This window comes from Mobula hypostoma, chromosome 26 (assembly GCF_963921235.1).
Source record: "Mobula hypostoma chromosome 26, sMobHyp1.1, whole genome shotgun sequence".
NCBI lineage: Eukaryota > Metazoa > Chordata > Chondrichthyes > Myliobatiformes > Myliobatidae > Mobula > Mobula hypostoma.
In genome coordinates, this window is record NC_086122.1 from 21,108,923 (window position 1) to 21,231,660 (window position 122,738).

Here is a 122,738-nt window from a genome sequence, read left to right on the forward strand (position 1 = left end):
AAGAGAGCATAAGGAGTTAGGGAAAAGGATGAAGAACAGGACCTGTGGATTACTCCCAGTGCCACGTGCTACTCAGGGCAGAATCAGGATGATGGCACTGATGAATAAGTGGCTGAGGAAGTGGTGCAGGGGGCAGGGTTTCAGATTTCTGGATCATTGGAATCTCTTCTGAAGAAGGTATGACGTGTACAAAAGGATGGGTTAAACTGGAACCCAAAGGGGACCTTTATTCTCATGGGCAGGTTTACTAGAACTGTAGGGGATGGTTTAAACTAAACTGGCATGAGATGGGAACCAGAGTGTTAGGGCTGAGAATGGGGCAGTTGGTATACAAGTCGATGAAGTGTGTAGTGAGACTTTGAGGATGGTCAGGCAGGTGATAGGGCAAAATTGCATTCAGTGGGATGAGGTGAGGTGTAACATGGAGGCCAAATTGAAAAGGGTATTGAATTCAGGAATGAAGTGTTATATCTGAATGCACACGGTATACAGAATAAGGTAGATGATCTTGTAGTGCAGTTAGAGTATGGCAGATATGACGTTGTGGGCATCACTGAGACGTGGCTGAAAGAAGATCATAGTTGGGAGATCAACATCCAAGGATAGACATTGTATCAGAAGAACAGGCAGGTAGGCAGAAGGGGTAGGATGGCTCTGTTGGTAAAAAATGAAATCAAGTCATTAGAAAGAGGTGACATGGGATTGGAAGATGTAGGATCCTTGTGGATAAAGTTACGAAATTGCAAGGGTAAGAATACCCCGCTGAGAGTTATATGCAGGTTACCGAACAGTAGCTAGGATGTGGGATATTAATTCCAACAAGAAATAGAAAAGACATGCAATCCGTTCAATGTTACAATAATTATGGGGGATTTCAATAAGCAGGTAGATGGTGAAAATCAGGTTGGTGCTGGATCCCAAATGAGGGAATTTGTAGAATGCCTAAAAGATGGATTTTTAGAGCAGCTTGTGGTTGAGCCTACTAGGAGAAAGGCAATACTGTATTGGGTGTTGTGTGATAAACCAGATTTGATCAGGGAACATAAGGTAAAGGAACTCATAGCATCCATTTATTGCCTTCTTCCTATCAAGTGATAGTCGATAATTTGTGGCTCTTTGTTCTTAATTGGCAATGAGCTTGAATCACTCCAGGCAGCCACCAACCCCAACAATCACAAATCTGCATGTTATATCCACCAAAGAACATCTAACAAATAACTTCTTATTTGGAAATGATCTCCAGCCCAACAGATTACCTGAAATATCATTGCATCTTCTTTAAAACGTTGATCAAGCTAAGTATGTCAAGTTCACAAAAATGGAGAATAGAGTGTCTTCACAAAATGGCAGCCTCCGTCCCCCAAGCATATGGCAAGAACAAAGACAGTTAGTCTGTCTGCTTCCACTGTCCTTGATTCATTTGAAATCACTGATTTATAAAATGTAGTTCTTTCTGGCCAACAAAGGCAAGCTCCTCTCTCGTGCCTCTGTACTTGCCTTTATTCCATTGCAATACTGATAAATGTGACTTATGCTTCTCCCTCTCAAATTGCAGTATGAATTCAATCATATTATGATCACTGTCTCCTAAGGGTCCCTTTACATTAAGCTCCCTATTAAGATCTGGGTTATTACACAACACCCAGTCTAGGATAGCCTTTCCCTGAGTAGGCTCAAGCACAAGCTGCTCTAAAAGCCATCTCGTAGGCATTCAACAAATTCCCTACTCGGAGTATGAAAAATTTGATCTCGTCCTTTAAGTATAAGATCATTTCGCTCTATGTTTAACATACTTTTGGCATTGCAATCATGTTCACATTATGAAGCAACAATACATGTTAGTCTGCATTGTCAGTTCACTAAGGAAACAACCCGTGTGTAATCAATAAGTAGACATAGGAACATAGAAATCCTACAGCACAATACAGGCCCTTCGGCTCACAATGCTGTGCTGAACATGTACTTATTTTAGAAATTACCTAGGGTTACCCGCATCCCTCTATTTTTCTAAGCTCCAGGTACCTATCCAAGAGTCTCTTAAAAGACCCTGTTGTATCTGCCTCCACCACCGTCGCTGGCAGTCCGTTCCATGCACTCACCACTCTCACTGTAAAAAAACTTACCCCTGACATCGCCCTTGTACCTACCTCCAAGCACCTTAAAACTATGCCCTCTCGTCTTAGCCATTTCAGCCCTGGGAAAAAGCCTCTGACTATCCACACGATCAATGGCTCTCAGTACCTGTGCTCCTCACTAAATAGATATTTATTCGCTGTTTTATTAGTCACAGTAGAGGGAGGGATACTCTGGGGCTATGAAGTTACATTTTATGGTGGATTGAAATTCTGTTGCTTTTGAAAGCCTCATGGATTCCCAATTTGTAACATTAGATTAGTAGTCAATTTAGCAAGGGAGTAGTAACCCAGCACACAATAAATGCTCCAGGAAATATGAAGACTTGACTTTATCACCGCAAGGACATGCAATTATCACTGGGTGTATACAATCACTGCAGTGGAAAGGATATAAAATTCAAGCTCAGTCTGCTGTGAAGTGTAATTTCCAGTTTAAAAGATATCTGTTTTGACTTGAATCAATAGCTGGGGAAGGGAATGTAGTCAGTGCTAAGGGCAGGAAGTTTATGAGTGTAATCAGTGCTGAGGGCAGGGAGTTTATGCAAGGGTCAAAGTCGTTCTTCAGAATCTTAAGGATACTGTTAAGAGCACTTTACAGCTCATGTGACGTATCTCCACCCTGCCATCCAAAAGTTTCCCTAATGGCTTCAATATCCTAACTCCATATGTTGATCCATGCCTTGGACTCATCTGCCTTTCCTACAATACTTCCTGCATTGAAATACATGCATCTTTGAACATTAGCCCCACAATGCTCAACCATTTGCTTTCAGACTTTGTCCAAGGTCTCAACAACAACTGTCTCCACAACCACTGTACAATCTGTTCTGGCGCTCTGGTACCCAGCCCCCTGTATGTTAAACCCTCCCGTGCAGTACTAGCAAACCTTTCTGTTGTGTATTTTATACTTCAGTAATATTTGAGTAATCTTGTATATATATATAGTTTAATTAAGCATTCTTATTCATTTAAATAATTATGGGTTGTATGTAAAATTACATTACATTGCATATGTTATCATGCTGCCATGTGATACATGCACAAGTCATGGAGTTACACCTGCATTTCGACCCCCTTGTCTTCCAGGTGATCAGGTATTTTTAAAACAAGCCCGACATGGCTACCAACATGTTGAAAGTGCAGCAAGATAGTCAAAATAAAATGAAATGCAGCGAGGAACGATTGAGTTATGAAAAACATGTGTTCTTTGGAAGGGAAGACATGAATGAGTTTTTTTTTTAAATAAAGAAATTGGAAGAATTCACATGTCTCTAAAGAGTGAGTACCGAGTGACAATAATCATTTTCAAAAAAAGCGGAAGTGGCTGGCTACATCAGAAAGATTGATGAGGTTGATTACACAGTAGGTAATTGGCTCATGTTTACTGTACTATTGGAACAGTACTTTGAAGCAAATGAAATAGCTAATGAAAGCAAGTGCCCATTTTGCTAAGTGCTTTGCATTTAGAGGCACACAGTTTGCTTCAAAGTTCAACTGATCCAACCAAACCAGCAGAAATGAACTTTGGTGGAATTGTCAAAGTCATACAGGAACATTTGGAACCAAAGCCATTGTTGACTGCAGGATGCTTTAGTTTTCATAAGGAGAATGAAAAAAAAGTGGAGTCCATTTCAGTGTACGTAGCTGAATTGAAGAGATTGAGCGTGGGCTTAATGATACACTAAGTGGTTGTTTAGTTTATGGAATGTGACAGGAAAGCTTTCAAAAATGGCTCTCAACTGAAGTACAACCCACAGTGGAAATCGCTGTATCAATGGAAACAGCAGTCAGAGACACAGTTGAGTTGCAGTCATGAATGAAAATGAGCATGAATAAAATTGCAATGACCAAACAGAAGCTGGCCTGGCCAAACGAATTGTGTTACCATTGTGGCAGTGGCTCATATTCACCAAACAATTGCAGGTTTAAAGATGAAACTTGCAGAAAATGCAACAAAGTAAGTCATGTACAAAAAGTAAATCGGGTAGACAAAAATAAATGGGCTGCATAGGGAAGAGGAAATGCTAAAAAGTCAAGTTGCAGTTTCAAAAAAAGTGCTGATCTTCCTGCTGCTGCTGAAAGATGATAATATTGACACAGGATTGTGTAGCCTTGAGAGTTACAGTGTGAAAATTAGCAATAGACAAGAAATATGGCTTATACCAGAAGCAAATGGTAAATTAATTAAAATGGAATTGGACCCTGGTTTAGCTGTTTCAATCATTGCAGAAAATGAGTTTTAACAGCATTTCAAACATATTAAACTAGTGCCTCTAGATATCTAACTAAGAACTTATACTGGAGAAAATATAACTCCTGTGAGAATGACACTTGTGACACTCCAAGCACTCAGTGTTACCTGGATGATATCATTGTTACTGGTAAGGATGACGAGGAACATCTCCAAAACCTCAAGCCAGTGTTAAAAAGATTGGAAGATTATGGGTTTAGAGCATGACACGACAAGTGTGAATTCTTTAAAACAAGCATCACTTCTTGTGGTCAGATGCATGACACACAAGGAATACTCAAGTGTGCTGAGAAAATTCAAGCAGTGGTGGATGCCCCAAGGTCAAAGAACATGCCACTGTTGTGGTCCTTTTTTAGGATTTGTCAACTACTATAACAGGGTCCTTCCTAACCTGGCTACGGTGCTCCACCCCTTGATCTTGATGGACAATGCAGTGTGAGGTGGCTTTCAAAAAGGTAATGGAAATGATGATGTCAGATGCTGTACTCACACATTATGATTCACATCATCCAGGGAAACTTCCCTGTGACACCAAGCAGTCCTGTCGAGGGATGACAGAAGTGATCAAAAGTAGCTACTCATAAAGATTAAGGACTGAACTGGACCACTGTCCTGCGCAGTGCAGGTTGCGTCTGATGTCATCTGGAAACAACACATCAATCAGTTGAGGAAAGCGGAGACAACTGATAGAGCAGAAAGTTGGCTACTGCTATCAGAACCACTTCCGGCAGTCTCAGAGTCAACTCCTACAAGCACCACAGAGGAGACCCCAGAACTTGTTTCACAGCCACGAGTCCCACCTGCCAAGCAGAGTGATCCCCTTTGTCAGGAAAGACGTTACCCCACAAGAGTAAGAAATCCTCCACAGCGATGAAATCTTTAGGCCTGAATGGGACAATTTAAAATTTATTATGTTGTGAATGTCTGTATATAGTAGTCGTATTATTTAATATATTGTGTATATTGTTACATCCTCTATTGAATTGGAGTTTATAGCTAAGCAGGGAGGAGTGTTTTGTATTTAATATATCAGTAATATATGAGTAATCTTGTATTTATATTGTTTGATTAAGCATTCTTGATCATTTAAATAATTAATTACAGGTTATATGCAAAAGCACGTGAATTGGATACATCACCATGCTACCATGTGACATGTGCACTCCTAATTTAAAGTAAACTCGAACTAGACCAGTAACTCCCATTTCTTCCTTTGAATTAGTTTTATGGTTTTCAAGTTACAAAACGTTACTCTTCCCACTTGGATATTAGTCCCCCTGCAGTTCAGGTGCAAACTGTCCCTTCTGTACAGGTCCCACCTTCCCTGGAAGAGAGACCAAAATGATCCAAATATCTTATGCCCTCTCTCCTACACCAACTCCTTACCCACAAATTAAACTGTATAATCTACCTACTTCTGGCTTCACTGGCACATGGCATGGGTAGCAATCCTGAGATCATAATCTTGGAGGTCCTGCCCTTTATGAAATATGAAATAAGTCCAGGACCAGCCTATTGGCTCAGGGTGTCTGACCCTCCAAGGGAGGAGTTGTAAAGTTTGATGGCCACAGGCAGGAATGACTTCCTATGATGCTCTGTGTTGCATCTCGGTGGAATGAGTCTCTGGCTGAATGTACTCCTGTGCCCACCCAGTACATTATGTAGTGGATGGGAGACATTGTCCAAGATGGCATGTAACTTTATATGGGCTACGACCTCTGGCTGCTCACTCTCTCACTTATGTATGCCGAGGACTCGATCCAAGTTGTCCCGGATCCTGGCACCTGGGAAGCAACATACCATCTGGGAACCTTCTGGGTGAAGAAATCACATTTCTGTATTGAGGATATTTCTGTATTGAGGACCTCTTATTTTGAGATTGTTACTCCAAGTTCTGGAAACGTTAGTCAGGAAAAACATTATCATTGTATCTTGTCAAGTCTAGGTTTCAACTAAATCAACTTAAAAAAAAAAATCAGTAGGTCTAATGGCATTACATAGCACATCTACGCCCATCCTCCCATCCTAGAAATCAATGGTGATTTTTTTTTCACTGCCCTCTCTCTATTGGAAAAATAAGGAGAACAGATCTTCACATAACAATGAAGGTGCAGAGGTGTGGCCTCATATATAATTCAAGTCCAATGAAGAGAACGGGCGAGGTTATGGTAGAAGGAATACATTGGGGGAAAATGTGAGGTTAGGTACTCTGGAAGAAACAATAAAGGAAAGGGTATATTTTAAATGGTGAGAGATTAAAAGGTGATCAGATCGCACCGGATGTCATTGTACATGGACCACTGGAAAATATTGTGGAGATTCAACAAGGACGTGGGCACCAAAAAACTTAGACAGTCTGCCATTGCAGGAGAGCCCAAGTGCAAGTATAAGATGTTGTTTGCAGGCGAGTTTGTATGTACAGTGTACAAGTCTGGTCTCCTATTCGAAGAAAGGATATTATTGCATTTGTGGTTGACTGGTTGAGAACTCAGGGTCTACACTCCATAGAGTTTAGAAGAAAGGGGAGTGATCTGATTAAAAAAAACGGAAGATGCTTACAGGATTTGACAACGTGGATGCAGGTTTGATGTTTTCCCTGGCTGGAGTGTATAGAACCAGGCGTCACAGTCTCAGATCAAAGGGCACAGATGGAAAGAAACATTTTGCCCAAAGGATGGGAAATCTTTTAAATTCTTGACCAGTTGGGAGGTGGAGGTTCAGCCAATGAACATATGCAAGATAGTGATGATTAAATATTTTAGGATTCAAAGCAAATGATGTTAGTGGAGGAACAGATAAACCACGATCTTATTGAATGTGAAGCTGCCACAAAGGACCATATGGACTTCCCTTGTCCCATGTTCCTCACATTCATGTTTTACTCATTATTGAATCCTGTTGTAACATATAACTTGGCTTCCCATGGCCTAATATATCTCCATGCCAATGTTCAGTCATTTGGATTCAGACTTATCACTTTAACATGGCCAAAATATACAGTGAACTTTGTCACTTGCATTAACAACTAACACAGGGAAGGATGTGCTGGGGACAGCCCACAAGTATTGCCACACATTCTGGGTCGACATAACATGCCCACAACACTTGGCAGAACATCACAGAACACAACAAATCAGAACATACCAATCAACAAAGCAACAACAGCAAAACGAGTCCTAATCCCTCCCTCCCTCTCGGCCACCCACCAGGCAGGGTCACTGAACAACTTTTCAGTCCGTCTCCAGTTAAGAAAAAACATCCTCATTTTCTGTTCTTTCTACCAAAATGAATTTCAGATATTGTTCCTCCATCCCTAATTATTTCTCCTGAAATTCTACCAGCTCCTGTGTGTACAGTGTGATGGGGCAGATAATATTTTACTTCACAGCCACCAATGTCTATCATTTTACACAGAAACATACAAACACAAAGATGTAAGGCATAAAGGGAAATGATATACAATTAAGATGTTTAAGTTTTTTTAAATCTTAACAAATCAAGGTGTGCAGGATTTCAAATGCTTTTATGGATTAAAGATTTTTCTGTCTGAAACTTGGATTGTGCTTGGAGAATGTTATGAGTAGTGGGCACCATCCTGATGGTTGGGCAGCACGGTAGTGTAGCGGTTAGTGTAACGCTGTCACAGCTTGGAGTGTCAGAGTCAGGAGTTCAATCCCAGAGTCCTCTGTACGTTCTCCTCGTTGAATGCATAGGTTTTCTCTTGTTTTCCCCCACAGTCTAAAGGCATACTGGGTGGGTTAACTGGTCATTGTAAATTGGCCTGTGATTAGGTTATGGTTAAATCGGGATGTCAGAGGTTGCTGAAGGCGCAGCTTCTAGGGGCCAGACAGGCCTATTCCTCACTGGATCGCGAAATAAATAAATAAATAAAGCTGTGCCATATTGACCCAAGCAGTTATCTCCTGGGTGAGGTACAGGCTGGCATCTAATCAAGTTCTTTTGCCATAAATGGTTGAAATATAAAGGAGTTTAGTAAACTTATTTTCTTGCAGAGTTGGAGACAGTATTTTTCTTACCATGGCCAAAACAGTAAGGTCATTAAACTTCTTCCAATACTATTCATTTCTGGTGCTCCTGATTAAGGAACATTGTGGTTGCTTTAGAGAGGAAAATTCTAATATATGGCAGTACCGTGCAAAAGTCTTGGATGCATATATATTTATAGCTAGGGTACCTAAGACTTTTGCACAGCACTGTAGTAATTTTATGCATTGCACTGTACTGGTGCAACAAAAAAAAACAGATTTTGTGACATATGTGATAATGCTAAACCTGATTCTGATATGGGTCTCTATTGTGGACTGAGAGTGGAAAGGGGACAGGGAGAAGGGAGTCATGTTTGGGAAAAGGGGAAAGGACGAGCAGAGGGAGCGGGATGCACCAGAGGAACCCCAGACAAAGGATCTCGGTCAGAAACATCGATCATTTACTCTTTTCCAAAGATGCTGCTTGGCCTGACGAGTTCCTCCAGCATTTTGTGTGTAGGACATTCTATAGTGATCAATCCACCAATTGTGTGGAACCAAATGACCTTGCCTGGTGTCTCGGAGCTAGATGTGTCTACACCCATGCCATCCCCTGCCCCTGGCACTAGTTCACCACCGGTCCCACACCCCACCTGTGGTACTCCACCTTCACCGTTCCCAACATCCTTTGCTCCCGCCAGATTTACAAACTTGATCTCCGCTCCAAGTTGACAAATACAATACTATGCAAAGGTCTTAGGCACCCTAGCTATGTATATGTGCCTAAAACCTTTACACGGCACTGTATTTTGCAGCATCTGCTAAACCTCCTGTGTTTTTGTTTTAATTCGAGCATAACATTATATTTATTTTAATGCTGTTTCACAGGATCGTGCCTTACGCCAGCGCTGGTATTAACTGACCATGAGATTTGCACGATTCCTGCTTCACATGCTGGCGCGAATATGTGGGTCACGTGTCGTAAACCATTTTTACCCCCCCCCGCAGTGAATACTTAAGGGAAGAGAGTAGAAACTTGATACAAACAATCTCGCCGCCCACTAAATAAAACAATGAAAGTATAAATTTCCGACCAGAGGTCGGCCAGCCCTTTACAGTGTGTTCTACTCAAAGGAAGACAACTGAACCTGCTGTTGTTGGTAGAACTGGAAACATTAGAGCAGGAACAAACGTCAGGCTGGATTTATTGAAATTTGCAACAGATAAAGCCCTATTTAAACTAACAGAGGAAATATTTAAATATTTTCCATAGAAGCAAATATCAACTTCAAAAGAAATAAATTGCTCCGCGTGTTTGGAATCGCGAAGTAATGCAGAGTTTGGGAGATGGGCTATGCTTTCGGTTGGTTTGCTTTTGGCAGGTAACAGTGTTTGCCTGGATGTCCCTTTAAGAGTGCTTGCGTTTTGCCCCCCGTTGCGTGTGAACTTGGTGAATTGGTGCTCATGGCGCTCATGTTCGTGTCTCTCCGGTTGGTTGTCGGGTTTTTATTCGTTTTTACGGGGATGATCAAGGTGACGGATCGGATCTCCCCTGAACTGTACGCCGAGGGGGTGAGTGTTAGCTGGGGTAGACGCCCCCGTCCGTTCCGTATCCCGGGACAGCAATCAGCAGCGCCCCTTTCCGCCTCTGTTCAATGGCGCTAAATGAACGCCGGCGGCAAAAGGGGAAGCTGGCGAGTCGTGAGCGTTTCTGTACAAAACAGAAATTCCGCACGGGGTCGAGGAAGCGACACGTCTGTGTAACTCCCCACAATAAACGTACAGCAGTTTAGATGTCTAAGCGTGGCGATTTTTACTTGCAGTGCCACTGCGGTTCCGGATCTCCGAGCGCGGTTACATTTCAACTCGGTGCTCAGTTTGCACCGAGATTTGTTTCCAAGAATCTGACACAAGTTCAGGGCGAAGCGGCTTTGTATTGACTCGCCAAGGTAAAATGGGGGTACATTTTTGGGAAACAAAATGTGACAATATTAAAAAAGACTGAAGTGCGCGTGTTAATGGGACTGGAACCTAGTTTTGAAAATGCTGAAGTCCTCAAGGGTAAAATCACGAGGGCGAATGCATTCAGTCTTTTACCCAGCTTTGGGGCGTCAAGAATTGTAGGGCATAATTTTAGGTGAGGGGGAAAGATGCAATCTTCTTACACAATAACAACTTAAAATAATAATTTGGACAGGTACAAGGAGTGGAACGGGATTTCCAACCTCGGGTCCACAGACTCCTCTGTTTATGGCATAAAAAGTTTGGGAACCTCGGATTATGGGCCAAGTGCTGGCAAATAGGACTAGTTTGGAAGGGTATTGTGGCTGGTATAGGAGAGTTAAGGGCCTGTTTGGAGTGCTCTGTGACTGTGGTAACAAATATGATGTCCTTAATGGGTCAGCCCATTGGGTTTTCTACTGAGGTTTATAACAAGGAATTTTATTTGTGTTAAAATATTCAGAAGAACTCAGTAGGTTGAATGGAATCTGTGGGAGGAAAGGAATTGTGAATGTTGATCAGGACTGAGAGGAGTGAGGCAAGATAGCTGGAGTTTATAAGGGGAAAAAGTAAAGACAATGCAGTTTTTTGTTTCTTCATGCAGATGATGCGGCTTGGCGCTAAGGAAACTTGGTGATGAGGATATTTGGTAGGAATGCTGTCCTCCATAAAATGAGGGTTGCCTGTAATCAGTTCTCCCACACCTGCCCATTAACACCTACAGAGGTATAATTTACAGTAAGCCAATGAACTCAACATGTTTGGGAAAGGAACCAGAGCGCCTGGGGGATATCCATGGTTAAAAAGGGAAAACCCACCATGGACAGCATCCGAGTTCAGAATGGAACCTAGTCGGCAGTGTTTGATGTGGCTTTGTACTGCCCTTTTTGTGTTCAGAGAAGTTCTGGGTACTTTTCTGATTGGGTGGTGATGTTGGCAGCTTTGGTGATTATAATTGAGAAGAACGAGAGTGTTTACAGTATTAGTGTTATGGAATATGGGTGTCCAGGGAGGTGTAGCACCTCTGGTGAAAGGGCTTTGTATTGTCATTCTGCGGCAGCTCATTAACATTTGGTCCCCACTGAACACTTGGTTCTCATGTGTGGCTCCAAGTGCCCACACCCCAGTTCACCGCTTTGAGAGGCAGGCTAAACCAAGTGAGGGTAGCCGGTGGGCCACAACCTGGTGAGATAGGGACATGCCTGTCCTAGCATGTGAATTCAGCTCTGGCGGACTGGGTGCATCAGATCAACGGGGAGATCAAATGGTCATGAAGACTTTCCTGCAATATTTTGTGGAGAGTGAAGAAGTCATGGTCACTCACTACAACCAAGAAAGACCCCATTTGTGATGACTACTCATACCGCTGGACCCGGACTTCCCAGATTGAGAGAGTGGAATTGCTCCAGTGCAAACGCTTTTTAAAAACTCTCCTGAACAAGTTTCTCAACGCAGTTCTCATCATCTAAAAATAACTACACAAATCCAACTGTCATCATTGGAAAAGACAGACAACCAATCATTCAATCAATCAACATGGAATCCAGGTAAAATTGTTGGTTCACTGTGAACGAGGTCCAGGGAACGTGGCTGGTGGACAAGGTGAACTTAGAGACATCAGGACAAGAGATAAGAAAGCCCAGAATGTAGGGAGAATGTACCTGCCTGTCCCACCAGAGTCTGGTATTGATGATGTCCACCTTGGGTAGACTGTTACATATATAATCCCTAGAGGGGTTGCTTGACACTCTCATGATAATGTTGCTGTCTTGATTTCTTGGTGTTCAAAGGAAAATGGGGTTGAGAGGGACAATAAATCAGCTGTGATGGAATGACAGAGCACTCAATGGGCTGAATGACCTAATTCTGCTCCTATGTCTTGCCACAAAGCCAATTCAAGTGTTTTTTTTAAAGAAATCTGAAGTAGGAGTTCTGTTTTTGAAGATGTTGGTATGCTAGTAGAATAGCACTGCTAACTGATGTTCAAGTTCCACAAGTACAGTAAACTTTGACAATAGAGGGTACCACAGCCAAGCTCAATGCTGGCCATCTGTGAACTCAGCACTAGTAATTGACATTGAGAAACTCAGTCAGCGATCTTTCCCTCATTAACCCAAGGGAACTGCTGTCAGTTATACTGTAGCTTCACACATGACTTTCTCGCAGAGATCAGCTAAGTCAGTAATATCTTGGGATACGATGATATGCAGAACACTTTGACAGGAAAAGATGGAAGAGCTGAGAGATCAGTGTACTGACTCTCCTTGCAAACCTCAGGGGAGTCTAAGATGACACTTGTTTTGATGTGAATTTGTCACTGGTACATCACTCCCAGAGGCAGTAAACAGCAGGGGCCTTGTGCTGATCCATTTCTGGAACTAGCCCTGCATGTAAGCACTTTCTATCACATGAGAACATCTTAAAATTGTGTTTTTTTAAAAAAGAAACACAGCCCATATAGCTACATTCCTTTTATTTTAATGACTTTGGCATCTAAGATTAACAAAAAATAAGATGGTTTATCTAGTTAATCTTGTTTGCAGCAACACTGCAGACAAAACCACTTCATGTAGTTAGTTGGTGTCAATAATTTCCTGATTTACAGTATAATTGGGAACACAACTGTGGCATCATAAGAATGTGCAAAAAGCTGCATTGTTTACAAGGATTCAGATTAATGTATCACATGTACATCAAAATATACAGTGAAATGTGTCATCTGCATTAACAACCAACGCACCCAAGGATGTGCTGGGGCAGCCTGCAAATGTTGACACACATTCCAGTGCCAACATAGCATGCCCCCTATGCTCATCTCCCAAGTCAATGTGCTGGTAGGAACATTGGAATCACTAAGACAGTCTCTGATACAAACAGCATTTTCCCCCACTAGCGCTGTTTGGCAAAAATGAATCTTAAATTGACGTCATTTTGGAGAAACCAAGTGCAGATTGGGTGATCGCTTTTCAGAACACTGGGTGATCGCTTTTCAGAACACTGGGTGCTCTGGAGCACCTGCACCAAGTCCCCATGCAATCACATCTTCCTAATAGCTATTAGATCATATTTGTATGTAGTTATTTGTGTCTTCAACTCACCCATTTTTTTTATGCGGTTGCTGCATGCACTCAAATAAAGAATGTTAGCTTTGATTTTTTTTTCACAATCTTACTCCAATTGTTTTCTTTTGATCCACGTGATTTTGTTTTTTCTTCTGCCCCTTTCTGTCCCACTTTGTCATTTCCTCCTTGGTATCCTGTGTCACTGCTCTCCTACAGAGGAGAAGTTCACACCCTGCACACACAGGTGCCAAGATAACAACAACCTCTCCCTCAATATCCAAAAAAACAAAGGAGCTGACTGTGGATTACAGAAGGAATGGAGATGGATAACATCAATGGGACTGCAGTTGAGAAAGTGAGTAGTTTCAAGTTGCTCAGTATACACATCACTGAAGATCGAACCAGATTTGGGAACAGCTTCTTTCGAACTGTGATAAGACTGCTGAACGGATCCTGACCCGGATCTGGGCTGTACCTTCCAAATATCCGGACCTGCCTCTCAGTTTTTTTGCACTACCTTACTTTCCATTTTCTATTTCCTATTTATGATTTATAATTTAAATTTTTAATATTTACTATCGATTTGTACTCCAGGGAGCGGGAAGTGCAGAATCAAATATCACTGTGATGATTGTACGCTCTAGTATCAATTGTTTGGCGACAATAAAGTGAAGTAAAAAAAGTAACCTGGACTGTACACACCAGCTCTGTGGCAAAAAAAAGCACAGCAGCATCTCTTCCACATCAGGTGACTGAAGAAGTTCGCCATGAGCCCTTAAATCTTCAAGACCTCTATAGGGGCACCCGTTGAGAGCATCCTGACTGGCTGTTTCACTGCCAGGTATGGGAACTGCACCAACCTTGATTGCTGGGCACTGCAGAGAGTGGTGCGGACAGCCCAGCACATCTGTGGATGTGAACTTCCCTCCACTGAGGACATTTACACAGCAGGTGCGTAAAGAAGGCCTGGAAGATCATCGGGAACACCAGTCACCCCAACCATAAACTGTTTCAGCTGCTTCCATCTGGCAAACTCTACCACAGCATTAAAGCCAGAACCAACAGGCTACGGGACAGCTTCTTTCTACAAGCAATTAGCCTTAGAAATTCACATGTCTGCACACTGCGACGGAGTCATAATGCAATGATTTTTACTCCCTCACGTTGTGGGACGGATGTAAGATTTAAATGAATTCACATTTCCTCTTGATGTATTAAATATCTTGTCCTTGGAGCCCCAACCCTTCTGAAAGAATGTTAGGCAAATACTTGCTCAGCTAATTCTTAAACACCTTGCTCTCTTACCAGGTGTGGTAAGAAACTCTTAGATAGGCACATAGATGATAGGAAAGAGGACTATGTAGGAAGGAAGGATTAGATTGATCTTAGAGTGGGTTAAGTGGTCGGCACAACATCGTGGGCCAAAAGGCCTGTATTGTGCTGTACCGTTCTATGTTGGCCCCACTGCGTCGCATTTACTGATGTAAATTTGCATTATTCTTTGGTTTCCTTGCCTTATGAGTGAGATTGTATGACGATGCAAGTAGTCAATGAATTTGACAGCCTTGAAATTATATCCTAAAGAAGGGTTTCGGCCCAAAACGTCAACAATCTATTCATTTCCTTAGATGCTGCCTCACCTACTGAGTTCCTCCAACATTTTGTGTGTGTTGCTTTGGATTTCCAGCACCTGCAGACTTTCTCATGTTGTTGGAATTTATACCTGCCATCTAAACGTTTCCTTTGAATGAAATCCTTTATTACATTTAATGAGAGGGCACCGCCTCATATGAATGGGCTCAAATATGTGTATGGCTTAATTCCAGTGCTCGTGTCTCTTAACAGCAAGTCACCCAGTGGTGCATTCACAGTTTGATTGTTCAGAGATTTGTCTGTCAGCAGTTTTAAGGCTAAGAGCGCTGTTGGTGGTTTTGGCAGCAGTTCATTTAACTGGGATATAATTATTGATTACCACTTTGCTTTTGAACCTCATTTCTAGATAGCTTGACAAAGCTGGGATTAGCCCTGTGTCAGGACGTTACTAACTGCTGGTTGGAGAGAAGGGACCTCTTTGAAGTAAATTATCTCCATGGCTGATTACTGCACACGGTGGACTTTGTTCAGAAACCTCTCTAGTTAATCTTCAGTAGAAACACGCTGGTGTTGACGTGCACGCTAGTCTAGTGGGCTCTGACTTGTTCTCAATTTTTGAGACACCACAATTAAAGATATTTTGGGTTAGGGGTTGAGGGATAGGGAAATTGGCACCTGTGACAATACTGGTATTGATTTGTCAGAGTGGATGGATTCATGGGGGGGTGGGGGGGGGAAATCTCTTGCACAGAAAACTCAGGCACCAGCCATGAATAAGTCTCATTTAGACCTCAGGGTGATGGACTCATGTCAATATGCACATCACAAAACAATTTAGTCTGGCTGCCAGCTTTGCACATTTTCCTTAGTTTGGAATAAGTTCAAAAAAGTTTCAGCACACCAGGTGCTATGTAACAACACAAGCTTTCTATTGGTATTTTTCAGAGTGTTTGTGTTTAATGTAGGGCTATTTTTTTAACAGATAGACATTTTTTAATGTTTGAAAGCACATTTTAGGGAGCCGAGTTAGTTCATTTCTAAGTGAGAATGGACTCTGTTGTACACATTATGTTTTTCTAGTTTCTGGTCGCTCCGTTTTTTGTTGGTATTTTGGGCGATTTTGATCGGGGCTGGTCTGTAGATAACGAACAGCACAGAGCTAGATTGAAATGAACTGATCTGATCTGAATATGCCTGGGCTCTTTTGATTTTGTGTTTTATATTCTGTGTTTTTTTTTCCTTTTTTGCCATTTGTGAGATTTGTTTCTCTTCTTGGGGGGGGGAGGGGGTCGGTATTGATGTTTATCTTTGAACGGTTTCCAGGATTTTCTTTTGTTTCGTGGCTGCCTGTGGGAATGAAATCTCAGGGTTGTATACTGCATGCAAACTTTGAAAATAAATGCACTTTGAATCTTTAGAGTTACTCTGACCTGCTAAAACCCATGGGAGGTGGCGCAGTAACGTAGCGGTTACCGCGTGCGTTTACAGCACCAGCTGTAAGATCGTGGTTTGATTCCCACTGCTGTCTGTAAGGACTTTGCCCGTTCTCCTGTGACTGTGTGGGTTGTGGAGCTGGTGACGCTTGTGGGTTGCCCCCAGCACATCCTCACTGAATGAGATTGAAGCTAGCTATACATTTCACTGGGCCAGGCAGCATCTATTGGAAGAAGTACAATCGACGTTTCAGGCCGAGATATTGACTGCACTTCTTCCTATAGATGCTGCCTGGCCTGCTGCGTTCCACCAGCATTTTGTGTGTGTTGCTTGAATTTCCAGCATCTGCAGATTTTCTTGGTATACATTTCACTGTATGTTTTGATGCTTCAATACACATGTGGTGCTCCTTGATCCTTGATGATAAATGTAAAACGTAGCAGTTCCGAATAATGTACTTTTATTTCTGGCTTGGCTCGTGTTCTTGCATCTCCAGAGGCAGTTCATTTTATATGAATGTCACTTCCTGTACCTAAGCTGTTTTTTGTATCATTTCCTGCGCAGGTTGGTTTTGATTCAATTTGAAGCATATGGTGGGAGACGTTCATTTCCATTACTCTGTTTTTGCTTTTGTGACAGCAATATCTTTTCACAAGTAAGAGATCTTATTGAAAACCCTGAAGAAAGTTTTAGTCTGTAGTGATTTTTGAGGAGTTGTTTAGTTCTCTGCATAGCTTTGTAGAGCACACAGGGCAGTAGAGTGAAAAGAGCAGGTTTTCAAAGGCATTGTGTGTGGACTAGAGATGCATCTGAATGCTATAGATGATAATTTTGGCTTTGGACTTGAGCAATATCAATTGCTGAGACCTGGAAGTCAGTTCAGAATTCAATTCAAGTTTAATTGTCATTCAACCTTGTATGAATACTCATGAATACAGCCAAACGAGACAGTGTTACTCCAGGGTCAAGGTACAAAACACAGTACCGACAGTCACACACAGCACAAAGCACACATAGCATGTATAAGATGGAAAGGTACAACCACTCAAACTGCAGCCAACCGATGGCGCCAAAATCTGCAGATTATCTCAACAGAGCTTGTCTTCTGCCGAGCGAACACTGGGAGGTTGTGGGGTAGGGCAGCACTGACTCAAGTCTGGATTCTGTGCCACACTGGCTCCACTGCTTCTCCCTGGCAGCTGTAAACAGGCAACACCTCAGCTTGAGGCCTAGTCCTTGCAAGATGATAGGCAGAAATAGGATATCAATTAAATACAACCACTCAAAATCTGTATGTATATATGTAGTCCAGACCCTCAGTCCATTGTCCTGCCAAGCACTGCGGGGTAGGGGCAGCACCAATTCCAGCCCGGATGCTGTGCTACGCTGCCCCGGTGGAGTGCACTGGCTCTGATACCTCTTTCCCTTGAGGCCCAGAGTCCAACTGAATATTGCCAAAATCTGCAGTCGACCACAATGGAATGTGGTGCATCTACAGTGTCTTCTCGATGCTCAGATGAAACCACAATTAGTACAGCTGCAGCACAAACTTGCAGAAGGAATGAGAGCAGCAAATGCTAACTGTGGAGTTGAGATGCAAATGGAGAAAGCATGCTTCAGCATGGAGGAAGCAGGGATGAGGTGCACTCAAGGAAGAACATGTCTGTCCCAGCAGAGGCAAAGTGTATGAAGCAGCAGCTGACTTAGACAGTGGTGTCTGTAACTGGTCATGCTTTGCCATCACAACAGCCATTGCATCTTACCAAAGAATATGTCCAAATGCATCTTGGTTATAAAAAAGACAGTGATGAAGCTGTCCACACCACTCAACCAGCATGACTTTGAATTGAATTGACTTTATTTCTTACATCCTTCACATGCATGAGGAATAAAATTCTTTACGTTACATCTCTCTCTGAATGTGCAATGTGCAAATTATAGTAATTTGTCATAAATAGTATGTACGGTAAGATATATAACAGAACAGTCAATCTAGCTTAGGAATATAACTGGGTCAGCTTGAACTTATCAGTCTGATGGCCTGGTGGAAGAAGTTGTTCTGGAGCCTGTTGGTCCTGGCTTTAATGCTGTGGTACCATTTCTGGATGGTAGCAGCTGGAACAGTTTGTGGTTGGGGTGACTCGGGTCCCCAGTGATCCTTCGGGCCCTTTTTATGCACCTGTTGCAGTAAATGTCCTGAATAGTGGGAAGTTCACATCCACAGATGTGCTGGGCTGTCTGCACCATTCTCTGTAGAGTCCTGCGATTGAGGGAAGTAAGGTTCCCATACCAGGCAGTGATGCAGCCAGTCAGAATGCTCTCAATTGTGCCCCTGTGGAAAGTCCTTAGGATTTGGGGACTCATGCCGAACTTCTTCAACTGTCTGAGGTGAAAGAGGTGCAGTTGTACTTTTTTTCACCACACAGCCGGTATGTACAAGTGAGGTCCTCGGTGATGTGTATATTGAGGAACTTGAAGCTGTTCACCCTCTCAACCTCGGATTCATTGGTGTCAATAGGGGTTAGCCTGTCTCCGTTCCTCCTGTAGTCCACAACCAGCTCCTTTGTTTTTGCGTGAGGGAGAGGTTGTTTTCTTGACACCACTGTATAAGGGTGATGACTTCTTCTCTGTAGGCTGCCTCATTATTATTTGAGATACGGCCAATCAATGTAGTATCGTCTGCAAATTTAATTAGCAGATTGGAGCTGTGGGTGGCAACACAGTCGTGGGTGTATGAAGAGTAAAGGAGGGGGCTTAGAACACAGCCCTGGGGGAATCCTGTGCTGAGGGTCAGAGGGGCAGAAGTGAGGGAGCCCACTCTTGCACATTATCCAGGTATCCATAGTCATGGTCTGCACCAGTAAAGACCTCCTCTCGCAGTTCCATGGAGAGTTTGTAAACTGGATTTGAAATTGGCTGTGTGGGAGAAGACAGAGTGGTAGTAGATGATTGCTTATCAGACTGGAGGCCTGTGACTAGTGGTGTGCCTCAAGGATCTGTTTTGGGACCATTGTTGTTTGTTGTCTATATCAATGATCTAGATAATAAAGTGGTAAATTGGATCAGCAAGTTTGCTGATGACACTAAGATTGGAGCCGTTGTGGACAGCGAGGAAGGCTTTCAAAGCTTGCAGGGGGATCTGGACCAACTGGAAAAATGGGCCAGAAAATGGCAGATGGAAACTAATGCATACAAGTGTGAGGTGTTGCATTTTGGAAGGACAAATCAGGGTAGGACATACACAGTAAATGGTAGGGCACTGAGGAGTGTGGAGGAACAAAGAGATCTGGGAGTTCAGATACATAATTCCCTTAAAGTGGCTTCATGGGTAGACAGGGTTGTAAAGAAGGCTTTTGGCATCCTGGCATTCATAAATCAAAGAATTGAGTATAGGAGTTGAGATGTTATGGGGAGATTGTATAAGGCATTGGTGAGGCCAAATTTGGAGTATTGTGTACAGTTCTGGTCACCTAACTATAGGAAGGATATCAGTAAGATTGAAAGAATGCAGAGAAGATTTACTAGGATGTTGCCAGGTCTTCAGTTGAGTTACAGGGAAAGATTGAACAGGTTAGGACTATTCCTTGAAGCGTAGAAGAATGAGGGGAGATTTGATAGAGGTTTGCAAAATTATGAGGAGTATAGACAGAGTAAATGTGAATAGGCTCTTCCCACTTAGGTTAGGAGAGAGAAATACGAGAGGACATGGTTTTAGGGTGAAAGGGGAAAGGTTTAGGGGGAACATTAGGAGGAACTTCATCACTTAGAGTGGTGGGAGTGTGGAACGAGCTGCCATCTGACGTGGTAAATGCGGGCTCACTCTTAAGTTTTAAGAATAAATTGGACAGGTACATGGATGGGAGAAGTCTGGAGGGTTATGGACTGGATGCAGGTCAATGGGACTAGCGGAATAATGTTTCAGCACAGACTAGAAGGGCCGAATGGCCTGTTTTCTGTGCTGTAGTGTTCTATGGTTCTATGGTTCCACCACAGCAAGAACCTCAGTCAGGAATTGTCACTGATGCCAATCCTATCTGCACAGGCGTGGATAGGCTGAACTTCCACCCATCCCAAGACCCACATTTGGCAAACCAGTCGCCACAATGTTTTGATTCAGGAGCTGCAGGTGCATTAGATTTGGCTTGGTATCTGGCTTGTTGAGACTTAGTCACAGCAAGACTAAACATGTTCGACAGATAGTCTGCCTGTTATCTGACCTGAAAGTTAGGCTTTCACAAGGGCTAAGCCTCAAACCTAGTAAGAGCTACACCTTCTCTGGAAGTGGCTTGGTGGGGAGTCGCTGCAGAGCAGTTCACATTAACAACCCAGCTATGGGTTTACAAACGTTGGGGCAGAAGCTGAACAAATGCTGTGGCTCTCTGGAGGTAGTCTAAGAAAATCTCTTCAGCAGACGCTATAATTTTCCATAGCTCTTACACAAAGAAACACAGAGGGTACTGGAGCTTGCAGATTTGCTGTTGGAACTGCAAGCCGCAAAAAATAAGGGTTACCTACTAGGGCTGAGTTTCTTGGACACAGTGAGGAATAAACCCTATAGTGGAGAAACTACTAATGTTAGGTAACTGAAGATCTCAGGTATATGTCAGAGCATCATGCCCTGTATCTGCTATTTGCATTCTTTGTGGAATTTACCTGCCACAACGCAGAAATGTAAAATGACCCCAGCTTTAAGTTCTCAACTTCTGGTAACACATCATTCGAAGAGAGGTCTCCAGCAACAACATTGAAAACCAAAACCCGGATTACAGTCAACAAAACTGAAGAGGTAAACTGGATTATGAAACGTGATAGACCAAAAGAAACCAACCTAACCCTTTAAAGAACTGCAGAGGATTCACAGGAAAAAAAAAGCTTGCAGACCGGAGACACTTTCTAAAGGAACACTCAATTTGTTCGGCAGGGTGGAGTTATGTCTCTACCGAAGGCGGTGTAAGGCACTCCCTACATATAGGTCACCTTTGGGCAAGCTGCTTGGCCCCCGATCAGGGTCATATGAAGTTATGGGAGCAGGTGGTGGATGGTCGTACGAGCAGCTGGTGCACATCACAAGTCCTGGTTATACGACCACTGACACTAGGCAGACAATCTGAAGAGAATAGATAATGGCAGGGGTCACCTGTCTTGTAAAGACACTGCTCAGAAGAAGGTAATGGCGAACCACTTCTGTAGAAAAATTTCCCAAGAACAATCAGATCACCATGATTGCTGAAGTCATACGACATGGCACATGTCAACCACATCATCGAGTTTGCCGTGGTGGGTCTCATCAGCAAGAATGATGAGTCAGCATACAGAGAGGAGGTGCAGTGGCTAATGGACTGGTGCAGAGCCAACAACCTGTCTCTGAATGTAAACAAAACAAAAGAGCTGGTTGTTGACTTCAGGAGGACACAGAACAACCACTCGCTGCTGAACATTGACAACTCCTCCGTAGAGATCGTTAACAGCACCAAATTTCTTGGTGTTCACCTGGAGGAGAATCTCACCTGGTCCATCAATACCAGCTCCACAGCAAAGAAAGCCCAGCAGTGTCTCTACTTTCTGCGAAGGCTGAGAAAAGTCCATCTCCCACTCCCCATCCTCACCACATTCTACAGAGGTTGTATTGAGAGCATCCTGAGCAGCTGCATCACTGCCTGGTTTGGAAATTGCACCATCTTGGATTGCAAGACACTGCAGCGGATAGTGAGGTCAGCTGAGAAGATCATTGGGGTCTCTCTTCCCGCTATCACAGACATTTACACCACACACATCATCCGCAAACCAAACAGCATTATGAAGGACCCCACACACCCCTCATATAAACTCTTTTCCCTCCTGCCATCTGGAAAAAGGCACCGAAGCATTCGGGCTCTCATGACCAGACTATGTAACAGTTTCTTCCCCCAAGCCATCAAACTCCTCAATACCCAGAGCCGGGACTGACACCAACCTACTATACCCTCTACTGTGCCTGCTGTCTTGTTTATTATTTATTATTATTTATTGTAGTGCCTGCACTGTTTTGTGCACTTTATGCAGTCCTGGATAGATCTGTAGTCTAGTGTGGTTTTTGTGTTTTTTCTTACGTAGTTCAGTGTAGTTTTTGTATTGTTTCATGTAGCACCATGGTCCTGGAAAACATTGTCTCATTTTTACTATGTTCTGTACCAGCAGTTATGGTTGAAATGACAATAAAAGATGACGACTTGACTTGACATTATGAATATACATGATATGATTATGAGGACCCTTTTATTGTCATTTCGTAAGGCATGCAATAAGAAATGATAAAATGTTTTTCCAGAATGATATCACGAAAACGCATGACAAACCGACTTAAAAACTAACAAAAACCACATAATTATAACATATAGTTACAACAGTGCAAAGCAATACCGTAATTTGATAAGAACGGACCATGGCACAGTAAAGGTCTCAAAGTCTCTTGGAAGTCCCATCATCTCATGCAGACGGTGAACCTCCAGCGCCGATGCAGCATCCTGGAAGCATCTGACCACAGTCCGACTCTGAGTCCGTCCGAAAACTCCGAGCCTCCGAGCACATCTTCGACACCGGGCACCGAGCACCATCTCTGCCGAATGCTTTGACCCCGACCCCGGCAACAGGTGATAGGCAAAGCTGAGGATTTGGGGCCTTCGTCTCCGGAGATTCTCGATCGCACAGTAGCAGCGGCAGTGAAGCAGGCATTTCAGAAGTTACTCCAGACATTCCTCTGCGCTTCTCACGGCTGTCTCCATCAAATCGGGATTGTGCACGGCCCCCTAGTTACACATAATCGAGATTCATTCAGAATGGCCGCGTGCGCTGCGTCGCGCCGCCATCTTGTCCTCCCTTGAATATGTTTCAAGTGTTGTGCTTTGACTGCACGTACTGAACAAAAGACTGTAGAGCTATCATGCACTGCACTGATCGCAACAGTGGCCAGCACATATCAGCACTTCATTCAGGGCCCGCACCTTGGGCTACTACTGGTTCCAGCACACCCGCAGCAGAGCACAACGGGGAGCCAGCTTAGCATCAGATGTAACTACTTCCTCATGCACAGTGGTACGCAGGACAGTCTCCCAAAGCAAATCCTGCTCTAAACTATTTCCAATCAACCTCTATCCGAAAGGACGTCCTGAGGAGAAAAGTAAAGCCTTACGTGCTATTAGATTATCAGAGCAATCGGTCTTGGGCAAAATCAGCATTCTTTGTCGTATTCAAAGTTCTGTTTCCCCATACACTCCAAAGACATGTTCTGGAACATCGAAAGTTGCCAGAAGAAGAGCCAGTGGAATTGTTGTGGAGTCAATAGGAGGGGAGGTCTGCTTACCCTTGCCAAATATCATTGTGTAGCCATATTCCCAGCTCCTGAAGGTGCACGTGGTATTCATGTCATAAGGCCGTAGATGACAAAATTTCCCCACTTTGCTCTTCTGATAAGGTTTGACAGAGACACCATCTGTGTGCACAAGGGATGTGAACAGCCCAGTGGCTGGCACATCGTGCCTTATGCCCAATGACTGGACTTGGGTTGGGCCATAATGGGTTGTCGTGGCTATCCCTCGAGGTCGAGGATGATGGTATTCGTTCTGAAGAAGTGGCTGACAGAGTGAAGATGCCTGTGCGTGTATTTATTTAACGTGTACTTGATGTTGCACTCCAAGAAGCACACGATACTTCACAAATCCATCAACTGATTCCAAAGGCAAGGAAACCACGACGATTGGAGCTGATGGGTTTGTTGCAGCCTTCATCTGCCTTCACAGCCATTGAGTTTGAAGTAACTTCGTCTGCCTGTTCCACCGTTGAGGACTTGGTTGGACTGTTCTTTGTCAGGGACCTCACCCTCGACCTTACCGCCATGGGTGACCCTACCAGGAGCATAGCTCCAGACAGCATCGCTCTTGGGATCTCAGGACCACACAAGCTTCTCCACCGCGACAAGGTGACAATCCACGGAGAAGCATAGTGGGTGAAGTCTGCCTCGATGATGCTCATCAGCCCACTGACACCACATTTAAGACTAATGTCCTTGATAACCAAAGAGCTGGACACAGAACGAGATGATATCAAGCAGCAAGGTTATGCTTGGTTACATATTGAATGAAGCAAGGAGATTCAATGTTTACGTACGTAACAGGATCTAACCTATCATGTGATCAACTCAGAAGAGCCAGTGGAGCTGTGTTCCTCGTGATATAAACCCGGCTGACTTGGCCACAAGAGTGCTCCGAGCTAATCAGCTCACCCTCCCTTCATGGTTAACTGCCCCACCGTTTCTTGGTGATCCTCAACTTAAATGTGGTCAGCAGGAACCTTTTAGTTTAGATGTAGATGTAGAACTACGTCCTCAAGTGTTGACTAACATCACTCCGTTATCAACCCTCCAACTTGGCAGTGCATGCTTTGAGCGTATTCCGAGCGGCAAGTCGCTTGCCAGGCAATTGCCCAGCTCTCATGTATTGCTCATTCCGTTACAGGAGTAGCCGAAGACAGCCTTTGCAATGGCTGGCACATTTGTAAGACACCTCTCAGTGCAGACCAACTGAATCGGGCGAAGGTTAGAATCCTTCTTGTTGTTCAAAGGCAGGTGTACGCGGAGGAAGTACTGTGCATCCCAAAGCAGGAATCTCCCCCAAAGCAAAGTCCTCTTAGTAAACTGTGTCCCTTTCTTGACTCTGAGGACGTATTAAGAAGACACATCATACTTCAGAGGAAGCTCACCCGTTGGACATCATGTAATCTCTCTGCTCATCAGACATTATCACGAACAAGTATGTCGTTGAGGCCGTCGCTTTACTAAAGGAGCTGTAAGAGCGGCCGGTTTATAGATTGTTGGAGGAAAGTGAACTACCAGTAGCCTTGGGTGACATGTTGCAAGTTTTTGGAGCGTAGACAGTAGGAACAGCAGATGGCGGACTTGCCAGCAGATCGCTTAAGCACTGACCCAGCATTTATGTATGTGGGTTTGGATGTTTTCTGGTCGATGGTCCATCACTGCAAGGAAAACACGTGGAGGTCATGCAAATTGTGAACGTTGAGCTGTTATTTTTACATGCATGAGCACATGTGCTATTCACATTGGAGCGATCGAATCAATGGACTTATCTGGTTTCATCAATGCCCTCCGACATCCCTTCGCAATCAAGGGACCAGTGAAGCAGTTAAGGCCTGACTGTGGAGCCTGTAGAGAGCTTCAAATTGATGCCAAAAGCTGCAACATTAACCATGTGAACAACTACCTCTCTGACCATGGTTACACATGGATTTTCAATCCCCCGCAGGCTTCACATATGAGCAGTTCTTGGGAAAAGATCATCGGCATTGCGCATCGGTTCCTTGATACAATGTTCCTTAAAATTTGGTCTCTGAAGTTCACACATGGCATGCTGATAACCTTTATGGTTGAGGTCACAGCTATTGTAAACTCCAGACCACTTACTTCAGTCTTTACAGATGCAGATGAGCCTCATACTTTAACCCCTACACAAAAGATTGGCTCCCCTCTTGATCCACCAGGTCACTTTAACAGTGCACACCTACACAGGGAGCAATGGAGGCAAGACCAGAGTTTGGCCAAAACGTTTTGACTGAGGTGGTGAAAGTGATTACTTTAGAAATCTCCAGAGTCAGAGAAAGTGGAGAACTGAGAAACCAAATTCAAAAGCAGGTGAGGTCATCTCACTGAAAGACAACCAAGCTAAGAGGTATGAGTGGCCTTTAAGGTTAGTCAGACAAACCTTCCCTAGTGAAGGTGGGAATGTTAGAAAGCTCAAAGTGAGAATGAGTAAAGATGGTGTAGTAAGACTGTTTTCAAGACCAGTATCTGAGACTGTCTTTCTTTTGCCAAAGACTTGATGAAATGATAATTTGACTTTTAGTTTCATTAGTTAAGTTTGACATGCTACGGATGCTAGATAGGTAGTGTTCTAGTTCATTTTGTATGAACATCACTTCCTCCTGTACATATCATTTCCTGCATGGGCTCGTTTTGATTGAACTTGAATCATGCAGTGGAAGACATTCATCTCTGTCCACTCTTTATTTGCCATTGAAACAGCAATATCTTTTCTCAAGTAAGAGGTCTCATTAAAGACCCTGAAGAAAGCTTCCATCTTGGGTGATTTTTGAGAAAAGTTACTTAGTTTGCTGCATAGCTATGTGTAGGCATAACAGGCAGTAGAGCTCACCTTGAGAAAACACTGGTTGTAATAGTTCCAGATGCTATAAACTGACTTTGTATCACCCCTGCCACAGGGTTCAGATCTCAACCAGCCCCTGGCTGATGCCACCAAATAGGAAAATGTACTGGAGAAGAATGGCTAGTGAAGGAGTTTACTTGGATTAAGCCAGACCATGAAACACCTGTTTAAAGTTCAGAGTAAATTTATTATCAATGTACATGTATGTCACTATCTACAACCCTGACATTAATTTTTTGCGGGCATTCACAGTAAATACAAGAAACATGATAGAATCAATGAAAGACCGCACCCAACAGGAAGGACGAACAGTCAATGTGCAAAAGTCAACACATTGTGCAAATATGAAAAGATTAAAAAGAAATAATAAATAAATATAAAGAACATGAGTTGAAATGTCCTTGAAAATGAGTCCATAGGTTGCGGGCACAGTTCAGTGATGGGGCAAGTGAAGTTGAATGAGGTTAATCACCTCTGGTTCAAGAGGCTGAAGGTTGAGGGGTAATAACTGTTCTGAACAGTTAATGCTTAAATGTTAAATGTTTAATGCTAGCACTATATACACTATATTGTGGAAGAAAATTCTTTCTTCAAGTCCTCTTCATGGTGAGCATCCAATCTTTACATTAAGTACTGTAGTAACAATGTGATTATTTGAGTCAAGTTTGATGTTCTTCTCAGTGATTATTCCCTTAATGGGGGACACCTGTGCGTGACTTTGTTTAACGTGGGGAAGCTGAAGCACGGACAGCCACCCCGTGGTCCTTGACAGATCAGGGTCGGGGTCCAGTCGCATTGAATGCAAGGTGACTGGACCCCGTTGCTGCAGCCTTCCTCTGCCTTCACTACCATTGGGATGTGTCAACATCTTCTGCCAGCTCCTCCGTTGAGTTCTTGGTTGAATCACTCATTGTCTGGAGCCTCCCGCTTGACCTTACCACCGTGAGTGATCCTACTAGGAGCTCAGCTCCAGATGGTACCATTTTCGGGATCTCTCCACCACGACAAGGTGTCGAGCCTCAGTAGATACACAATGTTTGGTACTCTATGTTGTGGAAACAAAATTCTTTCTTCATGATGGTGATGAGCATCCCATATTTACTTCCTTTTTCGGGCAGCTGCCCTCTGACAGAAAGCCAAGTGGGAGCCATAAATTAACTATGCTCAGTGAGCTGTAGGTGAGCAAGAGTGGCCAAGTGATAATTGTCCTGTAATCTTTTGAGATTATTTGATATCATCAGTAACAGACTTAAAACAAGGCATAAATAACACTCAAACACGAGGAAATCTGCAGATGCTGGAAATCCAAACAACGTACACGAAAAATGCTGGTGAACGCAGCAGGCCAGGCAGCATCTATAGGAAGAGGTACAGTCGACGTCTCGGCCCGAAACATCGACTGTACCTCTTCCTATAGATGCTGCCTGGCCTGCTGCGTTCACCAGCACTTTTCGTGTGTGTTGCATAAATAACACTGCTATGATATCAACTTGATGGACTAGTTTCAGGCAGATCAGCCACTATAGTATTTTCTGGAGCATAAATAAATGAGGCTAGGAAGGAATGTTTAATAAAACTTGTCTATGTAAAATATAATTGATGCAGAATAGGTTGCTTAAAGATCTGGTATAAATAGGATAAAAGTAAAACTAAGAGAAGATGATGGAGAGATATATTGAGAGGATCAGCCAATAAAGTTGATCAAAGAAAACAACCTAACTTGGACAAACATGTCGGAGGAACTCAGCAGGTCAGGCAGCATTTAGGGAGAGGAATAAACAGTTGAAGTTTTGGGCCGAGACTCTCTATCAGGACTGTTGAGGAGGGGGGAAGAAGCCAGAATAAAATACTGGGGGGAAGGAGTTGGAAGGTGTTAGATGAAACCAGGTGAGGGGGGACGTGAGTGGGTGGTATAAAGTAGATGGACTTCCACTTGTTTCATAGGTTCTTATGTCTTTTGATGTTCTTTCCCTTTATCTGTGTTTTGTTAACAGCTGGGGGAGTTTGTGAAGTTCGCAGACGTATTTCCATTAAAGAGGTTCGGGATCAGCATAGAACCCCTCACTTTCCTAACAGCGGTGGGCTGGATCGAGCTGGTTGGAGGTTTGCTGCTAGCAGTTGGGCCCAGAATCTTGCAGGAAATCAGTGATGTTGTCCTCTCAGTCATCATGATAGGTAAGGAATGGCGCAACACGCACTTCAGTCAGACATACTGTGAACACAGCTGGACGTGTGTACACATTGTTCAAATATTTGATCTGCTGACGTCCGTGCAGAACCCGCAGGTCTGCGAAACACTTTGGATTGCAGACAAGAGTTCCCAGAACCAGATGTGTCAACTTACGGGTACAACGGAGATAAAATGGTATCTTGTTCTCAAGGTATATGAAGGGTAAACAGTAGAAGGATATTAAACTCCACATGCAAAAGAAATTTAGAGCATGACAAAAGAATAGGAGATGATACCAGGAGGCGACCCACAAATTTGGGACTGACGTCAGGACCGATCTCCTCACAGTTGGAATCGAACTAGGAGGAATTGAGGACGTTGACCTATCACCAACTGGTCCAGGTTAGGCAATTCACTGTGCAACTCTTTAATTAATCAAAGCTTGCACTTTATTGACTGTGCATGAATATCAACACAACTCTGTCGACCCCAGGCCAACAACTTAAGTCATGAATTCTATTGTTCCCTCTGTGCCAGAATTCCCTCAGACCACTTTTCCAATTTATAACACTGAAACAGGGGATCTCCCGTTGGCGAAATCATTTTTCTCCCAGTCCCGGCAAGGGGGTCATCCCTTTGCAGCTAATGTAGAAGTCTCTCAAGCTACCATTCTGAGTGAAAAGTACATCTAAAAGCAAGGGTTGCAAAGCCACAGAAGAGTGTGCACGCGAATCATTACAGTCTGAGTTGTGTCGGGCGTCTTGTGTTAAATCTAAGATAAAATAGCGATGCTCCCAACCACCAAAAGGGTTGGAGTTGAGGTGGGAAAATGACTTCCTTTTCATTCCTAAAGTCAGGGATGAACGTCAGTACATAATTCCAGCGGAAGAGAAGCAGTTCCTGCAAATTACCCTGTTGTAAGTGGATGGTAAGAAATAGCCTTTTCCTTACCCACTGTTTCTGTACTTAATTTATTTTACAAATTGAGATGTTTAATTTTCTAACTCTTATATTGGTTCAATGCTGTTAAATAAGCCATAAGAGTATGAGGGTTATTCTGTTCCCCGATTCTTGCAATATACGGTGTCACCTTGGGTCAAGATGAGGTTAGTGTGATAATTAGTGTCAGAACCTGATGGCGCTAGACTCCTGGATTCAGGCCTGTCCTCAACTCCAGTCTGTTTTGAGCTTTCATCTTTTCTCCATGATTGCATACCCTTCCTCTGGGTGGTGTGGTCTCCTCCCACATCCAAGAGAAGTACTAGGTGGTTATAAACACAAGAGATTCAGTCCTGAAGAAGGGTCTCAGCCTGAAACATGGACTGTTTACTCTTTTCCATAGGTGCTGCCTGTCCTGCTGAGTTCCTCCAGCGTTCTGTGTGTTTTGCTTTGGATTTCCAGCATCTGCACGTTTTCTCATGTTTGAGATTCTGCAGATGCTGGAAACCCAGAGAAACGCACACAAAGTGCTGGAGGAACTCAGCAGGCCAGGTCGCGTCTATGGAGAGGAACAAACAGTTGACGTTTCGGGACAAGACCTTTCATCAGGACTCTCATGAGGAAAATGGCACAGAAACAATAGTATGGATGCTGGAAATTTGAAATATATGAAACAGAAAATGTAGGCTACAGAGAAACACATTGGGTGGTATCTATGTGGGAGAAGAGAGATATAGAGTTAACAATTCAGGGTAGAGGAATTAAAATAGAGATCATCAGGAATGGAGGAAGGGAATTAGAGCTTTTACAAAGCTAATCCTTGTGCCATGACTGAGGATTTCAATAGAAGAGTCTGTGGCTGATTTGAGACAAAGGAACTGGTACCTGTGACAGCTGTTGGGCTATCCATGAATAATGTTTGTATTTCATTGGCCCTGGAGTGTGCGTGGTGATTGGTGTTTATTTCGGAGTAATCCTTGAAAGGTTTTCTCTAAAGTTTCTCTGTTGGAAAGACAATGTCACAGATGGTAGCGCCCAACCCAAAGCAGCCCGTGATTGTTTCCCACTCTTCATCCTCTCCTCACTCCTCCCCACCTTTCTTTCACTGAACTACTTTCACTGCTTCTCGAGACGGGAAGGGAATTAACCAGGGTGAACAGTCTCAGTTACTACCAGTGATTCTTGTTAGGAAGTGCATCTTTCATTCAAAATCTTGCTGATTCTAAGCGTAGCAGCTATTCGAACAAAGCAATGTCGCTGCTGGTGACTAGACGAGTAGTTATCTTCTATGATGTGCCCTCTGATCAATCCAATAGTAATGTACTAAAAAGTCAAAGAAATCTATTCAATCCTTTATTAACACATACAATCTTGAAGTGACGTAATTAAGTGGTCTACTACAGATAGGGCACCCAGCGGACCCCAGCTCTAAGCTACCGAGAACAAAGTACAAATACGTAACTAACCACTTTGCTTTTACTGTGCCCCCACCCACGTGACTAGTTACCATAATAAACGCCCAACACGGCATACAATGCAGATAGAAAACAGATGCATGGCTCCTACACTAAGAAAGCCCCACTGGGCAAGGTGGGCGAATAAAAACGAAGGGGATAATTTGCATGTTTCCTATCACTAACTTTGGGAGATGAAGGGTTGCAACTCCATCCTTTCGTCATCTTACATTTAATTGACCTGTTGATTTATTATGCCAAAATTCTGATTACATGCTGTGTAATTAAGAGGATGAACAAAATACAGAGCTAAGAGTGTATGACTCTTAAAAATACAACATTGGAATCAACAGTTCTGACCTTTCCACCGTAAGGGTGCAAATTGTGCTGACGTACTGTTCAGTGGGGGTGTTAGTGCTGCAGTACTTCAACCTGGTTACTGTTTTTCATGTATCTTCCGTTGACCCCACAGTGATTTAGTGACCCAATGAATGAAAGCTGAAGCTTTGGTTCACACTCCAACACTGTGATATGGAGGTTGCCTTCTCTCTCCTCTCTGTTGCTCCACCGTTGTGATAAGCCTCTGGAACCTAATCTCAAGACTTTCTTTTTCTCACTCCTGTCTTCCTTCCTATTTCTGTTTTTCTCCCATCTTTAACTGTCACACATTTATCTTCCTCTCTACCTCCTGACCTCCATCATCTGACCTTCTCCTCTCTCTCTCTCTCTCTAACCCCATCTCTTTTTCTCTCTCTATCTCATTCTCCATTTATCATCTTTCTACCCTCCCTCTCTCTTTCATCCTTCCTATTTCAGCTCTCCTCCTCTCTCCTTTCCATCCCACTGTCTTTCACAGCTCCCCACTCTTCTCTCCCTTTCTCCTCACCACACCTCTCCATCCATCTTTCTGCAAGTCCAGAGCCCCTGTCTAATTGGGTACAGCAGTGGGAACATCGTGCTCCAACTATACAGGCCTCTGGTGATACAGCGCTTGGAGTACTGGGCGCATTTCTGGCTGCCAAGCTATAGGAAGGATGTCATTAGCCCAGAAAGCCATTAGTGCAGAAAAGAGTGTTGCTGGGACAGAATGGTTTGAGATACAGTACTATGCAAAAGTCTTAGGCACATATATATAGCTAGGGTGCCTAAGACTTTTGCACAGTAACTGTAGTCATTTTGTATATTACATTGTACTGCTGCTGCTACCAAAAAAAAACAAATTTCATTACATATATGACTGATGATAAACCTGGTATGTGTCTGTACTGTGGACGGAGAGTGGGAAGGGGGCAGGGAGAGGGGAATCATGGTTGGAAAAAGGGGAAGGGAGAGAGGAAGCATGGTTGGGGAAAAAAGGAAGAGAGAGGAGGATCATGGTTGGGAAAAGGGGAAGGGAGAGGGGAGGGAACTAGGAAGCACCAGAGAGACATTCTGTAACGATCAATAATTGGAATCAAATGACCCTGAGTGGTGTCTCAGGGCTGGGCGTGTCTGCACCTGCGCCATCCTCTGTCACCTGTCCCATGCCCCTCCTGCAGTGCCCCACCCTCACCATTCCCACCGTGCTTTGTCCGCGGTTTACAAACTCGCTCTCCGCTCCACGTTGACAAATACAGCACTGTGAAAAAGTCTTTGGGCACCCTTGGCTATTATATTTGCCTAAGACTTCAGCACGGTAATGTGCAAGAAGGGGTTTGAGAAGTTGGGGTTGTTTTCCCTGGAGTAGGGAGGCTTATAGAGGCAGTTTAAATCCTGAGAGGCATGGATAAGGTCATGGTCGTTTTGCTGGGTTAGGGCAGTCCAAAGCAGAAGATTTAAGGCGAGATAGTAAAGGTTTAAAGGAGAACTGAGGGCAGCTTTTTTGAGGGTGGTTGGTATATAAAATGAGCTACTGGAGGAGGTGTAGAGGTGTGTTCAATTACAATTTTTAAAGCAACATTTGAGAAATAGTTGATTCGGTGCCCAGGCCTCTCCACCCTCACCCAATCGAGAGATTTCACACTTCTGAGGTCATTGCCTTAGTGGAAAGGAGTGTAGCTGGAACCTTGCTTGCTGACACCGTTAAAAGGCAGGACAATGTATATCCAATCGAGGTTAAAGGCAGGACAATGTATATCCAGTCAAGGAGCACAGTAGTTTCATTGATCCTATATAATGGATGTGGATAGGATAGAAGCGGTAAGAAGAAAGGCTTTATTGCCACACTAAAAATTCTGTGGAAGCTGAAAATCCTTGCCACAGTTCAGGCCTGGTGAAGAGAGAAGCAGCGAAAATGACTCTGGGCTTGTCACCGCAGCTTCCATTTCTCTCGAATGGGCAAGAAATTTTACAGAGAAATGCAGTGCAGGCCAGAGTTTAGCACGAGAGTGGCAGTGAATAAATATTTGACAAGGGTGATGGTGGCAGAAGTCAGTGACACTGGCTTTATTTGCCTCCCTTGCAAAACTTGGCATTGCAGGACGTGTGAATGGCCACAGGCGAGCTGCAGAGGAGGAAGGTGTGGGGAGAATCTGGCAGAAGTAGGCAAGCCTTTAACCAGCGTCAGTGTCACGTAAGAAGGACCCCCACAAGAGCCCTTGTACCAGTTCAGCATTTCCCTACCCTGATCTCCAGAGAAAAGTGGTTAAGCCGTCTGGGTGATGCATTATCTTGGGAGCCCAGCGTTAAATTGTAGGGTTCCGGTTGCAGGAAAAGGAAGACACATTGAGTGTTTTTCTCGCAAACACAAGAAAATCTGCAGATGCTGGAATTTCAAGCAACACACATAAAAATTGCTGAAACGCAGCAGGCCAGGCAGCATCTACAGGAAGAGGCACAGTCGACGTTTCGGGCCGAGACCCTTCGTCAGGACTAACTGAAAGAAGAGATATTAAGAGATTTGAAAGAGAGAGGGGGAGGGGGAGATCCAAAATGATAGGAGAAGACAGGAGGGGGAGGGATGGAGCCAAGAGCTGGACAGGTGATTGGCAAAAGGGATACGAGAGGATCATGGGACAGGAGGGCTAGGGAGAAAGAAAGGGGGAGGGGGGAAGCCCAGAGGATGGGCAAGGGGTATAGTGAGAGGGACAGAGGGAGAAAAAGGAGAGAGAGTGAGAAAAAAACTAATAATAAATAAATAACGGATGGGGTATGAAGGGGAGGTGGGGCATTAACAGAAGTTAGAGAAGTCAATGTTTATGCCATCAGGTTGAAGGCTACCCAGGTGGAATACATGGTGTTGTTCCTGTTCACTCTCTTAATTTTGCTGGTCCCTGGTGTATGTAGTCGAGTGACTGTTTATGTGCTATTATTTATTCAAATTTAAAGTTGCAGTACTCCTTGATTCTATAATGGACCACTAGATGGTGCCAGAAGCAAACGTAAACTCAATCTTGTAAGTTTGACAGCGTAGAGAAAGCACTAACATAAACAGGATTGTCTGCAGTTGCTGGAAGTTTGAAACAACACATACGAAATGCTGGAGGAACTTAGCACGTCGGGCAGCATTTTTGGAGGGAAATAAACAGTCGACGTTTTGGTCCGAGGCTCTTTATCAGATCTTATAGAAAATGCAATTGAAATGTGAAAAATATGAAATGTGTTATTTTAAGCAAAAGTGGGGAATGGAAAGTCCAATATTTTATTGAATTCCTTTAGAATCTGGGCAGTATCTCTTGATAACACTTTGAATTTTGAGAGCAAAATTCTGGAGGGACTTATCAGACCAGGCATCATCGATGGAGGGAAGTGGGCCAGGTGAAAGGTCTCAACCTGAAATGCCAGCTGTCCACTTTAGTCCCTTCACCTGTCCCATTTTCCTAAACAAGTGCTTCCTGACTCACTGAGATCCCCCAGCATTTGTTGTTTTGCTCCTGATTCAGGCTTGTGCGGGCTCCTGTGCCTCCAGTATTGGTTGAAGCTTGGAGCCTGGAGTTACGACGCCATCCTTTACAGAGGGCCGTGAATGCCTCTGAGTTGCATGGAAAACTGCAGTGACATCCGACCAGTTCAGGCACTGAGATGCAAAAACCATCTGTCAAGCAGTTCAACTAGGGCCTCCATTCCCTGAGCTGCAGAGTGTCATAATTTTCTCTCATTCCACTGAAAGTTGTTCAGAAGAAACAAGCAATACTGTCCTCAGTATGACCTAGGGGGGGCATCAGAATCAGGACTAGGTTTAATATCACTGGCATGTGTCATGAAATTTGTTGTTCTGCTGTAGCAGTACACTGCAATACATAGTAATAAATTACAGTAAGAAACAAATATGTTTTAAATTAAGTGTGCAAAAAGAGATCAGAAAGAAAATAAAAAATAGTGAGGTAGTGCACATGGGTTCATTTTCCATTCACGTATCTGATGGCAGAGGCGAAGCAGCTGTTACTAAGATGTTGGGTATGTGTCTTCAGGTTCCTGTACCTCTTCCTTGATGGTAGCAATGAGATGATGGCATGTCCTGGGTGATAGGGATCCTTAAATAATAATAATAATAATAATAATAATAATAATAACAAGTACTTTATTGATCCCGAATGCGAAATTCTTTCATTACATCAGTAACATTTAAAAACACACTTAACAGTATGCACACTTAACTAATTACAGTATAAAGTACAGAAAAATAATATTCACAATTATAATGGACAAATGTGCAATAATAATATACAAAGTAATAAAGCACAGACTATTGTAGTATTAGTCCTGGGTATGACTCCAAACTGCAACAGGTGATGAGGCTCTGATTGGGAACTTTCAGAGTTTTGGGGAAAATGGAATTACCCCTTAGTCATTCATTGCTCCCAGGGCCGCTCTGACCTGGAACGGTAGCACCTGCAAGGGTTCTTGCTCAGGAGACGAGTGAAGGCCAACGGCAGATCCGGCAGGTTCAGTAACTGAGCTTGGATGGAGAAGGCAGATGAGCCAGGACCTCAAACGTCAACGGCTATAGTACAGGCGGATGAACATTTGGGAAGAGAAATGGTGATTTCTTTACTTCACCCAACGGTAGGCAATAGCAAACCACCGTTGCTAGATACTAGGTTTCCTAGAATCTATTTGCTAAGAAAACCATGGTCAAACTCACAAAATGTATCGCACAATAACAGTGTCAAGAGGATCTTCAAGACAATTCTGAAGATGTTTCGCTCGGTAGGGTTGATTCTGGCCAGCAGGGGATCCCCAACCGTCATCAAGCTACTCCTCATAAGCTACAAGTAACACAAAAGAAAATTATTGCCACTTGGAATGTAAGAACCCTATATCAAGCAGGAAGATTGGACAATGTGATAAATGAAATGGAAAGACTAAAGATGAACATCATGGGAATTAGTGAAGTTCGTTGGATAGATGCTAGAAAATGTCAGATTAGAAATAAAACACTAGTTTATTCTTGCGGAACATCCCATACTAATGGAGTAGGAATTCTTATGGATGAAAACATGGCAAAAAGTGTTTTAGGACATTGAGCAATAACAGAAAGAGTGCTCCTTGTTAGATTCCGAGGACCACCATTTGATTTAGCAGATATACAGGTATATGCACCAACAACAGTTGGAACAAATGACAATATAGATAAATTCTATGAAGAGCTTGAACAAGCAAGGAATGCTTGCAAATCTCAAGATATTGTTATTGTCTTGGGAGATCTAAATGCTAAAGTAGGACAAGGTGCTGATGGAAATACCATAGGAAAATTTGGACTAGGGGAAAGAAATGAACGAGATGAGAAATGGGTAGAATGGCACAAGATGAATAATCAGGTCATTATGAATACCTACTTTAAAAAACATCCAAGACGCTTGTGGACCTGGAAAAGTCCAGGCGATAACACTAGAAGTCAAACTGACTTTATTACTATAAACCAAAGATTTAGAAACTCAGTGACTCAATGCAAAACATATCCAGGTGCAGACTGTAATAGTGACCATAACCCAGTAATGTCATGTAAAAGTAAAACTTAAATAAGAAGTAAAAACCTGAACAATCCCTTGACTACTTGCAATTAATTAAAGAAGAAAACTTAAGACAAAAATTTACAATTGAAGTAAGGAATAGATTTCAAGTCTAGAAATAGAATCTGTTGAAGATAATAACAATCATGTAGAAATGAAATTTAACTCTCTAAAGGATATCTTGGTAGAATCAGCAAAGTCAGTGATTCCTAAAAAAGAAAAAAGCACAAAGAATAAATGGATGAAAGATGAAATCAAAAATCGAATGAAAGAAAGGAGACGGAAGAAAGCAAATCCTATAGAATAAAAGTCCTTAGATAGAAAAATTAAAAGCTTATGTCAAAAAGCCAAAGAAGAATGGTTAAACCAGGAATGTGAACAAATAGAAAGAATCCCTATTACTGATCCAAAAAGGTTACATCAACAAATCAAGAATATCACTGGTAAAAAGCTCCTCTGTTCTTCAGGTGGATGTTTGAAAGCAAAGGACGGTACCATTATCATGGAAAAAGGTAAGATTATGAACAGATGGACTGAGTATATTCAGGAATTGTTTGAAGACGATCGAGGTGAAAAACTTGAAATTAAGAAAAACATTGAAGGTCCAAGTATTTTAAAATCTGAAGTTTGTAATGCAATAAATAAGATGAAGAAAGGAAAGGCAGCAGGTCCTGATGAATTAGTAGTAGAACAAATTATCGCCCTTGAAGATTAAGGAATTGAAAAACTTACTGATTTAATCAATGACATTTATGAGACTGGAATAACACCAGACGAGATGAAAAAATCAGTATTTATCATTCTTCCTAAGAAACCTGGAGCAATAGAATGTGAATTACATAGGACCGTAAGTTTAATGAATCATATCACCAAGATACTTCTAAGAATTTTGATGACAAGAACTAAAGATAAGATACAACCTGAAATAAGTAAAGAACAATGTGGTTTTGTGAAAGACAAAGGTACAAGAAACGCAATATTGATGTTAACGATACTATCAGAATGAGCTATTCAAGTGCAAAAAGATTGTTTGCTTGTTTTATCGACTACACAAAAGCATTTGATGAAGTGAAGCACAATAAGTTATTTGAAATATTACAGAAAACTCTAGATCTAGATTCGAAAGACCTCCGCCTAATCAGAAACCTGTACTGGGAACAAACTGCCGCTGTAAGAATAGATGGAGAAGTGAGTCAGTTTACAAAAATCAAGAGAGATGTTAGCCAAGGGTGTGTTTTCTCCCCTGATATTTAAAATGTGTACAGTGAAACAATATTATAAAAATTAAGAGACATCTTGGGAATCAAAGTTGGCGGTGAAAACATCAATAATTTCAGATATGCAGATGACACTGTGTTAATTGCAAGTACGGAGGAAGAACTACAAAACTTAATTGATATAATTGTTGAAGAAAGTGCAAAAATGGGTCTATCTATCAATTGCAAAAATACAGAATGTATGGCGATATCCAAAAAGTAGGAGAATCCTATCTGCAGGCTGAGAATAAACAGGGAAGACATAAAACAAGTAAAGAACTTTTGCTACTTAGGAAGCTGGGTGACATCAGATGGCAGGTGCGACATGGATATCAAAAGAAGAATAGGGATGGTGAAAGATTTCTTTACGAGAATGAAGAGTATACTGACCAATACTAAACTAGGCATGACAACCTGCCTCAGAGTACTGAAATGTTAGGTTTATCCAGTTTATGTTATATGGCTCAGAATGTTGAACAATGTCTAGTAACATGAGGAAACGAATTGAAGCAGCAGAGATGTGGTTTTTGAGGAGGATGCAAAGAATATCATGGATGAAACAAATATCTAACGAGGATGTCATGAACAGAGCAAACACAAAAAGAGAAATAATGTATGAGATCATGAAAAGGCAACGTAACTTCATTGGACATGTGATTAGGAAAGAGGAGTTAGAATGCATGGTAATTATGGGAGAGATTGAAGGGAAGAAAGTAAGAGGAAGACAAAGACAAATGATGATAGAGACAGCAGCCAGAGAACTGGAAATGAATTCCAATGAATTGATCCACTTGACCCGAAACAGGAGTGTGTGGGCCATGGCAGTCAAATCTCAAACTGGGCATGGCACCTGATGATGATGATGATTATAGTATGATGGGTGTTCCCCTGTCACACAGAGATGAACTGTTGTATCTGCTTATTGCATTTGGTAGACTTAATGATAAATGTTGCTTTTCTGAGGCATCACCTTTTGAAGATGTCTTTGATGCTGGGGAGGCTAGTACCCATGATGGAGCTGGCTAAGTCTGAGATCCATTCTTTTGATCGCAAAAATAACTTTCTTGCCCTCACAATCTAGCACGTTATGATCTTGCACTTTATAGTTTACCTGCACTGCACTTTCTCTGTAGCTGTTACTCCTCGTTCTACATTGTCATCGTTTTCCCTTTTTCTACCTCAATGCACTGTGTAATGATCTGATCTGTATGAGTAGTGTGCAAGGCAAGCCTTTCACTGTATCTCATTATGGGTGACAATAATATTCCGATTACAAATAAACTAGAATTTTCTGAATGTTAGTATTGAAAGAACATGTGCAGTTCTTTGGAGTTTTGGTGATGATAAGACCGACTCTAAAACATTGTAATTTAACACTGTTTTCACCTTGTATACCAGCCCTAAGAGAGGGCTTTATCAGTGGTTTTCTGAAAATGTGGCCTCACTGTGCATCGGCTTTATTTCCTTCCTTCTTTTTTTCTCCAGTGTGACTCCATTCCTTCCACCAACAACAATTCTCCATGCAGGTACTGGAAGTTCTGCAGAACATTGTGAATACCTTATCTAACAAAGGATGTGCCCGGCATTGGAGGGGATTCAAAGGAGGTTCATGGAAATAATTCATAGTTCATAGTTCGTAGTCATACTTTATTGATCCCGGGGGAAATTGGTTTTCGTTACAGTTGCTCCATAAATAATAACTAGTAATAGAACCATAAATAGTTAAATAGTAATATGTAAATTATGCCAGTAAATTATGAAATAAGTCTAGGACCAGCCTATTGGCTCAGGATGTCTGACCCTCCAAGGGAGGAGTTGTAAAGTTTGATGGCCACAGGCAGGAATGACTTCCTATGACGCTCAGTGCTGCATCTCGGTGGGATGAGTCTCTGGCTGAATGTACTCCTGTGCCCACCCAGTACATTATGTAGTGGATGGGAGACATTGTCCATGATGGCATGCAACTTAGACAGCATCCTCTTTTCAGACACCACTGTGAGAGAGTCCAGTTCCATCCCCACAACATCACTGGCCTTACGAATGAGTTTCTTGATTCTGTTGGTGTCTGCCACCCTCAGCCTGCTGCCCCAGCACACAACAGCAAACATGATAGCACTGGCCACCACAGACTCATAGAACATCCTCAGCATCGTCCGGCAGATGTTAAAGGACCTCAGTCTCCTCAGGAAGTAGAGATGGCTCTGGCCTTCTTGTAGACAGCGTCATTGTTCTTTGACCAGTCCAGTATTCCGGGATCGAAACGCTTATCATATGAGGAACATTTGATGGCTCTGGGCCTGTATTCACTGGAATTCCAAAGAATGAGAGGGAGATCTCATCGAAGCCTATTAAATGTTGACAGGCCTCGATAGAGTAGATGTGGAGAGGATGTTTCCTGTGGTGGTGTAGTCTAAGACCAGAGGACACAGCCTCAAAACAGGAGGACATCCATATAGAACAGAAGTGAGGAGGAATTTCTTTAGCCAGAGAGTGGTGAATCTGTGGAATTTGTTGCCACAGGTAGCTGTGGAGGCCAAATCATTGGGTAAATTTAAGGCAGAGGTTGATAGATTCTTGATTACTCAGGACATGAAAGAATGTGGGGAGAAGGCAGGAGATTTGGGCTGAGAGGGAAATGGAACACCTATGTTAAATGGTGGAGTTGACTCGATGTGCCAAATGGCCGAATTCTGCTCTTATACCTTATGGTCTTCATACAGGTCACTGATCATATTAGTTGAGAGGTAGTAATATAGAATTCCTCTTTTAGCTCACCTAGATAGTCATATGGTTATATGACGTACAACAAGACTTCAGATGCCTCAGATACTTTATCTCCCACCTGTGCTTGAAGGATATTCAGTGGAAATAAAAAGAACCATGAGCAGAAAATGCAACTTGCTAGCGACAGAGATGCTATTTGCTAGTGGCAGCAATGGTTTAGCTGAGCTAAGCACTAGCATTAGCTGGCCAGTAGTGTAGTGGTATCCGTACCGGACTTCAAGTCGTAGGTTCAAATCCAGCTGGCGCCTTGCACCCTCTCCATCTGTGCTGAGCTAGCAACTTGTCCTCATGAGAAAACGAGCTAAAGAAATGCTAAAGAAACAGCAAGGTTGCTACTTGATGCGCCACAAGCCGTGGGGAGGAAGAACACAAGCACCAGCACATTGTGTGAAAAGCAGAAGGCCAGCAGCAAGCAACAGACAAAGGGAAGCTGATCTCTGGAGCAGAAATCAAGTTTAAAGGAACAGTCTGCCACAGTTACCACACAGCCAAGCTGGTCCTTAAGTACTAAAGTTCTGTTTTGAACAGTTAGCATGTCCTTAAGTGTTGGTTTTGTACAGCTTCCCAAGAAATATTATGCTGACCTAAAACAAAGACAGTGGAAATGTAAAAATGTCATGTAAAGGTATCATTTAAAGGCTTTGTGGCAAAAAAAAAGCACAACAGTGTCACTTCCACCTCAGGCGACTGAAGAAGTTCGGCATGGGGCCCCAAATCCTCAAGACCTTCTACAGGGGCACCATTGAGAGCATCCTGACTCTACCACCGCCTGGTACGGGAACTGCACCAACCTTGATCGCTGGGCACTGCAGAGAGGGGTACGGACAGCCCAGTGCATCTGTTGAGGCGAACTTCCCTCTGTTGAGGACATTTATAACAGCAGGTGCAGAAAGAAGGCCTGGAAGATCACTGGGGACACCAGCCACCCCAACTATAAACTGTATCAGCTGCTTCCGTCTAGCAAACGATACTGCAGCATTAAAGCCAGGACTGACAGGCGACAGGACAGCTTCTTTCAGCAAGCCATTAGACTTTAAAATTCACTTGTCTGTACATTGTGACGGAGTCATAACACAAAGGTTTTTACTCCCTCATATTGTGGGATGGATGTAAGATTTAAATAAATTCTAACATTCCAACATTCAACAACATTTACAAGGATGTTACCAGGACTGGAGGACCTGACTTATAGGAAAGGCTGTATATGTTAGGATCATTTTTCCTGGAGTGTAGGGGAAAGAGGGGAGATTTGATCGAGCTATACAAAATTATGAAGGGTGTAGATAGGGTAAATGCAAGCAGGCTTTTTTTGCAACACACATAAAAGTTGCTGGTGAACGCAGCAGGCTAGGCAGCATCTCTAGGAAGAGGTACAGTTGACGTTTCGGGCCGAGACCCTTCGTCAGGACTAACTGAAGGAAGAGCTAGTAAGAGATTTGAGAGGGGGAGGGGGAGATCCAAAATGATAGGAGAAGACAGGAGGGGGAGGGATGGAGCCAAGAGCTGGACATGTGATAGGCAAAAGGGATATGAGAGGATCATGGGACAGGAGGCCGAGGGAGAAAGAAAAGGGGGAGTGGGGGAAAGCCCAGAGGATGGGCAAGGGGTATAGTCAGAGAGACAGAGGGAGAAAAAGGAGAGAGAGGAAAAGAAAGTGTGTATATAAATAAATAAATAACGGATGGGGTACGAGGGGGAGGTGGGGCATTAGCGGAAGTTTGAAAAGGCAATGTTCATGCCATCAGGTTGGAGGCTACCCAGACGGGATATAAAGTGCTGTTCCTCCAACCTGAGTGTGGCTTCATCTTTACAGTAGAGGAGGCCGTGGATAGACATATCAGAATGGGAATGGGACGCGGAATTAAAATGTGTTTCCACTGGGAGATCCTGCTTTGTCTGCCAGATCTGGAAGGTCCAACTGCTGGTGAGTCAGTATCCAGGTAAAAACTACACTGGAAGGTCAAAATAACACATCAAGCAACTTGGCGAAAAGGTTGTTGTTGAATATCAGTTGGAGTATAGATAAGTCAGTCATCAAGAAATGGAAAGAGTATGGCACAGCTGTAAATCTGCCTAGAGCAGGCCATCCTTGAAAACTGACTGAACAAGAAGGGGACTAGTGAGGGAGGCCATCAAGTGACTAATGACATCTCTGGAGGAGTTACAAGCTTCAGTGGCTGAGATCGGAGAGACTGCGCATTCGATTACTGTTGCCCAGGTGCTTCACCAGTCGCAGCTTTATAGGAGAGTGGCAAAGAGAAAACCACTGTTGGAAAAAGTCTCACATGAAATCTTGGGTAGAGTTTGCCAGAAGGCGTGTGGAGAGTCTGAAGTCTGCTGGAAGAAGGTTCTATGCACTGACAAAACCAAAACTGAGCTTTTTGGCCATCAGACTAAAAGCTTTGTTTGATGTAAACCAAACACCGCACGTTATCAAAAGCACATCGTCCCAACTATGAAGCATGGTGGTGGCTGCATCATGCTGTGGGGATGCTTCACTGCAGCAGGTTCTAGAAGCCTTGTGAAGGTAGAGGGTAAAATGAATGTGGGAAAATACGGGGAAATCCTGGAGGAAAACCTGATACAGTCTGCAAGAGAACTGCGACTTGGGAGAAGATTTGTATTCCAGCAAGAAATTTATCCCAAGCATAAAGCCAAAACCACACAGGAATAGCTTAAAAACAACAAAGTTAATGCCCTGGAGTGGCCAAGTCAGAGTCCAGACCTCAATCCAATTGAGAATTTGTGGCTGGACTTGAAAAGGGTTGTTCACTCACGATCCCCGCGCAATCTGACAGAGCTTGAGCAGTTTTGTAACGAAGAATGGGGGAAAATTGCAATATCCAGATGTGCAAAGCAGATAGAGACCTATCCACTCAGACTCTAAGGTTGTAATTGCTGCCAAAGGTGTATCTATTAAATATTGACTTGAAGGGGGTGAATACTTATGCAATCAATTATTTTGTGTTTTATATTTGAAGTTACTTTAGATCACTGTGCTCTGTTTTCACTTTGGCATGGGTCTTTTTCTGTTTATCAGTGTCAAGAAAGGCCATATTAAATCCACTGTGATTCAATGTTCTAAAACAATAAAACATGAAAACCTTCAAGGGGGTTGAATACTTTTTATAGGCACTATATTACAATATTCCCTTTATAAAATGTGAAATGTTTCCTTATTTATATTGTTATAGAAAACCCTCAAACTACCTATCTAAATATACACTCGCTTAGAATAGCCATCCCCAGTCGTTGGTGGTAAATGTACAGTACCATACCCTAAAGGCATACATTGAGTTGTGGATACAATGTACACCTTGCTGATGCTTCAGTGTTACCTGAGATAACACTATTGGCAGGTGATAAAGTTCAAGGTATGTTGCTAGAATAAAACTTCAGAATCTAATTTAGAAAGTGGTTGCAAGGGTAGCAATGTGTAACAATATATGCATAACATGTTCTATTTGACATACTGAAGTTGACCCACAAGGTTCTTGTTGGAATTTTGTCAAAACTATTTCATTGACCAGTCAAAGCTAACCCGCTGTTTATCATCTTAGCACATATCCATGCGACTTGTTGCCTCTCGAGCGTTGCTTGAACCCAAGTCCACACTCCTTAACGAGTGGCTTTCTGGCCGAAATGAGGGATGCACGTCATCCAAGAGTTTATGAAGCTTGCATGAAGACTGATCGCAGGCAGGAGTAGGCACCCCAGTTTTCTGACAGGAATCCTGAGGCATTGGCAAGGGAGAGTGGAAGGTAGGCCCACTAATTACATGAGACCAAGTAATCTCAAGGGAGTTAGACTCTAGTATGCTGGGTGCCAGCTCCGTGCTATAGTGTGATATCTTGTGCAGTTCCTGTGTCTATCATGACTTCATATGGTGTCTCTATGATGATGTGAGTGGAGCATTTGGCTCTGAGCACTGCTGGGGAAACCTCAAATCCTGGCAGTCACTCTGCAGGCTGCAAAATTGTAAGTGAAGCTTATTGCCATGTTCACAAGTACAAAGGGCGGCACAATAGCACGGTGGTTAGTGTAATGCTCTATAGCATCAGCGATCAGAAATTTTGGGTTCAGTTCCCGGCACTGTCAGCAACAAGTTTGTACTTTCTCCCCTCGACTGTGTGCGTTTCCTCCAGTTCCCTGCTGCTTTCCAGACGTGCAGAGGTTAGCAAGTTGGGGACATGCGATGTCGGTGCCGGAAACAGGGCAACGCTCGCAAGCTGTTGCCGCAAAAGGTGCATTTCACTGTATGTCTCGTTGTACGTGTGAGAAATAACGCTAATCTTTTAAAAAAAAAATGTGGATGCCCGGGGGCAATGAAATAGTTTCTTGCAACTGCGTCACAGGCACATAACATCAGATACACAACTTCACAAGAAAGACATAAATTAAGCATGAATTGTACAAGAAATCTCCAATTAGAACAAAAAAGATGCCTGTTGTGGTGTGAAATGCCAGAGTGTTGCTACACTGAGGTGGTATTGAGGGTCATACTAGCTGGTTCAGAATCCAAATGGTTGAAGGTGGCTTTGGGAATTCAACTGGGGACGTCTGTGCTGTACAGCATTGTGCTAATCACTGTCCTGACGAAGGGTCTCGGCCCGAAACGTCGACTGTACCTCTTCCTATAGATGCTGCCTGGCCTGCTGTGTTCACCAGCAATTTTTATGTGTGTTGCTTGAAATTCCAGCATCTGCAGATTTCCTCCTGTTTGCGTGCTAACCACTACACTACTTTTGTCGCCCCAACTCTTACAATGATATTCCCATCAGCTCTTCTCGCCCTCTTTCACACACTAGGGGTAATGGTGCGGTGGACAATTAACCTCCTAATTCTCATGCCTTTGGGACGGAGGAGTAGAATGGAGCACCTGGCGGGAAGCCCACACAGTCAGAGGGAGAATGTGCAAACTCCACATAATAAACCAGGGTTGAACCTGAGTCACAGGAGCTATGAGACAGCAGTTTTGCTAGCTGCACCACTGCGCTGGCCACAGTCGTCTGCTGTCTGGAGACCTGTGGACTCTTCGTGCAGTATGTGACAGCGTAATGGGTTTCAGTTGAACCACAGGACTGCCGTTTGCCCACTTTCCTGTATGATGTTTCCTGTGCAAAATGGTGGTGTGAGCAGCTACTGATGAGGCTGCTGCAAGTTGAATACTGAAAGTTCAGACACCTACGTGCGCTCGGAGTACAACACTAAAACAGCGGTGCCCCGCCATTGACCTATGGCAATGGCATTGTTTTTAAAAGAGATCTTTGTATATATGGCAAAGTTTGAGAATCCAGTTGACTCACCACTCAGTGTTGTTTTGTCTGCTGTGGAAAATAGCTAGTCTGTCAGTAAAGAGAGAGAGAGAGAGAGTGTGTGTGTGTGACATCAGCGATGCACAGTTGCTGCAGTTCTGCTCAGCAGTTCTCTTTCCCTTCCTGTAATGGGAATCTCTGGTTCAAGCCCCACTCCTGAGCCTTGAAATCCTGGCTGACACCAGGACTGTCGCCGTGCGGGAGTGCTGCATTGTTCTTGGTGAACTCTTTCAGACGAGGCGTTCAACTAAAGATCCACATACACTCACAGGCGTTTTCCACTGACGTAAAAGGTCATTAAGCCCATCAAATCAGTGCTGGCTCACAGATCAATTACAACCCCCTACTCATAGAACAGTACAGCACAGAAACAGGCCCTTTAGCTGATAGTGTCTGCACTGAACACAATGTCAAATTAAACCTTTTCTACCTACATATGATCCATGTCCCCCCAGTCTCTGCATTTTCATGTGTCTGTCCTAACCTCCTCAAACACTACTGTTGTATTTCTTTCCAGCCTGGCAGCACATTCCAGACACTCTCTATGTTTAAAAAAAAAACTTGCCTTACATATCTTTTAAACTGGCTCATCTCACCTTAAATGCCTGTCCTCTAACACTTGACATTTGTACCCGGGGGAAAAAAATATTGACTGTCTACCCTATCAATGCCTCTCATAATTTTATGAACTTCTAATAAGTCTCTGCTACGCCTCTAACGCTCCAGAGAAAGTAATCCAAGGTTTATCTAAACAGGTTCATCGAACATAAACTCTAATCCAGACAGCATTCTGCTAAACCGTCTCTGAACCCTTTCCAAATCCTCCACGTCCTCCCTGTAATGGGGTGATTGAATTTGCACACACTGCTCCAAGTGTGACCAAATCAAAGTTTTATAGACTTGCAATATTCTCTTACCCAGCTCATGAAGGCCAGCATGCCACCTGCTTTTTTTAAGCACCCTATCTATTTGAGGGGCCACTTTCAGGGAGCTATGGATTTGCACCCTAAGATCATCTTTCCCTCAGGAGGAGGAGAAGATGGTGGCGCGACGGCAGTGCGCGCGGCCACTCCAGTGGTGATGTCTGTTATGTGTCAAGTAGGGTACTGTGCACAATTCTGATTTGATGGAGACAGACGTGAGAGCACAGAGGAACATCTGGGGAAACTTCTGAAATGCCCGCTTTGCTGCTGCTGCTGCTGTGTGGTAACCGGAATCTCCGGAGCAGAAGGCCCCGAATCCTCGGCTTTGCTTGTTTCAGCGGCCGGGGTGAGGTCGAAGGCGCTCGGCAGAGGATGGCGCTCGGGAGGCTGTATCGGAAGGGCTGGTCGGAGGCTCGAAGTTTTTGGACGGACTGACTCAGTGTCGGCTGTAGTCGGGTGCTTCCAATGCATCGGCAGTTGTCGGTGCCTGGAGGTTTATGGCAGGGAGTTTCTCCCTTTTGCTGCCTGCTATCAGGGACTATCAGGAGTCGATCAGGACTTTGAGACTTTTTTTTACTACGCCCATGGTCTGCTCTTCATCAAATTATGGTATTGCTTTGCACTGCTGTAACTATATGTTATAATTATGTGGTTCTGTCAGTGTTAGTCTTTGGTTTGTCCTGTTTTTCTGTGATACCACTCTGGAGGAACATTGTATCATTTCTTAATGCATGTATGCATTTCTAACTGACAATGAGTGTCCTCATAATCTAATCTAATATAGCCTATTCTTCTTACATCGCCATCACCTGAGATTCAGTTTCAGATTTAGATTTATTTATCACATGCACATTGAAACATACAACAAAAACTTAACCAACACACCCAAGGGGGTAGCCCACAAGTGTCGTCACACAGCTTCCTGATGCTTTAATTTTATTTTAAATTGAGATAAAGGATGGAATAGGCCATTCTGGCCCTTTGAGCCATGCCCCGATTTTAATCCTAGCCTAATCACAATAACTAATCACATCTTTGTGACTGTCAGAGGAAACACATGTGGTCAGGGTGAAAACGTACTACTTACAGGCAGTGGCAGGAATTGAACTTGGGTACATATAATCAGGGGGCAAAGGTTGAAGAAAAGGAGTATCAGATTCAGAGTGATTTGAGAATGGATTATTTTTCACCCAAAGAGTGTTTGAGATGTAGAACCCATCTCCTGAGAGGATAGTGGAGACAGACGCTCTCATAAGCAGTATTTTGACATTTGGTTTGTATAATTTATGTGCAACATATAATTTATATTCTGTGTGTAACCCTCAGGTCCGGCCAGCGGCGTTAGTCTAAGGAAGACAGTCTCTAGCCCCGCCAAGCATGTGGATGCTGTGTGATATTTTCCCCTGTTACAAATCAGTAGCACAAAGTAACTGACAGTACACTGTATGCAATTAAACAATTTAGCTTTATAATTCTTAATTTGTCTAGAGGGTTATTAAAGAAAAACAAAAAGAAAAGGGCCCATTTTAATAAAACAGTCCAATGCGCATGTTGGAGCTCACGGTTTCCCTTCTGGTGGTCCTCCATCGATTTCCCCTGGATTTCGTCGACTCTCGGCCCCAGTCCAAGTCCACTCCTTTCAGGCATCTTCTCTCTTCATCTTCCGCCGAACAAAAGACCCAGATCACCTCATTCTCAGGCACACAAGAAGAAAAAATACTCCATTTATTGTACTGTGCACATTCCAAAGCCCCTGTTATCTCTAGTGTTACGTACCCCGTAACTGGGTTGCCAAACCAGCAGAAATGGATCACTCAGTTGGAGTCTGGATTACTAGAACTAAGAAAGTTTTATTAAAGAAACAAGCAACACAGTACTCTAATCAAAAGGATAATAAATGCAACAGTTCAGCAATGATAAACATACATGTACACAGAATTAAGATAACAGGATCAATCAAGCTCTATCGTTGTCTAGGGGCAAATGACCAGTTTCAAAGTGACACAAAGTTCAGTTCAATTTAGTTCAGTTCTCAGTAATCGTTGCCGTGGCGATGGAAAGTGGGGGGGGGGAGGAGAGAGAGCAAAACGAATGAATATTCAAAACAACTTCCACACACAGACCTTCGCAGTCAGCTTTCGGGCGAGCCCTTTGTGATGTCATCTGAGGTCACCGACCATGACCTCTCCGTTTCCAGATACGACCATTTCTCTGCGCTGAACCTGGCACCCAGGCAAGGGTGGACACACACCAGGTTCCCGCCGATCGTGCCTTTCCACCCTGTGCGTCTGAGGCTTGATCCCGCGATCAGCCGTCCAAAAGCTTCCCACCGACTTGTGAGAGGCGCACCGCTTCCAGGGTCTCGTTACCTCGGGGTGTCGTGTGTGTGTCTCGCCTTAGCGAACCTTTCCCTTTTTATCCCCCTGCTGGGGTATCGCCTGTCCATCACTTCAAACAGTTCAGGGTTCAAAGGGGGAGCCGCTCTAGACAGCTCTCTCTCCCGTCCCTTCATTACACATCTCCAAATGCTGCTCCATTACTTTCCTTATCTCTCTCTCTCTCCTGAAGACAGGTGGCAGACTAACTGCTGATTCCACAGGACAGCTAACATCTTAATCTATGTGTATTCCTGTCATACTTCCCCCCTTTAAGGATTTTTACCAGGGGGTAAAAATTACAAACATGAATACATTATTTGATACACACACAAATATACAATTTGAAGTTGTCAACACCTTGACAGACAGTCAGCAATCACATTTTCTGTTCCTTTTATATGTGTTATTAATAATCCCTTAGACCAGGCTCCAACTTAGCAAATTTCATAGTGGCCAGAAACACTGATGAATTGCGATCAATGTAACCTCTCATTTGGTTTTGTCCCGGACCACAATAACAAGGGTCGTCCCATTCCGACTTAGTTTTCTCTCGCAAGGGCTTAGTAGGAGGGGGAGGGGTAGTGACCGCAGAGTTATTGCAAAACTTCCTACAGTACCCCACCATCTCCAAGAGCCTTCTGAAGGCCCTGTTGTCTGTCGGGGTTGGGAGGTCAGCGATAGCCTGCACTGTAGCTTGCATCGCTGCCAGCTGCCCCTGTGTTACCACAATTCCCAGGTAAGTGACCTTCGTGTGGCCGAACTCATTTTTTTCAAGGTTCACCATCAAGCTGGCTTCAGACAGCCATATTAAATTGCCAATACACACCCCTGTGTTCGTCAGCCCTTTAGTCACTGAATTACTCATTCTATATGGATGTTGCTCACTAGGCTGACGTATTGTAACAGACACCACCCAACGTCCCAGTTCTTTGCATCGCCTTGGGACAAACAAACACACGGGTGCGAGTCGTTTAATTACTTCTCCTAAAGAGTCGCTTTGTTTGGGGATTAAGGGAGAGTCCCTATCAGCAGACCTGGCCAAAACAATAGCCTTCTCCCATCTGGTCGATACCATACTCATCTTTTCAAAATGGTTTTTTTCTCTTATCAGGGGGCCCCGAGCTTCATTGATTTCCGTGCTAACATCGACTAGGTTTGTTAGCATATCAAAAGCCTGTGACCGTCTCAGTTCGCGTTGGTCATAATCAATAACATCCTTCCTCCTGGGCAGCCGGTAAACCTCTTTCATGATTCCACCAACTGTTTCCCCCAGCACCGCAAAATGTCCACCGGGGGGGTACCTTGTGGGCCAGGTTAAAAACCTCATCCCCATAACTCTTTTGCACCACCCCCCATTCCTCATCTGCGGGCATGGTACTTTGTCTCCCTTGCTTCCTTAGCACTTCCTCCTCCACACAATAGCCTACTAGTTCCCTTGTCAAGTCTGTGTCAGAGAGAGCTGTCTTTGCCAAAACCATCAGCCCCTTGTCCCGCTCCTACGCCTGCACAAATTCTTTCCTGGCTAATGCTACGTCTGTCTCAGCTCCCTCACTACCTCTTGCCTCACTACACTCCTTCTTTTCATTTTCTACCCCCGTCTCGTACAAGGTTGGCAGGAACGTCTCAGCTAAATTTACTACCGCAGCCCCATGATGAACCTGTGAGTCCATGGGCGGGGCCTCAATGCTGGCAGGCTGACCTGTCAATCTCACGACTGGGAACACGATTCCCCCAGCAACGTCATTACCGAGCAAGACTTCCACGCCTTTCATCGGTATTTTGTACCTCACCCCGATCGTGACTAGTCCAGAGACCAGGTTGCTTTGTAAGGGACTGACTCTGTCCCTTCCCCAACACCTTTGACCTTTACCTCCCCAGTCTGGGTCTCTGAGCTAAACTCTAATACACTCTTCAGTATTAGTGACTGACATGCTCCCGTGTCTCTCCAGATTCGCACTGGAACTGGTTTTAACCCCTCCTTCACTGACACCAATCCGGCCGAGATTTCCCTCTCGTGCCCTTCCTGAACTTTGGCAGACCTGTCCTTCCCTAGCGGTTTGTTTACCAGCTCGATACAGCCAGTCAAAATTGCTGTTTTCCCTTTTCCCGTCTCCTTCTTTGAGGCAAAGCACCTGGACGCAAAGTGTCCGACTTTCCCGCAATTATAGCAGACGATCCCAGGAGACTTCCTACCAGACTGCTCCCGGTCTACCTTATCCTTCTCACTAGTCCCCGGCTTACTTTCTGACTTTTCTGGCGGACTCTCCCCGCCGTCCTGACTACCCTTCTGGTAGCCTTTACTTGGGGCAAACTTCATTTTATGCGTCAACGCATACTCATCCGCTAACTTAGCAGTTGCGGCTAATGTGGCTGCCTCTTTCTCATCTAGGTAGGGTCTCATACCCTCAGGGACACAACCTTTAAACTGCTCAATCAGGATCAGCTGTAGCAGTCTGTCATAATCCCCCTCTACCCCCTTCGAGGCGCACCAACGCTCACAATATGTCTGCATCTCACGGGCAAACTCTAAATACGTGCGGTCCCACTGCTTCCTCGCATTCCGGAACCTCTGCCGGTATGCCTCCAGGACCAACTCATAAATCCTGAGGATGGCCTCTTTCACCACCTCATACCTCTGGGCATCTTCCACGGACAAAGCTGAGTAAGCTTCTTGGGCTTTCCCTTTCAGTACACTCTGAAGCAAAACAACCCACTTATCCCTCGGCCAGTCCTGACTTATAGCCACTTTTTTGAAATGGAGAAAGTACCGATCCACGTCGGTATCGTCAAATGGGGGAACCAGCCTAACCTCCTGGGTCGCCCGGAACCCTCCACCTTGGTTCGGCATGAGCCCCTGCTCTGCCCTTATCTTTAACTTCTCCAGCTCGAATTCCCTTTCCCTCTGTTTCTCCTCTCGCTCCAGCTGTCTCTCTCTCTCCCGCCTTTCTAACTCTTTCTCTTGCCTCTCTAACTCTCTCTCCTTCTCTTCTCACTCCAACTGTCGTACCCGGAACTCGTGCTGGAGTCTCAGTTTTTCAAGCTGCACCTGTACCGCGTCTCCAGCAGGTTTTTCAATAGACACCACCTCCAGCTCGCCTTGGGGAAACACACCTTTAGATACATAGTGCTCTACGATAGCTCTGTGTATTTCCTCTCTCCTCATTGTCGACTTCCCCTTAGCAAGATTCAACTGTTTGGCCACAGCTACCAATTCCAAATTCCTGGCATCCTCTAATGCCTCCAAGGTCGGCGCCTTTATAAATTCCTCAGCCTCCATTTCTGCTGTTTGTCTTTTCTTTCTTTCGGGAATTTTGACCCAATCAATTAACTCCGTCCCAAATTTAGCGTTCAAAATCGCTGACGAGAACCCCACTTATGTTACGTACCCCGTAACTGGGTTGCCAAACCAGCAGAAATGGATCACTCAGTTGGACTCTGGATTACTAGAACTAAGAAAGTTTTATTAAAGAAACAAGCAACACAGTACTCTAATCAAAAGGATAATAAATACAACAGTTCAGCAATGATAAACATACATGTACACAGAATTAAGATAACAGGATCAATCAAGCTCTATCGTTGTCTAGGGGCAAATGACCAGTTTCAAAGTGACACAAAGTTCAGTTCAATTTAGTTCAGTTCGCAGTAATCGTTGCCGTGGCGATGGACAGTGGGGGGGGGGAAGGAGAGAGAGCAAAACGAATGAATATTCAAAACAACTTCCACACACAGACCTTCGCAGTCAGCTTTCGGGCGAGCCCTTTGTGATGTCATCTGAGGTCACCGACCACGACCCCTCCGTTTCCAGATACGACCGTTTCTCTGCGCTGAACCTGGCACCCAGGCAAGGGTGGACACACACCAGGTTCCCGCCGATCGTGCCTTTCCACCCTGTGCATCTGAGGCTTGATCCCGCGATCAGCCGTCCAAAAGCTTCCCACCGACTTGTGAGAGGCGCACCGCTTCCAGGGTCTCGTTACCTCGGGTGTCATGTGTGTCCTGTCTCAGCGAACCTGTCTCTTTTTATCCCCCTGCTGGGGTATCGCCTGTCCCATCACTTCAAACAGTTCAGGGTTCAAAGGGGGAGCCGCTCTAGACAGCTCTCTCTCCCGTCCCTTCATTACACATCTCCAAATGCTGCTCCATTGTTTTCCTTATCTCTCTCTCTCCTGAAGACAGGTGGCAGACTAACTGCTGATTCCACAGGACAGCTAACATCTTAATCTATGTGTATTCCTGTCACACTAGTCATAGCCCAAACACTGCTGCTACAGACAACCATTACATTAGCAGTGAAACCTTTCCCAGGACATTACATGTGTGTTGTCTTTTTCTATATGCCTGTGATGTTGCTGCAGGCATGCTTTTCCTTGTACCAGTACCTCACCATACTTGTGCACAGGACTATTATTGCGACTTGATATTTTGATGAGTCAAGTGCAGGAAAATAGGTTCAGTACGGATAGGTACTGAATAGCTAGCTCTGGAGGCTGAGGGGCTTGTTTCCCGGCTCTGGCACTTTGACTGCTGTCTGTTGGACAATCTGTTGTTGGATCACTGCTGGGTTGATACAGACAAATCGATTGTGTACCTCTTTTGCCTGCAGGATTTTCTGTCTCTGCTTTAGTGCAGTGGTCCCCAACCTCCGGGCCGCGAAGAATGCAGCGATGCAGCGGTAGCTGGAACGCACCCAGCACATCTTTAAGAGAAAAGCCGAAATAAACAAGCTAATTAATTAGGTGCCGCCTGGCACGTAAACGTCGGCCCAGATCAGAGGTGACGCAATCCTTTAAACAGGCTGATCAATGAAGGGCACGACGGAAACTGCTTTTGACTGGCCAATGAGCCAACCCGCTCCGCGGGACACCATATATGAAACAAGAATGTACAGCCTGCAGATAAACGCTTCTGAGAGAAACTGAAAGAGCAACGTTGACAACACTTTTCATTATGGCCATGCTGGTGACGCTGTTGAACTAGTAATCCAGAGATCTGGACTAACAGTCCACCCTTCAATTCAGGTTAATTCCCAGGACAGCTTCCAAACAAATGGCAATCACTCTGCCACTACAACCTCATATGTGACTTCCTCCTCTCATGTGACATCCACATCAACCACTCTGCCAGCACATTTCAGACTTCTCCCCCCTTCTCCCCTGATTGCAGCTGCCAAGCCCCCAGATCGTGACCCATGACCTGATCCCGAGGTGTGCCTGTTCTGCAGAATGGTTTCGGCCTGAAACGTCGACTGTACTTTTTCCCATAGATGCTGCCTGGCCTGCTGAGTTCCTCCAGCTTATTGTGTGCGAAACTGAACAGTGGAAGGATCTTGGTTGTGCCAGACTTAAAAATGTCTTCCTTTCTGCATAGGGATGCCTTGGGCCTTTGTCTGTCAAGCAATGCATCTTTTGGCACATAATGTACTGGAAACTGTTCACAGTGTGAAAGCAAGTCCAGGATTTTGTTCTTGACAAGTTGTGTCAATTCTGCCTGTCAGGCTGGACAAATTAGCTGCTGGGATATGCTACAGTTGGACTGACCCATCTACTCTGGCTTGGGTCGAGGAATTCAATGGATTTGATTGGTTCCCTCCCAGTCGTAGTGGACTGGGATCAACTGATTGATTTGTTTACAGGTATATTTTGTGAATCTGGGTTAAAATCACGGAATTTTCATGAATGTAGTGTTCTAGTTTTGTTTGTCTGTGTTGTGGTTAAAAAGAGTGTGAAGTGGTTGCAGGTTTGATACTGGGGTTACTGCCAGGAGGGATCGAAGACAATCAATTAAAAAAGTCTGATAATGTAATAATGATCATTTTTACATTGATTATCAGTTTCAGTACATTAAATACATCCAGAAAAAAAATGTGGAGCTAGAGCTTGATGTATGATGAAATGTGATAAAGTATTGGATGGAGTATGATGACATCTTGGAGAGAAGTGTTCTTTTTTTCTCCAGTGCTCGGGGAAAAGAGGCTAGACTGCGCAGGCATGTGACGTAGAGCGCCAAAGGTTTAAAAAAAGACCACCATACACAGCGGGCAGCGGTGAGAGGGAGCAGAGTGGGACGGCTTTGACTCAACAGGCTTCAGTGTGGACAGGCCGAGGCGAGGGTAGGTTCCGGTAGGTTTTGTTTTGTTTGTTTAGAGTAGAGAGACTTCCAGGCAGAGTGTTGGAATGCTCCTCTTGCAGGATGTGGGAAGTCAGGGAGACCTCCGGTCTCCCCGACAACGACACCTGCAAGAAGTGCATCCAGCTGCAGCTCCTAACAAACCGCGTTAGGGAACTGGAGCAGGAGCTGGCTGACCTCCGGATAATTCGGGACAATGAGGAGATTGTAGATAGTAGCTTCAGGGAGGTAGTTACACCAAAGGAGCAGCACATAGGTAATTAGGTTACTGTCAGGCGAGGAAAGGGGATAGGGCAGGCAGCGCAGAGTTCCCCTGTGGCCGTTCCCCTCAACAACAAGTATACCGATTTGGATACTGTTGGGGTGGGATGACTTACCTGGGACGAGCTGCGGCAGCTGGATTTCTGGCACTGAGTCTGGTTCTGCAGTGCAGAAGGGAGGGTGGAAGAAGAAGAGAGTGGTAGTGATAGGGGACTCGATAGTTAGAGGTACAGAAAGGGGGTTCTGTGGTTGTGACAGAGACTCCTGGGTGGTTTGTTGCCTCCCAGGTGCCAGGGCCAGGGATGTCTCTGATCACGTGCACAGCATTCTGAAGCGGGAGGATGATCAGCCAGATGTCATGGTGCACATTGGTACCAATGACGTAGGAAGAAAGTGTGAGGAGCTCCTGAAGAGTGAGTGTAGAGAGCTTAGTAGGAAGTTAAGAAGCAGGACCTCGAGGGTGGTAATCTCAGGATTGGTACCTGTACCACGTGCCAGTGAGGGTAAGAATAGGATGCTCTGGCAGATGAACACGTGGCTGAGGAGCTGGTGTAGGGGGCAGGGTTTCAGATTGAAGAGAAGGAGGTTCTTGCTATCTTGAGGCAAATCAGAGTAGATAAATTCCCAGGACCTGGCAGGGTATTCCCTCGGACCTTGAAGGAGACTAGTGTTGAAATTGCAGGGGCATTGTTAAAATGTCGGTATCTACTGGTGAGGTGCCGGAGGATTGGAGGATAGTTCATGTTGTTCTGTTGTTTAAAAAAGGCTCTAAAAGTAATCCAGGTAATTATAGGCTGGTAAGTTTGACGTCGGTTGTAGGTAAATTACTGGAAGGAGTACTAAGAGATAGGATCTACAGGTATTTGGATAGACAGGGACTTATTAGGGAGAGTTAGCATGGCCTTGTGCATGGTAGGTCATGTCTGACAAATCTATTAGAGTTTCTCGAGGAGGTGACCAGGAAAGTGGATGAAGGGAAGGCAGTGGATGTTCTCTAAATGGACTTTAGTAAGGCCTTTGACAAGGTCCCGCATGGAAGGTTAGTTAGGAAGATTCAGTCGCTGGGTATACATGGAGAGGTAGTAAATTGGATTACACGTTGGCTCAGTGGAAGAAGCCAGAGAGTGGTAGTAGAGAATTGCTTCTCTGAGTGGAGGCCTGTGACTAGTGGTGTGCCACAGGGATCAGTGTTGGGTCCATTGTTATTTGTCATCTATATCAGTGATCTGGATGATAATGTGGTAGGTTAGATCAGCAAATCTGCTGATGATACAAAGACTGGAGATGTAGTGAACAGTGAGGAAGGTTTTCAAAGCTTGCAGAGGGATTTGGACCAGCTGGAAAAATGGGCTGAAAAATGGCAGATGGAGTTTAATACAGACAAGTGTGAGGTATCGTGGTATTGCACTTTGGAAGGACAAACCAAGGTAGAACGTACAAGGTAAACGGTAGGGCACTGAGGAGTGCAGTAGAACAGAGGGATCTGGGAATACAGATACAAAATTCCCTAAAAGTGGCGTCACAGGTAGATAGGGTCATAAAGAGAGCTTTTGGTACATTGGCCTTTATTAATCAAAGTATTGAGTATAAGAGTTGGAATGTTATGGAGAGGCATTGGTGAGGCCGAATTTAGAGTATTGTGTGCAGTTTTGGTCACCAAATTACAGGAAGGATATTAATAAGGTTGAAAGGATGCGGAGAAGGTTTACAAGGATGTTGCCGGGACTTGAGAAACTGAGTTACAGAGAAAGGTTGAATAGGTTAGGACTTCATTCCCTGAAGCGTAGAAGAATGAGGGGAGATTTGATAGAGGTATATAAAATTATGATGGGTATAGATAGAGTGAATGCAAGCAGGCTTTTTCCACTGAGGCTGGGGGAGAAAAAACCAGAGGACATGGGTTAAGGGTGAAGGGGGAAAAGTTTAAAGGGAACATTTGGGGGGGGGCTTCTTCACACAGAGAGTGGTGGGAGTGTGGAATGAGCTGCCAGATGAAGTGGTACATGTGGGCTCACTTTTAACATTTAAAAAAAAATTGGACAGGTACATGCATGAGAGGTGTGTGGAAGGATATGGTCCAGGTGCAGGTCAGTGAGACTAGGCAGAAAAATGATTCGGCACAGCCAAGGAGGGCCAAAAGGTCTGTTTCTGTGCTGTAATGTTCTATGGTTCTATTTATTTACTGTGACAAGATAAGACTTGTGTGACATGGGCTAATCTTAACAAGCAGTTTGTCACATTTGAATAAAAGTAACGACTGTGGTTTTATTTATTGTGTATAGGAAATAGCTGTTTACTGCACTAATTCCGAGCATCCCTGTAATATGCTGGTTCAAAAGATTTGGTGTATGAAAAGTACCATGTCATTTTTAAATCATTTTTGAACCCTTATACTGACTTGTGGTTTTCATTATTGAAAAGTTCTGCAAGTTTTTAACTAGTTCTCACCACTTTGAAAATGCAACGCAGACGGGAAGTACACGAGGAAGGTAACTTTTAAGAAATACTTAGTTTGACTAACCACTACTGCTGAATGAGACAAGATCTTTTTTTGGGAAAGTCTTGTCTGTGTACAGTGAAATGAAAAAAAGACAGAATGAATTCAGAGAAATTCTGTACCTAAGACTGGGAGATGTTTGTCCATGAGACTGTTTATGTCAGTGTCTTAGCTTAGTCACCTGAGCCTGTGCAGTGAATGTTTGGTGAAAAAGGAGCCTGATAAAGATAATCCATATTCTTTACAATCAAAGATGAGACTGGTTGCTGATAGAATGTTGGAACAGCATAGCACAGGAACAGGTCTTTCAGACCACAGTGTCTGTGGCAAACATCTTGCCAAATTAAACTAAATCTCTTCCGTCATATCCCTCCATTCCCTGCATAGTCATGTGTCCATCTAACGAAGGAATTGGTTGTTGACTTCAGAAGAGTAGTGGACCACACGACCCCATTTACATTGGTGGTACGCAAGTGGAACAGGTCAAAAAATTTAAGTTCCTCGGGGTCAATACCACAAATGATCTGACTTGGTCCAACCAAGCAGAGTCCACTGCCAAGAAGGCCCACCAGCACCTTTACTTCCTGAGGAAGCTAAGGAAATTTGGCCTGTCCCCTAAAAGCCTCACTAACTTTTATAGATGCACTGTAGAAAGCATTCTTCTGGGGTGCATCACAACCTGGTATGGAAGTTGTCCTGTCCAAGACCAGAAGAAGCTGCAGAAGATCGTGAACACAGCCCAGCACATCACACAAACCAATCTTCCGTTCTTGGACTCACTTTACACCGCACGCTGTGGGAGCAGTGCTGCCAGGATAATCAAGGACACGACCCACCCAGCCAACACACTTTTCGTCCCTCTTCCCTCCGGGAGAAGGCTCAGGAGCCTGAAGGCTCGTACGGCCAGATTTGGGAACAGCTTCTTTCCAACTGTGATAAGACTGCTGAACGGATCCTGACCCGGATCTGGGCTGTACCCTCCAAATATCCTGACCTGCCTCTCGGTTTTTTTGCACTACCTTACTTTCCCTTTTCTATTTTCTATTTATGATTTATAATTTAAATTTTTAATATTTACTATCGATTTGTACTCCAGGGAGCATGAAGAGCAGAATCAAATATCGCTGTGATCTATCGCTCTAGTATCAATTGGCGACAATTAAGTATAAAGTATAAGTAAAGTATAAGTATAAATAACAGCCTCTTAAATACCACTGTTGCTTTTGCTTTCCCCACCATCCTGTTCCAAGCACCTACCAAAGTTCAAAGTATTGTTAAAGTATGTGTACCATGAGATTCGTCTCCTCACAGCCGACTACAAAATAGAGAAACCCAAAAGAACCCACATGAAAACAGAAGACTGACGACCAATGTGCAGAGAGAAAAAAAAATCAAATTGTGCAAACAGTAAAAGTAAGCAAATAGCATTTAGAACAAACGTGAGCCTCAGGGCTCAGAGCAGCTGGAGCAGGCAACAGCCCCAGCCTCAGTTCAGCTCCTAGCAGAGTAAACATTGCGGAGCCTGCAGACACAATGCCCAGAGTAGCCTGTATTGTTTTTATATACAGAGAACACTCTCTGTATATTAAAAAAAATTACCCTGCATGTCTTTAAACTTTTTTCCCCTCTCACCTTAAATACCTGTCTTCTGGTAGCTGACATTTCGGCCCTGGGCAAAACACTCTGCTCCTATGTTTTATGGTCTTTCTTTTTCTCTGCCTCTGGTTATATTGTGAACTTCCGTCAGGTCTCCCCTTAGCCTCCAAAGCTCCAGAGAAAACATCCCTAGTTTATCTGGCCTCTGATAATGCAGAATTAGCTAGGTGATTAAAATAGGCTTCAAGAGATATAGACAAGCTAGGTGAGTGGGTGCAAACATGGCGTATCGAATATGTAATCTTAAAAATGTGTGGTCATTCACTTTGACACACGGAACAGAAGGACAGATGATGTTTTAAGTGGTAGATTAAGAAATGTTGATATTCAAAGGAACCTAAATGTCCTTGTGTACAAGTTACCGAAATGTAAGATTAAAGTTCAAAGTAAATTTATTATTGAAGTACATGTATGGCACCATATACAACCCTGAGATTCATTTCCTTGTGGGCATACTCAATAAATCAATAGAATAAAAATAATAACAAAATCAAAGAAGACCACACTAGCCTGGGTGATCAACCAGTGTGCAAAAGAGAACAAACTGTGCAAATACAAAAAGAAAGAAATAATAAATAAATAAATAAATAAATACATAAACAAACAAACAAACAAGCAAGCAAGCAATAAATATTGAGAAAATGAGATGAAGAGTCCTTGAAAGTGAGTCCACAGGTTGTGGGAACAGTTCAGTGATGGGGTGAGAGCTTGATGGTTGAAGGGTAATAACTGTTCCCGAACCTGGTGGTGTGAGTCTTAAGGCTCCTGTACTTTCTTCCTGATGGCATTAGTGAGAAGAGAGCATGTTCTGGGTGGTGGGGCCCTCTGATGATGGATGACGCTTACCTGCAACACCATTTCCTGTAGATGTGCTCAGTGATGGGGATGGCTTTACTTGTAATGAACTAGGGAATATACACTACTTTTTTGTAGGATTTTCTATTCAAGGGTATCTCCATACCAGGCTGTCAGGCAATTACACATCCATAAAAGTTTGTCAAAATTATGGATGTCATGCCAAATCATCACAAACTCCGAAGGAAGAAGAGGAGCTGCTGTGCTTTCTTTGTAATTACAGTCATGTGCTGCGCCCAGGACAGGTTATCAGAAATAATAACACAGAGGGATTTAAAGTTGCTGATCTTCTCCACCTCAGCCGAGGACTGGTTCATGGGCCTCTGCTTTCCTTCTCCTGAAATCAATAATCAGCTCGTTGGTCTTGCAGACATTGAGTAAGAGGTTGTTGCCATGGCAACACTCAGCTCGGTTTTCAACCTTCCTCCAATATGCTGATTCATCACCGCCTTTGATTCAGATGGAGCAAAATTTAGGAAGTTGTTGGCTTTTTTTACAAGAGGACATGAATATAAAGGGAAAAAGTGTCTGACTGCAATTACAGTATATGAGCCTTGCTGATACTGTCCCTGGAGTATTGAGTAGAGGTTTGGTCTTTAACTCAAAAGGATATATAGGAGTGCAACAAAAGGTGCGTCCAGAGATGGTAAGATTGTCATTCAAGGAAAGGTTGAGTAGACCGACTCTTTTTTAAGAGTTTGGAAGAATGGGAGATGATCTTGTTCGTACTTAAAGGATCAAGTTTCAACTTTATTTGCTGTACACATTTACGTGTACTAGGAAATTGCTATGTTGGTGCTACATGCAACAAAAAAAACTTAACATTCAACAATTATACAGAATAAAGAATTAGATAAAAATAAAGTTATGAGCACAGATATGTAATAAAATGTACACAACCATCAGCATGTGTTTACCATGTAAACAGCATTATAGAAAGTGGTTTTAACTGTTTACAGTGCATTGCCGTGACTGAGGTAATAGATGTAGAGTGGGGCGGATGTTGGGGGTCTAATTAGAATGGTTGGTCAGTTTAACTGCTTGGGGAAGGAAACTTTTATAACCATATAACCATATAACAATTACAGCACGGAAACAGGCCATCCCAGCCCTTCTAGTCCGTACCGAACTCTTCTCTCTCCTAGTCCCACCGACCTGCACTCAGCCCATAACCCTGCATTCCTTTCCTTTCTATATATCTATCCAATTTAACTTTAAACGACACCATCGAACCTGCCTCAACCACTTTTGCTGGAAGCTTGTTCCACACAGCTATCAGTCTCTGAGTAAAGAAGTTCCCCCTCATGTTACCCCTAAACTTTTGTCCTTTAACTCTCAACTCATGTCCTCTTGTTTTAATCTTCCCCACTCTCAATGGAAAAAGCCTATCCATGTCAACTCTATCAATCCCCCTCATAATTTTAAACACCTCTATCAAGTCCCCCCTCAACCTTCTACACTCCAAAGAATAAAGACCTAACTTGTTCAACCTTTCTCTGTAACTTAGGAGATGAAACCCAGGCAACATTTTAGTAAACCTCCTCTGTACTCTCTTAATTTTAGTGACATCTTTCCTATAATTCGGTGACCAGAACTGTACACAATACTCCAAATTTGGCCTTACCAATGCCTTATACAATTTCAACATTACATCCCAACTCCTATACTCAATGCTGTGATTAATAAAGGCCAGCATACCAAAAGCTTTCTTCACCACCCTATCCACATGAGATTCCACCTTCAGGGAACGAGGCACCATTATTCCTAGATCCCATCGATCATTTTAAGATGGCATGAAATTCTTTTGCTTTAATAGCCCTGTAGCACTTTCCAGAAGGGAGCTTTTTGAAAAGGTAGTAGGCAGGGCTTGACAAGGTGGGGGCAGGGTTTCTCCTTATGAGGAGTTCAAAAACCATAGTTACTGTTTCAGAATAAGGCTTGGCCGTTTAGGATTGAAATGAGGAAAAAATCCTTCACTCTGAGTGGTGAATCTTTGGAGTTCTTTGCTCTCGAGTTCTGAAGGCTTAGTGACTGAATTCATTCAATCAGATCAATAGATTACAGATATTAAAGGAATTAACCGATAGGTGAACAGTGCAGGAAAATGTAGGAAAATAGTGTTGAGATTGAAAATCAGTGCTAATCTTGATGAATGGTGGAGTAGCCTCGAAGAGTTAGTTTCCCTTAAATGTCACTTACTAACACAGGAGAAACCATACGTAAGCAGGCAACCTGCACCCATTAAAATAAATGATTTTCTTTAGCATGGCCTCTTGAGTAGCAATCCATAGGCCCATCGTGGAACCTAGGGAGCAAGCCAGGAAGTGTCTTAAAATGCAGATCATTCCCATTTAAATAAGTTTATCTTCTCCAGGACCATAGCCCTTGGGCCGGTGACAGTGACATGACCTATCGGTCCTTAAGAGCAGGGGTCCCCAACCTTTTTTGCACCACGGACCGGTTTAATATTGTCAATATTCTTGCGGACCGGCCGACTGGGGGGGGGTGGGGGGGGTGTTCAAGTAGGGTGAAACTCACCTCAACATGTCTTTTACAGTTAAAGTTGCCAACTTCCTCACTCCCAAATAAGGGACAAAAGTCGCAGTCAAATCCTGGGACACTTTATCCCATGAAAGACTACCATGACCATGAAGCCTTGTGCGGGCACCTGTGTGCGCATTCACGTGCGTGCCGACTTCCCCCCCACAAATCGCTTTTGCCTTCATCTTCCCGACTATACTGTACATACGTTACTTATACTTTATATAGGCTGTGTATTTATCATATCATTCCTGCTTTTACTATATGTTAGTGTTATTTATTTTCAGTTTTATGTGTTATTTGGTATGATTTGTTAGGTTATTTTTTGGGTCTGGGAACGCTCAAAAATTTTTCCCCATTTAAATTAATGGTAATTGCTTCTTCGCTTCACGCCATTTCGGCACGAAAGGTTTCATAGGAACGCTTTACTTTAGCAGGGGAAATACGGGATAAAACAATTTAGCCCAATATACGGGATGTCCCGGCAAATACGGGAGAGCTGGCAGCCCTGTGTTCAAGTTCAACAGTGCGTGACAGGGAATGAGGAAAGGTGCAGCTGACTCATATCGTTTCCTCATGGCCCGGTGGTTGGGCACTGCTGATTAAGAGCTACTCATTTACACTCTTAACTGGTGTATGTCGGTGAAACCCGACATAGATTGGGAGACCGCTTCGTCAAGCACCTATGCTTCGTCCGCCTGAAAAAGCGGAATCTCCCGGTGGCCACTCACTTCAATTTTACTTCCCATTCCCATTCCGACTCCGACATGTCAGTCCATGGCCTCCTCTACTGCTGCGATGAGACCACGCTCAGGTTGGAGGAGCAACACCTCCCGTCTGGGTAGCCTCCAACCTGATGGCACGAACATTATTTTCTCAAACTTCCACTGATTGTCTCCCCTTCACCATTCCATTCCCGTTTCTCTCTCTGACCTCACCTCCTTACCTGCCCGTCACCTCCCTCTGGTGCTCCTCCCCCTTCCTTTCTTCCATGGTCTTTAAAGGGAAAAATAGATAAGGGGACGGAAGGTAACTACAGGTAGGGTGGAGTGCAGAATGGACATTACAGAAAATGGCCTTCATCTTATTAAATGAGCGGGTTTTAAGGGTCCATTGGTATATCCCTGTTCTCCATTCATATGTATTCCTGCAAATAATCTATGCAGCTCCCTTCCCCTCCCAGTACACTCATCCTCACCCTCTGACTTGCCCTTTCTTCTCATTTGGGCTTCCCTTTGATTTGCCCCCACACTTCCTGCTCCCAGTCCAGGTGGCATAAATTTGACTATGTTTAGTATGTACCGGGTTTAACCATTCATGACAAGATCTGACTGGGCCACATCAAAGTACCTCACTCTGTACTCGGGTTCATCTGGAAAGCACCAGTAACTCTTGCTGCTGGTCTCTGTCTGTAAGCTCTTAAGTTGCTCCACCCCTTCTAAAAAAAAGTGACAGCTTTCTTTGTCACCAGCATTGAGACCGTCCATTGATTTCTTTCTCTCTCTCTGGTTCCCTTTTCCAATTGATTAAACCTTTACCACAGGTGTTTCTGCTTTCTGTAAATGTGCTTTGTTTCTCAGTTTCGCTCTTACCTCCACATACCCACTGAGCACACCTTGTCTAGGACACTCCATCCTGCATTCAACCTGAGCCCAACTCAGCTGCTGACAACCCACCAACCATGGTATATGAATACCTTGGATTCCACAAATACAACTTTGAATATACTCAACAGCTGAGCATCCACAACCCTCTAGGGTAAAACATTCCAATGATTTGCAAACCTTGAAGCAAAGAATTTCCACCTGACCTTAGACCTAATTATTTTCAGATTCTCCTTACAAGAGAAACGTCCTGAGTTCCTTCCGAATCCAATATCTTTCAGGGGGTTTGCAACTCATCCTTAACTCTGGAGATTACAGGTCCATATTTCTGCCTCTCAGTGACAGCTCCTCATTTCCAAGAATCAGTGGCCTGTTGCACTGTCCAGATTTAAATATTTTTCTTTCTGCGATAGAGGAAACCCACTTACTTCCAGTACTCCTGATGTTAACTTCAAACTCCTTGATCAAGGTTAACTTTCTATTTGACTCCCTTTTCACTTGCTGTGCCTCCTTGTTAACTTTCTTTGATCCATATCTTGCTGGCTGAGACATCTGGAGTCCATAAGCAACCCTTTTCCCGAGTAGCAGTTGGAAGTACCTTTAGAAGTTAAAAGGTTTCAAAGTACATTTGTTATCAAAGAGTGTGTAAATTATACAACCTTGAGATTTGTCTGCTTACAGGCAGCCACCAAAACAAAAAACCTGAAAGAACCCAATTGAAAAAGGAGACCGACACCCAATGCAGAGAGAAAGTGAAAAATAAGACATACACACACAAATCAGGCAAACAATAAAAGCAAGCATCAGCTTTCCAAACCAAATTGAGTCCAGAGGCAGCTGGAGGCCTATGGCCTTGTTCTAAGTTCAACACATACCGGGGCGAATTGCCACAAATCGCGTAGCAGCCGGAGGGGGCCCATGGCCTCGGTGTTGGTTCCCACAGCGGGGCAAGTCGCCGGGAAGGTCACAGACACGGAGCACGTAGCAGCTGACGTCGTTTCACAGCCTCAGCGCTGCAGGGAGAAGGGTAAACATCAAGGAAGAGTGAGTGGAATCGGCGAATCTGTACTAATAAGGATTTAACATCTGAAATTCCCTGCATTCCCATTCAGCTTTTCAAACGGTCTCTTAATTATTTATTGAGGCAATGTGCGGAATAGACTCTATTGGCCCATCAAGCGTGCTGCCCAGCAATCCCTGGATTTAATCTGAGCCTAATCATGGGTCAATTTACAATGACCAATTAACCTACCAACCAGTACATCTCTGGACTGTGGGAGGAAACGGAAGCACCCGGAGGAAACCCATGTGGTCTCGCAGAGAACCTACAGGCAGAGGTGGGAATTGAACCCCAGTCGCCTGCACTGTAAAGTGACATGCTAACCACTATGCTACTGTGCTGCCCGATCCTCTCTGGTCCTCTTACGGGTGACTAACTAAAAGACTTGAAAGCCGCCTTGCTGTAGGTTCTACTTTTACCTGCAAGCATTCAAGTTGTTTTGAAGCAGACAGTGCTTGTACGGTTTACATTATTTTGTGTTTCACGTCACTAAGTAGCTCAAAGTGTGCAAGGTCTTGCAAATTGAATATGTTGATGTTTGTAATCAAAATGATATTAGATAGATAGATAGATAGATATACTTTATTGATCCCGAGGGAAATTGGGTTTCGTACAGCCGCACCAACCAAGAATAGAGCATAAATATAGCAATACAAAAACCACAAACAATCAAACAACAAAATGCAAACTATGCCAGATGGAAATAAGTCCAGATGGAATTAAGTCCAGGACCAGCCTATTGGCTCAGGGTGTCTGACCCTCCACAGGAGGAGCTGCAAAGTTCGATGGCCACAGGCAGGAACAACCTCCCGTGATGCCCAGTGTTGTATCTCAGTGGAATATGGCCGGGGTCCAACAGCAAAAAGTTCAATATTCGGTCTACAAACACGTTCCTCGATCATAATATGACCTGGATTGCACCATCCGTTGTTAACCAGAACAGTAAGCACCCAACTCCTTTATGCTTACCGCTCTCAGTGCACTTCTGGTCAGCCCGAACGGTTTGGAAGCCGTCCGTGGAAAAGATTTGATCGGGTATGTCCTCGTGCAGCCCCGTTCCAGTAAAACACATAACACTGCACTCCCAAAATGTTCTCTGATGCCTGGCTAGTGCCGTGAACTCGTCCATTTTATTACCCACCGAACTCCTCCATAAGTCTCTGTTGTCTCGACCCGGTCCTCTTTCCTCGTTTATATGATCAGCAGCACACAAGTAGGATTTGCAGCTCTTCGACCTTGCATGATTTTCTGTGAGATGTTTGTAACCAGAAGAGTGCTGAAACAGCACAACAATCTCAGCAAGGGATTTGAAGCCTGCATGAACAAGGCAAACAGTTTTGTATCTCTCTAACCATCAGATATAAATATTCTTAGAGGGATAAACAGTCTTAATCAGTAAGTGAGAATTAGTATAGGCAATTCAGTGACAAAACAGGCAAAATAAAGAGAAGGAAGGAGTTTGAACTCAGAAAGAGAAATGTAAAGAGACAATTAAAAAGTGGAACAGCAAAATATTTCAACATTTTGCTTCCTATATTATAATTAGAATGAAACTCACATTTTTTTAAAAAGAAAATTATTAGCATAAGTTTGTTTGGCAATAAGACATACCGTTGCTCAAAATTTGAACAGGTAATCCCTAATCTTTACAGATGTATTTTGTGGTTATGTCGACATACAGCCATGCTAGGAATGCTAAGTTTTTCAGTAAAATTCAGGAGAAGCATTGCACCGCGACAAAAGATTTTTGATTTCTGTGTTTACTAGGAAACACATGGACCTACTCCTTAATAACTCCTTATTTTTACCACAGAATTTTGACCAATAACATAACCTCGGCGTTATAGAAACTACGATGGCAATAAAGCACCTTCCATAACATCAGAAGAAACCAATGTGATTCACAGCCAAAAAACTACGTCTGAAGTTTGGCTGCTGTTTCGTAGGCAGAAAGAGACTAATTTTTGCTCAGGAAGCTTGCAAATATTGGTGAGATAACTAACCAATTTGATCTCTTTGGTGTTTGCTAAAGACTGATAGCTTGTCTATAACTGTAAAAGCTTGACGGACCATTTGGGCCATTATTATACTGATAGGTGATTTTTTAATGTAGTGTTGCCTTCTGACATAATGTTTATTGATACATATACAAGTTATTTTGTTAGCAGGTTATAGATAACTGTTTGCAAGTTTCGTTACCACTTCCTTGAATAAATCAAGAGTTGGTTGAAAATATGAAACACTTAAAATAATCTTTTAACATCCAGTGGAATGGAATAAAAGAGGGAAGGATTGATTTTAATTTGATTTAAGAAGTTGAAATAGCATTTTAAACTGGCAGCTTTTATCATGTTTTTTTCAGAATGAACACTTAATCCTGACTTTGATCAAGATTTCAACATTTAAAGTTGCAACAATCAAGTCTCTCAAGGTTTACTTTGACTCCACTTTGTCCTGCAAAGGTGTCCATTATCTGCAGAGAGACATCAGGTTCTTTGTAATCTTACTTGTTTACTGCTGGTTACGTCACTTGCGTTTAGGGCGGCAATGAAGGTCCTCCATCTCTGTCTCTCAACACAGATATAGAAGAATTCTTCATTGCTATTTCCTTAACACAAGGGAAGGGCATTAGGACCAGCTTGGTTCTGGTGTCGTCGCAGAGCAATGTGTGGTTAAGTGCCTTGAGCCATGCTGCCTCAGCCAAGGCTCAAACTAGCAACCTTCAGATCACTAGACGAATGCTTTAACCACTTGGCCACACGCCAACACAAAACACAAGGCCCTGACTCCAGCCAACGTACTTAGCTGTCCGGGTCATGGAGGCGTGCAAGCCTCCAAACCCTACGACAAGGTTGTGGTCCTCTTGGAGGTTCTTTGTGATCATCAACGTCTTAATTTCAGCTATTATTTCTCATTGACTATTTTTATTCCTCTCCTAGGATCCTTTCACAAGTAAAAGAGTCTCTGTCAACATTCATTGAAATTGCACCTGCTTATGTGGATTCACAGGGGAAGAATGTAAGGGTTGTCAAATGCTTTCCGTGCAGAACAGTACCTGATTCTTGGAGGGAAATTCCAAACCATAGCATTTAATTGACAGAATAATGGGAAAGTGTCTGATTACAGGCATTGATTTTTTAAAAAATGGTTTCATCTGCACAGGAAGAACATGTCAGAATGACTCACTTACTATCTCATCTGAGAACACTGGATCTGAGGGCACATTCTGATTTTTATCTGCTTGCTGTAATTTGATATACTGTGGTTTTTAAAATTTTTAGTATATGACAATCACTGACATATAGAAGTTGCTTTTGTTTAAATTTCAAAAGGGTAAATTATTTGCTTATCTTTTTTAACGTTTTGTCCTGACAAATGTCTTGTTCTCCCTTGAATGGGTTATTCACAGTGTCCAAAATGGCTGACTTCTATAGGTTGAAATCATTCTCTATCAAATAACCAATATCCCTTAGAAATGGAGTCAACATCATCCATGTAATATGATCTGTATGTAGTAGGAATATCCATTGTTCAGCCTCTGCTGAATTCAGCTGACTCTTCTATGTGTTTGGAGGTCAACGTACTGAAGTGTGATGTGAGATTGAGTTGACTCGGCCTGTGTGGGTTGTAGTCGAAGAGGGGAGTTTTAAAGAAGTTGAGAGACATTTTAAAGTGGTGAACTCCTTTTCTCACTGAAAAATGTTGACAGGGCTCGACAGGCAGGCTGTAGGTAGGGTAATTGCCTCAGCCGAGGAGGGGTAGCATCGAGAACTAATGGTCACAGTCCTATGATACAGGCAAGATTTAGGACTGAGATGAGGAGAAACTTCACTCATAGGATGTAGAATCTGTGAAGTTCCTCACCACATGGGACTGGGAACTCCTAGTCACTGAATATTCCAAGAATGGGATATATAAAACAAACTCCTGATTTTGAGCACACTAGGGCCCCATTCCCATATTCCCTCTAAACCAGACGTTCCCCACATGGATCCACGGACTCCTCAGTTATGGTAAGTGTCCATGACGTTAAAAAAAGCATGGGAACCTCTGCTCTAAACTCATCAGGGTCTGTTCCCATATTCCCTTTGTACTTGCCTGGTTCACCGGCATTTTACTGTACTACTGTGTAACATTTTAAAATGTTTTAATTAAAACTGTCTTGGTATATTAACAGGAGGAAAATCCAACATTCCAGGAAATTAGCCGGTCCGGCACCATCAAGTCCCCAACGATATTGGATTATTAGAATTTTATTGTAGATAGTTTTCTGAACTAAAGTGGGAATGGGCAGAGAGGAATGCTGAGATATATTGTCCGTGAAAGTGGAAAAGAGTCGAAGGGGAAAATAGCTGTTCTTCATTCTATTTTTCTGTGTTCCTTTGATATGACATCATCACTGAGCTGAATGTGTTGCCTACTTACAGATGGCTTTGTAGTGGTAGACTTAGCCAGGGTTGTGTAACTGTGCTATCATTCCTAATCCCCTTCCACCTAATGCAGTTCACTTCCATTGTGCTTTATGATGTGGGTAAGTTAAAAATGTTATTACAACTGCTGAAATAAAATGATGAACAACAATTTAGATGTTGGACGTTTTCCCTGAGACTTCCCTACTGTCATCTTTAGAAATAGTCTGTCCTTAAAATCTGGAGATGTGGCCGAGGGGGAGCAGTAAAATTTGTTAAAGAGTGACTGTTGGATATTTACCCCTGTTAGTTTATGGCTTTATAGGTGAGCTGTGCCGCATACTGGCACTAAAGAAATCCCTTTATATATGTGTGCCAACTTCTGACTTCCTTGGTGTACTGATGCTGCTGCTTTGTGTGTGATACTGGCATTGGTTTATTATTGTCACATGTATCAAGATACAGTGAAAAGCTTGTCTCGCATACTGTTTATACAGATCAAATCATTGCACAGTGCACTGATCTAGAACAAAGTAAAGCAATAACAATGTGAAATAATGTGTAAAAGCTACCATAAAGCCTGGTTTATACTTCTGCGTCAACGCGTCGCCGCAAAGCCGACACAGAACCCTACGCGAGAGCCTGCGTTGCGACACGCACCTCTCCCAAAATGTAACCGCGTGTCACGGCAACGCAGAACGCAACAACTGTGATTGGTCCGCTTGGTAGCATCGCATTTCCTCCTACGCTGCAATAGCTTCCAATTGGGCGACTGAAGGGCAGGGAAGGAACTCTGGCTGCAATGCTTTCCATAAAGCTTTACAGACCTCCGAAATTATGGAGGACACATTTCGCTTTTACGAAAAAAGACGCTCGCTTCTTGTTTACCCCGAGAAAGACTACCATGACCATGAAGCCTTGCGGGGGCAGGTGTGTGCGCAAATTGCAGAGCGACGCAGACACACCAACGCGATGTATAAATGCTCACAACGCACGTCAGTCACTTGCATAGGTAACGGCGTCCAGTTAATGCAGAAGTATAAATCAGGCTCTAGAGTGCAGCACTGGTAAGGGATAAGGTGTAAGATCATAGCAAGGTAGATTATGAGGCCAAGATTCCATCTTATCATACAAGAGGTTCCATTCCTGAGCCTGAAAACTGGGAGAGGAACTGTCCTTGAGCCTGGTGGTGTCAGGGCTGCACTTACTGACACCTCCCAGCCTGCTCATACAGGCATCTCCCAGTCTCCACCTAGCCAATAGGATTCACCTGCTGCTCTTTCCAGACTCGTCACCTGCAGCCTATTTAACCTCAGTTCTCATTCACAGTCCTTGTTCATTCTGCGAACCAGCTAACCTCAAACGGTTTCTCCTGGCTTTCACTCTCGCTGCTTACAGTTTACCTTGTGGCCTGTTGTGTTCGGTTTCTGTTCTCCTTTGTTTTGTACCCCCGCGGCTTGCTATTTGGCGGTCTAGCATTAGTGTTATCATTCACCACTGAATCCCCATCGGCCAGGGGGATGAATGGAAGATGGTGTTCGCACACCGGCCACTCCGAATACTTGCTGATGCCTTTCGGACTTTCCAACAGTCCCGCCATTTTTAAGCCTTCAGTAATGAGATCCTCTGAGACATGATACACAGGGATGTGTTTGTCTTCCTTGAAGACATCTTCATCTTCTCCAAGAACCCCCAAGACCACATTTATTACGTCTGTTCAGTCCTTGAGCTTCTCTTTGAAAACCAACTGTAGTGCAGTTTAGAAAAATGCTACTTCCACACCCCAGTCATCTCCTTTCTGGTTTACGTCCTTTCACACCAAAGGCATAACCGTGGACCCAAACAAAATGCGTGTCATCATGGGATGGACTCGGCCACGTGGCTTTAAACAGCTGCAATGCTTCTTGGGTTTCAGCAACTTCAGCTTCATCAGAAACTACAGCTAAGTCGCCACTCCTCCCGCCTCCCTCACCAAGTCGCCTACCTTGCGGATAACCTGGTTTGCCACCGCAGACCGGGATTTCAAGGAGCTCAAGAGCAGCTTCATTACAGCTCCCATTCTCTGCCATCTGGACACGACCATACCTTTCGTGGTAGAGGTTGTAGGCGCGGGAGCCATCTTCTCCCGGCGAGGAGTGGACGAGAAGACGCACCCATTAGTACCATAATGGAGTAGGGGACAGGGAGCTACTTGCTATTAAATGGGCCTTGGAGGAATGAAGATTGGCTGATGGGAAATATCGAGCCCTTCCTGACCTGGATTGACCACCAGAACCTCATATCCATACAACAGACCCACACGTTCAACCCACGTCAGGCTTGGTGAGCCCTCTTCTTCGAACAGTTCAACTTCACCACCTCCTACTGGCCTGGTTCCAAGACCACAAAAGCAGAGACATAGGATTCAGCCAATGGGATTCACCCGACGCTCATTCCAGACACATCACCTGCAACCTATTTAACCCAGTCCTCATCCACAGCCCTTGTTCACTCATCGAACCAGCCAACCTCAAGCAGTTTCCCCTAGCTTTCACTCTCCCCGCATAAAGTTTATCTTGTTGCCTGCTGCGTTCAGTTTCTGTTCTCTCTAGTTTTGTGGCCCCTCGTGGCATGTTATTTTGTGGTCTATTATTAAAGTTATTTATTGCTCACCTCTGAATCATCTCCACAGCTCTGCTTTTTGGATCAAGCCTTCTCGACATTTCCTGAGAGGTGGTATATGCTTTCAGGCTTTTGTATCTTCTGCCCAATGGGAGAGGGGAGAAGAAAGAATGTCTGGAGTGGGTGGTGTCTATGGTCATGCTGGCTGCTTTACTAGACAGCATGAAGAATAGACAGAGACTATAGAGGGGAGGCTGTGAGGTGCTGAGTTGTGTTTACAACTTTCTACAGTTTCTTGTGGTCAGGTACAGAGCACTTGCCATACCAAGCTGCTGTGCATCCAGATGGAATGCTTTCTCTCGATTAAATTTGGAGAAGAGCTTAAAAAGCGAAAAGAAAGGTAGCCCTCACTTTCCTGGTGCCGGGGGATGTTTGGATCGTGAGTACAATGATTATTTCAAAATTACCCTCTGTCAGATATAACTACTGAAGGGGATTTATATGGTGTCTGATTTGAACTTGGCAGATCAGCTGGGAACAAGCAAGTTAGAAAAGAGAAAAGGCAGGGAAAGAGAGTCTAGCCGATGCCTTAAATTTACAGTTTGACCTGAATAAGTCTGTAAGCCTCAGGTACGGACAACTTTACCCTGAGATTTGCGCAGCTTTCAGTAGATGCTATTTTTAAGATTTTTAATGGAGCCCTTGGAACATAATTTTTTGTGTATTTTTATGTGCACTGATTATTGGTTTGAAATAGAAAATCTGGCACAGTCAAAAGTGTTTCGAATTGTCTCAGTATTCTTGAATTTTGTCCATTTTGCTTTGGTTGGTATCAGTCGAGGGTCAGTTGTAAGGACTGTGTAAATTCTCCCCATTCCTGATTGGTCCCGAATCAGGCACTGGAGAGCGGAACCGAGACTGATACATTCACTTATGATACATTTAAGGGTAGCCATGCCATCTTCAGTTGAGATTTAAACCGTGACTTTCCATGGCATCAGAGATGAATAGAAGATACCTTCTGGTATTGATTTGGAAAAACAGCAGCAGCCTTTTTGGTATTCTTTCCTTGCCATTATTTATCCTTCAACTAATGTCACTAAAATACACTTTCTGTTTCTTACCACAGTTGGTGGGAAATTCCTGTGTGCAAACCAGTTGTCCATTTCCCTATATTATAACTGTGTGCGAACTTTAAATGTACTCCATTGGCTGCAAAGTGATTTGAGCTGGTCTGGGGTTTGAAAAGTGCGATTTAAATGTAACTATTTTTTGTGTTGAAGTGCCTTTACATTACTTTCATAGTCACTCTGACAGAAAAGAAATGGGAGATTATGAGATTTAAAATGCTAATTGACTAATGTTTACAGCTTGTTATATGTTCTTGTTTCTTTTGCAATGTGTTCACATGCGCTGAAAATCATTGGGAGCTGTAAAAGTATTTGTGGTTAAAATGCATACTTCTCATCGTGCTATGGTGGGATTATAATGTGAATCCAACAGATTTGCTGCAATAACAGTGGATTATATGTGCTTTTAAAGTTTATAATTCATTCATGATTAATTTTAATTGTTGTATTAAGACAAGTTTGTAATACAGTGGATTCCGGTTAACTGGTCCATTGGTTAATTGGGGCAGCTGTTTATTTAATGCAACTCTTAAAGAACAAAAACAAATCGAGGAAAATAGGCAGGATTCCCTTTGTTTATTTGGGGCACCATGCTGCTTAATTGGGACAGGAAACTGTTGCCGAACAGTTTCTAACTAGCATCAGTCGTGTGCACGTCATGCGGCTGTTAGACACTACATCATGCTCAAAGCGAACAGTTTTAAAATAGCATCACTTGTGTGTTTGTGTTTAAAAAGCAGTGATTTTTGTCGCCCATCATTGGTGAGCAATAAACAGTAAGACAATTCAGAACTGCTTTGCTCACTGTGGTTTCAAGCATTCAAGCTTGGAGATGCCAGAAACAGCCGGGAGTGAAAATGAAATTACTTCACTGCTTCAAGAAGTTAGGAACTATAAAGAGTTGAATTCATCTTGAATGTTACAGTTAAAATGAAGCTTTAGAGGATGCAATCATCAAAAGCACTGTTTGAAGGCAGTCCACTATCTGCACTGATCTGTTCATTTACAGTCAATCAGCGTACACTGAATGAATTCCTCCGATAACTATTAGGAACTAGTACAGTTTTATAGCTCTGTAGTAGTTTTGGTATTGTTGTAATTTATTCTGTATTTCACTTAAACACATAGTTTGTTACTCACTTAAATAGTAGTCTTTATTGTATCTTTTTAACTATTTCCATGAAACTTCGGCTAATTGGGGCAATGGCTTAATTAACCCAAAACATACTGGTACTTGCTCTTTTCCACTATGGGCCAAAAACTTCATTAGAGTTTAAATATTCCTATTATTAAAGAAAAACAGCTGTCTTTCTGTGTTTGTATCTATGTATCTTTCTGTTTTACTGAACCTTTTACTAACTCTTTCATATTCACCATTCAGCATCTGAACCTGAACCCCTGTTCCATTCCTTAGTTCTTCATTACCTCTGCCTTCCGCATGCTGTCATTTCACAACTTAAGATCCAAATGTTTAAAAAATGGGCCGGCTGGTGGCGCAATGACATCAGTGCTGGACTCTGGAACCGAGGTTCCCGGGTTCGAACCCAGTCGGGTCCGCTCCCGAGTATGCTTTCCATCCACGCTGGGTTTAGTGTCGAGATCGCAACTCGACCTCATAAAATAAGGGGAAAAATACTGCGAAATGTCTGTGTGAGGAGTGGCAGGCCACACAGTCTCTCTCTCTCTCTGTGCCTTGTAAAGCCATGAAAAAGACATCGTCCCGCCAACATCGCGCACACACACACACGCACGGACGCATGCACATGCAGACGAACACGCACACACACGCCAAAAAGAAAGATCCAAATAAAAAGATTGTGTTTAAATAAAATGTATTCTAAATACATTGAGTGAAATTAATCACCTTCGAAACAGCACGATTTGTTCTGCTGACCACTCTGAATTTTATGAAACTTGACATCAGTTTTATTACTTGAACTGCTTTGTGAGACATTACAAAGAAAAGAGTAAGGGACTTACATGGATTAAGCTGATGAAATATCTGCCTAGAGTGTGCCATTAAATGATAGTCAGTTGGCATGGCCTTACAACGCTTTACAGTACACATAAACTGGGCCACTGCCTGTAAGGAGTTTGTACGTTCTCCCCATTCCCGCCAAAGTTTCCTCCTACAGTCCAAAGGTGTACTGGTTGGTAGGTTAATTGGTCATTGTAAATTGTCTTGTGATTTAGGCTCAGATTAAATTGGGGGATTGCTGGGTGGAGTGGCTCGAGGAACCGGAAGAGCCTATTCTATGCTGTATCTCAGTAAATAAATAAAAGAAATATTTTGAAGGGTGCTGCTGTATTGAAAGGGAAGCCAACATGTCAGAAGGTTAACTGGATGGCGCAAGTTGAGTGGAAAGTAGGTCCCTGTTCTGCTGAGTTCAGACACAGGAGATCCCTTGGGTGTAAGACTTGCTTTCACTTCAGTTCATTGAGATTCAAGGCGACTTGACAAAACTGGAGTGAGAACCGGAGTCTGTGTCTTGGGTGGAGCAGTTTTGGGAGATGGTGCAACCCACTGTACATTACTGAGGTGCTGTGGTCTGATGAGTGGGCTTAAAGTTCTCAGTGCCAAGCTGAGGTTCCACACCTGGACACGCCAGCATGGAGTTTCCTGACATTTCATGTGAGTGCTGGAAAACCGACCGGCGTAGGAGATAAAATCTAGGCAGAGTTCTGAACCGCAGTTTAATTGAAGGAGTGAAAAGGTGCTGTCGGAATGCGTGGCTTGGAAGCTGAGGGTGGGACCTTGTTACATCATCATTCCTTCATCAACCCCATTTTACAGTTCAATCTAAAACATTATCTTAATTTTTAAGAAAAAATTTAGTGATACAGTGCAAAGTAGGCCCTTCCAGCCCTTTGAGCTGTGTCATTACAGCAAGGCTCGACAAACCAGATTAACCCTCACCGAACCACGGGACAATTCACAATGACCAGTTCACCTCCTTTGGACTGTGGGAGGAAACCAGAGGAGCCGATGAAAATCAATGCATTTCATGTACAGAGACTCCTTGCAGAGCAGCGCCGGAATTGAACTCCGAACACCGGAGCACCCCTGAGCTGTAATAGCGTCGCGCTAACCGTTACGCTATCGAGACGCACAACTTCTCTTTATTGCCTACGACCACCTAACAGGCATCCTTTGCATCGTGGTTCTTGCTGAACTGTGAAGTTTTCTTCTTCCTGGTCTTCTTCCAATCTGCTCAATGACCTACGTCAGATCTTACTTTTCAAATTAGATTAATTTATGTGTGGAAACTGCTGCTATCTTTGAGAGTGGAAGTGTCCATCTCTCTTCATGGTTCAGTTTCCTAACATCGGGTGAAAAATTCTTCTGCCACTTCCACACTAGAGGTTGGGGATGGAGTTCATGGTCTCTCTGTTCTCTGGCACTTCCAAGTCTTTTTGCCAGGGAGTGACTGAATGCATCTGCCCAGATACGATGAATGTGTTCAAAAGGGCCTCCTGTCATTTGTGCCCATAGGCCTTGCGGATTATTTATAGTTTCTCTTGTTGCTGCATTCTGATAAACGTTAAAGTCCAGCAGAGGAATGAATTGAACAAAGGTTCCAGCCTATCACTAAAAGCAATCTTTTTGGAATAAAAGCTGTTTTTTATTTATTTGTTGAGATACAGTGGGGAATGGGGCCCTCTCGCCCCTTGAGCCTCGTCGCCCAGGAATCCCCAATTTAAGCCTAGCCTAATCACAGGACAATTTATAATGACTCATTAACCTACTAACTGGTACGTCTTTAGACTGTGGGAGGAAACCGGAGCACCCAGAGGAAACCCACGTACAAACTCCTTATAGGCAGCAGCGGGAATCTCACATGTAGCTAACTACATGTTTCTTCCTTTCTTCCTTAGCGAGGCATCCTGACAGAAGCGGAGATCCTACCTTGAATCTTCCAGCGTTAGTAAGTGACCTTAACCCCTAGAAGTTGGCTGGGATTGAGATGGTCCATTAATGCAGGGGAAAAAAAAATTGCCTCATCTCATGAATCACTTATATTCAGCAGTATTTAAAACCTTTGTATCTGACCTAGCTGTTAATGTCCCCTTCATACACCATTGGCCAAATCAGCTACAACACTTAATGCAGTATGACCAGACCAGTTAATCATTTAAACCTGGCAATCTCCTACTGTTGCTCTGTAGTGTACATCTCATGTTCAGAAATCTATGGTCCGTGAGCAAATCTAATCGAAAGGATGCAACCTTTTAAATTTTTGATTTCAAGGAATAAAGGTCTGATTCTTAAAAACCACAGAATAAAGTTTTTGAGATTGTGTGAAATTTTTGGGACTGTTTTTCACAAATACCTTGTTAGTTTTGTGCAGTTGTGAGCTATGTTGAAGGCATGTCAAGAGAGGAAGGTGCTTTCCTCTTGGTAGCTCATCCCCGCTGTGTGGTTTTTGCCCGTAGTATCTAGACCAGGGGTTCCATCCTGGGGTCTACAGACCCTTTGCTTAATGGTATTGGTCCATGGCATAAAGAAGGTTGGGAATCCCTTATCTCGGCTAATGAGGATATAAACAATGGTGGTTCCTCCCCAGTTTGTATCCATGATTGCCAACCAGCTTATCTCAATGGAAAGGGAATGTATCAAACACTAGCAATTAGGACTAGGTGTGAAATGACATGAAATTTCCTTGCAATATATAAAATATACTATAAAGTACAATAAGACATCATATAAGTAAATATAAATAAAGTAAGAGCAAAAAGAGAACAAAAGTGGTGTGTGTTTATGGGTTCATAGTTCAGACAGATATCTGATGGTGGGGGGAAGAAGCTCTTTCTAAGATATTGAGTGTGTATCTTCAGGTTCCTGTACCTCCTCCCTAATGATAGTAATGAGTCCTAAGTTGAGGGGGTTCTTAACGATGGATGTCCCCATTTTGAGGTATCACCTTTTGAAGATGTGGAGCTGGCTGAGTTTACAATGCTCTGCAGCTTTTTCTGATCCTGTACGTACCGGACAGATGCTTTCCTTCGCACATCTGGAGAAATTTGTTAGTCTTTGGTCACGTACCAAATCTCCTCAAACACCGAATGAAGTTTTGCCACTGGTGTGGCGACTTCATAATTTCATCAATATGTTGGGTGTCAGAGACATTGACACCCAGGAACTTGAAACTGCTCAACCTTTCCACCGCTGATCCTTTGAGGACTAGAGTGTGTTCCCTTGACTTCCCCTTCTTGAAATCCACAATCAATTCCTTGATCTTCCTGACGCTGAGTGCAAGGTTATTGTGACACCACTCAACCAGCTGATCTTGCTCACTGCTGTACGCCTCCTTGTCACCACCTGAGATGCTGCTGACAACAGCTATGTCTTTGGCAAATTTATACGGGGATGGCATTTGAGCTATGCCTAGCCACACAGTCATGGGAGCAGAGGGCTAAAGCAGGTAAAATGTTGCAGGTTGTTTAAGAAGCTGGAGCTTTCTTTGATGAATGGCTCCACCTTGACGTGTTACATCAAGTGGATTTTGTGCTGTAAAGTGGTAGATTCTGGGGAAAGCTCTGAACTTTGTAAAAAGCAGCTGGTAATATATTTTAATTTTTAAAATTATTTATAATTTTTCAGGTGCCATCTATTCCCTGCTGATGCTGAAGAAGCCCCTTTACATGTGCATACCTGCCGCCGTCTGCCTGGGCATATTACTCGTACTCCTCTATGTCTGGGGAAGAGACAGAGAGAAGCAGAAAAAAGAATGACCGACTCGTCTCAGTTCCATATTCCATGCATCAGTTTAGGTTCTGCGCAGTATCAGAATTGTTTTTTAATTCAAAAGTTATGTAAAACATGCTAACAGCAGGGATTTAATGCCATATTTTGATAAGCAAATTCTGTAGGACGGCTGGAAAAAAGCAGGTGGAAATGATGGAATGCTCTCTGTCAAGGAGATAACACACTCATGGAGAAAGCAATCCAACTGGTAAATTGATAGCAGAATGTGACTGGGTTTTATCATCAGGGAGGGACATTCAGTTACTGAATATCTAATTTGACTGGAGTAAATCACTGGTTAGTGTCAGAATATTAAATTAAGAGCAGGAGCATCTAATTCTTCAGACCCGTTCCGCTGTTTTGCAAGATCATGACTGATCTGCCATGAAACCATTTCTGAGCACAACACCCATTTTCCGTGATTGCCTTCATACCCATAAGTCTATCAGTCTCTGTTTAGAGTTAATTCAGTGACTGAGCCTCTACACCCTTCCATGGTAGAAATTCGCCATGCTTTGTGTAAAGAAACTCACCCCTATCTCAGTCCTAAAGATTCATGGACTAATTCTGAAATTGTGACCTCTGTTCCCACACACCTCAGACAGGAGAATCATGATGCCTGCACCCAGGCTGATGAGCCCTGAAGAATCTAGTCCTCTCAAAATGAATGCTAACATTGCATTTCCCTTCCTTACCTCCGACTCAACCTGCAAATCAACCTTTAGGGAATCCCAAGTCCCTCTGCACCTCTGACTTTTGAATTTTCTCCGCAAGTATGCGTCATTACATACCATCCAATCCGGAACTGCTATTACCCTAGTGGGCTCAACCACAAGATGGTCTAGAAAGCCATCTCATAGACGTTCTACAAATCAGCACCAAACTGATTTCTTTCATAACATGCCTCTTCTATCTCCCACATCTTGGCTACTGTTCAGAGGCCTGTATATAACTACCATCAGGTTCTTCGTGCCTTTGTGATTTTTATTTTTACCTCTATCCACATATACAAATGCGATTTCCTCTTGTTTTCCTTAACCTTAGAGAATACAGGTCTAATTTACTCAATGTGTCTGTTGATAAACCCACCATCCTGGAACTAGTCTGATGAATTTTCACTATGCTCTCTATGGTAAGAGTATATATTCTTAGATAGGAAGTTCACAGGCTTCTCTGATTAGTGCCAAATACTCCCAGATCTTAGCAGATAGAGTTACAGAGTCACAGAGCACTAAAAGCAGCCCATTCAAATCCACCTGATCCACACCAGCTGAGGTTCCCTTCTCAGCTAGTCATATTGGCCCAGGTTTGTCCTGTATCCTTTCCTATTCATGTACCTGTCCAAGTTCACTTTCGGTGTTTTTAATAGACTGTACCAGTGAAAAAGGATCTAGTGCTTTCCTGGCATATATGATGAATGAAACTCTTCTCGGGCTTCCAGCAAGGTACAATATTGATTTTATCTGATATTTGGATGGCAGAGTTTGCCATGGAAATGTTGGTTGAAAGCAATGCCTGCACCTGGCTGGAAGCCTGAGAAGAGTTTACTGTACTAGCCTTAACTTCCCCAGGCAGCTCATTACATGGCCATCCTCGAAGTGAAAATGTTGCTCCTCGAGTTTTTATTAAATCTCTCCCTTTACACCATGAACTCATGTCCTTAAGTTCTTGATTCCACAACCCAAGTAAACTTGGCTGTGTACATTCACCCTATCAATGCTTGTCATGATTTTATATGCCTCTGTGATATATGCCATCGCTTGTTCTCTGACGCTCCAGTAAATAAGGTCTCAACCTGCTCAACCTCTCCCTATAACTCAGTTCCTTAAATCCTGGCAACATTCTTGTAAATCTCTGCAGTCTGCCCAGCTTAATGGCTTCTTTCCTCCAACAGGGTAACCGTAACTGAATATAATATTCCAAATGAAACCTCCCTGATGTTGGTTTTATGAAATGTTTTCTACAAATGACCCACTGTGAGTTGACTATTGTACAAATTTAGAAATAAATCATAAGCACTTACAAATGATATGATATTCATGGATGATGACCTTTTTTTTACTTTTTTGTTAAAATCTTTTTGTATTTATCAAATAATTAATCTGCCGCTCTGCAGGGAAGTAATATATCATCTTACATTTGAAGTGTAATTGGAGGAGTGTAGTTTGTTCTGTGCTCTTGAAATTTGAAATCTGACCAAATTCATTCGGTGATGAAAGATACTTGGCAGGTGTGGACCAGGATTAAACTTCAAGAAAAACATTCCACACCGGGCTGGGGCAGGGTTCTAAATAGTGTTAATTCCAGCACAAGTGAACTGGTAATTGTGGTACTTCATTGTTATTAAAATATATCACTGCTGAGGTTATTGTCAGTAAAGAGGAAACAGCAAGCAAGCACTTTTTACTGATAAATGAAATCAAATCACACATCATTAGGTTGTCTCTTCAAAACATTGTGCCTGTTCTGAGTAATATCACAATTGAGATTCAGGTAAAAAATAGTTTTAATAAAGAGTTGCACATTGTAAACCTTCGAATGGAATTAATTTTCAACAAAATTAAAACGGTTCTGCTGGAGCAACTCCCTTTGCCACCTCTAATTGAGTTGGAGGGAGATTAGAACAAGGGGACTGGAATGTCACGAAACTTATGGTGGGTTAGGGAATGCAAGATAATTCTTTAACCATGGAGAAGTGAAAATGTGGAACTTGTTACCACAAATAGCTGAGGCTTTTAGCATTGATATACTTAAGGGGAAGCCAAATAAACCCATAAGGAGAAAGGAATAGAAAGACTTGTTTATAGTTATAATTGGTGGAATATAGAAGGAGATGTGCACAGTATAAAAAAATCAGTCTGGGCCTGTGGAGCTGAACGCCATTTGCCTGTTTTGCAAATGTAATGTAACTACATTTGGTGGCCACTTTATGAGGTACATTTGTACACCAGCTCATTAATGCAAATATATAATCAGCCAATCATGTGGCAGCAACTCAATGCATAAAAACATGCAGACATGATCAAGAGGTTCAGTTGATGTTCAGACTATACATCAGAATGAGGGGAGAAATGGGATTTAAGTGAGTTTGATCATGGAATGATTGTTGGTGCCGCATTGGGGTCGTTTGGGTGTCTCGGGAAATGCTGATCTCTTGGGATTTTCATGCACTATAGTCTCTAGAATTTTCAAAAAATGGTGCGGAAAAAATCCAGTGAGCCGCAGTCCTGTGGGTTAAAACACCTTGCTAATGAGCGAGGTCACCAGGACAATGGCCAGACTGGTTCAAGCTGACAGGAAAGCAACTTTAACTCAAGTAACCACATGCTGCAACAATGGTGTGCAGAAGAGCATCTATGAATGCACAGCACAGAAACATAGAAAACCTACAGCACAATACAGGCCCTTCCGCCCACAAAGCTGCGTCGAACAGGTCCCTACCTTAGAACTACCAAGGCTTTACCCATAGCCCTCAATTTTTCTAAGCTCCATGTACCCATCCAGGAGTCTCTTAAAAGACCCTATTGTATCAGCCTCCACCACTGCCACCGGCAGCCCACTGCACGCTCTCACCACTCTGTGTAAGAAACTGACCCCTGACATCTCCTCTGTACCTACTTCCAAGCACCTCAAAACTATGCCCTCTCGTGCTAGCCATTTAAGTCCTGGGGAAAAGCCTCTGACTATCCACACAATCAATGCCTCTCATTATCTTGTACACCTCTATCAAGTCACCTCTCATCCTCCATCGCTCCAAGGAGAAAAGGCTGAGTTCACTCAACCTATTCTCATAAGGCATGCTCCCCAATCCAGGCAACATCCTTGTAAATCTCTGCACCCTTTTTATGGTTTCCACGTCCTTCCTATAGTGAGGCGACCAGAACTGAGCACAGTACTCCAAGTGGGGTCTGACCAGGGTCCTATATAGCTGCAATATTATCTCTCGACTCTTAAACGCAATCCCACAATTGATGAAGGCCAATGCACCGTATGCCATCTTAACCACAGAGTCAACCTGTGAAGCAGCTTTGAGTGTCCTATGGACTCGGACCCCAAGATCCCTCTGATCCTCCACACTGCCAAGAGTCTTACCATTAATACTATATTCTGTCATCATACTTGACCTACCAAAATGAACCACTTCACACTTATCTGGGTTGAACTCCATCTGCCACTTCTCAGCCCAGTTTTGCATCCTATCAAAGTCCTGTTGGAAACTCTGACAGCCCTCCACACTATCCACAACACCCCCAACCTTAGTGTCATCAGCAAATTTATGAACCCATCCCTCCACTTCCTCATCCAGGTCATTTATAAAAATCACAAAGCGTAGGGGTCCCAGAACAGATCCCTGAGGCACACCACTGGTCACCGGCCTCCATGCAGAATATGACCCGTCTACAACCGCTCTTTGCCTTCTGTGGGCAAGCCAATTCTGGATCCACAAAGCAATGTTCCCTTGGATCCCATGCCTCCTTACTTTCTCAATAAGCCCTGCATGGGGTACTTTATCAAATGGCTTGCTAAAATCCATATACACTACGTCTACGACCCTACCTTCATCAATGTGCTTAGTCACATCCTCAAAAAATTCATTCAGGCTCGTCAACTTGTCAAACTTTGAAGTGAATCAAAATCAGGTTTAATATCACTGGCATATGTCGTGAAATTTGTTGTCTTTGTGGCAATAGGAACAATGCAATGCATAATAATAGAAAAAAGCAGAGTTACAGTAAATAAATTAAAAATGTATATATAGTTAAATAAGTAGTGCAAAAATAAAAATAAAAAAGTAGTGAGGTCGTGTTCATGGGTTCAATGTCCATTCAGAAATCGAATGGTAGAGGGGAAGAAGATGTTCCTGAATCATTGAGTGTGTGACCTCAGGCTTCTGTACCTCCATTGTAGTAACAATGAGAAGAGGGTATGTCCTGGGTGATGGGGGTCCTTAATGTTGGATGCCACCTCTTTGAGGCATCACTCCTTGAAGGTGTCTTGGGTACTATGGAGACCAGTGCCCATGACGGAGCTGACTAAGTTTACAACTCTCTGCAGCTACATTTGACGCTGTGCAGTAGTACCCCCTCCACCCCGTTCCAGACGGTAACGCAGTCAGTTAGAATGCTCTCCATGGTATACCTAGACGGATTATAGCAACAAAAGACCAGACTGGATTCCACTTTTGTTCTTAATAAAGTGGCCACTGAGTGTAATGAATTGACATAATGCTGTGTTAACCGTTATAAAAATTTAGAATTATGTTTCTAAATCAAGGCCCACCTTTGGTGCAACTTTATATTTGGCCCGTATTTTGGAAGACCACTTCATAGAACATAGAACATAGAACATAGAATAGTACAACACAGTACAGGCCCTTCGGCCAACAATGTTGTGCCGACCCTCAAACCCTGCCTCCCATATAAACCCCCACCTTAGATTCCTCCATATACCTGTCTAGTAGTCTCTTAAATTTCACTAGTGTATCTGCCTCCACCACTGACTCAGGCAGTGCATTCCACGCACCAACCACTCTCTGAGTAAAAAACCTTCCTCTAATATCCCCCTTGAACTTCCCACCCCTTACCTTAAAGCCATGTCCTCTTGTATTGAGCAGTGGTGCCCTGGGGAAGAGGCGCTGGCTATCCACTCTACCTATTCCTCTTATTATCTTGTACACCTCTATCATGTCTCCTCTCATCCTCCTTCTCTCCAAAGAATAAAGCCCTAGCTCCTTTAATCTCTGCCAAAGAGTAAAGCCCTAGCTCCCTTAATCTCTTAATTTCTTTTGAAGTCGTTTCTCAAAGGGAGGCATTCATTAGCAAAATCTATTGCAATAAGTGCTTTCTTTTAGAAATGAATCCAGGGCTAGAAAGAAGGTCAAAAACCATGCAGTGTTTGATAACTACCTGCTCCTGTGCTCAAGATGAAGGGAAAGGTAATGTCTATTGTAATAGGTCAGTTGTTCTTGGAAAATCTTCATTAATGATCCATTTCAGAAAGCAAAGGTTAGAAATTCCCCACATTCTTGCCAGTTTGTGGTGTTCAAGTAAGTGGACAAGGTCTGATGTGTTGGAAAGTGGGAGAGTGAAAATAATGACATTATTTCCTTAATGGAGGAGATAGGAGAGCTTTGCCCAGAGATAATGGGTACTTGTGTATACAGCAGGAAAACATAATCTGGTCCAGTGATTTGTGGCCAAGCAGTTTTATGCTTGGAATGTATTCCTGGAATCTAGTGTTGCACATTTATTTAAGTGGATCATTTGTTAATCATGTAGACCTGGCTGCAGTTAAAATGCATATTTACAGCCTTGTTCATAATGAACAGCTGGTCCTGATGTCCATAAAATCACATATCAAGTGGAAAACTATTATGATTAGCTTCTCTTTATCATCTGTTGCAAACAAGAATTGTCACTTTAAGTGGGCCTGTCTCCATGATGCAGTATGGTGGGTGAACAAAGCGCCCAATGTCATTTAACTAGTGTGCATAATCACTTCAACATTGCATCTTCCAATTCATTCTCTTCTACCAGTTCTGCCCATCAGACCAGGGCTCTTCTAAGTATTAAATCCATCAACCCAGCTTGATTCTATCACCCTCATACATTACCACCAACATTATGTGCCGTGTCGTATGACGGTCACGGTCTTCCATCTGTCTTTAATCTGAGAAGTTCTAATAAGTTCTTCAAAACTTGGTGTCATCCTTTGACGTCATGCACTGTCAATCGCAACATTTTCTTTCATCAGTTTTTCCTATCAGGATAAGATGTTTGAGCTTCTCTTTCCTTAGTACATGTCCCAGAAATTCCACTTGCAGTTTCCTGATTGATGGTATCAGCTCTCTTCGTATTCCTGCTTTTCGCAACACTTCCTCATTTGTTACTGTGTCCTTCCATGATACTTCCATCATGCTTCTCGAAAACCACATTTCTGCAGCTTCGAGTCTTCCCTCATTTTGCTTTGATTTATTATTGAAATAAACTCCCCCCCATTACTCTCTCAAAGATGATCAATTTCAGTTCTGAAACTTTCAATGGACCCCACCCTCAACAGCCTTTGCATTGGGGAGGCATGATAGCATTGCTTTTTCAGTTTCCCAGAATCTTGGTTAACCCTCTCCATTCCAGACACAGCAATTAGGCTTGATGGTTCACAGTACACTGCCAAGATAGAACTGCTGAGTCTTTCAAAGGCAGGGGAGGTGGAGTTTGCTTCATGATCAACTCCTTGTGGTGTACAAATGTTGCAATGCTGTCTCAGTCATGATCACCCGACCTGGAACACTGATTTAGATTTTATCTGCTGCGGGAGACTTCAGCGATCATCTTGGTAGCAGTGTACACCTCACCTTAGGCCAGAGTGAAAAAAGGCTCCAAACGAACTGAGTGATGTAATCAGCAGGCATGAAACGGCAGATCCTGTTGCCTTCCCTGTCATTATTGTGGACTTTCACCAGGCCAGCTTGAAAAAGTCTCTAAATAATTATTTTCAACAACCATTAGAAGTTAGAACATCAGAAAACTTCTGACACGAACAGGCTTTTCGGCCCAACAAAGCTTGCCAAGTTCCTATTCACATAGTGTGTGGAAACAACTACAGAGTTTAGATCTGAACATCTCTACTGTACTTCTCTCAATTACACAAGTAGGTAGTTTGTTCCATGTGTCCACAACTCCCTTTGTAAAGAAATGCTTCCTAATGTTAGTCTGAAATCTCCCCTTAACCAGTCTCCACCTATGGCACCCTGTCCTTGATGATGGATTAATTTTGAAGTAGCAGCTGACATCCACCTTAATTATACCCTTAATGATTTTGAACCCTTCTATCATGTCTCCTCTCATTCTACGTCAAGTTAGGCTAAAATAATTTAATTCTTTCAACCATTCTTCAAAGCTTATACCCTGCGGACCTAGAATGTGTCTAGTCACCCTTCTCTGGACTCTTGCCAATATCTTCACATCCGTTACACAATATGGAGACCAAAATTGTACTCAGTATTCAAGGTGTGGCCTCACAAGCACATTAGGGAGAATGTCTCTAGACTTGAACTCCACCGAGCACATTATATAGCCCAGCATTCTATTAGCCTTCCTAATCGCTTCTGTGCATTGTCCAGATGTTGATAGTGATGAGTCTACCAGGACACCCAAATCCTTCTCATACAGTGCATTTTCTAACTCAACACCCCCATAGTGTATTTATATCTAATATTTCTACTTCCTATATGTAATACATTACATTTACTTAGATTAAATTTCATCTGCCACTTATCTGCCCACATCTGGATTTTGTTTAGATCTAACTGTGTTGATTCTGCTGCCTGAATTTTATCAGCCCACCCCCCTAATTTTGTGTTATCGGCAAACTTTACTAGTTTATTTGTTATCTGCTTATCCGAATAATTAATGTAAATTAAAAATAGCAGTGGCCCCAAAACTGATCCCTGCAGAACCCCACTTTTAACATCTTCTAGCTGTGAAAATGATCTTCTCACCATTACAACAGGAATTCTGCAGATGCTGGAAATTCAAGCAACACACATCAAAGTTGCTGGTGAACACAGCAGGCCAGGCAGCATCTCTAGGAAGAGGTACAGTCGGTGTTTCAGGCCGAGACCCTTCGTCAGGACTAACTGAAGGAAGAGTGAGTAAGGGATTTGAAAGTTGGAGAGGGAGGGGGAGATCCAAAATGATAGGAGAAGACAGGAGGGGGAGGGATGGAGCCAAGAGCTGGACAGGTGATTGGCAAAGGGGAAATGAGAGGATCATGGGACAGGAAGTTTGGGGAGAAAGACAGGGGGGCGGGAACCAGAGGATGGGCAAGGGGTATAGTCAGAGGGACAGAGGGAGAAAAAGGAGAGTGAGAGAAAGAATGTGTGTATAAAAATAAATAACGGATGGGGTACAAGGGGGAGGTGGGGCATTAGCGGAAGTTAGAGAAGTCGATGTTCATGCCATCAGGTTGGAGGCTACCCAGATGGAATATAAGGTGTTGTTCCTCCAACCTGAGTGTGGCCTCATCTTGTTTTCTGTTTTTGAGCCAATCCTGCACCCATTCATACACCTTACCCTGAATGCCTACCTCCAGTAATTTGATTATTAACCTCTTGTGGCATAGCTTGTCAAAAGCTTTCTGAAAGTCCAAGTAAATGATATCAACTGCTCTATTGTTATCATAAGTTTTAGTTGCCTCTTCGCAGAACTCCAGCATATTAGCAAAACATGATTTCACCTTTCTGAACTCATGCTGACTCTCTGCTAACATGCCTGGTCTTATCAGCTGTTTTTCCATCTCATTCTTTATTATTGTTTCCATTATCTTGACTGTGATACACATTAAGCTTACTGGTCTATAGTTACCAGGATCAGTGCAGTCACCCTTCTTATATAGCGGGACAACGTTAATCTATTTCCAGTCCTTAGAGATTTTACTAGTCTTCACTGACACTTGAAAAATACTTGCTAGGGCTTTGTATATATAATCACTGACATTTTTAAGTACCCTTCGATATATATTGTCTGGCCCTGGGGATTTATTAACTTTCAGTCTTTTTAGCTGAAGCGGGACCTCACTTTCTAAGATCTCTAAGTCACTTAAAGCAACCTTATTTTTCTCTACGTTTACTGGCATATTGCTTACATCTTCGCTGGTGAATACTTTAGCAAATTATGAGGAGTATCCACTAAGTCCTCCTCTGCATAATTTAAAACCCCACTATTATTCCTAATACACTTAACTTCCTCTTTGACTTTTATTTTACTACTAAAGTATTGAATAAATCTCTTGGAGTCAATCTCAGCACTATCAGCAATAACTTTCTCAACCTAGCTTTTGGCAATCCAAGTTTCCCTCTTGACTATAGCTTTCATATTTTCTTATGCCCTATGGCTAACATCATTACTAATTTTTATGTATTCTTTATATAGATATCTTTTCTTAATTTTTTAATGTATATCTTTATACTTCCATGTCATTGATCTATTGTTTTTATTACTTCTCCAGACCTTGGGTATGAACATTTCCTGCACTGTTTGTACGACCTCTCTAAATCGAACCCATTGTTCGTCAACTGACTCTACATCAAGCAATTCCTTCCAGTTTACCTGCTGAAGTCTTTGCCGCATCTGCACAAACTTTGCTGTCTGAAATTGAGTTTAATGGCTTTGGTTTTTACTGATATACTCTCTCAAATTACTTCAAGACTAACGATGTTATGATTACTTGTTCCTAAAGGCTCGACAGCTTCCGTACTCAGAAGTCTAGCGTGGTTGCTACAGAATATCAAATATATACCGGCCTCCCCTCTTGGTGGTGCATCACACACTGGGTCAAAAAACAATCATTCAATAACTCAATGAATTCACTTTCCTGTAATCCCTTAGTCACTGGGTTCTCAACCCTCAATATTTGGGAAATTAATATCACCCATAACTAGAACATCATCCTCAGAATTTGCTTTTCTAATGTTCTGATAGAGTTGTTGATTAAAGTCATTATCAGCATTGGGGAGGGGTCCTATAAAGTACACCCAATGTTATTCCTTTATCCTTACAGCTTTCAATTCTAGCCCAGATATCTTCACTAGGTCTTGATTCATCTCTTATCATAAGCAGCCTCATATTTAAATTCTCTTTTATGTATGTGGCTACCCCTCCACTTTTACAATCTTGTCTATCTTTCCTAAGTAACATATATCCTTTAAAACGATATTCATCACCATACTTTGAGGTCAGCCAGCTTTCAGTTATTGCTATTGTAGCATGTTTGTACGCACTTGCATATAATTCCAGCTCATTTATTTTATTCTTAGTACTTCTTGCATTTATACAGGTCATCATTCTATTCCAAGCCATTTGTATATTTTTATATTTTTGAAGCCTGTAATTGGTTTATGCCCTAATACGTTATTCTCCACTCAGGTGTTTAAACAGCTGAGCCTGGCCTGTTCTAAGTTCCCTGCCCATCCCCCATTCCCTAGCTTAAACAGTCCTCAACTAACTGAAGCGTTAGCCTGCCCGGTAAATTAGTGCCCCTCTGGTTCAAATGCAACCCGTCCCGGTGGTACAGATTCCATCTGCCCCAAAAGGTGCCCCAGTGTCCCATAAACGTATGCTCCTCTAACCTACACCATGATTTGAGCTGCACAGTAAGTCTTCTAATCTCCTCCATCTTACCTGGACTGGCGCATGGCACAGGCAGAATGTCCAAGAAGACAAACTTGCCAGTTCTGTCCCTAAGCTTCCCACCTAACTCTTAAAATTTGTCTTGCAGAGATGACAGCCTGCTCTTCCCTGTGTCATTTGTTCCGGTGGACAATGGCTACTGGATTCACCCCAGCTCTGGCCAGAAGTTTATGTACCTCATCCAGGGAGGTCTCCTACTTGTGCTCCTGGTAGGCAATACACTATGTGAGATTCCTTGTCAGTACACACATGATTCTCAACCCCCCTGATAATGGAGTCCCTTACTATCACTACTTCCTTTTTTTCTGGGTTTAGGTTTAGGATTAGACCGGGTCCTGTGGGGCTCTGCTGTCTTGCCTACCACCTCAGAGGTTTCATGGTTATAGCTGACCATCTCTTGATATTCAACGTGGTTGGACACTTCCAAATCACTTGTAGCACCAGAGGAACCAACACACCGGACCACTGTTACACCACCATCAATTGTGCTTACCGTGCTATGCCAAGCCCACACTTTGGAAAGTCTGAGCACCTGGCTGTACTTCTACTCCCCAAGTTTCAACAAAGAACGAAGACTGCAGCACCAGTAGTGAGGACCAGGAAGGTATGGACCAGGGAGGCGCAGGAGCGCTTACAGGACGGCTTTGAATTGGTGGACTGGACTGTATTCAGGGATTCATCTTTGAGTCTGTATGAGTACACCATAGCTACCACTGACTTCATTAAAACCTGTGCGGATGAGTGTGTGCCTATGAGAATTTTCTGTACATACTCAAATCAAAAGCCATGGGTGAACCAGGAGGTTTGTCGTCTGCTGAGAGCTAGAACTGTGGCATTCAAGTATGGTGACCCAGTCTGTACAAGAAAACCAGGTATGGCTTGTGGAGGGCAATTTCAAGAACTAAGGAACAATTCCAAAAAGTTTGGAGGCGAAATTGGGTGCATATCAACTCTGGCAGGGTTTGCAGGCCATTATTTCCTCCAAAGCATGACCTAACATCATGCATGGCAGCGATGCTTCGCTTCCAGACAAGCTCAATGCCTTTTATGCTCACTTTGAAAGGGAAAATAAAACTATACTATGTGGATCCTTGCAGCACCTGGTGACCCTGTGATCTCTGTCTCAGAGGCTGACATCAGGCTGTCTTTTAAGAGGGTGAACACTCGCAAGGTGACAGGCCCTGATGGAGTACTTCTCTAAGACCTGTGCCAACCGACTGACTGGCGTGTTCAAAGGTATTTTCAATCTCTCATTGCTACAGTCGGAAGTTCCCACCTACTTCAAAAGGGCAACAATTATACCAGAACCCAAGAAGAACAGGGAAGGCTGCCGTAATGACTATCGTCCAGTAGCGCTTACATCCATGGTGATGAAGTGCTTTGAGAGGTTGGTTATGGCTAGAATTAATTCCTGTCTCAGCAAGGACCTGGACCCACTGCAATTTGCCCATCGCCACAATAGGAATATGGCGGACACGATTTCATTGGCTCGTCATTCAGCCTTGGATCACCTGGACAATACAAATACCTATGTCAGGATGCTGTTTATTCACCACAGTTCCGAACTTAACACAATCGTTCCCACAGTTCCGATTTAAAAGCTCCAGAAGCAGGGCCTCTGTACTTCCCTCTCCAAATGGGTCCTTGACTTCCTAACCAGAAGACCACAATCTTTGTGGATCAGAGACAACATCTTCACCTTGCTGACAATCAGCACTGGCACTTCTCAGGGATGTGTGCTTGGCCCACTGTTCTACTCCCTTTGCACCTATGACTGTGTGGCTAGGCACAGCTGAAATGCCATCTTTATTATTGTTGACAGAATTTCAGGTGGTGACAAGAGGGCGTACTAGAGTGAGGTATATTAGTTAGTTCAATGGTGTCACAGCAACAACCTTGCCATCAACATCAGTAAGACCAAAGAACTGATTGTGGACTTCAGAAAGGATAAGAAGTGGGAACACACCCCAGTCCTCATCAAGGGATCAGAAGTGGAAAGAGTGAGCAATTTCAAGTTCCTGGGTGGCAATATCTCTGAGCATCTAACCTGGTCCCGACATGTTGATACAGCTACAAAGAAGGCATGAAAGCAGCCTTATTTCATTAGGAGTTTGACGAGACCTGGTATGTCACCAAAAACACTCGAAGATTTCTACAGATGTACCGTGGAGTGCACTCTAACTAGCCGGTATTGGTGTGGGCTGGGGGGGGGCAACTGCACACGATCAAAGTAAGCTGCAGAGATTTGTAAACTTAATCAGCTTCGTCATGAGTGCTAGCCTTTGTAGTTTCCAGGATATCTTCAAGGAGTGATGTCTCATAAAGGAAGTGTCCATCATTAAGGACCCCAGGCCATGCCTTGTTCTCATTGCTACCATCAGGATGGCAGTTACAGAGGCACAAAGGCACACACTCAACAATTCAGGAACAGCTTCTTCCCCTCTGCCATCCAATTTCTGAATGGACATTGAACCCATGAACACTACCTCACTACTTACTAAAATTTCTGTTTTTCCCATTGCTTATTTAATTGAACAATTTAACCTAATGTATTATTAGGTGCATGGTGACATTTGCGAGCTGCCCAGCACACCTCAAATGATGACGCAAATGAAGCATTTCACTGTATGTTTGAATGTACATGTGACAAATAAAAACTAATCTTTATCCTTAGGAAGTTTTCATGGCCAACAACTGTAATGAAACCAAATGACATAAACGTGGGAAAGTCTGCAATGCTGGAAATCTAAAGCAACACACAAAATGCAGGAGGAACTTAACAGGCCAGGCAGCGTCTATGGAAATGAATAAACCGTCAAGTTTTCGGGCTGAGACCCTTCACCAGGACTGAATTTGCAAGATGAATTTTTTTTTCTTTTCGGAGACTTCAAAGTTTTTCACATAAAAGCAAATTTTGAAGTCAAAAAACCCCCCTCCGTTTCACTCTTTCTCTCTGTTTCAGGAAATCCTTGACACTCCGTTAGCTGAAAGAGATCCTGTTGTGTAGAGACCTGTACTTGTCGGTAATGTAACTTCGTGACATTGCAATGATCTGCTCACGTTGACACTTTGTTACTGGAAGATTAGCTTCAAAAATTATCACAGGCACTGAGAACAGGAAGTGAATATTAAAGAGAATTTCCCCAACTAGCAAACTCATAAAGAAGCAAGATTCTAATGACCCATATAATGTAAATTTAATCACGTTACCAAAGAAGCCATAACCCTGTGTTTAATTTTCTTTGCTCTATGTTACTTGCGGCTTGCTTAAATACTGCAGTGGAAATATTGAGAGAATTAGCTGTTTCTGTTTCAGGAAAATTATGAGAATAGAATGGAATACACCAAAAGCAACACCATGAACATCAGCAGATGACAGGGAAGGGGAGCTTACCCTTTCTGATTATGTGCTAAGACTAAAACATTTTTAGGTTTGTGATGAGACTAAGCCCCTTTTGTCCATTTTATATTTTTGGAGCTACCATCTTTAATCCGGCAATGTTCACCTAACTTACTTGTTCTCATCAGTTTTTATTCTGGGCCTTGAATGAAACGAAGATATTTCTGACAAAAACATGAAAGATTTATCCATAGATCAGTGAATGTTATTGCTACATGATAGAATTAATCTATAACAAGTTGACAAGTAAGCCTGTCTAACCAAGGTCACTTTTCCCTTGAGTGTTAAAAGATGAACCGGTTGTTGCACATTATAAAGATGAGAAAACATTAGGCTGAATTTTTTTTAAATGAATAAACATAAAAAATTGAACAAACATTTTTAAAAATTGAAAATAAAACTGCAGATGCTGGAAATCTGACATATGAACAGAAAATTTTGGAAACGTTCAGTAGGTCAGGCAGCATCTGTAGTAAAAGAACCAGATTTTATATTTCAGATTTTTGCTTTTATATTCTAGTCCCTCAAAATGAATGCTAACATTGCATTTGTAATCCTTACTACAGACTCAACCTGCAAGTTAACCTTTAGGGAATCCTGCACTAGAACTCCATAATCTCTTTGCACATCTGATTTCTGAATTCCCTCCCTGTATAGAAAATAGTCTGTGCTGTTATTCCTTATTCCAAAGTGCATTACCATACACTTCCCTACACTACGTACTGTCTGCCACAGTTTGCCCGTTTTCCTAATCCATCAAAGTCCTTCTGCAGACTCCCTGCTTTCTCAACACTACCTGTCTTTGTATCATCCACAAACTTGTCCACAAAGCCATCAATTCTGTCATCCAGATCATTAACATATAACATGAAAAGTAGTTGATCCAATACTGACCCATGTGGAACGTCACTAATCATCAGCAGCCAACCAGGAAAGGCTCCCTTTATTCCTACTTTTCTCTTTAAGCTAGTCTGCTCATCTTTCATCCTTGCTAGTACCTTTTCCTGCAATACCATGGGCTCTTAACTTGTTTAGTGACCTCGTGTGCAGCAGCTTGTCAAAAGCCTTCTGGAAATCCAAGTAAACATCACCCACTGACTCTCCTTTGTCAATCCTGCATGTTATTTCCTCAGAGAGTTCCCGCAGGTTCATCAGGAAAGACCTCCCCTTAAGAAAATCATGCGGACTTCAGCCCTTTTTATTATGTGCTTCCAAGTACCCTAAGTCCTTAATAATGGACTCTAAAGTCTTACCAACCACTGAATTCAGGTTAACTGGCCTAAATTTTCCATCTTTTCTCTCTCTCTCTTATGCATTTCCATGCATTTCCATACACCATAAATTCTGTCCCTAAGCATCTTCCACGATAAATGTATGTCCTTCCCACTGAACGGCCCACTGGTCTATATCTCCTGCAGTTATCTCTGTTGTCCTCCCTCTAGAAAGGAATGACATTGGTTATTCTCCAGTCTACTGCCACCTCACCTGTGGCTTGAGAGGATATGATTTCTCCTTTTGCCAACCTTTTTCTTGCCTCCCCCTCTGTTACCTGTTACCTGGGCTCATCCCGCTGCAGTTGGTTCAAACTACCCTTCATTCTCCCCCTCAAATTGTTCCACCTATTGCCCTCTGGTTTCTGTCTCACCCCTCCCTATATACTGGCTCACTTCTCTCTATACTCTTTAGTCATAATGCAGGGTTTAGGCTGGAAACCTTAACCAGTCCTTTACCTCCACAGATGCTGCTCGAGCTGCTGAGATTTTCCAGCAGTTTATTTTTACTACAAAGATCTCAGTAATTTCCTCCCATCCTTCCTTCAGTAACCTGGCATAGATCCCATTAGAGTTGGGGATCTCATCCACATTAATGCTTTAAAACACAACTAGCACCTCCTCATTCTTAATATTGACACACCCTAGAATATTAATGAAGCCCTCCCTAATCTCACCATCATCCATCTCCCCTTTCTTGGTGAATATCAACATGGACTCCAGCTCACTGTGATTACAATCTTATCCTTTATCTTAGACTTTACAGTTTATTCTGCATTGTTATTGTTTTACCTTGTTCTACCTTGTGTAGTCATTTGATCTGTATGCAAGACAAGCTTTTCATTCTAACTTGGTGTATCTGGCAATGCTAACAGCACAAAGTAAAGGCATCCGTTAGTCTTGCGGGACCATGGATCGGCGCCTGGAAAGTCTTCACTCTCCAGGGCGCAGGCCTGGGCAAGGTTGTATGGAAGACCAGCAGTTGCCCATGCTGCAAGTCTTCCCCTCTCCACGACACCAATGTTGTCCAAGGGAAGGGCATTAGGACCCATACAGCTTGGCACCAGTGTCGTCGCAGAGCAATGTGTGATTAAGTGCCTTGCTCAAGGACACAACACATTCCCTCGGCTGCGGCTCGAACTCACGACCTTCAGGTAGCTAGTCCAATGCCTTAACCACTTGGCCACGTGCCCACTATCAGCACAGCAGTTAGTGTAACTCTATTACTGCACCAGTGACCTGGGTTCAGTTCTGCCACTGTGCGTGATGCTTTCCTCCCACACGCCAATGACGTTAGGGTTAGTAGCTTAATTGGTCACATGGATGTAATTGGGTGGCATGTTCTCAATGGGATGGAAGTGAATAAAAAAAATCATAAACCAAATTCAATATCGAACTACACACACAAAATGCTGGAGGAGCTCAGGAGGCCAGGCAACATCAATGGGAAAGAGCACTGTTGACGTTTTGGGCCAAGACTCCAGTATCTGAAGACTTTCTCTTGTTTGCGATTCAATACCAAACTATATATTTAGGAACTTGCCCACTGCCTCTCGCTCCATGCAGTTAAGGTAGTCACAAATGAACAGTCCAAGTTTCAAGTCAGGGTGGGAATTCTACGTTCTGGAGCATCCAGGAGGCATTCTTGTATTTTTTCCAAGATTTAAGATTGCACATTGTAAATTTTCAGTATACGAGTGTAAAGGAGAACAAAATGGCTGTTACTCCAGATTGGATGCAGCATAAAAAACACAATACAGAGACAGAAAATATAAATATAAAAGCAATCTTATAAAACACAATGTACAAGTAACTGATATATACATAGATCTTCCGCCAGTGAATCTCAGCGACTTCAGGCTAACGAAACAAGGAAAACAACTAAATACTTTGTTAATCACTCTTTTTAGGCAAACGATCATCACAGCTAATAGTCTGTTAGTTCCCTTTAGACTTGGAGGCCATTTTAGGTGCGGGTGCCAAGGCAAGGCGAGGCAGCGGTCCCCTTGCCAAGAGCAAGGAAGACCTGAGGTTTGATCGATTAAAGCGCTGTGCCAAATCGGGAAGGTCGCGTATAGGCCGAATCCAGGTGGCGTTGTCCAGGCCCCAGAGTGTGCGGAATCAACCAAACCCGATGTTTGGACGATGATTAAGGTCCAAGCCAAATCAGAAAGGTCAGGTACAGGCCAAATCGAAGCATTGGGGTCCAGGCCCCAGAGCATTTCAAGTGACCGAACCCGATGTTTTGACGACGATTTAGGCACTGGGCTATATTGATAAGGTTGGTGGGGAGGGGTCAGGGCCCGAGGCGAGAGATGGGCCAGATTGTATCGCCTCTGATCTGGGCCGACATTCTGGTGGCACCTAATCAATTAGCTTGTTTATTCCAGCTTTTTTCTTAAAGATGTGCTGGGTGCGTTCCGGCCACCGCTGCACTGCTGCATTCTTCGCGGCAATGTATCGGTCCGCGGCCTGGAGGTTGGGGACCACTGATTTACTTGGCTCTGTGCTGAGCTAAGGGTCCATTGACAGACTCTCTTTATAGACTTCAGTTCAGAATGATTTTTGCTTGTGTTTATTGTTTGTAGGATTTGTTTCTCTTTTGCTCTGTACATTGGGTGTTTGTCGGTCTTTTTAAAATGTTTTTTTGGGGTTTCTTTGTTTCGTGGCTGCCCGTTAGAAGACAAATCTCAAGGTTGTATAATGTATGCATACTTTTATAATAAATGTACTTTGAACTTTGACTGACAGTATGCACATAAAGTGACTCTAGCTGATGTGCATGTAGCGATAGTGGGGTGGTACGGTGGAGGTATTGATCAGCCTTTTGGCTTGAGGGAAGTAACTGTTTTTGAGTCTAGTGATCTGGCATGGATGCTGCATAGCCTCTTCCCTGATGGGAGTGGGATAAACAGTCCCATGAGCAGAGTGTGTGAGATCCTTCATGATATTGTTGGCTTTTTTCTCGCATTTCCCTATGTATACTGTACTTATGTGATGTGGAAGGGACTCTCGGGAAATGCAGGGAGCTGCTGGGAAGGTGACATGGTCTTTGTTGCAGTATGATTGTTGGAAGACAGCCAGCTTTGTTTTGGAGGTCCAGGAAGAGAGTTCCCTGTTCAGCTTGGTAACCCAAAGCCACTTTGAAGATACTGCATTTCCTGGATTCTCTGTACTTCAACAGAAGATGGGAAAGTAGACCTCAGTGGAGCTGTCGATTCTCTGACACATTGGCGGACTGTAAGCAGGGGAGATCATCACTGTGCTGCCTCAGCCTACCCTGATGCCGGAAATGGTTACTCTGAAATCATCAGGTGAGTTACTGCAGCAAATCCACAGTATATATTTACGTATATTTATTCAAGGTAATAAGAAGAATAGATAGAGTGGAGAGCCAGCACCTCTTCCCAGGGCACCACTGCTCAATACAAGAGGACATGGCTTTAAGGTAAGGGGTGGGAAGTTCAAGGGGGATATTAGAGGAAGGTTTTTCACTCAGAGAGTGGTTGGTGCATGGAATGCACTGCCTGAGTCAGTGGTGGAGGCAGATACACTAGTGAAGTTTGAGACTACTAGATAGGTATATGGAGGAATTTAAGATGGGGGCTTATATGGGAGGCAGGGTTTGACGGTCGGCACAACATTGTGGGCCGAAGGGCCTGTACTGTGCTGTACTATTCTATGTTCTATGTTCAGTTCCTTCAATGTGACATTTAACTCCTTTCCAGCAGATTATTCCCCTCTCAACCTATATATTGCTTTCACTTTCTCATTCCAGCATCTATACAGCTCCCACTGACGCACTGCTTCAGTTTTAGCTAATATCACACCCCTCCTTCGTCATGAGCAAGCAGCCTCTATCCGTATACATTTGCTCTTACTCATAGGCCGCCTCTCTCGCTATCAGAAAGGGGAATACAGAGTACTGCTGACCCTCCAATATCTACACTTGGCATTGAGCCATAGAGACAACACAGAGGCTGGTCCTTCAGCACACTGAGTCTGTCAACTGAGCATTAAACTGGGGCCTGGTGCACTCTTCCATACAGGTCCTGCATGTCCCAAATCCTGTGTGGTCCGGGCAATAACTGAGACTCAGGAAACACAATGGGAAAGCATCGCACTTTCTCCTTTCCTCCTCCCCCACCAAAATACAAATCTTGGGATGAGGCTTTACTGCCTCTGAAAGGTATCATTGATTTTAATACAGTAGTTTGCAAAAATCTCTGAAATTCAGAGACATATAAGTGCTATTAAAATAGAAATAAGCCATTTATTTTCAAGGAATCCCATACCACCATGCTCAAGAACATCTGATTCTCGTCAAACATTTGGATTGAACCAACCTGCACAACTCTAACCAATACCTCAATAAAGCAACACCATGACAACTTCGACCAATTTTCACTATAAATGGACCTATTTTTTGTTTTTGCTCCTTCTTGTTAAAATTATGTATAATTTATTTTAAATTTATGTTTGTCTTGTGGATGCTGCTTTATCGATCCTGTGTGCCTGTAATGCTGCTGCGAGTGAGATTTCCATTGTACCTGTGCACATATCAACACACACAACATGGTGAAGGAACTCAGCAGGCCAGGCAGCATCTATGGAAACGAATATACAATCGACGTTTTCAACTGAGACCCTTCTTTAGATTATGAGAACACTCAGTTCTCTTTTATTGTCATTTAGAAATGCATACATGTATTAAGAAATGATACAACGTTTCTCCAGAGTGATATAACAGAAAACAGGACAAACCAAAGACTAACGCTGACAGAACCACATAATTATAACATATAGTTACAGCAGTGCAAAGCAGTACCATAATTTGATGAAGAACAATCCATGGGCACGGTAAAAAAAGTCTCAGAAGTCCTCGAGTCGATCGACTCCCGAGTCCCCGATAGCAGGCGGCAAAAGGGAGAATCTCCCTGCCATAAACCTCCAGGCACTGTCAACTTGCAGATGCCTTGGAAGCAGCCGACCACAGCCGACACAGTCAATCCGTCCGAAAACTTCGAGCCTCCTACCAAGCCCTCTGATACAACCTCCCGAGTCTATCCTCTGCCGAGCGCCTTCGACCTAGCACCGGCCGCTGAAACAAACAAAGCTGAGGATTTCGGAGCCTTCCACTCCGGAGATTCTGGTTACCACACAGTAGCAGTGGCAGCGAAGCGGGCATTTCAGAAGTTTTCCAGATGTTCCTCCGTACTCTCACGTCCGTCTCCATCAAATGAGAATTGTGCATGGTCCCCTACTTGACAGATAACAGACATCACCACCTGAGTGGCCACGCACGCTGCCGTCGCACCGCCATCTTCTCCTCCTCTTCAGGACTGGAAAGGAAGGCAGAAGATGCCAGAATAAAAAGGTGGGGTGAGGGGAACAAGGATAGCTAGAAGGTGATAGGGGAAGCCAGGTGGGTAGAAAAGATAAAGGGCTAGAGAGGAAGGAATCTGATGGGCAAGGAGAGTGGACCTGATAGTATAGGAGAAAGGGAAGAAGGAGGGGACCCAGGCGGAGTTGATATGCAGGTGAAAAGAGGTAAGAGGCCAGAGCAGGGAATCGAAGAAGAGGGGAGGGGGAAGGATTATTTTTTAACTGGAAGGAGAAATCGATATTCATGCCATCAGGTTGGAAGTTACCCAGACGGAATATAAAGTGTGGCTCCTCCACCCTGAGGGTGGCCTCATCTTGGCACCAGAGGGCAAGAACCAACATGTCGGAACGGGAATAGGAATCCAAATTTAGCCACCGGGAAGTTCTGCTTTGGGTGGATGGAGCGGAGGTTCTCGATGAAGGGGTCCTCCAATTTACGACAGGTCTCAGTAATGTAGAGGAGGCCGCATCAGGAGCAATGGATGCACTAGAACACCGTTTAATGAATGTATGGACCCATAATTCTGATTGAAATCTTTGTGACCTTATTGTTGGCAGTTCAAGAAAAACTAGACCATACTCCCAGTTGTCTCTGAGTCCATTTTACTTTTAGTGAACTGACAGGTTTGACCTTTCAGATCTGTTGGTAAGCTTTGAGCTTTGGCATTTCACACTGCAATTAGAAACTCTGGCAAAACTCATCGTGATCTGACCCTGTTTTTGTTAAGTAGCAAGTGACCTTTAATTTTGTATGGCATGAGGCTGAGAAATTTATTTCATAGTTGCTGAGTGGCACTATGTGGGTGATCAGCATTTAATTTCTTTTGCTGATCGCTGGAAAATGAGTTTTATCTTCATTTAATGCTTCCTGCTGATAAATGACACAGTTGGCATCTCTTCTTCAAATTACACCTTATAAGCAGGAAGGCTCATAACATGTGACATGACTGCACTTATCCCATAAGGCAAGGTGTCACAGGGAGGCTGCACTGGGCGATGTGAATCATAATGTGTAAGTATAGTGCTGATGCCACCATTTCCTTTGCCTTTTTGAAAGCAACTTCACTTTGCTTTGTCCATTACCATTACTTCCCAGACTGTAATAATGAGTTCAAGAGCACAGTAGCCAGGTTTGGCAGTAATCTGATAAAACCTAAGAAAGGACCACAATTGTGACACATCCTTTGACCTTGGGGCGTCCACAACTGCTTGAATTTTCTCAGCACACTTGTGTAATTCTTGTGTGGCAATGGTGTGACCACACTAAGTAATGCTTAGTTTAAAGAATTCACACTCGCAGTGTTATGCCCTGAGACCATAATCTTCTCGTCCTTTTAATACTTTTTAGCGATTTAGGAGATGGCCCATGCCATCTTTACTGGTACAATGATGTCATCCAAGTAATACTGAGTGCCTGGAGAGCCTTGAGCACCTGATCCATAGTTTTCTGCCAGAGTGCAGGTGCAGATGCTGCTCCAGAAATAAGCCTATTAAAGCAATAAACCATTTTGTGAGTGTTTGTGGTGAGAAACACTTTGGACTCTTCGTCCATCTACATCTGTAGGAAGGCCTCAGCTAAGTCCGCTTTGCTGAAGTGTTTTCCTCCAGAAAGGTTTGCAAAGATATCTTTTTTTCCTGGGCAGATGGTATTGGTTTACTTTCAGTACTATTTTGTTGGTGACCTTAAAATCACCACGGATCCTGACAGATCCATTCTTGCCTACTGGGACCAGTGGTGTTGCCTGTGGGCTCCACTCAAACTTGGAAGGAATTCCTTCAGCCTCCATACAGTCGAACTCACTGTCTACTTTATCACAGATGATTTACGGAACTGGGTGGGCTTTGTAAACTTGGAAGTGACATTTTCATTTATCACAATTTTACCCTTGATATGATTGGGCATTCCAATGCCACCCATGAACAGTGCTGTGGCATCATCCAATACCTTTCTTAATTTATTTTCAATTGACTCTATTACTGTCATGGTCCGGATCGGGGTCTCTTTAAATTTACATTGTTTATGTTACGATCCGGACCATTGACTCCCTGTCTCCCTTTGGTTCCGTTTTCCCGTGTCCCTCGGCCTTGGTGATTAGAGGCAATTTTCTCTTGGCTGAACCGGTAGTTTATAGTCTCCGGCTTTCAGCCGTTCGGCGCGAGAGCGTTTGCAAAGTCACCAAGGTACGGCGTGCCAATGTCATCTGGCCGGAGCAAGCCTTGTCTCCGCCCGAAGCGAGTGCTGGTAATTCGCCCTTCCTCACCGGAGCAACCCTGTCAAGTTACCTCGCCAAAGCGAGCGTGCAAAGTTTCCTCACCGAGGTGGGTCCATCAGTTAACCCGCCGGAGGGAATCAAGAACCGCTGTCTACTGTTCCCGGGCCGAGTCGAGAACTTGCCACTACCCGGAGGCTCCAAGTCAAGTCCTGGCTCTGGAGGCATTCGAGTACCAAGTCAATTCCTGATCCCAGCAGCATCTAAGTACCGAATCAATTCCTGGTCCTGGCGGCATCCAAGTACCGAGTCAAGTCCCGTCCCTAGCGGCATCCAAGTACTGAGTCAAGTCCCGGCCCTGGCGGCATCCAAGTTCCGTGTCAAATCCTGGCCCTGGCGGTCTGTGATTCCTGTCCTACCCCACTGTCTGAATCCCTTCTCTGCCTCTCTCGCCTCTAGCCCTTGTCTGCAGCCCTCGCCTGCACCTCGGTCTAGTTCTATCACCGGAACTAGATAGGTACTGTCTTGTGTTCTTTCGTGTTGGTCTTGTCTTGTCCTTGCCTCCGTGGGGTAAGTCAGGCCGCCTTGCCGTTGCCCCGTGGGGGGTCATGAGTCCCGGCCCTATGTCCTGTACCCAAGGAGGGGTCCGGGCTCTCTGTTCTGTGTGTGAGTCCCGGCCCTATGTCCTGTAAACACAAAATAAACTGCAGATGCTGTAAAAGGTTAAAGGAATACTTTCAGTATGCTGGATGAACTCAGCAGATCGGGCAGCATCATTCAGAAACGATGAGTCGACGTTTCGGGCCGGAACCCTTCATCAGGACTGAAGAATGAAAGATGGGGAAGGATTTGAAGAATGCTTGTAGCGTCAGTTGATACCAGCTATGCCTGCCTCTTCGTTGGTTATGTGGAACAGTCTGTACTCCAGACCTATTCTGGTACTGCTCCCCAATTTTTCCTTCGGTACATTGATGACTACATTGGTGCTGCTTCCTGCACCCACGCTGAGCTCATCAATTTCATCGACTTTACCTCAAACTTCCACCCAGCCCTCAAATTCACTTACTCTATCTCGGACACTTTTCTCCCCTTTCTCGATGTTTCGGTCTCCATCTCTGGAGACAGACTGTCCACTGACATCTTCTACAAGCCCACTGACTCTCATAACTACCTCGACTATACCTCTTCCCACCCCGCCACATGCAAAAATGCCATTCCCTATTCCCAGTTCCTCCGTCTCTGCCGCATCTGCTCCGAGGATGAGGCTTTCCGTTCCAGGACATCTCAAATGTCGTCTTTCTTTAAGGATCGTGGTTTCCCTTCTATGGTGATCAATGATGCCCTCACCTGCATCTCCTCCATTTCCCACACTTCGGCCCTCACCCCATCCTCCCGCAACCACAACAGGGACAGAGTTCCCCTTGTCCTTACCTACCACCCCACCAGCCTCCGGATCCAGCGTATTATCCTCCGCAACTTCCGCCACCTTCAACAGGACCCCACCACTAAGCACATCTTTCCCTCTCCACCCCTCTCCGCTTTCCGCAGGGATTGGTCCCTCCACGACTCCCTTATCCACACGTCCATCCCCACTGATCTCCCACCCGGCACTTATCCCTGTAAGCATAAGTGCTACACCTGTCCCTACACCTCATCTCTTGCAACCATTCAGGGCCCCAAACAGTCCTTCCAGATGAGACAACACTTCACTTTTGAGTCTGTTGGGGTCATCTATTGCATCCGGTGCTCCCGGTGCGGCCTCCTCTACATCAGTGAAACCTGACGCAGATTGGGGGACCACTTCGTCGAGCACCTCCACTCTGTCCGCCACAACAGACAGGATCTCCCGGTAGCCACCTACTTCAACTCTGCTTCCCATTCCCATTCAGATATGTCCATACATGGCCTCCTCTACTGCCGTGATGAGGCTAAACTCAGGTTGGAGGAGCAACACCTCATATACCGTCTAGGTAGTCTCCAGCCCCTTGGTATGAACATAGAATTCTCCAACTTCCGGTAATTCCCTCCCCCTCCCTTCCTCTATCCCTATTCCACTCTACCCTCTCCCCCGACTCCCTCATGGTTCCACCTCCTTCTTCTACCACCCATTGTTTTCAGGGCTATGACGTCAATGCTTCCCCTCCCCCACCCCTTTGTCTTTCAAATTACTGGTCTATCAACTGACGCTATGAGCATTCTTCAAATCCTTCCCCATCTTTCATTCTACAGTCCTGACAAAGGGTTCCGGCCGGAAATGTCGACTCATCGTTTCTGACTGATGCAGCCCGACCTGCTGAGTTCATCCAGCGTACTGAGAGTGTTCCTATGTCCTGTACCCAAGCAGGGGTCCTGACTCTGTGTTCTGTGTATGTGTCTATGGTTCCATGTACCTGCTCTCCCGAGACCGAGGCTCTGTTTTTCCATGTTCCTCCTCTCCCTAGCCCATGTCATGTTCATGCCTGGTTCTGGGGTCCGAGCCCGAGGCAAGACCCAGGTACTGGGTCCTTACCCAGTCTCTGGCTCGGAGTCCATACCGTAGCCTCTTCATGTCGCCGCTAGTTCTGGGAGCCGATTCCGAGTCCAAGCCCAGACCCCTGGTCCCAGCCTAGTCGTCGTCCTGAGTCCTTGTCCGGTTCGCTATTCCTGCTCCTGCCCAGCTCTCCTGGTATCGAACAATAAACTAAATCTAATTAACCTCACAAGATGTGTCTTGCATTTGGGTCCACCCTTGCTCCCTATACCCCACCATTGTGACAATTACAGGGAATTTGGCGTGCAAATAGTGGATGGATCTCCAATCAAGTTGTAGTTGTCTCAGCCAATCACAGTCCTAAAATGCTGGCCCCCTGTTTTTACCATATCTAATGCCAAAGTGGCTTGTTGATTGTTATATTTCACTGCTACAAATGCCATTCCCACAGGAGTTACCTTTTTTCCAGTATAAGTTCTTAGTTGGATATCTGCATGCTTTGGTTCAGTATCTTTAAAAGGCCGTTCAAACTCATTTTGTGGAATGACTGAAACAAGTGAGCTCGTGCCCAATTCCATTTTAGTTAATTTGCCGTTCACTTCTGGTGAAAGCCACATTGCTTGGCTCCTGTTAGTTTTCACATTGTAAATTTCAAGGTTACCCAGTCTTCATTATTTATGACAGTTGTCCCCTTGCTAGGGAGATGTGAGATGCACAACTGACTTTTATTTATCTTTAACCTCTCATGTGGTAGCTGAACTCTCACCTGAGGTTTCTCTGCTGTTAGGATTCAGGCATTTGCGACTCCATTGCCATCTTTGGAGTCTTCATCTCACTAATTTGACTATATTGAGTCTGGATCTGTTTCATTGTCACCAACGAGTTGTTCCTTTTCTCTTTGATGGAGAAACTCTCATCATGTTATAGTCAACGCAGTGTAAGATACGAGTCGGGGAGCTAATGAACTCCAAGGTAAAGTAACAAGTTTTAGTTTAAGATTCTATTTGCCTAATATCATTTAATTCAGAAAGAATGAAAAAAGAAGTACTTTTGGAATGATACTCATCAGATCTTTATAATATACTTCAAGTGGCACGCCATTGTTACAATTTAAACATGCAGGTGATAATCATCTGTATAGAGTAGATTATTTGGTGATGCTGTCCACTGGTTTGAGGACTCAGCTACTGAGACATAGTAATTTCATTTGTCTACACAGGGATAACTTACAATGAGTAGAAAGCCTTTCTCAAACATCAGACGTGAAACTGACTTGACCGCTTACCCACACTGGCTGATGTTATAAAGATTTCACCCTTTCTTCTCCGACCACATCCTGATCTCTTCTATTTACGCATTTAATCAAGAGCACCATGTCTGTTAATAAATAGTTACCAAATATGAATGCTATTTTTCTTATGGTATCAGAAATAGATTGAAAGATATTCTTCCATTCTTATGAAAATACTTATCAAGTAAAATGCCTTTTCTTCAATAAATAATTAGTAAAAAAAAATGTTCCAACCTAGGGATGCAAGATTAATGAGGGTTAGTTGTGGAACAAAGCTGTTTTTGACCTAGCACTGTCTTTTGACACTAACCATGCCAGGACACGTTTTATGGCAGGTGTCTGTTTTTTTGTATTTAATATTTCAGTAATTCTTGGGTAATCTTGTAAATATATTGTTTAATTAATTAAGCATTCTTTGGATTTTATATAATTCATTATGGTTATATATAAATATACATGAATTGTATACGACATGGTGCTATCACATGTGCACCTCACTGAAAGTAAAACACAAACTTATACTCTCATCATTTTGGACTCCCATCTTTTCATTGAAATTAGTTTTTTTATGTTTTGGAGTTAAAAAAAACATAACAGCGGTGACAAGGTATTATTTAAAATGAACCTGAGACAGCTACTGACCTGCTGAAGAGCAGCAAGACTTCTGAGTTTAAAAAAAAAGCACACTAAGGAAGGGTCAAGTAACAGGAGAGTATGACACATGCAGAGACAGTCAAATTAAAAAATAGGCTGAAAATGGAAACATTCATCAGCTCATAAACAGTGATTACTGAGTGATAATGATTATTTAAAAAAATCAGAAATGGCTGGTTACATTGGAAAGATTGATGCGTTCAAATGCTCAATGGGTAACTGGCTCATGTATTCTGAGCTAATTGAACAATATTTTGAAGCAAGTGAAATGGCCATTGAGAAATGAGTATCAATTTTGCTGAGTGCATTGGGTTTAAAAGCAGACAGATTGTTTCAAAGGTCAACTGCTCCAATCAAACCAGCCTAATGAGCTTTGTTGATATTGTGAAAGTAATGTAAGAATGTTTCAATTCAAAACCATCGTTGAATGCAGCACACGTTAGATTTCATAAGAGGAATCAGAAGGAAAAGGAGTCCATTTCAGTATACATGACTCAATTGAAGAGATTGTCTGAGTATTGTTAATTCGGTAATGGGTTTCATGATGCACTGAGATATCATTTACTTTGTGGAATTTTACAAGAAAGCATTCAAAAATGGTCCCTAACTGAAGTAAAACTTACATTTAAATGAGCAGTAGACATAACTGTAGCAATGGAAACAACAGTTGGAGAAACAATTGAGTTTCAGTCAGGAATGGAAGTGAGTTCGAACAAAATTGCAACATCTAAACAGAAACTGGTCGGCCTGGCTGAACAAATTCTGTATTATTATGGCAGGGGATTACATGCACCAGACCAATGCAGATTACAGGCAAAATTTTCAGAAAATGCAACAAAGTAGGACATGTACAAAGAGTAGGTAAAAATAAATAGACTGCACAGCGAAGAGATATAGATAAAAAAGTCAAGTTGTAGTTTCAAAATGAGCACTAATCTGCATGCTGTTGATGAAAATTTGATAATGATAAGAGTGACACAGGACCGACTAGCCTTGAGATTTACAATGTGAAAACTAATAATAGACAAGTGATGCAGCTTTTGCCAGAAGTGAATGGCAAATTAATTAAAATGAAATTGTACACTGGCTTGGCTGATTCAGTCATTCCACAAAATGATTTTGAACAGTATTTCAAAGATACTAAACTGAAGCCTGCAGATATCCAATTAGGAACTTTCACTGGAGAAAAGATAACTCCTGTGGGAATGATATTTGTAACAATGAAGTATAACAACCAATAAGCCACATTGCAAACAAAAGAAAATCTGCAGATGCTGGAAATCCGAGCAACACACATAAAATGCTGGAAGAACTCAGCACGCCAGGCAGCACCTGTGGAAAAAAGTACAGTTGATGTTTTGTGTGTGTTGCTCAAACAAGCCACATTAGGTTTGTATGTGGTAAAAACAGAACATCCAGCATTTTGGGGATGTGAGTGGCTTAGACAACTACAACTTGATTGGAGATCCATCCACCACTTGCATGCCACATTCCCTGCAATAAAGTCAACGTTAAATGAATTTAGAAAAATACTGGATAATACTGCAACTGTCTCCATGCTGTACACCATGAATCATTGCCCCACAGAGGGCAAACAGGTGTAGGTGCCAATCTCTGTGCCTCTGGTTGGAAAGCATTTTGGACCAAGGAAGGACCATGCTGTTCGGAGAAATCATGAAAGTGACGAAAGTAGTGGTCCGACTACAACAGTTTTTGTAGGCAACATATCTGAGAAGGCTTCTGATATGTTAATCAGGCAGTTACTTGCAAAATGTCGCTTGGTTTTAAGCTGGAAGAGAATTCAAGGAACTTCAGGAACATTGCAATCGTTTGGCTTTTGTAAATATCAAGAATCAGATTTTAATCTGCTTGCATTAAGGTTATTACATGAACTTCAAATGGGAGATTAAAAGCTGTTTGTTAAAGTAGATGCAAAGGCCAACCAAAGTCCATCTGAATGAATGGAAGGCCAAAAAAAAAGGAGTCAATGGAGATAGGATAACAGAGGATTTGTCAGATGATGTTCTGGATGAAGGAACCAAGAGGTGACATCAGAGGAGCCCCAGAACCTGAGGTTGTTTCATAGCCACAAGTCTCACCTACCATGCAGGGTGACTCCATTGCCAAGAAAGACGTTATCCCATAAAAGTAAGAAAGCCTCCACAGCGATTAAACCTTTGGGCCTGAATGGAACAATTTAAAATTTACTATGCTATGGATGTCTGTACAGTGGTTGTATGATGTAGCATACTGTGAATATAGTTGAGATACATTCTATATTGAGTTGGAGTTTATAGTTAAGTAGGGAGGAGTGTTATATATTTAATATAGGCATCCGTTAGTCTCATGAGACCATGGATTTACTACTTGGAGGGTTTCCAGGGCGCAGGCCTGGGCAAGGTTGTATGGAAGACCAGCAGTTGCCCATGCTGCAAGTCTCCCCTCTCCACGCCACTGATGTTGTCCAAGGGAAGGGAACTAGGGCCAATACAGCTTGGCACGGGTGTCGTTGCAGAGCAATGTGTGGTTAAGTGCCTTGCTCACGGACACAATACACTGCCTTAGCTGAGGCTTGAACTAGCGACCTTCAGATCCCTAGACCGATGCCTTAACCACCTGGCCACGCGTCAACACGTTGTGTATTTAATAGTTCAGTAACATACGAGTTATATTGTGTGATTAAGTATTCTTTGTTGTTTACAGCATATAATTTATTATGGTTATATATAAAAATATATGCATTGCATAATTCATCATGCTACCTTGTGATATGTGCGCTCCTCACTTAAAGCAAAACACGAAGTGAAACTCACATCGTTTTGGACTCCCGGCTTTCTATTGAAATTAGCTATTATGGTTTGGAGTTACCAAACATAGCATCTGTGTTTATGTTGTCTGCAGCACTGTTTTGTTTCTTCCCTCAGAGACGTGAATCTCTGGAACTACAGTATACATCCCAGATGAAGATGGAGGCCAGGCCATTAGAAATAATAAAGGTGGAGATTGATAAATATTTGGAAGATTGAGAAATTGAGGCCTATGGGGATTGGCACAAAGCAGGAGTTGAGGCCAGCATGCAAAGGCCATGATCCTATTAAATGATAGGCCAGGCTTGAGGGGCCTGGTGGTTTACTTCTGCTTCTGTTTCTTGTGTTCCAGTTCAGTTATAATTTGATTATTATGATTATGATTATGAAGACAAGTAGTCTTCTTTTATTGTCATTTAGTAATGCATGCATTAAGAAATGATACATTATTTCCTCCGGTGTGATATCACAAAACACAGGATAGACCAAGACTGAAAAAACTGGCAAAACCTCATAATTATAACATATAGTTACAACAGTGCACAATACCATAACTTGATGAAGAAGTCCGTGAGCACAGTAAAGTTCAAAGTTTCTCAAATGTCCCACATCTCACGCAGACGGGAGAAGGAAGAAAAACTCTCCCTGCCATGCCGACCACAATCCGACTCTGAGTCATCCGAAAACTTCGAGCTCTGATCAGCTCTCCGACACCGAGTATTGAGCGCCATCTCTGTCTGAGCGATTCGACCTCCTTCTCGGTCACCAAAAACAGGCAAGGCCGGGGATTTTGAGGCCTACCCTCCGAAAGATTCCTGACCACACAGTAACGACAGCAGCGAACGGGCATTTCAGAAATTTCTCCAGATGTTCCTCTGTGCTTTCACGTCCATTCTCCATCAAATCAGAATTGTCCATGACCCCTATTTAACAGATACGATATCATTTTTCATCAGAGGGCTGCGCACACACGGTGTGCCGCCATCTTCTCCTCCTGCCTATTGTTTATATTTATATATTATTTTTATTTAGTTAATCAGCACGGTAACAGGCTCTTTCAGCCTACGAGCCCGCGCCACTCAATCACACCCATGTGACCGATGAACCTACTAACCCCTTTGCCTTTGGAGTGGGAGAGGAAACCAGAGGACCAAGAGGAAATCTGTGCGGGCACAGGGAGAACGTATAAATTCCTCACAGACAGCAGCAGGAATTGAACTCAGATCATGCCTCTCCATAACATAGTTACATAAAGTTTTCACAGCTGCAGGATGTCCAAAGGAGTTCAATTTGAGTAGCTTTATATATATATATATATATATATATATATATATATATATATATATATATAGCACTGTCATCATTGTAATATATAATTGCACTATGTAGATGGTGGCATTATATTGTATTGGTTCAGATCATTGCTTGGATATCAAATTAAGTTTAAATAATTATTCTGAGGAGAAGGCAGGTCCTGAGTAAATCATGGGCTTGTTGGACTAATTAGCCCAACAAGACTAATTAACTATGAGAATTTGAATTGTTGTCAACAATAATTAAAAATATTTAGAACGTGTGTGTGTTTTGGTAAACCTCATGCTGGCTTGTCTGCAGAAAGGATCTTCATTCCTGCTGGACATGGGCACATGGCAAATAGTGTCCAATATTCACGATTGACGATCTCATGCAGAGAAGATGGTTTGTAGGGGAAATGCATGTGGTCACACTGACAGAATAAAACAGGCTGAGATTCCTAATGGGGACAGGGCAGGTGGAGCTCAGTTGAGTGAATATAATGAAGAAGGAGACTTTCACTCACTTGGTCACTCCACTCTCAACAGAGCAGTCCCACTCTACCTGTTACTTCTCTGTAAACCTGCAGCTTTCATATCACCCTTGTTTTTTTTTTCCACTTATCCTCTCATGGAATTTACAGTAGCCAACAATCATTAGCACACGTGGGAGGAATCTAGAACTCTCAGGAGAAATTGTAGGGAGAAGGTACGAATTCCACAAAGAAGATATCCAAGGTCAGGATCAAATCCCAGTCACTGAAACTGTAAACACACAGCACATGAGGGATATAGACAGGGACAAGGCTTGCAGGCTTTTTCCTCTTAGGAAGTCTGGACACGTACATGGATGAAGGAAGCATGAAGCGCTATGGCCAGCGTGCAGGCAGGTGAAACTAGGAAGAACCAGGATGGCACTGACTAGATGAGCCAAAGGACCTGTTGGTAATGCTCAATGAAGATGGCTGGCTGTTGTGCCTTTGTTCCACCTCTTCATCCCGCCACACAGTACCAGACCCAAGTGTGTTTATGCTAGCACCAGATGCAGAAAGAGAAGTTGTTCCATCCTGAATGCTAACCTTCTCTCCCCCAACAGGGAGACAGAACAGGTTGTAAGAGCACAAACGCAGGAAGGTCTGCAGATGCTGGAAATCCAAAGCAACACACACAAAATGCTGGAGGTACCTCGGCAGGACAGGCAACATCTAAGGGAAAGAGTAAACAGTCAACATTTTCGGCCAAGACCCTTCTTCAGGACTGAGAAGGAAGGAGGGAAGATGTCTGAATGAAAAGATTGGTGCTGGGGCGGGGGGGTGGGAAAAGGCTGGCTGGAAAGTGATAGGTGAAGCCAGGTGGGTGGGAAAGGTCAAGGGCTGGAGAAGAAAGAATGTGATGGGAGAGGAGAGTGGACAATAGGGGAAAGGGGGGACCCAGAGGAAAGTAATAGGTGGGTGAGAAGAAGTGAAAGGTCAGAGTGGGGGATTGTTTCCTGGAAGGAGGAATTGATACTCATGTTATCAGGTTGAAGGGTACCCAGGCAGAATATAAGATGTTCCTCCACCCCGAGGGTGGCCTCATCTTGACTGTAAGAGTGGGACAACTTCTTTGACTTACCCTGATAACAGGAAGGCTCTTTAATTTGATAATATGACAAATTTTCATGCCAATTGTGACATGTAAAATCCAGCCATGAATCAGGAGGCACTCAAATGTTCAGACACTGAAGAAAATAAGATCATGACTAAATCAGCTCTATTTATTACTAATCCCATTCCTTGTAAAAACCACAGCCTGCTTCTGTGCAAGAGCTACGCGGGTTTAACAAACACTGCTTAATGCTCTAAAACAAACAGGCCATTTGGATTGACGCATAAACTGTGTGAATGATGCCTCAGTGGTTTATGAAAGTCATTTGAGTCCTGAATTTGCACCGCATGCTAAATGTACACCAGACCTCTCTGCTGATTTGTGAAGCGGACACTTTCCCAATAATCATCTACATTTTGTAATTTAAGAAGCTTGCTGCAAATTTGCAAGAGCAGTTAATTTTCCATTGCACACGATAGCAAGCACCAATGTGGCTGGTGACCATGCCAGCAAAATAAAGTTCACTCAAGAAGTGTAAAAAGCAAATCTATTATAAAAATGGATAAAGTATGCAATATGTTCCTCATTGTAATTACTTACTGCCTGTTACACCGCTAGCATTTAGGGCAGCAATGAAGTTCCTCCATCTCTGGCAGTGTTCAGGGCTTCCTTCATCATGTCAGTAGCTTCTTTTTAGTTTTCACCACTGTCAGTCATGCAAGTCCTGGGTGGAGGCTCAGGAATACTGTCGCACACAGATGTTGAAGGATTCTTCATTGCTATTTCCATAACAATTTTGTTTTACCAGTCACAGTTGTTAACCATGAGCTGAAACCCCGAATCTGGAGGACCAGTGGACCACTCTTGGTCTGGCCTGTACCCTTTGACCTGTTTGGCATGGGATATCCTGCCAAGAACCAAAGCATAAAGCCCTTACTCCAGCCAACATAGCTCTCTGGATTATTGAGGCCTTCAAACCATGATAAGGTTGTGATCCTCTTGCAGGCCTCTTAGTAATATGCTCCTTTTTATGACCTGTCTCAGAGATATCAGCATTGCTCCAATTCTGGTCTACTGAACAAATAGGAACATAACTTCTCCACTATTTGCATTCTTGCCTTCCATTGCCAATTCCTTTGCAGACCTTTTTTGGCTGTTCCTTCCTATTTGCTTTTTATTTAAGGCAGCTTTTAAATCCTAATTCTTTGACCAATGTCCTTCTCATCTCCTTATGAAGCTTGGCATCAGATTTTGTTTGACAGCAGAGCTGTCGTTACTTTGCCGTGTTAAACTTGCAATGCAAATATAATGATCTAGAAATAGCTCTGACTTTTGAACAACACAGAAGCCAATAATGTGAAGTAGATGAAAGCAATGTTTTGGAGTGTTTCTTCTACTGCAGTCCTCACAAAGGATCACTTTGTTGCCATGGAGAGGCCAATGAGTTCCCAAGAAGCTGAGAGCAATGTCATCCAGTGCTTAGCTGCTGGTAGGGCACCCATGGTGGTAAGGTCAAGGGGAAGGATCCAGACAAAGAGTGATTTGACCAGTTGATGGAGTGGCAGAAGATGATGACACATCACAATGAAGTGAAGGCAAAGGACGGCTGTAGCAGTGACGAGTCCCCAGTCATCTTGCATTTCAGACTCCGATCTGTCAAGGAACACGTGGAGCCTCCCCATGTTAAATAAAGCCATGCACAGATGTTCTCCATGAAGGGAATGACCCCTTAGGAGAACATCAAACCCGACTTGGGTGATCCTGCTGTTACTGCAGTAGTCTGGCATGTGTGAGCCTTACAAATTTTGTGCACATGAACCGCCCCCCCCGCCCCGTACTAATTCCACCACAGCTGAGGTTGGGAGAGAAGCCAGATGGGTTGCAGATCTTAGATCCTGGATTGTAGATAGAGCCTGGGACAATGCTGGAAGCCCAGAGCATGAAGTGAGGATTGTGGTGTTAAAGTTGAGACATTGAAAGTTAGGTTTGGGATTCAAAGGTTCACTATCAGGGGACAGGTTTGGGTTGAGGTGAGGCTGGTCTGGAACATATTGAGCCAAGTGATCTCGATGAAGAGCCACACTGAAGGAGTTCATGGACGCAAGCAGTGAGTAGAAACCTTAAAGGAGATCTAGCAATAGGAGGATCCATATACCACATACCCAGAGTCCACAGAAGCAATTTGACGTCCTGAGAAAACCAAGTGCTGGTTCATGCCGCTTGTAAAAAATGAAGGAATTAATTGCAGAAGTCGGTTAAGTGGAGGAATGATTACATTAATGCAATGAGCAGAGTATGGCCTCTCTGGGCACCTTCCTAGCAGTACCTTGTACCTCCCAGGCGGGGTGTGAATCAGAGGGTAGGAAAAGACCAATTGATCAGCTGAGTGTGCCAGGTTCGTGATTCTACTTACCCATCTCTAATGCAGCCAGATAAAGCTCGGACTACGTGGTTGCTTCGTATCTCCTCTGTTCGTGGTGGTGTTTTCTCTGCTGTTTCCACCTGATGTTGCTGCTGCTTTGAAAGATGCAAATCTTGAACATAGAACTGTATAGCACAGGGGCAGGCCCTTCACTCAACAATCTTTATGCCAAAAACAATGCAGAATTAAACCACATAATCCATTACCTGCATGAATAGGAATATTTAAGAGTGATATGTTTTATGTGCAAATAGAACCGACTTTGTTTAATTTGACATCGTCTAAGAAACTCTTAAAACTTGACGGCAGTGCACACGGCCTCTCCGGTGAATGATATCTGTAATCTGTCAAGTAGGGGACTGTGCACAGTTCTGATTTGATGGAGACGGATGTGAGAGTACAGAGGAACATCTGGAGAAACTTCTGAAATGCCTGCTTCACTGCTGCTGCTACTGTGTGATAACCGGAATCTCCGGAGCAGAAGGCCCCGAAATCCTCAGCTTTGCTTGTTTCAGTGGCTGGGGCTAGGTCGAAGGCGCCCGGCAGAGGATGGCGCTCAGGAGGCTGTATCGGAGTGGCTGGTCGGTGGCTCGAAGTTTTCGGACGGATGGACTCAGTGTCGGCTGTGGTCGGCTGCTTCCAAGGCATCGGCAGTTGTCGGTGCCTTGGAGGTTTATGGCAGGGAGTTTCTCCCTTTTGCCGCCACTATCGGGGACTCGGGAGTCGATTGACTCGGGGACTTTGAGACTTTGTTTTACCGTGCCCATGGTTTGTTCTTCATCAAATTATGGTATTGTTTTGCACTGCTGTAACTATATGTTATAATTATATGGTTCTGTCAGTGTTAGTCTTTGTTTTGTCCTGCTTTCTGTGATATCACTCCGGAGAAACATTGTATCATTTCTTAATGTATGTATGCATTTCTAAGTGACAATAAAAGAGGACTTCGTGTTCTCATAATCAAAAAAAACCCATCACCTCTCCTTCCATCATCACCCCTGGCAGCCTACTGAAATCTGTTGAATTTTCCCGGCAGGAATTAAAGCAATACTTTTATGAGGTCAGGGATTCCCATCCAAAGGATGCAATCACATCATTCCCTTAGAAATGTCAACTTAATATGGAATTAGTTGGAGGTGTGGTGAAGGGGAGAGGTTCCAATTTGCATGAACTTCAGCCGACTGAAACCTGTTGAATTTTCCAGGCAGGAATTAGAGCAATACTTTTATAAGGTCAGGGATTCCCGTCCAAAGGATGCAATCATGTCATTCCCTTAGAAACGGCAACAGAATGTGAGAATCGATGGAGGTGAAAGCGAGGGGTTCCAATTTGCAGCACTTGAGGTGGATGTTGGGAGGGAATGAGGTGGGATGGGAGGTGCAGGGGTTGCTATTATAAATTGGAGGAGTGTGGACGTGTCCCAGTGCCAAATTGGGAGGCAGGGGAGAGAGGGAGGATTAATGTCTTATAGTAGATTCGAATTCAGATTTGTTTATCACATGTACATCGAAACATACAGTAAAATATGTAATTTTGTTACTACCAATACACCTAGGGATGTACTGGAAGCAGCCTGCAAGTGTTGCCACACACTCGAATGCCAATACAGCCTAACTACAATCCTCAGCAGAGCAACACAAAACACAAAAAGCAACAAAATAAGAGCAAAACAAGGCCATTGCCTCCCTCCCTCCCACCCATGCACGGACGTTCCTCCAACTCCTGGACAGGCTTCAGCCATTGGGCTTCAACTTCCAAACTTCCAATCGACACTTGGGCTCCGACCTTCTGTATCAACTCCCCAGACCAGCCAATGACAGGGCCCCAAGCTCTAGGACTGATCTCTGGGTGTGCTGACGAGTTGGCTCTCATGCCTCCTCCCTGCAGGGATATCCGATCCCGGGTTGTTCTTCATCCCCAGCCCATATCGTTGGCCTACGAGCTCAAAGTGAAGGCATAGACTCCAGATGACCTTCATCCCATCTTCACATTCCTGGCCTTCAAGTGCAGAATTTTGGGATGGAGCCCTGGCCTCTGACTCCTCCACATCCTTGTTTCTAAAGCTAACCTGATCTCTAACTCTCCTCTCTGCCCCAATCCTATGAGCTTAAAAATCAACTAAGCCTGAGCTATGATCTTGATGGAGACCACAGCTTGGTGCCACCTTGACCAGAAGTGAAGAAGATGCTAAGCTTCAGAAATGAAACACAGCCACAGCACTAACAGCATAACCCTCAACATTTGTAACTGTGAGCTCAGTCCCTGCTAAAGTCACTCCACTCACCCACAGATTTCCCCCTGCCACCTTTCCGATGAGATGTTATTAACAGTTTTCAAGTCTGGTACCCACAAAATCTACTGTCCTCATAGGGCTTCCCCTGTGAGGTGAATTCCCTGGTGCTAGTAACATTCTCTTCATCACATATAACATTAAAAATGACAGAACAGCAAATTTACTCTTAGTTGTTTTCTTTTCACAAAAAATATTTTAGTTTATTCTCAGTTAGACATGGTAAAGGAGAGAAAACAGCTGATGAGAGTTCATCAAGAAACGGCAACTCTAGTTTCCTCTCCTCAGATGCTTCCTGACCAGCTGAGTACTTCAAGCATTTGCCCTTTTCATTAACAAAAATGTAAATATGCTTCATATTTCGTGTCAGTGGACTGTAATGGAATGCAGAGCAGCTGAATTGAACATGTTAATTTGTTAGGCCAGAAGTGGAGTCTGTAACCATTTCTGGTTCTGTTACTTTAGAAAAGCCATGAAGGTCTTGGACAATGGGCAGAAAAGAGAGGAATGGTCCTTGGGATGAAAGATACCAGCCATAATGTTAAAGGAGCAAAAGAAGATAAGAGCAGATTTGATAAAGAAGCGCACAGAGCAGAATTATAAAGCAGTTGCAGTACAGAAAGAGACCATTCAGCCTGTCTAGTTTTCTAAGTTAAGATCAAATCAGCTCGGCCACACCCCTGTCCTATTCTCTTAATGTTATAAATTATTTCCTTTCAAATAATTAATCCAGCCTGCTTATGAACACTACAATTGAATCAGCCTTCATTCCAGATGGAGGCAATACACTCCAGATCCTAACCTTGGAAAGTAATTTTATTTTTGCCATTTTACTTCATAAAGAAAGCCCAGGATCCCTCTGTGATGAATATTCACTGTCCAGTGCCCGAGGGAGGGGAGGGGGCTTTCACTCTCCAGGGTCCGAGAGGGGGTGCTTTTTGCCAAGCTTAGCTTTCTTACACAGCAGCTGACTCTTCCAGGGATCAAAGAACTGTTTCTGAGCAAGTTAAACGGCCAATCAATACTCCTGGCTCAGCGTCTTGTTGCAGGCGAGAACCAGTCTTCAGTTCTTAATGTAAATTCCAAGTAATAATCAGTCTGAAGTTAAAAGGGCAGCTTCACAAATAAACAGCACTGTCTAAAGAGCACAGGGTGCTGGTCCGCGGTACAGGGCTGGCTGGGGAAGAGATGAAGTGATCTAGCCTTTGAAGAGTGAGCGGCTACAGTATAACCTCCTTTTAGTGAGGGCACCCATAGCTATCTATACCTGATAGGACTTAAAATTTTTGTTTGAGTCCAGCAATTCATGGACAGCAAACCCAATACCATCGCACTCATGCATTTGTTCCACATTCTCAACCCACCCTGACACTTCACACGATCTAAGCGTCTTTATCCCCAAACCCCTCTGCTCTCCTGCCCCTTCTAGAACTCTGCTCACTACTTACCATGCTTCTTATTGTTGTTACAAATGAGGAGTTTCACATACCTCAGCATTAAACTTTATCTGCCACCCATCTGCTCTTTCGACTGCTTTGTCGATCTCATCTTGAAGTCTGTTTGCGTCGTTACAGTTCTCCACAACTCCAAGTATTGTGTCATCAGCAAGTTGAAAAATAACTCTCTGTACTCTTACTCTAAGTCTTTAGTATATATTAAGGAAAGTAGTAGTCCCAGTACTGACCCAGGGAATCTCCTCTGTACACGTCATTGAAGATTCTGGGAATGAAGGGGTTAACATATAGGAGTGTTTGGCAGCATTGGGCCTGTAGTAACTGGAAATCAGAATACATGGGGATCTCATTGAAACCCACTGAATGTTGAAAGGATTAGATATGGTTGATGTGGAAAGGATGTTTTCTGTGGTGGGGGTATTCAGAACTAGAGGGAGCAGCCTCAAAATTGGGGAGAAAAGAGGGAAACTGCCTTTTAGAACAGGGGTAAGGAGGAATTTTTCTGAGCCAGAGAGTAGTGAATCTGTGGAATGCTCTGCCACAGACTGCATTGGAGGTCATGTCCGTGGGTATATTTAAGGCAGAAGTTGATAATTTCCTGATCGGTCAGGGCATCAAAGGATATCGCAAGAAGGCAGGGGTTGAGTGGGATCCGGGATCAGCCATGATGGAATGGTGGAGCAGACTCGATGGGTTGAATGGCCTAATTCTGCCTCGATGTCTTATGGTCTGACAACTAAACTTTCTGACTGTTGTATATTTGCTGTTAATTATCTGGGCTGATACAGACCTGCATATTCCAAGCCAAATATGTGACAGCTTAATTAATTGTCACTTTTGAACGCCAGAATATATCACACAAGCCACATTTACTTCATTAATTTTGTGGATTTTGGATCCAAAATTGGCTTGGTGGAAGAGTGAAGGTGGAGGATTGTTTTTCAGATTGGAGGCCTGTGGCCAGTGATGTGCCATAGCGTTCTGTTCTGGGACCCAGTTGTTTGTTGCCTTTCTTGTTAATTTGAATGTGAATGTAGTTAGCATGGTGAGTATGTTTGCGGATGAAACATACTCACAAAATTAGTATTATGGTGGACAGTGAAGAAGGCTTTCTAAGAGTACAACAAGTTCCAATTCATCTGGAAAAGTGGATAAAGAATGGCAGAAGGAATTTAACTCAGGCAAGTGCAATGTAATGCATTTTGGGAAGTTCAACAAGGGCAGGACTTGCATAATAAATGGTAGAGCCTTAGAGAATATTGTAGAACAGAGAGACCTTGGAGTACAAATTCGTATGTATTTCCATGAAAGTAGTGACACAGGTAGACATTGATGAAGAAGGTGTTTAGATTAGATTATGAAGACACACAGTCCTCTTTTATTGTCATTTAGTAATGCATGCATTAAGAAATGATACAATATTTCCTCCGGTGTGATATCACAAAACACAGGACAGACCAAGACTGAAAAAAACTAACAAAACCACATAATTATAACATATAGTTACAACAGTGCAACAATACAATAACTTGCTGAGGAAGTCCATGAGCACGGTAAAAGTTCAAGGTCTCTCAAATGTCCCACATCTCATGCATACGGGAGAAGGAAGAAAAACTCTCCCTGCCATACCTGACCACGGTCCGACTCCGAGTCATCCGAAAACTTCAAGCTCCTGATCAGCTCTCTGACACCGAGTACTGAGCGCCATCTCTATCCAAACGATTTGACCTTCATCTCGGTCGCCAACAGCAGGCAATGCCGGGGATTTTGAGGCCTTCCCTCCAAAAGATTCCCGACTGTGCAGTAACGACAGCAGGGAACGAGCATTTCAGAAATTTTTCCAGATGTTCGTCTGTGCTTTCACGTTTGGCAGAGATTAAAGATTAGAGGTATCTTTCAGAGAGAGTGGTGGGTTTGTTATATGAGCAGACAGAGAGATTGAGGATGTTGGCACTGTTACAATGTTTAATGGGCAAGTGCATGGATAGGGGCCAAACGTGGGCAAATCAGACCAGATCAGGTAGGCAACTTCATTGGCAAGGACAAGATGGGCTGACGAGTCTATTCTGTGTTATATATTTCAATGGCTCTGTGTTATGAAAAAAGTCTCCATTAAGTTACTTAAACAAAATTTGCCTTTATCAAATCTATGATAGCTTTCTCTAATCCAATTACACTTCTCCAAATGACTGCTTGTCTCGTGCATAATTATTATCTCTAAGAACTTGCTCTACCACTGAGCTGAAACTGATTGGCCGGTAGATCCTATGTGCCCACACCTTTTTTGAACTGTGTGCAATTTTCAAGTGTTCAAGCACAAACGCTGAATCTGTAGATATTTGGAAGGTTCAGGCCTCGGCCTCTGCAGTGTCCTCCCTGTTACGTACCCCGTAACTGGGTTGCCAAACCAGCAGAAATGGACCACTTAGTTGGAGTCTGGATTACTGGAACTAAGAAAGTTTTTATTAAAGAAATAAATAACACAGTACTCTAATAGTAAGGATATAAATGCAACAGGTTAGCAATGATAAAACACACATGTACACAGAACTAGGATAATAGGATCAATCAAGCTCTATCGCAGTCTAGGGGTAAAATGATCAGTCTCTAGTGATGCAGAGTTCAGTTCAGCTGAGAACAGTTCGCAGTAATCGCTGTTGTGCCGTTGGAGAGAGAGAGAGAGCGAGCGAATGCAAATTTCGATT

At 43.4% G+C, this 122,738-nt stretch overlaps 1 protein-coding gene across 2 annotated transcripts; it reads left to right on the forward strand.

Moving 5' to 3' along the window:
* The first annotated feature begins 9,752 nt into the window (after window positions 1–9,752).
* Window positions 9,753–82,726, forward strand: LOC134338091 (transmembrane protein 35B-like). Of its 2 annotated transcripts, XM_063033626.1 has the most exons (4): window positions 9,753–9,944; window positions 28,668–28,848; window positions 78,442–78,491; window positions 80,168–82,726. In XM_063033626.1, the coding sequence occupies exons 1-4, from the start codon at window positions 9,837–9,839 to the stop codon at window positions 80,186–80,188; spliced, it is 360 nt and encodes a 119-aa protein (XP_062889696.1). In that variant the 5' UTR covers window positions 9,753–9,836; the 3' UTR covers window positions 80,189–82,726. The 2 variants fall into 2 exon arrangements, with proteins under 2 accessions (XP_062889696.1, XP_062889695.1); XM_063033625.1 differs by lacking the exon at window positions 78,442–78,491 and having other exon boundaries at window positions 9,777–9,944; window positions 80,168–82,712.
* Window positions 82,727–122,738: the final 40,012 nt, after the last annotated feature.

What these genes read in the sequence shown, in the direction of transcription:
- LOC134338091 (XM_063033625.1), top strand. Translation starts at nt 9,837, where the DNA reads ATGGCGCTCATGTTCGTGTCTCTCCGGTTGGTTGTCGGGTTTTTATTC. An exon ending in CTGAACTGTACGCCGAGGGG is followed by an intron (nt 9,945 to 28,667) that starts GTGAGTGTTAGC and finishes TTTTGTTAACAG; the next exon opens with CTGGGGGAGTTTGTGAAGTT. An exon ending in CCTCTCAGTCATCATGATAG is followed by an intron (nt 28,849 to 80,167) that starts GTAAGGAATGGC and finishes ATAATTTTTCAG; the next exon opens with GTGCCATCTATTCCCTGCTG.